Source organism: Rana temporaria, chromosome 9, assembly GCF_905171775.1.
Source record: "Rana temporaria chromosome 9, aRanTem1.1, whole genome shotgun sequence".
Classification (NCBI taxonomy): Eukaryota; Metazoa; Chordata; class Amphibia; order Anura; family Ranidae; genus Rana; species Rana temporaria.
The window spans coordinates 147,664,007-147,808,185 of NC_053497.1; the positions used below are offsets into that span (position 1 = coordinate 147,664,007).

A 144,179-nucleotide genomic window follows, 5' to 3' on the forward strand; every position below is an offset into this window, starting at 1 on the left:
TATGCTGCTGGATACATATTATTTTGAGATACTTTAATTGCCAAATGCATCATGAAAAAATATATATATGTCGAGCCAATTTTCCCACTTGTTTTTGGATCGAGGGGTTCAAACCCCTGTTACTGACATCTGAGGCTTCTTTAGAGAGATTTAACATCACTTTCTGCCCTGCTGAAAACTTTTTTACAGACAGGAAGTGAGGGGAAATTATTTGAATGGAGCCTGGATTGAAGTACAAACCTAACTGAAGTCCTTATCCTTCCCGAAGGATAAGAAAACTTAAATTGCAAAACTTGACTTGGGCCCATACAACATTTTGCTATGGGGTCCTGTGATTTCTAGTTACGCCCCTGGGTTTGGTCACATGCCTGAAGCAACCTTTTAAGACAAACAAAACTGATAGTACTTAAAGAGGAACTTCACTTGGGTTGTAAAGAATTAAAAGTCAGCAGATACAAATACTGTAGCTGCTGACTTTTTACCAGTCTATGCTCTCCATTGCAGTATTCCCTGCAGTTTATTCTTCTGATCTCTGATGCTGCCATGATGGATTTCGGAGCTGGCTGTGACCTCTTGATGTCTCACAACTGGCTCTACAACTCTAGTCATAAGCGAGTAAGAAAGTGTGGGACAGGAGGTAGAGGCAAGCTCCAAACACTACTATAAATATATATTGATTATGGATTTTATATACCGTATTTATCGGCGTATAACACTCACTTTTTTACCCTGAAAATAGAGGGTAAACTGTGCCTGCGTGTTATACGCCGATATTTTTTTTTTTTTTTTTTTTAACCAATTGGGGGGGGGGGGGGTGTGGGTTGGGCGGGGATTGCACGGTCCTCCTCGGGTGACACCCATTGGGAAGGTGTCAGGCCAGCCGGCCTCTGCTGACCCTGTGACAGCGCTGCCAGTAAAAAAAAATATATATATTACTGCTAGCCCTTTGTCATATTGCGCCTCCTGTGTCAATCTTTAAATGGATTTACCCTCCAATTACCTCAATAATCGCTGCTCATTGTGGCTGCTCTCCTCCTTCCCCCGCTCCGCCTCGAGTTAGTTTTGATTGGAGGAAGAGGAGAGCAGTCATGTGACCTTTACTGAAAGAGGAGAGCAGTCACTTTGATTTAAAATGAAAGTCACATAGGGGGAGTGGTGGTGTATGAGAGAGGCTGATAGTGTGACGTTTTTTAAACTTTAGAGTATGCGGACAGCGCTGTCCCAGGAGACTGGGGGTCTCCTGGGAGTGCAGGGGAGGGGGTACTTTATAATGTAAGCGGGCTGTGTGTTATACAAGGATCTGTGTACCATGCAGGGGACTGTGTAAAGTTTTTTTTTTTTTTTTAAACTCCCCTAAGGTGCGCGTTATACGCCAAATAAATACGATTTTATATATATATATATATATATATATATATATATATATATATATATACACCAATATATATAATTTATATTAAATGCAAAACATTTTTGCAGGTAAAAAATGGCATTTACTTTTTTATTTAGGAGCCTGAAAGCATTGCACCAGCGATCAGCAGGTCTCCTGCAGGCTGTCTGCTCAAAGTTCGTACAGGGCAGGCAGTCTCACACTGACAGGAAGAATCAATGAACTACCAGAGCGCTCATCAGCACCGTGGTAGTTCATTAAGAACTACAAGCCAACAGCCACAAAGGATGTCGGAACTTGTAGTCCATTAATTCACAGAACTAATCGAATGATGTTGCCAAGTGGGCAGAACCCCGCACGGCCATGTGCTTTTCAAAAAGTGACAGCTGGTATAGGGAACTCTCCTAAAAATGGGTGGAACATGCAACATGTCCCCAAAGGTGAACTTATCCTTTAAATTTAGCAGTCAACAAAAGAGCTGAGAAGTATTGGTTCTGGATTCTGGAGTGATGTAAATGAGATTAGTGGGAAGAGATCTTTGAAGGAAAGTTCTAGGGTTCTGAGAAAAGAAGAACCACATATGTTTTCATAAAAGTTAAACCGATAAAGACTACATGATAGGTGCCGCTTTCCTCAAAGTCTTCCCTTCACTAATATTACTTAACGTCCACTTTTCAAGCTTGGCGCATTTCCGCAATGAGAATTCCCATGTTTCTATTCATACAGGTTTTCTCTAACAAAGATCATATCAACAGAACTGTAAAAGAAAGACAACCAAACGACAAGTGTGTTAACCAAAGAAAAACTTTATTTTGCCCAAATCTCTCCCGAAGACCTCTGATAACAATTGGAATCAGAATGGCCATTATAATGTAGGAATTGAAACAGGCGAGATGGAGGAAACAATGAAATGTCTCAAGCTTATTTTAAACTCCAGAGAATTAAAATATAGAAGCAGAAGAATCCTTTTTATTTAAACATTTTACCTTATGAAAACTATACACTTCACAATGCTGATGGCTTCTGCAGTATGTGCACATTTGGACCAATCCTCTTGCAAAAATAGCTTTTAATATGTTGTGTATATATATATCTCTCTCCATATACTTTATAAAGTAGAAAACTTTTATGGGAACTTAATTCAATTTAGTAATAAGCAGCACAAAAATAGTGGTATTTAAATCTAATTTTATAGAACCGCCCAGCCACAGTTTAGGCCAAGCCAAAATTTGCACAAGTGATTTTTTACACTTTTCATGGAGAAAGGAGAACAATTACAGAAGTGCTCAAATGTCAGTTATATCATTTATAGGAAATATATTTATATATGTAAACGTAGTGTAAAAATTCAGTTGATCACATTAAGAAAATATAAGTTTTTTTTGTACATAAAATCTGTGTGACTCAAAATACATCTTAAGTTTTGAAGTGAATTTCTATTTGGACAGTTTCGGCAGAGGCTCTGTTTGCTACAGCGGTGTACAAGAAGTAAAACGTTCTAAGAATACATAAGACCTCAATTAAGTTCCAATAATTATTATCTGCTATAACCAAATGTTATTTTCAGCAATGAGAGCTGCAATCAAGTCTCATGGTGGTAAATAACAAAGATTATGGCCAATAACGCATTTTAAAGTGGTTGTAAAACTAAAAATCAACATGTTATACGAACCTGCTCTTTGCACTGGTATTGCACAGAGTGGCCCTGGGTCTATTATTCCAGGGTCCCCCGCTGGCGATCCCTTTTCTGCGTCTGCGCTCATAGTAAGTCGCTTTTTGTGGGGCAGACATATAGGCTCGCTCCTGAGCTGTGCTGTGTGTGTCCACAGACACACACACACAGCATGAATCGGCCCCACCCCCTGCTTACAGGATTTGACTGACAGGAGTCAAGGACTCCCCCTGCTTTCAGTGAAGTGTACAGAGAGAAGGGAGAGCAGACCGGTAGCCAGGCACAGTGCTGGACCAATACAGAACTCGGGTAAGTATTTAGAGAGTGGAGGGGGAAATGGAATTACTGGGACATTTGTTCCTTTAGAACCTGCTATACACTAATGAGACCCCCTTACTAGATTATTCCCCAGAATAAAACTACCGGTATGTCATTGTTTTCCCTGCTTGAATATAGTTTGCAGCTTTACCCATAGGGATCTTGCTTTTCTGATTAGCGTCATTACAGTATATAGAACACATTTTTAGAGGGATCCCCTTCAGTTAGCTGATTTCTGGCTAAGGTGCTTCCTGTAGCAGGAGGATTTTATCCCTTGTTGACTAATCTTTATACGCTGCAGCTGACAGAAATTCTCTCCTCATACCATGTTGTCATTGTATTTCTTGGGAGCAACTCTTCAAGTTTACATTTTAGCTACCCACAGACATGAGATGACTGTCAGCCAGATCGATGACATTGCAATGTCTATAGGCAATGCCATCCCATCCTGGCCATTGGATCTAGGGAAATACCATCACCAGCCTATCTCTAGAGATGACTAAAGCCTCACACACACACAAATCATATTTCCATCGGACAAATCCGTGGAATTTTGTCCAAAGGACGTTGGCCGTTCTTGTTCTGCATACTTGTTCTGCATACAGACGGCAGAACTTTTTCATCCAACATACACTAAACTATGTGGCTTTTCAGCTCTTTAGTGTCACCCTTTGGGCAACTTCTGCTAATGTTGTGTTATTGTGAGCGCCGATTCGTAGCATGTATGTTTGTACTTTTGGATTTTTTTTCCGACGGACTTGGGTACACAAGATCGGAAAAATCCGACAAGACACATTTGTTGAGTTAAAGCATGATATAAAACATTTGTTGTCGGAAAATCCGACAACAATTGTCCGATGGAGCATACAAACGGTCAGATTTTCCGTCAAAACCCTGCCATTAGGGCCGAAACAACTAATCGATTACTAATCGATTATGAAATTAATCGATTACAATTTTCATAATCGATTAATTGGCCAGTAACATAATGGGGTTAAAAAAACTAAAATTACCCCTTTTATAGTACAAAAAAGCAAATCGCTACTGTAAATATTACTTTCACTGTCCCACAGTAAAAAAAAATAAACCCCTTACCGTAGTGATTATTTGCTCTTTTTGTACTTATTTTACTAAACATCTCAGGCCTGGGTCACACCTCTGTGTGTTTTGGTGCTTTTTGCAGAAACACATTACAGTTCAGTTACATGGTTTCCTATGGGACACGTTCACATCCATGATTTTTTTTTTCAGCTGCTGCGTATTTAGAAAGGGAAGGACTTTTTAAAGCAAAACTGTGCTATTTTTTTTTTTTTTTGGTTCAATATACTTCAATGGAGAAGCTGTAGAAAAGCATGTAATGTGTTTTTTTTTAAAGGCTATTATCCGATTAATCTAAACAATAATCGGCCAACTAATTGATTATGAAAATAATTGTAAGTTGCAGCCCTACCTGCCATCGCACATTTGTTGTCGGAAAAATCTGATTGTGTGTACAAGGCTTTATACAGCGCCTCCCATGCACACAAGTGATTCAATGTTATACACATTTAGCGGCCTGTGTGGTCAGGTTTGCATGTCCATCTATCCCTCCAATATCATTAGCCTGCCTTGAAGAACAAGTATAGCCAGAGTTTTTTTTGGCCATATTTTTCCTATGGATCACAGGTGTGCAGTTCGTTTTGCACTCCTGTGAACTGTTTTTAGCAGACAGCAGGCTAAAGACTGTTTTCGGCTGACATCACTCAGCCAGTCCAGGCTCGGGAAAGATCCCAACCATATTGTTCCACCAAGAGCCTGAGCCAGCCCCTCCTGCACCCCCCACAGCTCCAGTGTGCCCTGGAAGGGCAGAGCAGAGAGCAGAAACCCACAGTCACGGCTCTCTGCTCAGAGGGGAGAACTGAACGATCAGTGGTGTTTGATTGCTCAGTTCTTACTGTAGAGCTGGCGGGGGGAGGGTGCATCTACCTAGGTGAGTATAAAGGTTTTTTTTTTTTTTTAAATCCCAAACTTCTCTTTTAAGGTTCTCAGAGGTTAAATGGGTTTCCCAAACTGGCTAGTTTTAGAAAACCATGTAATATCTGTAAGTTGACTTCAGACACCACTGGCTGAAGGGTAACACTGTTTGGACCGATTAGAAAATCTTTTTTTGACTGCCTTGGTTCCTCCCCCCCCCCCCCCGATCAGATGACAGCAGTAGTGTCAGCAGTGCACCTCTCCTGTCCTGCTTCCCAGGCCATGACAATGGTCATGATATGGAGACCAGAACAGATGCTGGAGGGTGGTCAGACTGTGCCAGCACTGCTCACCACCCTCAGGCAAACATATTTTAACTTTCTAAACCTTGGACAGGTCACAGAGCTGGATGTACACATATATTTAGGTAACACAAATGATAAATAATGTTTCTGAGGGCTCAAACAAGGGAACAGAGGGGAAAGTGGCAGGTTCTTTTAAAGGGAAAGCAAGGGAAGGATAAAAAATCCTTGTACAGTAAATGTTCCATACCCCTGTATGTATTGTTCTAGAACGTTGTACAGTACACCTCTTTACTGTATAAATGCTGAAGCATCCACTTTGTGCAAATTTTGGTTCTGGCTTAACACTTGTGATCTGGTTGGAAAGTCCTGAGACTATTACAGCCACAATAGCACTAATCTGAGAGGTTGTAACGTGGGCCTGTCACCTTCAAAAAGGTGACAACTTTATATTCTTAATAAATATTCCTCCCCAGCCTACAAAACTGCTGGGAAAAACTGGACACCACTGAGGTCTTAAAACACATTTCCCTTCATACCTCAGTGATGCCTCCATGTTGAAAAGCAGTTTAGTTGCACTGCCTGTGGCTCTTGTAACAAGCGCCCACAACAAATAAACCAATACAGAAAACCTTTGGCACCTCAGCTGCTTCTGACCTACATCTCCAGCCAAAGTGTGCTGACAATCGTAGCACAATAACCATAAGGATGGGCCTGAAGAACTCAAAACCACGCCCCTTCCAAAGAGCATGCTGGGAAATGTAGTCCAATAGCAGTAAAATCTATTCGTAAAGCCATAAACTGGCTATCCCAAAGATTAGCTATTGTGCAACCTCTCCATCGCCAAGAAACCTCCCAGCATCCACACCCAGGTAATTATGCTATTTTTAACGCCAATGAGTTTGACTAATTACGCTTGTACTTCAGTATATAATCCAAAAAGAAATCTGAACATGAATCTCTTGTCAAACACAAAGGACTTTAGTAGTATGGGAAAATGATGGTTAGTCAATTCACCCCTCAAGTGCTTAGGATTCAGATAAACAGAGGTATTGCAAATGGTTAGGAAAACAGAAGATACGTATTACATGCTTCTTAAATTGACATAGAATTATTTTGTAAAGTTACTTTGAAGAATTTCGATGCTCTGAAGAAAAAAAAAAAACAACAACTTTAACAATACAAACATTTAAATTCCCTGCACCAACTCCATCGATCATTAAAGTGCCCCAAAGAAAAGTGGTCATTTATTCGGAACTGGAACAGCAGTACAGCAGCTGTGTAAAGTTCCTTTTCTATTATATTACGAAGAGAGAACTCATTCACAAGTAAGCAGGTAGTGGTATAGGTGGCTGGTTTGGAGGGATATTTCAAAGACAAATGTGATTACTCCTGAGGTGATGAGTGACACCTCGTATGTTGAGTCGATAAAGCTTTGTGTACAACAGTTTGTGCAGTTTGTGGTACATCCATGCTGGCCATACACAGGAAAGATGGATCAATTTAAGCTTTGACATTAAACCCTGTATTTAAATATCAGGGCCATCAGAGCTGTCAAGTGACCGATTCTCACTTTTCCTTCTATTAGAGGTTTCACAGAAAGGACTACCACAGACAAGACAGAGAGCCTGGCAAAATACACAGCGGGAGAGTCACCCATCCGCACTGTGGAGTATGGATGGAAGAATCCGTTCAAAAAAAATAATGTGTATGGCCAGTTTAAGTTCCATGGAATCACTTGCTGTCTAGTTTGTGGCAGTCATTTCTGTGAAACCTCCAATAGAAGGAAAGGTGAGAATCAAGGTCACTAGACCGCTCTGATGGCCTTAATGTTTAAATACATAACATATAAAGATTTCTAAAGATGATCAAATCTACAAACGTGATTCTGTGTATGGCCAGCTAAAGCATTGAGTATGTACAGCATTTAGTGAACGCAGCTCATACAATATTATACAAAGGGAAGATTTACTTCTTCTTGTATGCTCTCAAATTAGATTAAAGACCTAATCCTGCCACAATCTTTTTAGTTTTGTTAAATGAGCAAATGGTTCAAAGTACTCTAGGGCTTTTTTTCATTGCTGCCTGACACCATTATGACGATTTCCATCATTTCCTATCCCTGTGACACTGGTACACATAATACGGGAACAGGTGTAACTAGGCAACAAAGAAAAAAAAAATTGAAGAGCTCCTTTTACTTCTCAACTGTGAGAGAATTGCCATCCCTCCCTGCACTTGTGACACAGGAATGAGGGGAACTTGTACATGGTGACACAGACAGCAATAATAAAAAAAACTTCACAGTGGCTCTTCCTTATCTACCCAAAAACAACAAAAAAAGATTTTGGCTGGAGTTGGGCCTTAAGCATGAATATACAGCAATATACCAATGTGACTGCTGCTGAAAGGTCCACCAAGATGGGTATCCATTATTCCTTAAGGTTACATTATTAGTGGAGTACAGCCAGCTGTTGGACACACAACCACCATGAAAGCAAAAACTGTTGTGTACACAGCTTGCACCAGAAGAGCCCCTGCAGCTCTCCATATACAAAAACATAAAACAAACAGCCCTGAGCACCAGATGACTCCACAAAAAAAAAAAAGGAATTCACATTGACAATCTAGATTAGACACAGGAATGAAATGAAACACCAGCCTGCTGGCTTTCTGAAATTGTTGTGCAGACTTTGCCGTGCGACAGTGAGTGCGTTGGAGCCGGGACTGAACAGGGCTGGATCTAGGCGCAGAGACAGGAGCTGTGGCCAGCACAGCTAACCCCTGGTGGCAACTGTCTCTTGGGCTTCTCGTGTTATGGAATGTCTTAAAGAAAGACTCCAGTACAGACAAAAAAGTGGACCCTCACTATCTGACCAGACATGAGGGCCACACTTCTGGGACGCACCATCCAGCTGTGCCTCCCATGAGGTGCTTCCCTAAAACCTTATGCCACAGTCCTGCTGTGTAACATGTAATTCCTTAAGGATATTCACAGCTCAGCTGTGCTTTGTGACTCCTACCTGCGGAGTCCTTAAGGGTTCAATACAGACCTGCTGTGTCACAGGACCCCTTCCAGCGGGTGTCTACAGTCCAGCTGCATCTTATGGCCCCAACCAGGGGGCACTTTTGGAACAGTCCAGCTGCTTTCATAACCTTTTATAGGGACAAGCCTCTGTTCTGCACTGACTTCTTCCTTTAGGGAAGCTTAGAGAATAACCCAAAAGTCATGTATCTTTTACGTTACAGGAAACAAGAATGGTACCGTGTGAGAAGGAGGAACAAATCGAGTAAAAAAGGCAAACTACATCTTCCATCAGGCTGCAATTCAGCATATCATAATTGGCGTCAACAGCTGCAGATTTATCAGGTGTCATCCAGTGACAAATGTGCTCATAATTGCAATGACAGAATTTGTATTTTTATAGTGTTGTGATTGGTTACATCAGATGCCTGTCGGGCATTTTAAATCACCTAAAGCCCCCGTTCACTTTGGAGCGATTTGACATGTCAAATCACAGCCTATTGCCGGCCACGGCACTGTCCCAATCGATGCGATGCCGACTTTGCCGCGCGGCACCGATTTCCAAAAAGTAGTTCCTACACTACTTTTGGAAACTTAAGGGGTGATTTCAATAGACATCTGTGAACCTGCACAGATGTCTTTCAAATAGCCCCCCTGAACTCGCACTGAAATGCAGGTTTGAAACCGTGCGAGTTCAGCTGAAGCCGACGAGGGAAATAACTAATTATAAAACAGCATAGTTCTGTGGACTGCATTGTGGAAAGGGTTGTCGATAGGTGACCTGTGCGAGTTGCAACAGTTGGCTTTACTAGGAAAACAAAGTATCTGCATGAAGTCATCAATACCCCTCCCTCACATATGTGCGGTATTTCTTTCTAAATGGCTTCAGCAACATCAGTTAGTATACACGTGTTGCAGTCTGTAGCAACCAATCATAACACAGCTTCCATAATTAAGGGATCTGAAAATGACACAAATGTTTGTTGTCACAGTATAATTACATTTTGGCATTTACTGTACTTTGCTGAACTGCAACCTCACGTCAGATGTAGAGCCCCAAACTGCTCAAGGTGAGAGCCTAATGAGCCAAGATGGCCTACTGAGCATGCAAAGGCTGGAAAAGACAGGTAAGGAGGGAACAGAAGAAAAATGGCTGCAGTTGTCACTCAGTAGGACAATGCTTTGTCTCTGCCTTTCTCCTGCTGGAACATTTGGTCTGTTCTACCAAAGAGCTGTGAGCAGAAGCTGGAATTGCCGAGAGTCTGGGCTCTTCTGGCCAGATGCCTTGTTCGATCCTCTCTGATTAGAAGCAGACGAAAACACTGTCACACATTGAGGAGCTCAAATACGCTGGATATGTGCACACGACAAGTGCCAGGATGGAACAGAAATAGAAGAGGGGGGGACCAGGAGAGAGTCTGATGAGGGCTTCCAGCCCTAAGTGTCTCACCCACCCCTCGTAAGGGGAAGGTCCCAGCTTTTCAACTTGGAATGCAGAGCTTGGCTTGGAGCCTGGGAGATCCGACTGGACACGCAGCCTCTCTTGGATTTAATGAATCTCAATCACAACGGGCTCAAACACCCCAGCAGAGACTCTGTAAAAATGAGAAAGAGAATCGTTACTTAGAATTATGTAATGTCATAACATGCACAGGCTTGTAAACGGTAGACTTGTATTTCCAGAATAGAGTTCATTTAAAGCCTTACTTAAAATCCTTCTACCAATTTAGAGTCTCACCAGCTGCTGCGGAGCTTGAGGCCCTGCGGGTCAACACACTGCCTGCTGGGACTTGTAGTTCCAAAACTGCTGGCTCAATCCCAACTGAACCTTCAGTTTAAAAAAGCTAAATACATTCCAGGTGTATCAAAACAAAGGTGTGCAAACACTTTACGGTTCACTTTCATTCTAAAGTACACACCGCAGAATATCCTGCCCTCTGCCAGCATGCCAAGGTCTAGCCCACACCTAAGCGTTTTTTTTGCAGAAACTTACTACAGTCCATTTAACATGGTTTCCTATGGAACACATTCACAACTATGTTTTTTTCAGCCGCTGCATTTTTGGACAGGGTCAGGGACTTTTAACTACAAAATTTGCCTTTTTTTGGTTCAATAGACTGCAATGGAGAGGCTGCAGAAAAGCATGTAGTGTGTTTTTGCCACGATTTGCAGCTTTTAATCTGCCTAACAACAAATTGACCAAAAAAAAAAAAGGGATGCAAAATGCATAAAAAAGTGTCAAAATCACACATGCAAAAACATACCACAAAAAGCACTGCAGAAAACAAACAAAAGCAAACTGCATAGGTGTGTACCAAGCCTAATGCCGCGTACACACGGTTGTTTTTCGGCATGAAAAAAACCCACAACATTTTTTTAAAACGTCATTTAAAATGATCGTGTGTGGGCTTCACATCGTTTTTCAAAATGTCATTTTTCGTGTTGTAAAAAATGATAGTGTGTGGGCAAAAACAACGTTTTAAACCTGCGCATGCCCAGAAGCAAGTTATGAGACGGGAGCGATCGTTCAGGTAAAACTACCGTTCATAATGGAGTAAGCACATTCATCACGCTGTAACAGACAGAAAAGCGCAAATCGTCTTTTACTAACAAGGAATCGGCTAAAAGCAGCCCAAAGGCGAATAGAACTTCCCCTTTAGAGTGCCGTCGTACGTGTTGTACGTCACCGCGCTTTGCTCATCATTTTTCAAAAACGATGGTGTGTGGGCAACATCGTTTTTAATGATGAAGTTGGAAAAACATTGGTTTTTGGACATGCTGAAAAATGTCATTTTTTTTCATGCCGAAAAACGACCGTGTGTACGCGGCATTAGGCTCGGTGGAGAAGTAGTGATATCTTTGCAGAGGTCTAACACACCCCCTACCAAGACAGAGCTCTCCAATTAGTGAGGAGCATTCTTGCAGAGCTATAGGTCTGACCCAGTAGAAGGGGTTTTGAACTTCTTCAGAGAGACCACTGCTTCCACACAAAGAGCAAGGGCTCTAAACTAGAGCTTCTGGCAGGGGAAAGACATTTCTACTCAAGCTGTGACCTTTCGTTTTGATGAACCTGGAATTTATGTAGCTGATTTTAACTGAAAGTTTTTAGAACCAAATACATTTGTAGCATTCCTGGAAGGTTTATATTTTCAGAGAATGTGGAGACTGTGATCTGCAACTGCCTGTGTAATCCCTGAGCTCCACATAGGACAATGTGGAACCATGTTAATAAATACAAATTTTCTGTTGTTGTCAGGTATTTATTGCTCTCTGTGACCCAAGTAGTGGGATTTACCCTCTCTAGTAGTCTTGGTGACTGAAATCACCTAAAATGAGAGAAAGAAAATCACAAGAACAGAAATAGAGGGCAAATGATCCAGTGGGGGCACTGGTGCTGGGGACTACGAGGGATTTTCTCTCACTCCCTGTTATGACTATAGGTTGAGAAGTGAAGGAAAACATCCCCATGACAAAAAAAACTGACAAGGATCATAACTCTCCCATACACACAATCCGAAAATCGGACAACGTTTTTCGCTTACTAGTCGCAAGTAGACATTGAAAAGGTTACTAAAGTCAAGAAAATTCTCGTATGACATTAAAAAGAAATTGGAAGTGATGTCATGTGTTGTGCATTTGTATTGAATTTTCGGACGACAACTATACCGAATAAACGAAAATCGTACGATCTGGTATCGTACAAGGAAGATTTTCGTGCTTGTCCGATCAAATAATAATCGGATGAATTGTCATGATCGGCTCTTGAAAGCTCTGTACCAATGATTCGATTCAGTTTTCATACGATATTCGGATGGTGGGTATGGGCCATTATTCTGTCCATAAAAAAAAACACGACTTTAAGCTTTCTGAATTTAGGTAGTCATACTACTCAGGATAACAGGATAGCATCAGATGGAAAGGCTCTCTGCAATACTTTAAAACTTAGTATATGCGTATTTGTCTCTTCATTTTCTGTATAAACACGTCAACATACTAAAAGTGTTGCTTGTCAGCATTGAGATCTGACAGAAGTAACACAAAGCAGAGTGTTCCCATGTTATGCAGAGCGCTCACAGAAACAGCCCAGAGGAATGTAAGGGGTGATACAATGCAGATCTCTGGAAAGCACACAACTAGGGTGGAAGTGAACGGTATGCTGTGGCCACAATGGGTCAAAATGTTTCAGAGGAAAACTTTCACAATATATCAGAAGCCTCTTCACTTTGCTTCTTGGGTTACATAGGAGATCATATTCCTGCACAGCTAGTTTGGGTTACAAGACACCGGGGAATACTATGTACTCGTACATATCCCATTCATTTCAGAGCCTTGTGTTCAGATCTAACAACCAGCTTACAGCCGTTATTGTTTATGGTGTTCAAAGAGCAAGGACATGCAATAAGGGTGTGTTTTCCTGCAATTAAAAAGCATGTGGTTAACTGCATGAAGAGGCCTTTTAAAAGGGCACTGCCACTAAACACAGAGTGAGAGGGTAATACTTGTTGGGAGAGAAACACAAGTGTAAGAATGTACACCTCCTCCTGTCCCACCAATACAGAGCTCTGCAAGACACAGCGCTCATCAGCCATTCAGAATTGCTCACCGGCCTTGCAAATTTCAAAGGGGATTTATGTGCCAACCGGTCAGCTACAACAAGGAGTGCAATGGAAAGCCAGGACCGGTGCTTTTAGCTGAAGGCCTCTGGATCTGGGGAACATCACTATATTGTACTCAACCCAATTTCCCAAATCTTGCAATCCTGTAGATTTCTAATCTGTTGATGGCAGGAATGGGGGTTGGTATTATTTGCCTCTCTGCTGTATGTCTCATACATATATAAAACATTTTTTACAGATTTGTCCAGCTTTATCGCCTTTGTGTGCATTTTGCTTGACTTTTCACAGGGTCTCTCTCTGTGTCGTCATCATTTTCTCCCATAGAGGAAAAAAATGCTAGCAGGTTATTGGCCTTCTAAATAAAAAGATGTCAGCTTGAGTTTTTGAATGAACATTTGTACACTCTAACACGTGTATGGAAGCCTATCCTATATGTATCCTACCAATTTACACAGTGTTAACATATTCTCTAGAGCTTTACACAGAACCAGCAGATCAGAGCCTACTCTAGAGAAGCGGTTAATGTCCCTACTATGGTCATAAAACACACAATACAACCTAGTTTTGACACCATGCAATAGAAAATATATTTTCCCTTTCCCGACTATAATCAAAAAAATATATACACTGTATAACCACTACATATTTCCTTTGATCTGCTAGAACGCCTTTGATTTTTGTAGAAAACAAATGTATCACAAAAACACAGGAAGTCAGTTCTGCAAGGTCCCAGTGATATCTACAGCATTGAACAGGATATTATAAATGACAAGGTAAGAGATACAATTTATAGAATAGAAGGAACTTTCCACTTACCTGTTAGCCATTTGGATTCCACTGAGTGTGGTTGATCCGTCTCTGCTGACAAAGAGCCTCAGGTGACTGTCTGAATAAGGAGACAGGGGAGAGAGTGAGCCAAGGTGACGTCTATGCACCATCGTCATCGCTAACAGCATATAATGAGAAAAATGCACAATGTGTGCGTCTGTGAACAGCCTGGGGAATGTTCAGGGAATGAAGTGTGGAAAATGGCAATGCGGGACTTCTTTTCACTCCTCAGGCAAATACATTATCTACAATATTTTCTCTGACAATTTCTGTTGTGACAGGTTACATGCATTTAAAGGAGAACGCACGTCAGGATAAAATTCCTTAGTAGATTTACAATATCAGGCTTTGAAATCGGGCAAATTAATCTGAACTCGCACGATTTCAAAGACGCATTTCAGTTTGACTTCTGGGGCGAGTTGAAAGACATCTATGCGGGTTCATGCACAGATGTCTATTGAAATCGCCCCTGAAGTCGCCAAAAGTAGTGCAGGAACTACTTTTGGAAATCGCTGCGGCACCACAAAGTTGGCGTCACACCATTTGGGACACTCCTATTGCCGGCAATAGGCTCCGATTTGATATGCGATTTGATCTGTCAAATGTGAATAGGGGCCGACAGTGTCCTATAGTAGTGCAGTTTTAATTCACTTTACAGCAAATAAAAAAAAATCCTCTAATAAAATAAATTGGTGTTGGATCAAACAGCATATGTGTAAGACCCTTTTCACACTGGGGCTGTTTGCAGGCGCTATTGCGCTAAAAATAGCGCCTGCAAACCAACCTGAAACCGTTTCTGCAGTGTGAAAGCCAGTGCGCTAGCAGGACTGCTCCAAAAGTCCTGATAGCCGCATCTTTAGAGCAGTGTGTTTATCGCTCCTTCCCACTGAAAGCAATGGGAAACCGCGGCTATACCGCCTGCAATGTGCCTCTGCAGAGGCGCATTGCCGGGGGTATTAACCCTTTTCCGGCCGCTAGCGGGGGATAAGCGCTAGCGGCCGAATACCGCCGCAATTCCGACGGTAAAGTGCCGCGCTGCCCCTCCTGCCCCAGTGTGAAAGGGGCCTTAGGGTTTAATAGTCCAATGTGGGCAGCAAGGCACAAAATGAGGCCGATTTTAAACTATAAAGAGGACTCATTTTTTGTTTTGCATGGCTTCTCCTTTGAATAAAAGCACTGTTGTGTAGCCACAGTCCTTTCCAGTAAAGCTTTTGCCTGTAGCAGAAAAAAGATGGGCTGAACTGATCCTATTTTATCTAATGTGTAACCAATGCCCCCACAGTCAGCAGCTCACTATGGGGGCACCCGGGCCGAGTCATAGCAGCCAATCAGGAGGGAGCATCCCGGACGGCTTCGACATTCGTGTACATCGCTGGAGAGCGAGATGGTGCTCAGGTAAGTATTAGGGGGTGCTGGGGAGGCTGCTACCCACAAAAGGTTTTTTATCTTAATGCATAGGATGCACCAAGATAAAAAAAAAACTCTTCCTTTACAACCCCTTTAACAAATCAAACGCACAAAGTATATCCGAACAAGCGCTTTATAATAAAACCTCTAATTTTTCAAAGGATAAGTTCACCTTTCTAAATGTTATTTTTATAAATGCACATTTTTTTGCAGGTACCTGTAAAGCATTGCACCCACAATAAGCAGATGATGGGTGTAATGCCACGGTCCCGCAGACTGTCTGTAACTGTCTGGCCATACCTCCGATATGGGCAGGCAGTTACACAATGACAGGAAAACTTAATGAACTACCATTAATTTATCCTACTGCCTCAGGCCCTCTCCACATACACAGATTTATTTCCTGGTAAAACAGTACTGCTGTGTTGACTCCTAAGGACCCGTCCATACACTGTGTGTGGGAAAAGGGCCCTTAGGAGGTGGGTGTAATTCTAGGGGATGTGCTTACATCAAAAAATCAGCAGTCCCCAAAATATTACCAGTCCTAGACATACACTTGGTCTCCTCTTAAGTATGCAGCATGAATGACAGGCTGTTCGGCATTTGTATACATGCCAGGCAAATTACCTATACTATGTAAAGCTCATATTACTGGTGATTTTGTGTAAAACGAAACATCTACTGATTATATTGCGGTAAGGGGGAACAGGCAGGTGGAAGCAGAGGATGGGTAGAGTCTTATAAGCTGCATTCATGGAGTTCACACTTGTACAACTCCCTAAGATACATTCCTCACACTTACCTTCATTGTTACTGACGTCTGTGAAGTCCTGACTCTGCATGATCTTCTCCACAATCGCATCAGCATCAATTCTGGTATCATCCACCCAAGTGGGGTGACTCTCCACAGAGTCCTTCTTTCTCCTGTGTGGGGGACAGAACACAAGTAAGGCCGGGAATTATACTCGGCAGGCATTAGTACAAGCTTCCATATACAGCAAGGAATGCTGAAATCTGACCATCATTTCAAATGATTGGGTCATGTGTTGGTTCACCTCCATAGGAAGAGCCTTTACATGCTGAAGGACATTTGTTTGTCTTTTAACATAAGGGAAGCAGTTCTAATGCAAGGGCTGATGCAACACTTACAAAGCACTTTGAAGCATATCAAATGTTACATAGTAGGTGAGGTTGAAAAAAGACAGACACATAGTCCATCAAGTCCAACCTATGTGTGTGATTATATGTCAGTATTACCTTGTATATCCCTGTATGTTGCGGTCGTTCAGGTGCTTATCGATTCTCCCAGCTGAAACCACCGCCTGTGGAAGGGAATTCCACATTCTTGCCGCTCTTACAGTAAAGAACCCTCTACGCAGTTTAAAGGTTAAAGTGGTTGTAAACCGTTTACAAATCACTTTTTAACTACAGGTAAGCCTATAATAAGGCTTACCTGTAGCTACCCCGGATATCTCTTAAACCTGCACGGTTAAGGAGATATCCCCTATATCAGCATGTGTCAACGTTTATTGGCACATGCGCACTGAAGCAACGGCACGCTTCTTCAGCCAGTGTGCTGTTACCGGTGGCTCCCGTGTGCATGAGCGGGAGTGACAATATGGAGCCCGCAAAACCCTGAAGTAACTTCAGGAACCATGTCCCCGGCCGGATCAGTGAGGACCACTGCGGGGGCTTCGATCTAAGGCAAGTAATTCATAATGAGCTAGTATGCTATATACTAGCTCACTACATACTAGCTCATTATGCCTGTCTCTTGCAGGTTTTTTTTTTTTTGTTAGTGGGTTTACAACCCTTTTCCTTCTAATTTTAATGAGTGGCCACGCGTCTTATTAAATTCCCTTTCGCTGAAAACTTTTATCCCTATTGTGGGGTCACCAGTACGGTATTTGTACATTGAAATCATATCCCCTCTCAAGCGTCTCTTCTCCAGAGAGAATAAGTTCAGTGCTCGCAAACTTTCCTCCCAACCAATATCCACCAGACCCTTTATTAGCTTTGTTGCCCTTCTTTGTCCCCGCTTCATTAACATCCTTCTTGACTACTGGTGCCCAAAAAGCATACTCTAGGTGCGGCCGGACCAGAGTCTTGTAGAGCGGGAGAATTATCGTTTTATCTCTGTAGTTGATCCCCTTTTTAATACATGCCAATATTCTGTTTGCTTTGTTAGCAGCAGCTTGGCATTGCATGTCATTGCAAAGTGTCATCTACTAGGACCCCCAGGTCCTTTTCCATCCTAGATTCCTCCAGAGATTCTCCCCCCAGTGAGTAGATTGCATTTATATTTTTGCCACCCAAGTGCATTATTTAAAATTTTTCCGCATTAAACCTCTTTTGCCATGTAGTTGTGGGTCAAATGCACCTGCCAAGTATTCTAAATGATCTCAGAAATGTCTCAAACTGGTGTCATATCATATCTGCATTTGTACATCGACAGAGGCCATAAAAACATTTGCATAACATGCTGGAACCGTATTTGGACTGCCAATATGTTCCCTTTTCTACAACAGAGGTGTACAAATCTTCTAACATTCATGAGTTGCACTTTACATCGAAACTGCAGATAAAACTGTGGCTGGTCCTAGAGCCGTCTTAATAGCATCATGGGCCCCTGGGCAAAGTAATGCACCGGGCCCCCTACCAGCCTGCAGCAATTTACACACCAAAGTATAAATTGTTAATAGAATAAAGCATATAGTTATTAGTACTTTCAATAAAATCTATTTTAAACAAAAAAAAATGCCATAAGTCAAAGACTAGACATCGCAAAGAACACAGTATGGGGGAGGCAGGAGGGCACAGTACAGGTTCTGGGACACAGCCATCCCGGGACAGCTTAGTGAAAAGTGTGACTGTCCCAGCAAATCCAGGAAAGTTGGCAAGTATGATGTAATGCAAGATTATCATGGGGTCCCCATGCACCTGGGCAGTACCCAGGAGTGCCCATGCATTAAGACAGCCTGCCTGGTCCTGGAAGAGATTCCGATGAGAATCATATATCTGTCTGTCACCCCAAGAGCTCTACTACACAGAAATGATAGATCATGCTGCAGCTTGACCCTACAGGATCAAATGTCACTCCTGAGATTGGCTTTGGGCATCGTGGAAGCGATTGTGGCTGCACCACAAGCAAGTTGGGGTTCTGGATCATTGCAGAAACCGACAAACTATCTTCCAAGTTACAGTCACCTCCAGTGTGGTGCAGCATGCAGGAGTACACTAAATATTACACCTGTGGTTTATGCATAGGGGAGGGGTCATGGTGTGATCACTTGACATTCCAAGAGAATGTAGGAAGCTGGAAAGTGTTGTCATCCCCATTACACTGTGCAGCAACATAGCACAGCAAAATTGTCTGGAACACTCAACGATTTTTTAGTAGGTAAAGCCGTTTCTATTTGTGCTCCAGCTTTGAATTCTATCTATATGGATGGAGTAGTGAGGGGTTAGAACCTCTGTCAGGTTTTATTTCTGTGCCTCTCCACTAGGAAGCTTCACCCGATCCATTTGTCTTTGTGACAACTGTCACTCACCAGTACAAGTGATGGCCAATCTTTCAATGGGAACACCTGTTCTGATAACTGCCTAATGCTGGCCATACACGGATCAAAATGCAACTGGTGCAGCAGGGATCGGCCGAAGTGTGTGGGCTCCCCTGCTTAGTAGAAGTCAATCATTTAATAGACTTCTGCCGAAGGGACAAATTGGAAAACTTCTGTTGATCAGCTGTTGCAGCTGCTGATCAGTGTATTCTGATAACGGCGGGTCCTGCTGTCAGGATACAATGTCCTGGTGGGTGGAATTTCTCCAAACACCTTGCTTGTGTGGATGGAGGAATCTGCCGGTGGCTGAATGAAAAAATAAAAAAATCTAGCAGTGTATGGTCAGCCTAACAGAGGATTTCTCCTCACTTTCTGTTGTCTTTCCAGAACAGGAAATAGGACACAGACAGGAAAAAAATCTTAACCAATCTCTACTCAAGCTAAAAGCTAAACTTAGGTTTCACTTTAGATACACCAACTTTTCAGCTGGTGTTCTCCTTAAATTTATAACAAAAAATAAGGAAGCTTTTATGACAACTTTGTTCCATTCCCTGGATGAGCCAAATGGAATAAAGAGGCCCCTCAACAGGGAGCAGTACAGTCAAAACAATTAGGAAAAAGGGGAATCTCGGCACAAGAGTAGATTAACAATAAAATCCATGGCAGAAGCCAAGTGGGAAGATCACGAGCTGAGCGTGTCACAGGCGCTGGCTACAGAATGCACAGACACCAGAGCCAACACTCCACACTGACTAAGTCCCAGCTGAGTCACATCACATATTCCATGCTCAGACTGCAGACAAACTCACGGCCCCGTCACTAACTTGACATTTCTAAACAGATGACTTTTTGTTTCTGCTGGTATTGAATAGGACCATCTGTAAATAACTAAGACTATCCCAACATGGAAAATAACAGAAAACTACCAAGACACATCAGATCATAAATTAGCTTCTTGTTATACTGTATGATCATTACCTGGACTGTCTGTCTAGGAGGGGTGGTCTGATTGGCCTTAGAGGCTTCTCTGGTTTGGTTTCCTTGTCTCCTTCAGGTAAGTCTGCCGTAATGATGATTCCCCCGGAGGCGCTGCTGCTGGTGGATGTGTTGCGCCTGTGAGTCAGGTCTGACATACTGGAGCAGCGGGAGTGTTCAGAGCTGTGTCCTGTACAGGTAAAAGATACTGGTCATTTGAGAGCAGACTGGGCGATTCACAGTGCTGTAGTACTGCTAGCAAGGCTGGAGCCTAAAAACAAAAAGCCTTTGGTGTCCCATTCTTTGACTATAAAGCCCTTGTTCAAACGATGTTTGCATCTTGCAGACGCAAGTTCTGTGTGCCAAGATGAGTGGAGGGCAGGCATTGGTGTTCTCATTTACAGGGCTTCTGTTAGAAATCATGGGGTTCAGCCTACCTGAAGGCAAACCCCCCCAACCCTAACCCAGTCCTGCCGACTACCAAGGTTTTCTTGGGACCAAGAGCTGTTTTTAGTAGCTCAATGTTTGTGCTAGGAGCACACAGGTGGCGCTCTTCCAGCACATTACCAAGGCCTGCAAAGTGTCATATATGTGTAGCGTGTGGACATTCAAGCCCAGCTTTTGGCCCCTGCACATATGGGTTACTAGGGTGTAAAGGGGTTAAAAGGGGAGTTGTTGGGGTTAATCACACAGCATAGCTGGTGCTGTGTGGCTGTCACAATGTCACATGGCTGTACTGTGTCACAATCTGTAACACAGTACAGCCATAAGTTATCAAAGTCGGCACCCAACAACCATGTGACATTACATACATACATACACACACACACACACACACACACAGGGGTAGATTCAGGTAAGAGATACGACGGTGTATCTCCAGATACGTCGTCGTATCTCTGAGTGTGCGGCGTCGTATCTATGCGCCTGATTCATAGAATCAGTTACGCATAGATTTGACTAAGATCCGACCGGCGTAAGTCTCTTACGCCGTCGTATCGAAGTTGAAATTTTAGGCTGGCCGCTAGGTGGCGCTTACGTATATTTACGTGTCGAATATGCAAATTAGTTAGATACGCCGATTCGGAAACGTACGTTTGCCCGGTGCATTTTTTTACGTCGGTTACATTAGGCTTTTTCCGGCGTATAGTTACCCCTGCTATATGAGGCGTATCCTATGTTAAGTCGGGACGTCGTTCCCGCGTCGAGTTTTGAAAATTTTAGGTCGTTTGCGTAAGTCGTTTGCGAATAGGGCTGGACATAATTTACGTTCACGTCGAAAGCAATGACGATTTGCGGTGGAATTTCGAGCATGTGCACTGAGATTTTTTCACAGGCGGCGCATGCGCCGTTCGTAAAATACGTCAAATACGTGGGGTCACAGTATATTTCAATAAAACACGCCCACACCATCCACATTTGAATTACACGGGCTTACGCCGGACCACATACGTTACGCCGCCGTAACATAGGGCGCAAGTTCTTTCTGAATACGGAACTTGCGCCCTAAATTACGGTGGCGTAACGTATCTGAGATACACTAAAGTATCTGAATCCGGCCCACAGTATATATAGATATTGGTATGTTCAGGAAAAAGAATATGAAATCTTTAAAGTATTATAAAAGTATTGTTTACCGGAGACTTTGGACTGCTGGCTGGCCTGGCTGGAGTTCCGCGAGTGACCTGAATGGGACGTCTCCTCAGGGCTTGAGAGATTCTGGTCAGCTTCTTCAAAGACCCCTATGATATAAAGGAAGAAGAGAGACTTAGCTGAGGATTGGGTATAGTTTATTCTTGTAGTTAGAACACAACTGTTGGATTTGGCTTCCATCCATCGCTGCCTGTTCTCATGGGAAACAATGCAGATCCCCACATTCTCTGCTGCCAGTAAAACTACTTTCTGATTGATGATAGCGCTCCTTTGGGAACATGCACATGACTACTATAAAGGGGTGTCTGTTAAAACGCACTTATACCTCCAGGATTTTTTTTGTTGGTTACAGTCAGCACCAAACAATAAAACCAAAAAAAGGCAGATCTGAAATACTTATTTAGTCTTCTAGTAGTTCTAGTAGTTCTATTTTTCTTTCTATTCCCTTCCCCTAAAGCCTCTTCAGCACTGGTCACAAAAGGGTCCAGAATTAGAAAAAACTTTGGACAAAGGTTAGAAAACTTTTTCTTATATTACTAAGGACAATGATTGTTTCACTGAAAAAAAACACACTGTGCCTTGGCACTTGGACCCTTTGAAGCCAGCAAAATAAACCAAATTAAAAAGTTTCCTAATATTTCAGAAAAAAAAAAAAAAAAAAAGGAGAAGAAGAGAGGTCTCCGCTCGCAAAATCTTTTTGTGGAAGGTATAGGTAAGCTTTACTCTAAATCAGAATTCAAGCTAGGTAGAACAACTATATTTATTCCATTTATAAATTAAATGTATTTTACAGTAGTAAACTATTTTTAATACACAGGTTTACTTGTAGGAGTACATGAATCTGCTTTCATACGGTTCTCTTTGTAGCAGAAGCTGGAAGTGAAAATGGAAGTAGTCTGAGCCAATGAGGACCTAACTGCTTTCTATGGGGTTTATTCAAACATTGTACAGGAGGGGAGAGCACAGGAAGGACTTATTAATGTGCTGCAGTGCCTCCATTGTCCAAACACAAGCTGAGGTGGATCAGTCTTGTATAGGGGTGGCCCTCAGTTGTCAAAATGTGGCCCCTGAAGATAGATTTCACCCAATGAGGCCTAAAGCTTAATTTGAGCTCGACATGCCTACTTTAATCCAAACGTTTTGACAAAATGGCTACTGTGCTATTGTACCTGAACTGAGCAAAGCTTGCCGGCTCTTGTTCTGACGCATTGTGCTGCTTGCAGAACGCACTGTCCCCTCACACTTACAGGTCATCTGCAGCGAGGAATCCTGTCCGGGAGCAGAGACGGATTTGGCGGTGGATGGAGGTCTACAATAAGAAAGACAAAACCGTTATGTACACTGAATGATATACTGCAGAAACCGTTTATTCCATTTATTTCTCTGAAACGTTCCACCCATCATCACTAAATAATAACTGAGTTTAGTGCAAGTCCTTTTTGAGCAGGGCTAGCAGAGGAGAGATTGACAATTGGATGGCAGTTTTCTAGGCCGTCAGACGGTTTCTACATGTGCACTTCAGCCTTAGCAAACACCTGTTCCTAATATATACAACTGAGTCCGCCATTGTGACGCGACTGTTTTAAAAAAAAAAAAAAAAACAGAAGTGATTCAGTAATCAATTGAAAAATATTAAGGCCCATTTCACATAGCGGTCCGATCAGGTCCTGCCTGCAAAAATTGCTTTTGCAGGCAGACCCTCCATTCTCCCCTATCACACACATCCAATCCGATAAAAACAGACAGCAATCTGTTTACGTCCGACCGCCCATAGAGAAGAACGGGCTGTGTCTGTTCTGCATAGGCGGAGTCAACATGGACCAGTCATCCGTCCGACTCAGCAGTCAGATCCCACACTGAACTAGCGGACTCTGTCCCGTGTAAAATGGGGCTTATATTACAGTAGTTCTAGCAATCACAGCTGTCACTGTGACCCAACTTACGTCTTGAAGCAGGGGTCTCCAGACAAGAGGGACATTCCAATGGTTACCTGTATAGGATAAAGGAATAATAATTACACAATTGATTACACCAACAGCAAATATAATCAGACAGCAATCACAACATTCCAGGGACATTAATAAAGAGACCCTTGTAATACTATTTACTTCAATAAAAATCTTACCATAAGATTATATGTGAATTAAATGTATGTATGCATTATGCTTACTTGTAAAAGCCTTCCTTTTGTAAACATCCAAAGCCCAGAGTCGTTTGCTGGGTGCTGCTATCTTGTTTGTGATGTCAGCAGCCCCAGCAGACTCAGAGCGGTCACTCAAGAATATTCTAGTGTATTCCTCTTAATTCTCCCATGGCAGGTACATTAAAGGTTATGCTGTGTGATGGAGGAGGGGCAGAGGAACAGGGCCAGGACACTCCCAGAATAAGAGAAGGCTATGACATGGAAGGGAAGAGGTCATGCTAGGTAACAGATTCTTCCTGGTGCAGTAACGTTTTATAGCAAGTTTAAAAGCTCATTGCAGGAGAGACCATGTCTCTGGAACGCCGTCTGTCTCTTCTAGCTTAGACATTGCCTTGGCTGACCACAAATTTAAACAATTGGTCCTGGTCCATCAAAATCCCAGAGGTGATAACCTTTCGGATGCAGTATCTAATTAGCTAACGGCCTGGGTGTGGACATCGAATTCTTGATTATAGTTTAAAGATCTAAATATCTAATATTTTTGGTCATCAGAATTCTGTTCATTTGGAGAGTTACAGATTGTGTTTAAAGCGGGGTTCCAACCACAATTAGAATTTTTTAAATGTATGTCCTTTCATCATGCGTTTTTATAATATAAATCTGGTCACTTACTATTTTACAATCCGCCGCAGTTCCGCATAGTTTTATAAACTATCTTTTTTTGAATAACTATGTCCACACCGTTGTCATTTTGCTTGTGGGCATTGTGAAGCCCACAAGCACTTACTTCCTGGAAGTCTTGGATGGGGAGTTATAATGGGGTAGCGCACTGCATCCTGGGAAATGATGACACACATTTCCCAGGAGCATTAGAGGGAGATGTCAGGATCCTAGGTGATTCCAAAGGCATATTTTGTGGGACTGCATAGCAACAGGCATTTCCAGATGAGTAAAACTTTTTTTTTCTTTCTTTTTTAGGTCTAATGAGCACAATAACGAAAACAACATTTTGGGATGGAAACTCCACTTTAAGTGCTGCTGGGAGAGGGGTTATGTCCACCGGGCCAGATTGTCTGGGACATAGGGGAATCGTCATAGGTTTTGTAGTGCCGACATAGCTCATGGTCATTATTGATATTTTCTTGAACTGTGAATGATGACGTTTTTTTCTGTTCCAATTTCTTTTTACGATTTATACTAAAATGTTAAACTAAAGATTATCCAAAAAAAAAATGCTCATTAAAAAAAAAAGTAAATAAAAATGTGTTTCTTGCAAGGAAAAACACAGCATTTAAAATATTTGAATCTTCTGCACTTTTACCTGCAATTTAACCTGGTGACCAGGTCTCTTTACTATAGTAGAAGTCTCCATTAGTAAATGCACCGATTTAAAAAAAAATGTAAAACATGTGTAGCAGTAGCACAGGCAGGTACAGATCAGAAGTAAAAAAATCTATAACCATGGGCTGGTTCCTACCAGATGCTTTCCAGGGCGCTTTTAAATGGCAACCAGTGCTTTCGACCTGCTGCAATTTTTACATCCAGGAGAAAATGTGTGTAAATGCACCGGAAGGAACATTGTCCTAATAAAAAATGAAGATTTCTAAAAAACGTGTGTAAACGTGTAAGCAGAAATGCATCTGGAAGGCTGGAATTGTGGTGTAAAAACAAGCCAGAAAAATTGGATTTTTGTACTCACCGTAAAATCCATTTCTCCGAGTTCATGGTCGCACACAGCAGCATTGACCTTAGGGTTATATACCTTTCCTTCTAGGAGAGACTAGGCAGAAAAAAACAGCACTTTAAGTGTTAAAAACACTTCTCTTAGTACAGCACCTCCCAAGGGATGTGTCCCCCGGGTACATCCCACTCTCTGGAAGCATCCAGCCTCAGTTCGTAGACAAGCGGTACAAACAAAGGAGGAGTGAGTGCTGTGTCCGTCCATGAACTCAGAGAAATGGATTTTACGGTGAGTACAAAAATCCTATTTTCTCTTCCATTCATGAACAGACAGCATTGACCTTAGGGACGTCCCCAAGCAGTGTCAAAAATTTCGAGGGGTGGGAAAAAAACACAGCAAACCAAGCTTCACCCCAAACAAACCAGAGTTCCTCAACAGAGGAACTTCAACCTTAAAATGCCGCCTGTAAAATCTTGCGGCCAAAGGAGGCATCCGAAGATGCACTCACATCCACCTTGTAAAATTTTGAGAAGGCGTGGATTGACGACCAGGTCGCCGCCTTACATACCTGTAAGACAGATGCTTGATGACGGAAAGCCCAAGAGGCACCAATCGCCCTGGTCGAATGCGCCGTGACCTGAAAAAGGTCCTTATGGATGACTAAGTAGGGCACCTTGCAAGACAAGGCCGCCAGTTCAGATACTCGCCTGACCGAAGTAATTGCCACCAGAAAAAACACCTTCTGAGACAGAGTCAACAAGGGAATCTTCCGAATGTCCTCAAACGGAGCTTCTTGAAGCGCCGAAAGAACTAAATTCAAGTCCCATGGAGGTAGTGGAGGACGCACAGGAGGGGCCACATGCCGGACCCCCTGCACAAACGTATGCACCAAGGAGTGCGCCGCCAAGGGTCGCTGAAAGTAGACAGCTAGAGCCGAGATCCGACTCTTAACCGTACTTAAGGCGAGAGCCTGATCCACTCCACGCTGTAAAAACAGCAGAATTCGGGACACCACCTATGTACGGGGTGCCCCTTCATCTCTTCACACATAGAGAAGTAGGCCTTCCACGTACGATGGTAAATCTTTCGTAAAGTGGACTTCTGTGCTCGTAGCATGGTAGAGATCACCAAGCCCGACAGGCCTCGGTCCTTCAACACCTGGCTCTCAACAGCCACGCCATCAAAGCCAGCGACTGTAAAGCAGGGTGAAAGATAGGACCTTGCAACAGAAGGTCTTCTCTCAGGGGTAGACGCCAGGGAACGTCTGCCACCAGACTCACCAGGTCCGCGTACCAGGGACGGCGTGGCCAATCCGGGGCGATCAGGATTGTTGGTATCCCCTCGGCTTCCACCCTGCGTAGCAGGCGAGGAAGAAGCTGCAGGGGAGGAAAGGCGTATATTAGGTGACCCCAAGGTGCCACCAGCGCGTCTGACGCGTCCACCCACGGGTCCCTCGATCTGGTCGGAAATCGTGACACCTTCCGATTGAGACGGGACGCTAGAAGGTCCACGTCCGGAGCGCCCCATTTTTGGCACAGAGTCTGAAACACCTCCGGGTGTAGTGACCATTCTCCTTGGTCTAGCCTTTGGTCTAGCCAATTCAGCACCCCCGGAATGTACACCGCCGACAGAGCTGGAACGTAGCTTTCGGCCCACCGGAGGATGTGCGCGACTTCCGTCGCTGCAGCCGAGCTTCGTGTGCCCCCCTGATGAGTGACGTATGCCACGACCGTGGCGTTGTCGGACTGGATTCTGACCAGTCGGCCTTGCAGACCCAGAGACCACTTGGAGCTCCAGTACATTGATTGAAAGACGAGACTCCTCCTGAGTCCAGCGCCCCTGGGCTGACTGGACACCCCAGACACCCCCCCAGCCGGAGAGGCTGGCATCCGTCGTGATCACTGTCCAGTGACACGGCAGAAACGATTTCCCGGTCCGGAGTACCGGAGATGTCAACCACCACACAAGGGAGGACTTGGTCAGTCGACTCACCCGAATCTGGTAATCCAGAGACGAAGGAAGCTTGTTACAACGTGACAGAATCTCCTTCTGTAACACTCGAGTGTGGAATTGGGCATACGGGACTGCCTCGAAAGAGGCCACCATCAGACCCAGCACCCTCATGCAAAAGCGAAGTGACGACCACTGGGTCGCCAATCGCTGCACCACAGATTGCAGAGTCTGCAATTTTTCCGCTGGGAGGAAAACTCTCGCCTCCGAGGAATCCAGGACCAACCCCAGATACTTCAGCTGCTGAGACGGTACCAGTACTGACTTCTGGATATTCAGCAGCCAACCAAATTCTCGGAGGGTCTGACAGGTGATAGACACGTCCTCTAACTCTGAGCTTGAGGAAGCTCTCATAAGAAGGTCGTCCAGGTATCCCACAATAGCGATACCGCGCTGCCCCAGCAGGGCCAGAATCAGGGCGAGCACCTTGGTAAAAACCTGTGGTGCCGAGGCCAGGCCGAACGGGAGTGCCACAAATTGAAAGTGGTCCTCTCCGATCGCAAAACGCAGAAATCTCTGGCGTTTTGCACATATGGGGATATGCAGGTACGCGTCCTTGATATCCAAGGATGCTAGGGAATCCCCCTGATGGAGCGCTGCTATTACTGAGCGTATCGACTCCATCCTGAACTTTTGTACTTTGACAAAACAATTGAGGGCCTTGAGGTCCAGGACTGGACGGACCCCATCCTTCTTGGGGACTACAAACAGATTGGAGTAAAACCCCTGAAAACTTTCCGGTGAGGGAACCAGCACAGTCACTCCCCTGACCAGAAGATCCTGGACAGCCCGACCGATCCTTCAGGCGACCCGGAGGAAGCCGGAGGTTGGAGGGAAAAAAAAAATATGTTTGGTGGACAGGAGAGAAACTATCTTGTACCCCGAGGAAACTACTTCGCAAACCCAACAGTCGGAAAGAAAAGACCTCCACCGAGCCGCAAATTTGAAGCCGGCAAATTCGAAGCCGGCCCCCCACCCGAGATGTGGGCGGGGGCAAACCTTCATGCGGATGCAGGCTTGTTGGGCTTGCGGTACCAGGTGCGCTTTTGTCCTTCAGTGGACGCCTTAGCACCCTGAAAACGTTTTCCTGCCGCACTTGGTGGGCGAAAAAAACGCTTGGTGGTAGTAAATGAGGGCCCTTGCCTACAGCGAGGCTCCTTACCCTTCCCAGACTGCGGGAGCAGAGTGCTCTTACCGCCTGTGGCATCCTTTATGATGTCATCCAGGGATGCCCCAAAAAGCCGTTCACCCTTAAAGGGCAAGTCCACCAGGGACTTCTTAGAGGACTGGTCCGCAGACCAACACTTCAGCCACACAAGGCGGCGTAGTACCACCGCGTAGGCGGAGGCCCTGGAGAGCAAGGGAAGCGTATCCAGGGCTGACTCACAGACAAACTTTATACCTTGCACTAACGCAGGTCTCGGAAGCATTCTGCGCCTCCAGCTCCTGCACCAGGGACTTAGCCCGTTCGGTAAGTGTCTGCAACACCAGAGCCCTGGCCAAAACCGGTCTCACCGCCGACCCCACCACTGTGAATAAGGAGCGGGCCACAGCCTCAGCTCTCCTATCTGCGGGGTCCTTAAATGCAGGAGCCCCTTCCACAGGCAACGTGGTAGCCTTGTTCAGCCTGGACACAGGGGGGTCCACTGATGGAGGAGATGCCCGTTTGGGGAGGATTTCCAAAAAAAGTGGGTAACGGACCGCAAAGTACTTTGGTACAGCAAAAGCTTTCTATGGCCGATCCCATTCCTTGTATAACAATTTGTCCAGATACGGAACACTTTTGCGGTGCGGGGTGGCTTGCGGAACCCAAAAAGGGACCGGCATGTCTCCGCCAAATCCTCAAGTTTTAGAGTATCCCGCACCGCAGTGATAGAGCTCCAACAAATTCCGTATCCTGCTTTGACCCTGAAGCAGAATCGTCCTCACTGTCCTCGTGGGTTAAGTCTGCATCATCTGACATGACAGAACCATAGTCAAATACAGAAGCAGCACCTGATTCTGCGTCAGAGACATCCCCAGAAGCAGGCTCAGGGAGGGGGCGCTTTTTACCCCCCTTCTGGCCACTTGCCGCTTCAATCCTGGCAACAAACGCCTCCAGGACTGCCGTCACAGCATCCAGCGAGGCCACAGGAGCAGGGGCACTAAGGGTTAACTCTGGCATTGTTGGGGAAGAAGCCTCACATGAGGGCCCTGGTGGTTCAGACTCCATGCCGTCCCACCTAAAAATGCCACCTTAGTACTGCAGACCCAAAAACGGGACCCACCGGTCACCCTCCTGGCTGATACAGAGAGCAGGGGACCCCCGGGGACTCACCAACCAGAACCAGGCTGTACCCCCCCTAAATCACAAACCCAACACCCATATAACTCCTCTGCAACCAGCTAACTTCACCCTAAAACCCATTTCCATCGAGGCCACTAAAAACATCATCAGGACTCTGCGAAATAGCACAGCGCCCAATGATATCATCCCCACTAAACTGCTGAAAGAATGTGCCGATATTTTGGCTCCAGCTATCATGCAGCATATAAACCAGTCATTCAAGGAAGGCTTGGTGCCACCCTTGCTGAAACAAGGTTCAATCAAACCAATTAAAAAAAAAAAAAAAAAAACGCCCTCGACCCCAAAGACCCTAACCATCGTCGTCCCATAACAGGCCTAAATGTCTTCTCCAAGCTAATGGAGAAAGAAGTTGTACAACGTCACCTCGACACCCACAAATTACTTAACCCATTCCAGTCCGGTTTCCGTCCTGTTCACGGGACGGAAACAGCACTGCTCAAAATATGGGATGACGCTCTCGAGGCCGCAGACGAAAGAGAATCTTGTCTTCTAGTACTGCTGGACCTAAGCGCAGCTTTTGATACAGTAGACCACCAATTATTGCTGACACGGCTTGGTGAAGTAGCCGGAGTTACGGAATGTGATTTATCGTGGTTCTCCTTTTTGGAAAACCGATCACAAATAGTGAAACTTGGTCCTTTCACTTCTGAAACACGCACAGTGTCGCCTGTTCTTTTTAATATCTATCTTCGCCCTCTTTTTGCAATCATCAGTAACCAGAAGTTACTTTACCATTCCTATGCAGATGACACACAACTTTATTTTCGCATTTGCAACAAAAAGGATCATTATCTAGGACTAGAGAAATGCCTTTCTTTGATAGAAGATCGGATGACTAAGAGTTACCTCAAACTCAATGGCTCAAAAACAGAACTCCTCCTGTTTCAGGCCAACCGAAAGATTCATCCTGCAAAAACATGGATGCCCCCGCCCATTCTGGGTCAAATTATCGCCCCTTGCACCAAAGTCAAAAGTCTAGGAGTCATCTTCAACACCAACATGACAATGGACGCACAAATAGGGTCAGTAGTGAGCGGATCGCACCATCTGTTGCGCCTACTACGCAGACTCACCCCCTTTATTCCAAAAGAAGACATAGCAGTCGTGGCGGGAAAACAATTATCAACTCCAGACTCGACTATGCTAATGCCCTCTATCTTGGACTCCCAAACTACCAAATCACTCGTCTGCAAGTCGTTCAAAATACAGCCGCTCGACTTGTGACTGGGGAAAAAAACATGAGAATCAATCTCACCTTCACTGAGATCCCTTCATTGGTTACCAGTAAAAGACAGAATCACCTTCAAGGCACTCTAACTCATAAGTGCATTGGGTGACTTGCCCCCCAATATCTATGCAAGAAACTAAAAGCTCACAATACCAATCGCATTCTGCGATCCACAATCAAAAATCTACTCCAGATACCCAAAACCAGATACAAATCCAAAGGAGAACGAAGATTTGCGGTCCAAGGACCCAGACTATGGAACGCTCTACCAACGAACATCCGGTTGGAGGTAAACCACCTGGCCTTCAGGAGAAAGATCAAGACCCATCTCTTCTGAGGGCCCAGGGAATGGATGCCAAGCGCCCAGAGGCGATTCAGTTCGCATGTGTTGCGCTATACAAGTTTCTCACTCACTCACTGCTGTGCAGAGCTAAGAGTGCCGCTTGTGTCGTTTCCTTAAAATAAAAAACTGTGGTGTTTGCGCCGTTATTCCAGGCACTAGAGGCCAAAAGATTTCTAAAATGGCTGCCGACATGCAGAAAAACAGCATGCGGGCTACAAGAAAATGGCCGCCGACATAGAGCCGCGGCTCCGGCAAAATGACGGCCGTACACGTGTATACACACAGTGAAACACAGCAGACACAGACAGCACCTTACAGTAAAAAAATACAGCACCAGTACAGCACAAAATACAGTACCCCACAGCAGCACAGCCCACCCGGCAGTAGCAGAGCCCCCCCCAGGTGGACCCCCCACCTCACAGCCGCCACCCAGCAACAGCAAAGGAGGGAGAGGAAAAGGGAGAGAGGAAAGCAGGGCGGACCCTCAGTCGACCTCCCCAGGAATGCACCAGCCAAAATCACCCTGCCGAGGCAAGGGGATACTACTTACCCGTCCTGCGACCACCGGCTGGAGGCATTCCAGACAGAACCAACGTGGCATGGCTGTCGGCCGGGCACACTGTGACACAGCCATAGAGACCGGTCATATGTGTGCCCTGGAACATGTAGTTCACCGGCCGCCCCTGGAGCAACGGGGCATGTCGTGGACGGCCTAGTTAAAGACCGACACACACGCTTGATGGCCGAACATGGGGGGACTACAAGGATCGAGATCCAGCCTGTCACCCAGTCGGCAGTTGACAGAGATCCCAGGATCCAAAAATGCAGGAGCAAAAAACAAATAAAGGCGAAAAAAAATCGCAAAAAATCTCCAGAGCACATGGACTCCAGAAAAGGCCAAGCTCTCCTGACGCTAGGCAGATTAAAACTGAGGCTGAATGCTTCCAGAGAGTGGGATGTACCCAGGGGAAATGTCCCCCGGGAGGTGCTGTACTGAGAGAAGTGTTTTTAACACTTAAAGTGCTGTTTTTTTCTGCCTAGTGGGAAAGGTATATAACCCTAAGGTCAATGCTGCTGTGTCTGTCCATGAACGGAAGAGAAATAGATACGGTAGCCTAGTTGGGTTACAAGAATGGATATCAATTAACCACTAAGAGCAGCAAATTGCTTGATAAAACAGGTGGACAAATGGCTCCCTATGAATTACACTACACACGTATCATGTAGTAGTGATCAGTTGAAGCACAGAGCCATCATCATCAAGTATTATTGTCACTTCATGCTACCTGACTAGTTGGCAAGATGGGGAGTCATTTCTTCCATCTGTTAAGTGACATTTGCTATTCCTAAAGCGCTTGTTCCCAAAAAAAAAAAGAAAAAGAAGGATTCTGTTCCTTTAAAGCATGTTATACAGCACAGTGCTTGTTCTGTGTAAGTTGGCCCCTCTGAATCACCTGAAATACCTGTCTGATCCTGCCTGGTTCTTCCCTCCCGTTTGTAAATTGACCACAGTTTATCATGGCTCTCCTGTCCTCTCCCCACTCCTTCCCTGTCGGTCATCTTGTGACAGTGCCACTCCTGCTGCTATAAAACCATCGTAAATAGTATACCAGAGAGTCAAGGAGTCACGTGAGTGCCGGGAGATGCTTTGAAACAAGGTAGAAATCAACATATTTTTTATAAAATGAATACTGTGCGGCACGTGTCCTTATTTAACAGAGGGGATATCACGATAGTGGCTTTACAACCACTTTAAGCTGGTCATGCACTGTGTGAATTTGCTCTATGAGTGGCCTTGTCATCAGCACGTGAAATCCTTTAGATTATGGGAAAATTGTAGGACAAACCATCCAATCAGATGCAGCTGCTCTTTGGGTATTGTGACAGGCGCTGGTGCCAACTATCAAAATACAATAGCTGCAGTGGAAGATTCGTCCCTCTGTACTGCATAGTGTGGATATAGGAATTTGTTAATTTTTTTTTATTCAGCCTGTGGATTTCACCAACTTTATTGGCTAACCAGTAGCAATTTATGGTGGCACGACTGGGCTAATAATTAAACTTCAGCCTAACTAGCTCTGTGTCCACCAATACCTAGTACACACTCAGAAAATAATAAGGTCCAGGAACTGGCTCTGCCAACTAAGAGTCAAAAACTGAGAAATAAAAAAAGCCTAATGACGCGTACACACGGCCGTTTTTCAGGTTGTAAAAAAATGAAGTTTTTTTTATGTCATTAAAAACGATTGTGTGTGGGCTCCAGAGAATTTTTAACGTTGTAAAAAAATGGTTGTGTGTGTGGGCTTTACCGACGTGAAAAAAACGTGCATGCTCAAGCAAATTATGAGACGGGAGCACTTGTTCTCGTAAAACTAGCGTTCGTAATGGAGATCGCACATTTGTCACGCAGTAACAGACTGAAAAAGCACGAAAACTGAAAAGCGTGAATCGTCTCTCAAACTTTTACGAACACAAAATCAGCAAAAGCAGCCCCAAGGGTGGTGCCATCCGAACGGAACTTCCCCTTTATAGTGCCGTTGTACGTGTTGTACGTCACCGCGCTTTGCTAGAGCATTTTTTTCACGATTGTGTGTAGGCAAGGCCAGTTTAAACAATAAATCGGGTTGAAAAAAATTTTGTTTTTTCTAGACCATTAAAAATGGTTGCGTGTACGTGGCATAACACCAACATTCACACCAGGAACTGCATTGGAAAAGGAATGGCACAGGAACGCAGTGTGGTTCCTGTATGATTTACATGCAGTTATGTGCAGTGCGATTTCTGTCCCATTCATTTTGAGTAGTGCATGTACTTTTTTACCATGCAATTCAGTGCAGGCAAGCGCACTGCATTTGGGGCACTGTTAACTTTGCACCGACACCCGCTTTAGATCGCAAGGTCAGTGTGAATGGAATGTGGTGTGGGAAACTGCACAGGAACGCGGGTTTCCCGCACTGCATTCTAGTGTGAATGGGCCCTAAAAGGTTAAAGCAGAGTTCCACCCAAAAACGGAACTTCCGCTTTTTGGAACCCTCCCCCCTCCGGTGTCATATTTGGCACCTTTTAGGGGGAGGGGGGTGCAGATACCTGTCTAAGACAGGTATTTGCACCCACTTCTGGGCATAGACTCCCGTGGGAGTCACACCACTTTCCGCTCTCCCCCCGGCTGTCTCCTGGAAAACACACTGGTCCTAAGAAAGAGTGGGGACCAGTAAAGGTTCGCTGTGCTACTCGCGCATGCGCAGTAGGGAACCGGGCATTGAAGCTGCAATGCTTCACTTCCTGATTCCTTCAGCGAGGATGGTGGCGAGAGCAGCCGAGAGACGAGCGATTGCTTCTCTTCTGCTGCCAACATCACGGGCGCGCTGGGCAGGTTAGTGTCCATTTTTTTTTAAAAGTCAGCAGCTGCAGTATTTGTAGCTGCTGGCTTTAATTAAAAAAAAAATTGTGTGGACCTTCGCTTTAAGTTCAGCTTTCATAAAAAAATTATAATAAATGAACATGAGCCTCCAAAGCATTGCACCTGCGATCAGTGGATCATGAGTGAAATGTTAGGCTCCCGCAGAAACTTCCTCTGTACTGGACTACAAGGGCGCTGATTACCGCACTTGCAGTCCCTTGATAACTACATGTCTGTCTGCTGCGGTGGGAGATGAGACTTGTAGTTTATTCATTCACGGATATCTGTGAATGAATGATGTGGCTGTGCAGGCAGAGCCCCACACAGCTGCACCCATTTTAAATGTGACAGCAGCTGCAGGGGAGAGGACCCCTTCATGCTGTCAAAAGGAGAGGGCTGGGAAGTAGGTGTAAAATGCAACAGGTGAAAGGTGAAACTAAAAGGTGAACTTAACCTTTAAGAAAATACTGTACCTACAAAATTGTCTCCAATATAATTTGAAAGAAGCTGGATAAAATCGAAGATCAGTAGGCAAGTAAAACAGGAAGTAAAACAGGAAGTGAATGATAATGACTAGCATACGATACCTTTAGGATAGAGTTGTCCTGTCTAGTATTTCGTGTGTCATATCCTTCCAGAAGGCAGCAGCGTACTGTGGATCCAGAACCCGCAAACTCAGCCAGGTTCAGGTCAGCAAAGCCCAGCTGTAAAGGAAACCATAATGATTTAAGAGAGAGTGAGAGATAGCCAAGATGGAGGCACACAAGCGAAGAGTAAGGAATGATAAAAAAATTATTGCAATGTACGCACACTATATATTGTTATATAAATAGGAAAAGGACAGCGCCACAGCGATTTCCCCCTGTTCGCTCCCTGCCAATGCCACAAGTTACGCATCTTAATAGAAAGGAAACAAATAAGTACTTTTATTGCAGTGTTTGCCTGCGTCACATGGTGGTGTTGGCAGGGGGTCTCTACATCCCATCACAGTGTCAGGAAACCCAGGGAGGAAGGGGCCTAAAATGGGAGGATGCTCAGCCCACAGTGTCCTTATGGCGGCTTCCTGCGCAGTGTGCTGACCAGGCTCTTCTCACACTCTCCCAGTGATAGTGCGATAATACTGGACTGATGTCCGGCCTGTCTGTCATGTGATTCATAGTAGATTCTTTACGGCTCTTCTGCCATTTGTAAACGCAAGTCACAATTCCAAAAGCCTCTGACTCACTACCTGAAAATCTGTAACCTAATACACAGGTATGAATCAACAAATACCTTCCTGTGTTGCTAGGCCGCTGTGTTTATATGCAAAGCATCTCCTGAACTGGACCCATAACATACCACAGGATTCAGCCTGGGCATTTGTGAACATTTCCAAATAGCATTATTATGAGTATAAACATAAAAAAACAAACAAAAAAAACCCTGTTTTCCCATAAATATAATGTCCTCAAGTTCTCTCTTGTGATCTAAAGCCTAGGTATCGGAGATCACATGGTCTCTGCCGACCAGGGGCATTGTGGGTGCATTCATGTCACTGGAGTAATACATAGTTTACACGGGGCTTCCTCAATTCTGGTGGATGAATGGAGTTGTGATGGGGAAAAGTAAAAGCGAGTATGGCTTATGACACACAAGCTAGTGACAAATCGCCAGCTGAAAAAGGCTGCCTGTGTGTCCCATAGAATCGCTCCCTTTATAGTCACACACAGTGAGATGTCGCTCTGGCGCGGACTACAATGCTTCTGAATTACATAGGGACAAACAGGCAACCTCTTAGCAATCCTGCCATTGCGGTTTCTGACAAACTATCAGCAGCAGGATTCCTAGCGGCAGAGTCGCCCGTGTCTCATCAGCCTATAGGCTGCTGGGGAGGGAGCATTAAATGGAACCCATTGGCTTGACCTGGATACGTTTTTCTTTAAGCCTAAAAAGTTTTGCGTACTGTCAGGATGGAGGGAAAAACACTAGAGAGTCTAATGAAAGATTTATTTCCCCCGTCTTACCTTTGAAAACGCTTTTCCACCCTTCAGTTCCTGTAACAGGAAAAGATAGATTATTATTTTCATTCTGACGCCATGAAGCAAACAAGCAGCAACAATTAGTGACAGAGATCTGTTCAGTCAGCTCCCCCCCCCCTAATCTCTTCATCCCCAACCATTATCAGAGATCACTGTGACGATTAAAGGGTTAAGACGACGTGTAGCATTATCTGTGCGCACTGCGGCCCACATCTCACATCCTGCATCACACAGGCTCAGCCCACGTCTCACACGCACAGCATCTTCTACAATGCCTCCTACTCATCTCACCCACATAAAGTCCACAGACACAATACTCCTATAATAGTCCTCACTCAATTATCAGAGTATGGCACTACTTCTATGATACAAGGGTGTACATTCTGCTTTTACCCTCACCAGGGAAAACAATATGGCCAGACTCACGATAGTGGAAAAATAACGTGTGTGACTGAACTTCTCCTATTTCCCCCCATTTCAATTTGTTAAAATATACCTTTTAATGTGATATGTTGATAAAAAAAATAAAAAAAGTTGCGGACTTTCTTTAGTGAGCTGCTTGTCATGCTGATCTAACGGCTTCAATATTTTCTGAATCACTTACTTGGAACAAACATGCAACCCAGAAATGTCAGAGTGAAGTCTGAGCTCCTGATCTGCATACTTGTTCTGTCAGTGAGAAGTACGGAAGTGATCAGTGTGACGGCCAGATGTCAGCCTACATATTTTATTAGTACAGGTTTAATGAGGAAAAGAGTAACCTGGAAACCTGCACAAACACTTCAAAGCCATTTTAGCCGTATTATAGGATATGTATATATTAAGTACCGTATTTATCGGCGTATAACACGCACCCTAACTTTAAGAGGGAAGTTTCAGGAAAAAAACTTTCCACAGCCCCCTGCGTATAACACGCAGGCACAGTTTACCCTCTATTTTCAGCGTAAAAAAGTGTGTTATACGCCAATAAATACAGTAATTGTTGAGATGCAAATATAATCTGCAAAGCAGACAAAGATTGTAGATATTTACGTTTTATTTAAAATAATGCTGCACTATGTGATGCTTCTAAGGCCTCGTACAGACGACCGGACAGTCCGCTGAAAACGGTCCGCCGGACCGTTTTCAGCGGACATGTCCGGTCGGAGATTTCTGTATGATGGTTGTACACACCATCATACAGAAATCCGCGCGTAAACAATACGCAGGGCCGCGACGATGATGCGGCGACGGGGCGGCCCTGGAAGTTCAAAGCTTCCACGCATGCGTCGAATCACTTGACGCATGCGAGGGATGGTGGCCGGTCGGACATGTACGGTGAGTCTGTACAGACGACCGAACATGTCCGACGGACAGGCTTTCAGCGGACATGTTTCTGAGCATGCTAAGAAACATTTGTCCGCTGCAAAACGGTCGGCTGGACAAATGTCCGCTGGAAACCTGTCCGGTCGGCCGTACACACGACCGAACATGTCTGCTGAAACTGGTCAGTGGACCAGTTTCAGCAGACATGTTCGGTCGTCTGTACGAGGCCTAACTCATTCTGAAGAAGTGTGAATTTGTATAAGTTGATCCTGTTAAAAGAAAATCTGTTTAATAAAAACTACCGGATTTTTAAAAAAAAGTAATCAGGAGCCGATTGCTGTTGATTTAAAGTGTTTGTAAAGACAAATAGATTTTTTTACGTTAAAATAAACATGTTATATTCAAGTGCTCTGTGCAAAGCTATTGCATAGAGCAGCCCTGAACCTCCTCTTCTGGGGTCCCCCACCAGCAATCTTGGCTTTTCCTCTTCTGTGTCTTCCCCAAAACCAAGCTGTGTGCTATGGGGGCAGATGTGTGGGTTGGATCTCAAACAGGACACTGCAGCGGTGCCATTGGCTCCCATGCTGTCAATCAAAATCAGTCAGCCAATCAGGGGAGAGAGGGAGGGGGACAGGTCGGGGCTCTGTGTCTGAATGAATACATGGAGCTCTGACTCGGCTCGGGTGTCCCCTGTAGCAGGCTGCTGGCTGAGGGGCACTCGATAGGAGGAGCAGCCAGGAACAGAAAAGAGGGACCCGAGAAGAGGAGGATCTGGGCTGCTCTGTGCAAAACCAACTGCATAGAGGAGGCAAGTATAACATGTTTGTTATTTAAAAAAAAAAAAAAAAAACAACGAGCCTTTACAATCACTTTAAGGTAAAAAACATTTCATCTTTGGAACCACTTTTTAAGTTTATGTCAAAACACCCCCCCCCCCCCCCCTTTTGTTGTTTTTTTTTTTTTGGGGGTTGTGGCAAGAACAAGAAGGGGACGAATCCCATTAGGTTATTTTCTCCTATCTGTGGAGATTTCCCCATTTTCCTGCTCTGGAGAATCAACTGGAAAGGAGGAAATTTCCCCAAAGTCAGAGGAACTCCCTTGTCACTAACAATTGTCCCCTATGAAAATCTCTCTCTCACCTCTTGCTCTGGTAACAACTCTAAAAGTTAGGTTTTCCCATCTGCTTCTGTCTTGGTGACAATAATCAGGATAAACAGAGAAGGGGGGATATTTTTGGAGAGGGGACACCCACACACACACACACACACACTAAAAACCTGCTAGTAGTTCTAACTCTACTCTTCTCTATCCAAAACAAAAATAAATACATTAGGGTTTTCTTTCACAAAAACGTTAAAGTAGAAGTGAGGGCAAAACGTTATTTTTATTTTTGGATAGAGTAAGGGAGGGTTATAACTAGGGTTGTCCCGATACCGAGCATTTGCGCAAGTACTTGTACTCGCGCAAATGCTCCCGATGCCTGATCCGATACCTGGGAGAGAGAGATGCAGCGTGTAATGCCTGTGTCTCTGTAGACGGCAGCCATCCAGTGTATAAAAGCCGCGCCTCCTCTTCGTCTGTGATAGGGGAACACTCCCAGCAAGTGAGTCAGTGTTCTGCCTATCACGGACACCCTCTCATCCTCATCCCATGGACGAGGATGAGAGGATGTCCGTGATAGGTAACTAAATCATTGCTGGGAAACCGAGTTCCTCCATTCCCGCGTTTCTCGGACATACAGAATGCCGGTAGCAGCGAAGGAGACGGCGTGTGTACACCCGGAGCAGGTATATACAGACGGAGGGGGCTGTATGAGGCGATGTGTGCTGTGTACATGTTCCTGATCTCTCCGTTCATCTCTCTCAGGCCCCCCCTCACCATGAACAGCCCCCCCCATGACGAGGAGCAATATCTGGATCAGATCCGACATATCCTCCACAGGGGGTACTGCAAGGAGGACCGGTACCAGGACCTTATCTGTGTTCGGCATGCAAGCTAGATACAGCCTGAGAGGTGAGAGAGGGGGACTACATGTCCAAGCAATTCATTAGCATTCCCTCAGATAATCGGAACAGCTGCATGTCAGTGAACTGTATTTTATTACATCCATTGAAGACCAGAGGGGTGTGTAGGGGATGGGGAGTGCCATTTGTGGAGGATAGGATGTGTGCACACAGCTGTGTGACATTACTGCAAATGGCATACAATATCTTGTGCAAAAAGTCCTCTGTATGCATGTTATGTGCCCAATATTTAAAAGCATAGTGTATTAAAAAAAGTATCGGTATTGGCGAGTACTTGAAAAAAAAGTATCGTACTTGTACTCGGTCTCAAAAAAGTGGTATCGGGACAACCCTAGTTATAACCTCAGTTTTTTTTTGTCATCTGCATTCCATTGGGGAGATTTCCCTTCACTTCCTGTCCAACAGCCACCAAATGAAGCGAGAGGTGTACCCCCAAAATGTCTGCCTAGCCTCAGTACAGGAGACAAGCGCACATTAACTGCACTTTCTATTAATCCACTAGGAGCCAGTGAGGGGCTGAACCAGCACTTTGCAGTCCGTGTTACCAAGGAACAAGTGACAACACGGCCACACTCTGAACCAGGGATATAATACCAAGCAAAACACATGGTTCAGAGCAAAAGGAATACAAAAGAACAGTCAGACCAGGGATATAATACAATTGAAGTGCGATCCCACAGACTTGCTGGCACAGCTCCTTCCCTGTCCATGATGTCATCTTGCCATTTTAGTTGTATAACCCCTCAGTGAACAATTACTTGGTCACAGCATCATACTAAATCCTTGGACCATACGCTGAGATTATACGGCTTAGCAGACATAATGGCCTCTTCAAGCATGCACCACATGAGGCGCGCCCCCCCCCCAGCAGTGTGTCACAGTTGTCATCTGCTTACCTTCCGGACGGAGACTCTACAGGTGCAGGGGTCCAGCACACCAGTGGCAGGGTTGGCACTCATTTTACAGACAAAGTTCAGTTTCTTCGTCCAGCGAACACAGTTTTCCTGTACTTCCTCCCTGATTGTGGGAAACAAGGGGACAGGTTTAGCCTCATCAACCCTGAAAATTGGTTATACTCATCAAATAACAATGTTAATACAGCAGGGAATAAACATTTTTACATAGACATTCATTTCAGAAGAAGTTCTGCTTCTACACATGAAGGGGCAGAGTCGGCAATTTTAAAGCTTTTCTAAAGGCAGAAGTTTTTTTCTTTACCTTAATGCATTCCTGGCATTAAAGATAAAAACAAACTTCTGCATGCAGCTCCCCCCCAATGCCCTCACTTAGACCTCTTTCACACTGCCAGCGGTCTGCGTTAGCAGTAAAGTGCAGCTAGTTTTAGCAGCCGAATAGATGGTTAAAGGCGTCAGAAAAAGCGGCACTTCGGCAATGGCGCTGTATACACCGCTCCTAAACATGCTGCTTGCAGGACTTTTTCTAACGTCCTACAAACGCACCGCTCCAGTGTGAAAGCACTCGGGCTCTCACACTGGGGCTGCAGGAAAGGTGTTTTTCGGGTGCTATTTTTTTTTTAGCCCTTTAGCGCCTCAAAAACGCCTCCAGTGTGAAAGGGGTCTTATACTTACATGAACCCAATCTCAATTTAGTGATGTGCATGAGAGCATTAGCCCTCTCCATCTTCATTGGCTCATGCTACTGTCAATCACTGGTAGTGAGGAGGGAGAGCCTGAGAGGAGGGTGGGACCAAGCCCCACTCTGTGCGTCAATGTAAAGCGGGTCATGGGATCGAGGCAGCATACATGCCCTCATAGCAGCAGCTTGCTATGGGGGCACTTGGCAGGGTGGAGGAACTAGGAACGTCAGCGTGGGACCCAAGAAGAGGAGGATCAGGGCCGCTCTGCAAATCTATTGCGCAGAGCAGGCAAGTAGAACATGTTTGCAATTTATTTTTATTTTATTAAAAATTACATTTACAATCACTTCGACAATCAGAAAGTTATTTTTTATTGAAACAAAGGCACGGTACAAATCCAGTAGCATGTATATAAATCAAAAAATACATCACACACAGACATTATCAAGGACTCAAAGTGGACCTTACCGAAATTTTTTCCCTGTGGGGATACAAGCGTGTTAGACCTCATATTACGAAGGTTGAGCCGTTTGGAGAGACACCGATGATTAGGCGGCACTTCACAGTGTGCAATTTAAAGCGGTAGTAAAAACTGCATGGTTACTTGTACCTACAGGTAAACCTATAAGAAAAGCCTACCTGTAGGTACAAGGAATATCTCCTAAAATGTGCGCCGTTTAGGAGATATTCTCTACTATTTCCACAGCGCACATTCCCTCCGAAAGAAATGGCATGCACATGCTTGTCCCTTCAGAGCTCTGTGCTGCTGCCGTGACTCCCATTTGCATGCGTTGGAGTGACGCCGTTGTGGCACAGTCATTTAAAATGGCTGGAGCCCACAAACTTGGAAGGAAGATCCGGTGACGATGGAAGCGGTGACAGCGCACCGCTGGAGGGTTTCATTTTAAGGCAAGTCTCTCATAACATGCTTTGTATAAAATGCCCTTTTCACCATTATTTTTCTATCACCTGATTATTGAAAGCTTTTCATGTGAGTTGGAGTTTAGTCAGGGTAGCACTGCACTACATATTTTGCAAAACAAAATCTATGCGGAAAGGAACATGATATTGACAGTCAATATTATGATGCAATTGGAGGCACTGTAATGTCACAAATACTGTTAATTCTCAGTCACTATTATAATATCATAATAAGTATACTTATGTCACAAATTACAATGCTTTTTGAAACTCAGAAATCCTGTGCTTTACTAAATGAGCCAGATTTTTTTTAATAGCTAATCATCGATCCATCTTATTATCAAAAGGTCGAAAGTATGCTCAAAATATGATCTAGCCCTGCTGACAGTGCATGCCGCAGTCCTGCAGTAGCTGAGGCTTGGTGTAGCGTGCAGCTCATTTGGAAAGGAAACTACTGAAGCCACAGATCTGTGACAATATCCTGGGTAGGTACAGCTTCCTCTAGCTACCAGGGGCCCTACTCAACACCTTATGTGGTTTTCCTTTTAGAAACTATTCTGTAGAAAATGAACAGTCATGCACTGTGATATGTTCCAGAAAATCAAAGCAAATATTTTTTAGATTTCTTTTTTTTTTACACGTATTATATTAAAGAATATGTAAACCCAAGAACAAGAGTGATGTATTGCAGCTTACCAGGCCTTGCCTGCGTGGTGGCTGCATTTGGTTTGTTCCTGGGTTTAGATTATTATCATTATGCAGGATGGCAACAGTTTGTGCAGCACTTTACAAAATACCTCCAGTACTGTTACAATTCAAGACAAGAGGTTATGAAAGCTGCTGGTGAGAGCTTACGTTTAGGCTCCATGCACACACAAGCTAAACAAAACAAAAAAACGCCAGTAGCTTTGCAGGGAGCCTTTCAACATTTTTTTAGCGTTTTTGCAATAGCGTTTTTGCGTGTAGCTTTTTTCATTTTTTTTCAATGGATTTTTCCCCGCCGAAAAACGGCACTTTGAACGCAAATATCGGGCATTCAGAAAAAAGACAAACGCCAAAGCTCATTAACACTAAAAAACACCCAGGTGTGCATGGGCACATAGGCTAACAGAGTTCAGTTTATGGGCTTTTTAAAAAAAGCCCAAAATGCCAATAAACTGAATTTTTTCAGCTTCAGTGTGCATGGAGCCTAAAAGAAGAAATATTGCCAAAGCTTTTTTGGCTTGACTTCTATAAAGAGTTTGTTCTGCACTGCTGTGATCCATTTTCAGCCGACAGCGGGGCACTAAACCCATCCAAACTGGGATCCACCCAGATGCCTGGACAGGCAGCTGGCTCAGTCTCTCAGAGCCACCTTCTTCCTACTCTCCCCAACATTCCCAGTGAGTGCCGGAGGGGCAGAACTGAGGGCCGGCACACTCGCAGCTCTCTGCTCAGAGCGGAGGGGAGAAGGGAGTGATCAGCAGTCATTGCTCGCTCAGTTCTCAGTAGTAGTGCAGCTGCTATAGGTGAATTTTGCTACTGTCAAGAATGCAAATCAGCACACCTGTTTTTTATCCAAAACAAAAAATAAAAGCAGATTCAGCATACCTTTTTCTACTAGCTGTCAGTTAATATACAGTTAGTTGATATAAGTAGCTGCATATATGAATCTGATGAATTAGCAGTGTTTCTGGACTGCGATCTTAGCAGGAAATCTTACATATGCATAGAGACCGGGTAAAACATTTGGAGCAATTAGTCTGATGGACAGAGTGGCAGTGCAGCAACTCAGTGAAGTGTGATTGCAGCTGACAGGAACCCGAACTGTCACATGTAGGCAGGACTTCCTATGGTTCACAGCTGAATGCACAGAGCCGAGATACAACTAATGTGTCCCATCTGAATGAGCCCAGAAGCCCAGACAGAAGGGGAGGGGGGCCCTCTGTATATCACAATTCTTTGGTTCCTCAGTAATTGCTTCTACTCCTATCATGAAACTGTAACCATCACTGAAATCCTCAAGTGATTTGCAATTTCAGGTAAAATATAGGCCTGCTGTGTAATTGACAGCACTGAAAACAGAGAGGTCATTATGATTAGTTCTTAAAGCCAGTGCTGCGACTATGCGGAGTATAGAAGAGTATAGACTAGAGAGGGAACTCAGGTCACAAAGTCCTGGATCTTCTGGATAGAGCAGGACAGCTGGAGACCTCCTCACCCATTTAAGTATCAGCAAGTCAATGGCTGCATAAGCCAACTACCATCATTTTAATCATTAATTGAAGTTTACCTGCCTTTAGGTTATTTCAAGGTTTTCTTTTATGAAACTTGTTGGCCGCATCAGAGAGGCTGCAATGACCTGCTCTGGTGTCATGTCTCCACCCACGCCGCGTGCATTGCCATTTATATGGCACATCCTGCAAAGATGCTGTGGTCTGCTGTATAGAAGCCCGGCCATCGAATGGAGCAGGCAGTGATCTCTTAATTAATCAGGATTATGCCATCTCCATTAACTCAGAACACCAGAGGATTTCCTCCTCTCCCCAGCCTGTGATTGGACAGTGAAGGAGCACCAACAGACCGATGAGGTCACCCCTCTTCTCTCTCCTCAGCACATGTGAATGCATCTCTCAGCTTGGGAATAGCATTACATAAGATTACACTGAAATCAAGCCAAATTTGGATACAGTATTCGTGCAAAATGATTTTTAAATATATTTAATACATAACAATTTTTTTCTAATTCTTTACCATTTCTGTCATTACAATTGGTCAGATTTACAGAAAATGCAGGGCTTGATTTACCAAAGGCAAATAGACAGTTCACTTTGTAAAGGAAGTTGAAAAGTGCAACTTGCTTTGCAAAGTGAAGAGTCTAAGGGAATTTTTCCAGAGCGTAGAGAATGAGGGAAGCTCTGCTGACTTCGATCATCCAAACCTGCACAAGCAAAATGCAGATTTTTTTTTCCTTGCATGTGATTGGGCATTTTTGCAAAGTAAATTTGTCCACAGTCACTAAGCTGTGAAGAAAATTTCCTTGGAAAGTGAACAGCCTATTTGTCTTTAGTAGACCAACCCCATAAAGTCAAGTCATGTTGCACCCGGTACGGTTCAGAATGAATATCCCTCAGTCTATTGCATGCTCTGAGCTGTACTTATGTGTATAGTCAGGTTTGGTGGAATTTGGTTTTCAGGCATCTTTTTCCATAAAACCAGGAAGGGGAAACCAAAAGGGAGGTGAAGATTAACCTGGGATCTAAATAGTGTGTCCTGGGGGTCACTACTCTAAATGGCTGAAAATAGCTCCATGGGTGGCCCTGCTGCCATCCTTCTATCCGACATGCTTCAATTGAAAGATTGAAGGAGCAGGATGGAAAATTGTCTGATAACAAACAGTGGCTGCAACAAATCAGATGCAACCATTGTTCGGGGATTGTGATAGCTGTGGGCGCCGGCTGACAGAATACGAAATCCACAGTAGGGGGATCTACCCATCTGCACAGTATAGATGGATGGAGGAATCGGTTAGATGTGAAAAAAATATAATTGTCTATGGCCATCTTAAGAGATGGGTGGAAAAGGGTGAGGGAGGGGGATACACAGGGGGAGATAAAAGACAGAAGAAAGAGAAGAAGAAGAGAGTGGAGAAGAGCAAGGAGAATGAAATGTGTTTGCCACCTCCGGGGTCATATGCAATAAAGTGAACCCAATAGAACCATGCCCATGTATGTTCCTCAGTCTTGTAGGCAGAAGTCTCCTTACCTCACCTTACCCTAATACCCTATAAACACACAACTGTAACCCCGGACTATACCCCAATCACCAAACACTACGTCTCTCATTCAACAGATTGCCTGTAATAGCTGATGTTTCCTCACAGCCAGAGAGTGAGAAGGTGGAAAGGCCGATTCTTCCACACTATGACATGGTATATATAGTGTACCATACACAACACCAGCTCATTAATAGTAATGGAAATACAGGAACTGTCCATGGCTCTTTCCTTATCTGGCAAATTACTAACAGCCAAAACATAACTAGCAAAGATCGGGTTCCTCTTGTCGATCTGACTGCCTTATCAGACACTGGGGAGGACGCATCTGGCCCAGATCATGAGAGAAGATAATAAACTGATGTAAGCGGCAGCTGGGGATACGCTGAACTGTAAACACGCGTTTACATTAGGCACACAGACTCCTTCTGTAGCCTGGGGACTCGCAAGCACAATTATCAGCTTCAATTACTGCAGTGTGCCCCACATTCAAAGAAACTGTGCAATGCTGACCACTGACCAGCAAGAGGCAACAGGGAAGGGCGTAGAGAGGTGCAATACTGCCCACTATGGGGCAACAGAGAGGAGTGAGGATGTGCAATACTACTGATTGCACAACAGGGGAACTGGGGTATAAGATGTGCAATACTGAGGTTCAAAAGGCAGGCAACAGAGATGGACGGAGGATGTGCAGCACTGATCAGGTTATGATAATAGGAAAAGGCAGGGGGAGCGAGGGTTGAACATATATCAAGTGTGGATTTTGCAATGTGGAGCACAGTTCAATAGACAGAGAAGTAAAGGTTTTGCAGAATACTGTCTGAAACTCAATTGGCAGTGGGAGAAGAGTTACTGACAGCATCTGCACAGCAAAAAACAGGAGAAAACAAAAAACGCCTCTAGACTGCCCAATATGCATGGGCACATTAGCTGCTTCTAGAGGCATTAAAAAAATGCTAAACTCCTCTAGGAACAGCGTTTTTTCAAGCCATAAATTCAGCTTTACAGAAAAAGAGGATCTTACACTGGACCTCCTTCCCCATCCCCCGCTGTCATGTACCGGGCTGCTACTTCACCTTTCTGGGGATTTGTTAGCCTCCAGGCTTTCGCCTCTCTCCTGGCAGTGTTGACAGGACGGACTAGACGGCTTCCGATTGGTCACCACCATTCAAGTGATGTGCTGACCATTTAGAAGGTTTCTTGTTCATACACAAAGTGCTGCGTAAACTGTTGGCGCTATATAAATCCTGTATAATAATAATAATACACACCGAGAGGTAGGGATATGAGATTAAGCCACGGGGATCAAATCCCTGGACTGGAAATGTGTAATCTCAGAGCCTGACAGCGGGAGATCACAGGACACTGGTACAGTGAGACGGGTCCAGTGTAAGGTCACCTTACAGATTTCACTTTGTCGCCACCACACCTAACCCACACTTGGTCTGTCCACCTGACCAGTACCCCCCAATATTTCATGCCTATACCAGAACTGCTTCCCTACATCCAACAATCGGCTTCTGTCAAACGGTCCTGCTGGAAAACCAGCATTCAATCTGTGGTGGGGGAGAGGGGGACACATCGGACACATTTTTGGGACTATTCACATTTATACAGCGATCCCTGCTATAAAAATGCATTGATTACTGTATAAATGTGACTGGCAGGGAAGGGGTTAACACTAGGGGGCGATCAAGGGGATAATGCGTTCCCTAGGGAGTGATTCTTACTGTGGGGGGAGGGGAGTGACTGGGGGAGGTGATCGATGGTTGTCCCTATGTACAAGGGACACACCATCGGCCCCCTCTCCCGGACAGGACATGGATCTGTGCGTTTACACACACAGATCCACGGTCCTGCTCAGTTACTGGGCAATCGCGGGTGCCTGGCGGCCACAGTGACGCGGCGTGCGCGCGCCCCCTAGTGGCTTTTAAAGGCGCAACGTCATAAGACGTCCACCCAGAACAATAGGGTCTGCCGCCCGCCGTCATTTGACGGTGGGCAGTGGAGAAGTGGTTAAAGGAGTTGTAAAGGCAGAGGGCTTTTTATCCGAACGCATGCTATGCATTCAGATAAAAAGCCTTCTGAGTGCAGCAGCCGCCCTCAGCACCTCCTAATACTTAGCTGAGCCCATCTCTGTCCAGCATGTCCACGAGTGTCTCGGCCGTCCGAGACTCCCCCTCCTGATTGGCTGAGACACAGCAGCAGCGCCATTGGCTCCCGCTGCTGTCAAAGTCAGTCAGTCAGCCAGCCAATCAGGAGAGAGAGGGGGCGGGGCCAGGCCACAGCTCCATGTCTGAATGGACACAGGGAGCTGTGACTCGGTTCGGGTGCCCCCAAAGCAAGCTGCTTGCTGTGGAAGGCTCTCAACAGGAGGGAGGGGCCAGGATCACAGAAGAGGGATGTGAAAAGAGGAGGATCTGGGCTGTTCTGTGCAAATCTACTGCACAGGGCAGGCAAGTATAACACGTTTTATATATATATAAATAAATACAGACTTGACAATCACTTTAGATGTAATGACATACCTATAAAAAATGAATAATGGCACAACACACACATACAGTACTTAATTAGCAGAAAAAGGACAAGTCGTAATATGTTTCTATTTCTGTCAGCAAAACCAGATTCCATGTCACTGAGCTACTACTCACTATACCGGCATCTACATTCTCATCATATTACTCTTAGGATTCAGTGATGAATACAATATTATTTGCTTACAGTTTCCTAGACTTTCTCAGTCCATCACCTGTATTACTTTACTGACTTAGGCAATCTGTATCGCTACATATGGAACCAGGGCTGCCCAGTATCCTGCACCCCTTCTAACTCAAAGCAATGTCAATGTGGCATGCTTGGTGGATAGATGCCTAGGGCACAGCATAAGGGCATGGCAGAGCAAGGCATAAAAGCCTGAGGGGGGCCTATTAAACCCATTTGCTTCTACGGGAGGCAGGGGACTACAAGATAATCACCACGGACACGATCCTAAAATAGTCTATAAAATATTAATATGGATTTTCTACTTGAATACAAATTTGGCCAGGCAACATACACACCTGAGAAAGTCTGATCTAAAAACATCAAGTACAGTTCTTATTAAAGCAGAACTACACTGCATCTGAGCACCACAAAACATGCTATTCAATTCAGTTTTTAATGTTCAAAGCAAACTTCCCCCATCCAGGTCTCCACGCCTTATTTTGCTTAGAAATTACTTTGAAAAACACCTCCCTAGCATCTCTGGCTGTGGCCATCTTGAGTAAGGGCAGATGATGCATGAAGCATCATCTGAACATCCTGAAATCTATTTGCCCTTAGCTCAGGCATGTGTGTTTTGTCAGATTTGGCGACCCGTCAGAATGTGTAACAGAAGTGATGTTTTGTCGCCACCATCTTGCTACACTCGTCCATAGGAAGGATACACTGAGAACGGGGTAAGCGGACATCTTGTTACACCCACCGGAGTATTGCATTTTACATGTTTTTTTTTCACAGTAAACTGAGTTTATATAGTGAAATACAGTACTTCGAACTCCATCTGACTGTTTAGATGTTGAATTTTAAAAGCAGCGGACTTCTGTCAGATTGACAAACCTGTAAGATCAGCACACTTGCCACAGCTTTTAAAATTCTAAATCGAAACAGTAAGAAGGAGTTCCAAGTACTGTATTTTACTATATAAAAACTCAGTTTACTGTTAAAAAAACATGTATTATGCAAAACTCCGGTGGGTGTAACAAGATGTCCGCTTTTCCCCCTTCTCAGTGTATCTTTAGTATGGAGGAGTGCGGGGTGTAGCAAGATGGCGGTGACGGAACGTCACTTTCGTTGCACATTCTGTCGGGTCGCCTGGAGTGATGAAACATAGGCAAGGGGGTGTGCTTAGCAGAGAATGCCCCTCCTCCTCTCCTGTATGACATCATTTGCCTAGGCCTAGAAACCAGGAAGTAACTGGTCAGAAGACTGCTCTTAGAACTTTATGAAGCTTGGTGGATTGCTTTGGACAAAACTAATTGTTTGTAGAGATTATTGCTATGCTACCGTATCAGCCAGGATAAAATATCTGGAGTTTTATTGCACCTTGGCAACTAAATGATACCAATAATGATTCCAATACATGTACAGACAAATACCGTACATCTTCTGGCAGCCTCACCACTCATGTAGCAATGAGATATAAAGAGATTACACAAACAGCAAAATGTAAAAACAAGTTAGCAGTTTCTGGCATCTGTTTTTATTTTACATTTGGAGTTCTCTAAGCAGCTGAATTCAGCATTTTATTAATAAAAGCCCCCGTACAGATGGATGACTTCCATTGATTTTGCCTCATGAAGCTTGAAGGTCGATGTGAAATAATTGTGTGGACCAGAATAGTGTGATAATGTTTTCCTCTACTGAGCTTGCATACTTTCATTTTCAGTGCCAATTTGTTGACAAATGACTTAAGTCAAGGTCCATGTACTTATCAAGGTGGGTAACCCCAGATATAAGGAAGAGCTTTACAAGGGTACACATGGATGACAGATAACCAGACTGGTTGTTTATCAGGAGTGAGAATAGACAGAGGCAGCTCCTGGGATATAACCTCTAGGTGGACTAGCCAGATTCCTGGGCCTGCTGGTAGCAACAAGTTCCTCATGAGCACATTCCTAAAATTCTTCAGGGATCAGAAAAGGTCAAAGTCCAAAGTCCAACCTGGAAAAGACAAGTCACTACTCTCACTTACACTGGAGTCTTCTCACAGCAAAAGTGGGCATATTCCAGCAGATATCCTCCACGACCGCCGGGTCATGTGCTACTGGCACCCACTGCCATCTTCTTCCCAAAGCAGCCAACAAATAATCATAATAAAGATAATGCAATGAAAGCTTCATTCCATTTTCTCCACTGAAAATGAAACTTACGCCAATTGCAAATACATGTATTAACCACTTCTACATGTCTTTCCCTGGTATTAACCACTTCTACGTGTCTTTACCTGGTATTAACCACTTCTACGTGTCTTTCCCTGGTATTAACCACTTCTACGTGTCTTTTCCTGGTATTAACCACTTCTACGTGTCTTTCCCTGGTATTAACCACTTCTACGTGTCTTTTCCTGGTATTAACCACTTCTACGTGTCTTTCCCTGGTATTAACCACTTCTACGTGTCTTTATCTGGTATTAACCACTTCTACGTGTCTTTCCCTGGTATTAACCACTTCTACGTGTCTTTCCCTGGTATTAACCACTTCTACGTGTCTTTCCCTGGTATTAACCACTTCTACGTGTCTTTCCCTGGTATTAACCACTTCTACGTGTCTTTATCTGGTATTAACCACTTCTACGTGTCTTTCCCTGGTATTAACCACTTCTACGTGTCTTTCCCTGGTATTAACCACTTCTACGTGTCTTTCCCTGGTATTAACCACTTTTACGTGTCTTTCCCTAGTACTAAACGCTTCTACGTGTCTTTACCTGGTATTAACCACTTCTACGTGTCTTTCCCTGGTACTAAACGCTTCTACGTGTCTTTACCTGGTATTAACCACTTCTACGTGTCTTTCCCTGGTATTAACCACTTCTACGTGTCTTTCCCTGGTATTAACCACTTCTACGTGTCTTTCCCTGGTATTAACCACTTCTACGTGTCTTTCCCTGGTACTAAACGCTTCTACGTGTCTTTACCTGGTATTAACCACTTCTACGTGTCTTTCCCTGGTACTAAATGCTTCTACGTGTCTTTCCCTGGTATTAACCACTTCTACGTGTCTTTCCCTGGTATTAACCACTTCTACGTGTCTTTCCCTGGTATTAACCACTTCTACGTGTCTTTCCCTGGTATTAACCACTTCTACGTGTCTTTCCCTGGTATTAACCACTTCTACGTGTCTTTCCCTGGTATTAACCACTTCTACGTGTCTTTCCCTGGTATTAACCACTTCTACGTGTCTTTCCCTGGTACTAAACGCTTCTACGTGTCTTTACCTGGTATTAACCACTTCTACGTGTCTTTCCCTGGTATTAACCACTTCTACGTGTCTTTCCCTGGTATTAACCACTTCTACGTGTCTTTCCCTGGTATTAACCACTTCTACGTGTCTTTCCCTGGTACTAAACGCTTCTACGTGTCTTTACCTGGTATTAACCACTTCTACGTGTCTTTCCCTGGTACTAAATGCTTCTACGTGTCTTTCCCTGGTATTAACCACTTCTACGTGTCTTTCCCTGGTATTAACCACTTCTACGTGTCTTTCCCTGGTATTAACCACTTCTACGTGTCTTTCCCTGGTATTAACCACTTCTACGTGTCTTTACCTGGTATTAACCACTTCTACGTGTCTTTCCCTGGTATTAACCACTTCTACGTGTCTTTTCCTGGTATTAACCACTTCTACGTGTCTTTCCCTGGTATTAACCACTTCTACGTGTCTTTTCCTGGTATTAACCACTTCTACGTGTCTTTCCCTGGTATTAACCACTTCTACGTGTCTTTATCTGGTATTAACCACTTCTACGTGTCTTTCCCTGGTATTAACCACTTCTACGTGTCTTTCCCTGGTATTAACCACTTCTACGTGTCTTTCCCTGGTATTAACCACTTCTACGTGTCTTTCCCTGGTATTAACCACTTCTACGTGTCTTTATCTGGTATTAACCACTTCTACGTGTCTTTCCCTGGTATTAACCACTTCTACGTGTCTTTCCCTGGTATTAACCACTTCTACGTGTCTTTCCCTGGTATTAACCACTTTTACGTGTCTTTCCCTAGTACTAAACACTTCTACGTGTCTTTCCCTGGTATTAACCACTTCTACGTGTCTTTCCCTGGTATTAACCACTTCTACGTGTCTTTCCCTGGTATTAACCACTTCTACGTGTCTTTCCCTGGTATTAACCACTTCTACGTGTCTTTTCCTGGTATTAACCACTTCTACGTGTCTTTCCCTGGTATTAACCACTTCTACGTGTCTTTACCTGGTATTAACCACTTCTACGTGTCTTTACCTGGTATTAACCACTTCTACGTGTCTTTCCCTGGTACTAAATGCTTCTACGTGTCTTTCCCTGGTATTAACCACTTCTACGTGTCTTTCCCTGGTATTAACCACTTCTACGTGTCTTTCCCTGGTATTAACCACTTCTACGTGTCTTTCCCTGGTATTAACCACTTCTACGTGTCTTTCCCTGGTATTAACCACTTCTACGTGTCTTTCCCTGGTATTAACCACTTCTACGTGTCTTTCCCTGGTATTAAACACTTCTACGTGTCTTTCCCTGGTATTAAACACTTCTACGTGTCTTTACCTGATATTAAACACTTCTACGTGTCTTTACCTGGTATTAACCACTTCTACGTGTCTTTACCTGGTATTAAACACTTCTACGTGTCTTTCCCTGGTATTAAACACTTCTACGTGTCTTTCCCTGGTATTAACCACTTCTACGTGTCTTTCCCTGGTATTAACCACTTCTACGTGTCTTTCCCTGGTATTAACCACTTCTACGTGTCTTTCCCTGGTATTAACCACTTCTACGTGTCTTTTCCTGGTATTAACCACTTCTACGTGTCTTTCCCTGGTATTAACCACTTCTACGTGTCTTTCCCTGGTATTATACTGTAGCTACCAATTCTTAGATGTGATGGTTGCAATATTTTGTAGGATTAGTATTTTCACCGGGTGATCCAGCCAGCAAGTCTATTATTTTAGCACAGACCAAGGTGTCCTGCAGATGCAGCAATTAGGCTTCATGTACACGGGACATTTTACAACCTCTCCTTAACAATTTAATTACAGATAGTAACACATGTTTAAAAACATCCGTTTTGCCGCGGTTAGAATCGTTCTTATTTTTTTTTTTTTTAAATAGTAAAAAATTTAAAACGCCTGTAAACGAAACGCGGCTAAACGCGAGATACAGCTTTTACACGCGATTACAAGCTGTTACAGGCATTTGCTGTTTCAAATGCCTCTGAACATCCGTCCTAAACGCATTTTTTTGCTTTCCAAAAAATGCTTCTAAAAACTCAACTGCCTATAAACGACTATAAAGGACCCTGTGTACATGTACTGATAAGATAACAGAGGAGAGATCAGGGGCAGCTGAAAAAAGGAGACCAACTGCTCCTAAATGTCCGTTTACCAGCAGAAGTGTACATGAAGCCTTAGGAAGGTTGAGACAAACCATTTACCACCGACAGGGGTGCTTACAATAATCAGATTTTATTTATGCAAAACCTTTATACCAAAAAAGGAAAAAAAATTACTTTAACTGCTTTAAACATGTTAGCTGGAGCCACAGCATCCAAGGACTGGTAAGCTGCAATATATTCAGCTTTTGGTATTTGGTATTTTAGAACCACTGATTGCCACAAATGATGCTTGAAATAGCCGTATCTTTTACTTTTATCAGACCAAGCTTCAACCTCTGTATAAGGAAAGGCTTTTTTATAATAAATTCTGTGACTATTAGCTAGTTATAGCCAACTCTGTAAAAAAAATAAAAAAAAACTTGATGCGTTGTGTTTCTTAAAGTGGCTCTTTTTTTACCTTCATGCATTCTAGTCTGTGTGCAGCGGCCCCCCTAATACCTACCCGAGCTCCATCTGGATCCAGCAATGTGCACGAGAGCCTCGGCTCTACAGGGACTTTTGCTCCTTGACTGAGGCAACAGCAGAAACCCTTGAGTTTTGCTGCTGTCAATCACAGCCAGTGAGCCAATGAGAAGAGTGAGGGGGCGAGGCTGAGCCACGGCTCTGTATCAATTGACATGCCGAGTAGTGGCTTGGGAGCAAGCCTGCTTGGGTGACCCCACAGAAAGCTAAGGGCATTTGGCAGGAGGGAGGGGCCAGGAGTGCCGGTGGGGGACCCAAGAAGAGCTGGCTGCACCTATTATCGGATGTATCTCCGCTGAGTTATTGTGTTCTGACAGGGGGACAGCCCCCACACCAGAACAGACCAGTTAGCACTCGCAGCCACTGGCTGCCAGTGCTGATCGGATGCTGATCAGTTGCTGGTTTTCCAGCAAGCCTGTGTGACAGAAGCTGGCTGTTCGGCTGCCTTCTGTTGGACAGGCATGTGTACACATGGGTTAAATGTGGGCCGGTTTCTGTTGAACCAGCCAATATTTGGCCCATGTGTACCAGGCTTTAGGCTAGCCATACACGGCTTGAATTTCAGTTGATTCCTTTTGAAACATCCAAGATTCAAACCATGGGATTATCTGCCATCACCATGCAGCTCCACAAATTTTGATTGAAAAATCAAAGGAGCCAGGTGAATAATCGTCAAGACAAACAGTGACTGCGGCTGTCTGAATACAATAGTCAGCAGTGCGGATTTCTCCATCCACGCGGATTAGTGTGGATGGGGGAACTGTGCGCTCTCGCTTGTTCAGTTCGCAGGACTGAACAAGAAAAATCTATAGATTTATAGCTAGTCTCAAACTGATAGAAGTTAGCCCAATTCAGCAGGAACCAGACAGATCTTGATCAGTGTGTGGCCTTCCCTGCTTGACAGAAGTTGAACGTTTGATTGGCTTCTGTTGAATGGACACTGAAAAACTTGTATTGATCACGGTCAGAATACAAAGAATACAATTTTCCAATGTAGGGGAGGAATCAGTTAGGTTTTTTTTTCCCAGTCTGCTGGCTGAATGAAAAACAATTACCCATCTATGACCAGCTTTAGTGTACCAAGAGACATGAGAAAGAAAAAAAAAAACTAACCTATGTTCTGTGGAGCACAATGCTCATTTTTTTGCTTACAGCAACAATATGGCCTCTGCTTTATAAATGAGCCTGTAAGCGCAACATTTAGCAAATAAACCCTCTATTCAGTTAAAGCTGAACTCCAGCCAAACCACTAAATATATGGTTGAAATTCAAATAATGCGAATTGTTGTAACGGCAAGAATAGACAAGTTGCCAATCTCACTTTTCTCCATCTCGGTAAAGCTTGGTAACTCATTTGCCTCCAGACTGCCGACCAGACAATGAAAGACTATCACCACATGGATAAGATCATTGCTCTGTCCACTTTGCACGCTTCGGTCAGCAAGCTCCCAGTGTTAGACTGACAGCAATGCACAATGCAGAAGAACCTCAATAGCTCACACGACTGTCCATTAGTCTCTGTATGGTAAACACTTCTACCTTCCTGCGATTTTGCTTCAAAGCCCAACACCATGCTTGATAGGCTTGCACCGGTCTTCTCACTTCCCCCTTCCTGAAGCCTTCCTCACACTGATTATTAGAAATATATAGTGTAAACATACCTAAATTTCCATGCGTTTTCCTGCTGGTCACATGACCAGTGTCCGCAGTGGGAGGTCTTGTCCGCTGCAGAGAACAGTGCTCAAGTTGTGACCTCCCCAGGTTGTGTGATGAGGCATCCCTCCTGGGGTTGTGTCCATGACAACCTGGGCTCACAGAAAGAGGTTGAATGGCGCAGGGTATCTTCAACCAGGAAGAAGAACATTGGTGGAGGATGGAGCAGATTGTCAGCGAGAAACTATACTGAAGACAAGCATTGCAGAGAAAAGTGCACATTTTTACTTATACAGATATTAAGCCAATTTTATATTTACACTTTACTATTCTGGATTTGGACTTCAATGCAAAGGTTCTTACACTGGATAAGGGTTTCCTACTGCCTAAAATCATGATAGGGCATGTAAATGACTTGCACGCTGCCTATAGGATATTTTCATCAGGCAACGCTAACTGATAAAAGGCCATAATTCATGGAACGTTCTTACCTACAAACACTGGCCCGGATTCAGAGAGCAATTGCGCCTGCGTAACCATAGTTACGCAGCGCAATTGCTTACTTGCGCCGGCGTAACGAATGCTCCCGATTCAGGAACCTCGTTACGCCGACTGCAGCCTAAGATATGCGTGGCATAAGGCTCTTATGCCTGCATATCTTAGGCTGCATTCTTGCGCTGATTCACAATGTTATGCGAGCCCTGCGTACGCAGTTTACGTAGTTTGCGTATGGCGGTTTTCGCGTAAGGCTGCCCCTGCTATTAGCAGGGGCAGCCAATGTTACGTATTCCCGTCGTTCCCGCGTCGCGAAATTTGAACTTTACGTAGTTTGCGTAAGTGATTCGTGAATGGCGCTGGACGCCATTCACGTTCACTTTGAAGCAAATGACGTCCTTGCGACGTCATTTGCCGCAATGCACGTCGGGAAAGTTTCCCGACGGAGCATGCGCTCTACGATCGGCGCGGGAACGCGCCTAATTTAAATGATTCCCGCCCCCTACGGGATCATTTAAATTGCGCGCGCTTACGCCGGGCAATTTTAAAGAACGCACACGCAATTTACGGAGCTACTGCTCCGTGAATCGCGGGTAGCGCAGTAAATTTGCGGGGGCGCAGGGCAAAAACGGTGCCCTGCGCCTACGTAAAAAATGCATAATTGTTACTGAATCTACCCCACTGCATCCAGAAACAAACGGAGCATAAAGAGCTTACGGTTGTATTATGGCTGACATTTGTGTTTTACCAAAAATTCTGGTTTAATTTCTACTTTCAGTGATAATCACTAGTTGCTTGTGTACTAGTTGCTTGTGTACTAGTTGCTTGTGTACTCCTTAGATGTCTCTTCACAAATGAGCTGCAGGTACTTGTTATTCCATGAAATGGAAAATGTGCGCCCACTGCCTACAAGGGATTAGAAATGACACTTTCCACAACAATAGCAGTTTTCAGTAGAAATCTCGGCAACTCTCCTCCCTGCCCACACAGGGGTTACCACTCGGCCTGTTTGTGAAAACAAAGACACATTATGGAGAGGCAGGGATGGAATTTCTCCAAACACTGCCATAACAATGGCCGCAGTCCCCTCCCCCTGCCTAGGGCCTGAGGACACAAAAGGACAACAACAAGGATGCCACAGTTCCTTCTGTGTAATGCAATGGACCTGGGGGCCAGCTGCCTGGGATTGGATCAGAACACCTGCATGCAGAACAAGGCAGATGGCCATGAGAAAGCACGCAGCAGCAGGTGCTGGTTCTGTCACAGATAATAGGCTTATAGGATGGATCCTATGTATACTTTACAGTTACCGCACATCTAATCTTCTGACATTCTGTCTCGGAGGTTTGAAGCTGTGAAGTCCCAAGCTCAGTTCTCAGCCAGTGCATTGCCGTATCTACACTGCGCTTATGCGAGTTTCCTCAGCAAGTTCAGGTTACTTCCCATGATCCAAAAGCATACTGATAAGCCAAATGGATTTTGCCTTAGTGGTTGTAAAATGGCTGCAGAGGAAGCCAGCTGGGAAAAGTGACAGTATCTTCAAAGGATCACTCCCGACCCCTCATAATGACCATGACTGGGCTTCCTCACCAACCTTTCTCCTGCTGGATCCATCACTAAGGTCAATGGTGACAGTGTATGTGAAGTAGGGGAAACAACAGCGCTAAACCAAAGAAGAGTATAGCTGCTAACACTCAAAGTCCAGATAAATGTGCAAAAAATTAGTGAAGTGCTGAATGGTGAAATTATTCAAGTGAATGCATCTGAGTACTATAAAGTGCACAGCCAATAGCTTTATGAATAGTGCACTGATGCATTCACTTGAATAATTTCACCATTCAGCGCTACACTAATCTTTTGCACAATGGTGACAGAGAATCGAGGGAGCAATAACACCGCTCCCTCAGGGATGTCACTGTATGGGCAATGCAATTGGTGGCCCCAGCACTGTCACAGTGAAGGAGATACCATGTTGCTCCATTCCTAGAACTGCTGGGCAATGATCAATGGGGGAGTACTGGAAAATACAAGAAGGCAGGGCTGGACTGGGACAAAAATTTGGCCCTGGACTTCATCCAGACTGGCCCAATTTGACAGGTCTCTCCCATGGCGGCCGGACAACTCTGGCACCCCCCCGGTCACCCAAGCCCCCTCTCCCCCTTCACTAGCCGTTCTACTTTATTAGAGTAGAACGGCTGGTACTGGTACTCTTATAGGCAGTACCAGTGGGGAAGCTAGACATTATTTCACCCGGGGCAAAGAATCAGTTTGGTGCCCCCCTTTATGGGACAAGATTAGGCAGAAGTGAGAAACTCCCAGGCCATAGCTGTTGAGTCAGCTGTCTGTCCCCTCCCCCATGCTCCTCTGTCGTCCCCCCTGCTCCTCTGTTTCCCCCAGGTGAGCGCTGTGGGCAGGGAGAGGAGGTGAGCGCTGCGGGAAGGGAGAGACAGAGGAGCGGAGGGGGCGGCGGTCCGCTGTCACTGAAGCCGGCCCACTGAGCCATCGGCCCACCGGGAAACTCCCTGTAGTACCAATGGCCAGTCCATCCCTGCAAGAAGGTTGGCTAGTCCAGGCAAGGCAAGTATGAGGAGGTTGGGGGCAAGCAAGAGAGTCCATTAGGAGTGCACTTGTTGCAGAAATATGGACATTGACTTATTTTTAAAATAAAGCCGTCATTCATAAAAAATGGGGCCTACCACTGCTGACTTAAACTGCCAATTGCCTAGCCCTCTTTGGCTTCAATTAATTCCATATAACAGAGCAAGAATAAGCATGCACATATCAAACACCCTGATATTATGGCATCTATTATGTCATTGCTTGTTCCAAGCTGGTTATTCACCAAGCAGGAGAAGGATGACAGCGCTGCCACCATCAATGGCATGTTTATCCTGACAGGTGAAAGCCTCTGGGATGCCATTCCTATCCTTGATTGTCTACTTAGATAGTCACTGAATTGGAATGAGTATGCAGGGCAGGTGCCCCGACACCTGACTGCCTGTATGCCAGTGGAGCACCAATGACTTACTAAGTGGAGAATAAAAGGAAAACAGGAAGGATGGGTATGACAGCCCTAGAGCTTGCTCAAGTCAGCAATGGCCTACCACAGATTTTTGTTCAGGTTCCTTTACAAACTGAGAATGGTTCAATATCTACATCTTGGTAACTATTCTCCATACACGTCACGGTATAAATAGGAATGACCCAAACAGGTTTATAAAACATTACGCCGGCGTAATTTTTTCGTGGATCTGGCCCTCTATTTACAATAGACCGCAGGAGTTTTGGAGTGACAAAAAAAAAGAAAAGAAAAAGCCAGCATCATCTGCAAATATCTCCAAAGATCATAAACAATGTCATTTGCAATCAGCTAGGCATTCTAGGATTACAAATACCTCCTTGGAAGCCGAGTGCAATTCAGCATGCGCAGTATCTGGATGTCGAATGAATATTAGATCTTCTGTAGAATTAAAAAAAAGCTCTGGCTGCAACAACACAACACAATTTTCCCTTTCTAATTCTCATACGAGGGTCAGCCTAAGGCAGCAATATAATCAAAGGACTTAAAGAAGCATTATGTCAAGTAGTAACACCATCATTTTCCATTGTCACACAGCCCCAAGGAGACAATGTGACAGGAATACAGCAGCAGGTGACTAATGGCAAAGGCATGGACAGAATGACAGGTTATTATACCACGCCAAAAAGACCAGGTCAGGGCTGGGATTACTAAGCCATAAGGCCAAGGTAATGTTGACACAGCGGGAGGAATTGTCACTTAACCTGTTGCCTGAAAACTGGTGTTTGCCTGCGTTCACCCGAGACCCTGGGGCCTTACCAACTCCATCTGAGTAAGTTCAATGCCTGGTGTGTCTATTGCACTGTTACACAATAAGATTGGAACATTTGACACGTCTATTGCATTGTCGCAACGTGGTCAGAAAATTGTACACGTGCTGCATGTCACCATAGCAAGAGCTGCGGTACACGTTCTATACCTTGCACCAGGACTCAAGCCCGAGGGGGCACGGCTGTAATCACTAAGAGGTGACAGATGGGCACAGAGGAATGCTGAATGTTCTTACATTTCAAGAACCAGGGATTAGCGAGCTGTAATACAATAGCAAAAGCACAGGATTGGACCAGCTTAACCTATTCCTGCATGCTGCTTCTCGAATATCGGCTACTGCGATATTCTACTATGCCCTGTGACGGCTTCGGAATGGGTTAAAGTCGCAATGATTTCTGGTTTCCATGGCGTTACGATGCTGGGGTTGCACTGCGATTTAACCTTTTTTGAGCGAGTGAACCAAAATAGACATAAATAACAATGTACAAAACCCACGCTATATAAAAGGGAGGGTTTGAGGGATTTTCACATGCGGCCTTGTTTAATTAAAGATCTCTGGTCTAATTAAAACACGTGCAGATATAAAATATGGAGCAGATTACATCACTACACTGCTTTACCTAACAGAGGGGAGGAAGCCATTTTACAGACCAGTACATGACCCAGTCACTAGCTGAAAATCAGGATATCAGAGTTCCTATCATGTCAGGGGAAGCAGATTTTTCTTTCCTGGTCGTGGTCCAATACACAATGTCATGCTGAGGAGTAACCATACACAGGGACAATTGTGCATTTCTCCTCAGAAGGTACAACCTAGAACACCCTTTTCATACAATTGTTCCGATCAGGTCTGCCTGTCAGTATGGATTGGGGATCTGTCCCATGGATTGGGGATCTGTGTAGGTGGATCGGAGGTAGTTGAGTGTAAATGGACAGTGGAGTCAGTATACACCAGACAGCCCACAAAGCAAAAGCAGGCCATGTCCGTGTAAGCTAGGCAGACACGGGCCCGTCATCAGATGCCCTGCTGATCAAAACAAAATGTACCCGTGTGAAAGGGGCCTTATACAATTTGTTTTCCTTTCACAGAATAGAAAAGCTATACATTAATGTGTCCGTTTATGATCCTGATGATCACAGTTTATCTCAGATCATTATTGGTTAATTAAACAGAGATGATTGGGGGAGAGCATGTTCTCTTCTGATCATCTCCACACACAGAGAATCGGTCATTGACTGACACAGAAACGGGCAGTTTACAAAGGTGCGATCTCGGCACCTCACTGGCGATCTCCGTCAGAATTCTCCCTCCAGAGGTGGAGAATCTGGGAGAGAAGACAGAATCCCCAGAGAACTGAAGGAGAAGAAGGAAGATTTTTGACTTCCTTCTTCCTCGATTAGACCCCCCCCCCCCCACAAGACAGTAAACATGTCCCCCAGACAATGCGCCACATTCAGGCAAATCGGAAGTGCAGACAGCTCCCTGCAATCAGTGTATTTGTCAGCAAAAATGGGGTTAACACAGGCGGTACATCGCTTCCTTGCTGGCTGTCAGTACCCTCTGAAGCGTGATCCAAACACAGATCAGGCTTCAGAGAAAAGGGAGATTTCAACGCACGTCTAAATCTACCCTAAATTACATCAATAGCTTGGTTCTACTTTACATCCACGCATGCTCAACCCTTAGCCTGCAGAGCTGTCTGATGTGGCCCACGACCTCGAACTTATGGCAACCCCACACAAGCTCCTTCGTGTGCTCACCACACTCTACTGAATGGTTACAGGTTCTCACCACTCTTCTCTTTCTTTCCCAACACACAGAAACGGGTAGAGGAGCCTTTGGGCTCTTTCACACGGGTGGACCGTATGTCCGCTTTTTCATCCATCCGTGTACGGATGAAAAAGAGACATACATTGGTCCCAATGAGATTACAGGTGTCAGCGAATGAACATGCCGTGCCATTGATCCTCCGATTCTGCAGACGGCGGAAAACCACTATTTTTCCATCTGTCTGCCGATCGGATCGGGTGAACACGGACAGAGGGTCCGTGTTCATCCGAACCCCCCATAGAGGAGAGCACAGTGTGCGGGGACCGCCCTGTCATCCGCCGGCTCAGAGGAGATCAACGCAGCAATCCCCACTGAGCAAGTGGAGGTTCATTACCGATCCGCCCCGTGTGAAAGAGCCCTTTAGTGGCGTCCATACAGTGGTTCTGAAGGTGGGATTCTCATGGTTACTTAATAAAGAAGTTTCTTGCACTACTAGGGCACGTGCTTCCTGGTCTGCGTTTTGTCTGGATTGCCCACAGTCCTTGTTTTGGCAATTAGAAGGATGGCTGAAAAATCCCCGATATAGTGAAGGCTGCAGCACTGGTTTTGAGCTTTTATTGCTGGTCACACGTGAGCATGAGATAGGGATTTAATAAAGTTAATAAAAAATTAAAAAATTGTTGTGCTTGTGATTAAACAGTTGGCAAACATCCAGCAGGTATTGGTCCTATGGAAAATGATGATCCTGACCGCTATTTAAAATCTTTATTATGCTGTTAAATAAAAAACTGAAAAAAAAAAGACGTAATTTTAAACAAACAATTGTTTTAATTGTGGCCCGGTTACCAAATCACTTAGAGTTGTAAAGTCTCAAAGTTTTTCACCTTAATATATTAAGGTGAAAACCCTTCTGTGGTGCAGCTGCCCCCCAGAGCCCCCCTTTTTCTTCACTGAATGCGATCGTTCTGCCGATGAGAACGAGCCCAGGTGCTGTCTCAGGACCTCATTGGACCATTTTAGCCATTGGTTCCCGCTGCTGTCAATAAAATCCAGTGACACGGGAGCCGGCGGCTGGGCCGAGTCCTGCCATCTGTGTCAATAGACGCGGCAGCAGGACTCGGGAGCATGCAAGCACAAGTGCCCCCATGGAAAGCTGCTCTTTGTGGGGGCACTCAATGAGGAGGAGGAGCCAGGAGCACTGCTGGGGGACCCAGAGGAGGAAACTGGGGCCGCTCTTTGCAGAACCCTTGTTTGTTATTTTTTTTTTAAATGGATTAAGGTGAAAAAACATCTTACAATTACTGGCCACTCCAGCCCCCCCCCCCCCGTTTTACTTACCTGAGCCCTGGAATTTCCCACGCCGAGCACACGCTGCATCTTTGCCCGGGGTTCTCGGCTCTTGATTGGATAGACTGATAGCAGCGCAGCCATTGGCTCTCGCTGCTGTCAATCAAATCCAATGAAGCGGGTGCCGGGGCACAGTCCTGCATTCGGTGGCTATGGATGCCGAATGCTGGACACTGGAGCGTGCCCGCAAGGTAACCCCCTTGGGAGAACGCTTCCCAGAGGGAGTTATCTGATGTGGGGAGAAGCTGAGAGAGCCGCCGGGGGACCCCAGAAAACACAGTTCGGGGCCCCTCTGTGCAAAACGAGCTGCACAGTGGAGGCAAGTATGACATGTTTTTTATTTTTTTTTTATTTAAACCTTTAGCATCACTTTAATAATCACTTTAAACGGCCAGCACTCTTTGAGTAGTTGAGCAACCCTGCTTTACATATTAGTGGCAACAGAACAGCTTAAAGAAAATCATGAGAAATTAGTTATTTAGTAGTGACATCACCAAATCTCACTCTAAATCTTGTGTTACCATCAGTCCGAGGAAGCAGTGCCTTAGAGCTCACATTGCAGAGGCCCAAAAGGCACAAAGTGCAATGCTAAATTTCAGGAGGAATTTCATATATATATATATAAAAAGTATATTTTTTAGAGTACTGCTTAGGCATAACTAACATTACTAAATGTTCCCTATACCATAGCAAATCTTCACTTTCTGAGTTTAGGGCCACTGTAAAAAGGATCTCAGCTATTATGCTAATGAAGCGGCTTCAGCACTTCCTAAGTCAGTGACCCAGGACAAGCATGCAGCTGCTGAACCCTGAACTCCTGACCTGTATACTTGTTTTAGCTCAGTGGCTCTAGCAATACAGAAGGGGTTCCATCTGTATGACGGCCAGGCAACTAACATTTTCAGAACCAGAGGTCAGCAATGGCAACCTACATACTTTTCTCAGTTTGGCTTCCTTTAAAACAATATCCCGCTTTAAAATGAGAGCGGAGAGTTTCCAGATAATGTTCATAGGGAGAGATTTGGGCAGGGATCGCTCTCTTACAAGGTGCAGGGCTGGCTTGTTTTAATTGCATTCAGATGTTCTGCTTTGCCTGCTGCCCAAATTTCCCCTACAAGCCCCCCAACACTGGCGTCAAATTTCACTCGATATTTTGGACACAATAGAGGAATGTAGCAAACATTTAGTGCCATTACTCTCCTTTGCCCAGACCAAGAGAGGGGGTGAGCGCCCACCATGCTCCCGGGCCAGGCCTATGCCTGTTTGTTTAGTCACTTCTCTTGCCGTTATGCTTGCAGACATGACATGAATGGTTATCACGTTTGTCTATTCATAAGCCGTACCTTTCCCATGTATGAGAACTGAAAGGCCGCCTGGATTCTTGGGTTCCTCGCACACTGTGCATGGTCCGGACAAAGGGCTCTTTCTATAAACAGGCTCAAGTTCCGCTTTTGTAACAAAGGTCTCCCTGAGTACCTGTCTATGGAAGGAGCTCCGATTGTTCCTGTTTTCACAGCAATGTAGAAATAGGTTTTCAATTCATGGCGGTCTAAATTGTGTAAAGTGAAAAAAAAAGGTGGAACTGTCAACTATAGAATGCAGGTTCTTTGTTAAAGGGTGAGTCTACCTAATACTGGTGTCTCAGTTTTCTGTAAATACTGGAGTGGTTTGTGATCTCTCAAAGGGACATGGATAGAGAGATCTATTGATCTTGATGGAGAGATGTCCTTCATATCCGAGGTCTGGACACCCAAACTCAATAGAAGAATTAAATACGTTATAGGAAATGTCTAGAAATATTAATAGTGACCAACTGTACACTATAAAACATATTTCTTACAAAATTTCTACAAAAAAATAGCGGCACACTTCCCGATAGATGAGGGTACCCAGACACTCCTGGGGCTGCAGCCTCATAGCTGTATGTCTTCAGCGTGAGATCATCTAAGCCACTGCTAGTCTCACAAGATTTGGTAATATCACTCATCTGCTTCTTCCCAGAGAGTAGAGAGGTAGCTCATTTAAAGAGGGGGTTCACCCTATAATTTTTTTTTTTTCTAGCATTAAATTAAGCATAGTAGCGCGAGCTACAGTATGCCTGTATTTATTTTTTTTGCCCCGTACTCACTGTGCAATCCTATAGTGAAAATTCCTATCCAAAGGGAAGATGATTGACGGCCGGCTCTGGCGCGTCACGCTTCTCCGGAAATAGCCGAAATAGGACTTGGCTATTTACGGCGCCTGCGCATAGTCTGTGCGCAGGTGCCGTATAGCGCCGTGAAGAGCCGAGACCTACTCTGGCCATCTTCGGGGAGCGTGACGTGCCATAGCCGGCCGTCAATCATCTTCCCTCTGGATAGGAACGCCCATTCCCCGCAGGGAGTCGGAATCTTCACTATAGGATTGCACAGTGAGTACGGGGCACAAAAAAAAAAATACAGGCATACTGTAGCTCGCGCTACTATGCTTAATTTAATGCTAAAATGTTGTTATTGTGGGTGAACCACCGCTTTAAGGACTAGGAAACTGCACTCCCTCATATTTTTACTTTGGGGTACTCCCCTTAAAGCATGGGTGGCCCGCAGAGTCCTCTGATGTGGCCATCAGCCTCCTGCTCTGGGATCGCAGGTTGCCGACCACCATCCCAGAGCAACATTTTAGTGAATGAAGCAGCTGGTAGAGGAATCAAGCACTGAGCCATAGACTCCTGTTATTACCTGCGGGTTAGTTGCGCTTTCAGAAAGTGTGCCACACCTGCAGGATATAATAGAAGTTTACAGAAAAGTGCAGCTAACCCGCAATAAATACACAGGTGCACTGCGCTGCACCTGTGGTTTGGGAAAAACGCAGTGCATCAGTGTGAAAGCAGCCTTAGGCCCCTTTCTCATGATCAGTCTGACCCAATCAGACTTAATATTCAGCAGATGTAAACAGGCCTGTGTCCTACCAAAAAAAAAATAGAAAAGGGATCTGCCCCCTTCCATCAGGGCAAATCGGATTTGATCAGAGGACCTCATCCTCCCGCTCCGCTCAATGTGGCCCGCGACCAGTTATCAATTCGCTTAAGTGGCCCTCTCTCTTCAAAAGGTTGGACATCCCTGCCTTAAGCTTTCTTTCAATCGGTGTTACACAGAACCCGCAGGTAGCTTGCATCCCCTCTGTCATCATATGCATGAGCTGTACAAGTGAAAATTTCAGGGGTTCCCCAAGATCTCAAATGTTTTGCCAAGGGATCCTTCAATGTAAAAAGGTTGAGAAACCCTGCCTGAAGTGTAGCTTTACTGACAATTTTATGTTCGTTGTGGATGCAGTAAGAAAAAGAAATGCTGCCAGAATTTTCTTTTTCTAGGTGTGTCCCCATTAAAAAGAGGTTTCCACATCCTGTCCCAATGACAACCTCAAACCTTTCTATTTCTCTGTACCCCCTACCAGCTCCCCATCAGCTACCATGTTTCCCCCGAAAATAAGACTGGGTCTAATATTAATTTTGGCTGCAAAAAAGTCCCTAGGGCTTATTTTCGGGGGATGTCCTATAAGTATCAGTATTTTGACATCATTTTAATCCCCAAAAAACATCTTGGTTAAAGTACTTTTAAGATTATGTAATCCGTTTTGTGGGAGGATTGTGCTGGTGTAGGGTGCAGTGTGTCTCCCTTTGTGGCTGTTTTATGAGAACACCCTTTTACAGCAGCCTTCGGCGAGCATGTGGCCTGCCTGTGCTGCTCTTCTCCGCTTCGAGATTTAGCTGGGAGGAGAGAAGACCTCTGGCGGGTCAGCGGCAGCTGTGGATGGGGTATTTTGCATGATCATTGCAGGGGGACGATGACGACACACTGCACCTTATGCCAGTGTGGATGTTTTACAAAGCGGATATGTTTTTTTTTCATTAACTTTACTAGGGCTTATTTTCGGGGTAGGGCTTATATTGGCCCTCTCTAGATTTAATGACACAGACAGGTCTTATTACCTGAAAAGGTTGTAAAGGTACAAGTTTTTTCACCTTAATGCATTCTATGCATGAAGGTGAAAAAACTTAGACAATACCGGCCTCCCCAGCCCCCAAGTTTACTTACCTGACCCCCTGAAAGTCCCTCGCCGTGAACGCGCTGGCATCTTGGCCGGCTTCTTGGCTCATTCATTGGTTGATTGAAGCAGCGCAGCCGTTGGCTCTCGCTGCTGTCAATCACAACCAATGACGCGGTACGCCGAACCGAGTGATGCAGTCGGCAGCTATGGCCGTCGGCGGTATCACGGGAGCACACCTGCAAGGACTCCACACCATGCGAGCTCGCTCGCATGAATGTGTGGAGTTCTTGCGGGGAGGTCCAGAGACAACTGCCGAGGGACTCCAGAAGACGTGGATCAGGGCCACTCTGTGCAAAGCGAGCTGCACAGTGGAGGAAAGTATAACATGTTTGTTATTTTTTTTAAATAAAAAAAATTTACAACCCCTTGAAGATGTCAGGCAATGAAAAACAATGTAGTTGCTGATTACTGAATTTCTTTGAGCTGGAAGCACACTAACAATCTGCTTTATCTTATCCCTGAAAATTGTGAAATGTGCCCTCATGAAGGAAGCTGTATTCTGAACTGACATCCATGTACTTTCACACAATTCCATGCTGCTTAGAAATAATGTACAATGTGGGTGTAATATGGAGGCAACAATGGAGATTCTGAGTTCATTTTCCATTTACCCGCAGCTGATGACCAACCTTTATACAGTAATGAACTTGCTGTGCTCCCAGCCAACTCGCCTTTCCAATGTTTCCATGGCTTTGTCTATTTTATTGTAAATTCCAGGTGGATTTTATATTAGCTGTAAGCATACTTACTATGGGATGGGTAACCTTTGACAAATACAGATGTTACTGAACAACTGAAGGCTGCCCATCCCAACCTTAAAGCTGAAGGTTAGGTATGAATTTTTATAGCACAGTTTTATTGGTCCAGCTTGGACCAAAGTATGCATATCTCATACCTGACCAATCCCTGTTAAAGCTGCAATCTCTGTGGTATTCCAGATCCAATGCTAAGCTTCTTCATTCCTGCATAGTAACCACAGGGGGAAGCTGCAGTGGACCCTGAAGACTGCCATTACTACTACAGTCAATTTGCAATATGACATATTCTAGTGATCTAAAGTAGACCTAACTCAGATATATGTTTTCATGGGTAATGTATGCATGCCAATTACTGTCAATGTAACACTTTCAAGTATGTATGACCTCCAGAGGTCACAACATTCCCCCCATTAACAAAGCCTTTAACTGCTTTGCTATCCAGAAGGACCGAACCATCTTTGTTTGGCCATCATCCACTGACACTGTCTACTTCCTGGCCTGAGATACTGACTCAGAAATTACACATTCGTGTAAATCGTGGTGTCAGCACATTTTTAGGCTGTGTTCACAAAAATGTTAAGCACATTTCAGCCCCCTGGTGCAGAACCTCACCTTGTGATTTGTTACAATGTTGGAGAAATGCTTCCTCCTGCCTGCAGCAGACTGATGACATCACAGCCTGGGCAAAGTCATTTGAAGCTTCTTGACCTACTACTTTCTAATGATATTGATACAAATATTGCTGTAGGTTGTGAAACATGAGAAACGTATTCATGCAAAGTAAGCAGAGCCGCAACCAAAAATAAGGTACTTTCACCATGATAAAGGTAACATTTCTGTATGTGTGTTTGTGGATGTCTCTCCTGTGTAACAAGCAAGTCACCAAACACAATACTGACAAAAGGATATGGGGAGGATTGGCGTTCACAGAAATGATTGGATAAAAACCGTCCCTGGGTCCTTGGCTTCTAAAACTAGCTCAGAAATGTTTTACCACATGTCAGCTGTGAGAATGTACACCTAAAGTGATGGGGATGCCTTCTTTCTGCAGCACCTTCCCCTCATGTTACCCTTCCAGCATTTTCCTTCATTCATGCCTTCCAATCCTTGACAATAGAGACAAGATTTCAATACTGAATTTAGCATGAATGGGGTCCAGTAGTCTGATATAGTTTTCCCCGAAGCTCTGATAATCAGTTATTACTTTGTGTGCTCAGAATGTGTTGTAAGAAATGTGCTTTAGCTACCAGTAACATCAGTAGGACACTACTCACATCAGTTACCCGCACCGGATCGCATGGTACAAAATGACCATGCGATGTGGTTGTGTTGCAGCTCCAAAAAAGGTGCCTGCACTTTCTTGGTGTGATCGGAGCCCATTTAAAAATGAATTGGCTCAGGTCGCACTGCACTGAATAGCATGTGAATTGCACATGAATCATTTTAAAGTACTAGGCAGGCTCCAGTTTGTAAATGTTGAACACAGATTCAAATGGGAGTGTTAATTGTCACTTTAAACAAACTGGCAGCAGGCTTCAGCACATGTTGAAAGCCTGCTAGCAGCTTGCTTAAAGTGGCAATCAGCACTCCCATTAGGTTCTGCATTCAACAACATTTACAAACTGGAGCTGCATGGTACAGCATTTTAAAAGCTTCAACAAATCTGCAAATGCTTTGTCAAAGCTGCTCTTATACAAGCTGAGCCTGTGTGAAAGAGGTCTAAGGAAGTATGAAAAAGGCTTGCTACTTATGAAACATTCATTGTAGACTTCCATACAAGGACCAGACATTGTAACCACCCCAGACACTGGCATGAAAGGTGACTGAACTGCAGAACATGCACGTGCTGTTGCTTGAAACGAGCTCTGCCAACACAAAAGTGGGCACATTTTTTTTTTCTGCTATGCCAGATATTTAATGAACAGTAAAATCACCACCACATCCTCCTATTAAACCCAGCGGGCTTGTGGCCACCAGGAATTTATCTTTGCTCACACACTTAGGTCGTTCATTATTGGCGATAGGAATTTTCACATCAACCACAAGCTAGCTCCCACGCCCACAAGTGTATGGGTTAATGCTGACATTGGAAGGATTCCTCATGCTAGGAGCTATCTGAGGCCATGTGTTGAGAGAACTCTGCCAAATGACACCTTGTGGTGCCAGAGGGCCTGTTGTGACAACCTAAAACCACAACCAGATGAGACAAGTCTTCACAGTGACCAAGTTACCTGCAGGTGACTGTGATTTGCAAGACTAATGGAGGCATTTGATGAGAAACTTTAGGAAAAGGATATGGGGCTGTTTTAAGACACTGACCAGAAACAATCAAAAAAGTCAGAGTAATGGAAGGACTCAAACTGCACACTCATTGTATATCAGCGAGTTAAAATGGACCGCAATCAAAAAGTGAAGATGTTATTTGCGTCTAAGCAGTATTCTGTTTGTCCGGAACTCCTCCTGAAAAATAACAGTGCACTTTCTGGCATGCAAGTGTGCTTAGGAAGTCCTTTGCCTCCAGCCTCATAGCGTTGTATCTGCAGTGTGAGATATAAGGTACTACTGACTCTGACTGTCACTCTCCAGAGATATAAAATAAAATGTGGTGATGTCACTACCACGCTGCTCACTTTTCTCCCTGCTGGCTCCGACATGAGGAAGCAAAGCCCTGCCTCTACCAAGATGGCCGCCTCCACACAGAGTGCAGAAAAAGGTATAGTAAGTCAGTAGAGGGGAAATGATCAATTGTAGGGAGACCACAGGCAATACTGGTGATCAGACATTTGCCCCCCGTCTGTCCTTTTTGGGTGCAGCTTTCAGTGGTCAGTTCCTTCTTTAAAATCTACCCAAGTCAACATGACAGCCAGAGAACCAATAGAAGGATTGGCTGCCTCAGTACAGTATTCCTTTACAGCGACACCATCAGTCGCACACCCCAAAAAAAAATAAAAAAAAAATGGGGCATTCCTACCGATGGCTTTATTAGCCCCTTAGCTAAGCAATCTTTAGTGGGTCAATTAATTCTATGCTAAAAAACAAAAACGTGCTAAAAAAAAGGTACATGCAGCAGAGCTAAACACCACATTTCTATCGTACAGGTTGCCTCCACTTTCCATACGTTAGCTCCTTTTCAATCAGCAATGGTAGGCAGGAGCTTCAATTTTCCAACTGCACTGGCAATGTTTGTTATTTCAGACACAGCTATCACACAAGCAACTGCTGATAGGAAAAAGCTGTCAGATTGAAGGAATGTTAGGGGTTAATAGGGGAACTGAGCCGATAGGATCACTACATTCCTGAAATGAGCTGCAGCAGGCAAGGCCCAGGACCTAGGGCAGAGCAAAAGGAAGGATTTTTCATGATAAACTAGCAACTTCCTAAACAACAGGAATCCAGAGAGGAAGGCCACAGGGACAGATAAATGTTATGGACAATTTCCTAGTGGGTTACGACACCTTGTTCACCGTGTGCAGGATGAACGGTAGACAATATAGACTGGACAGGAACGAGCAGGACCCTCCGATTCCTCTTGTATCGAATTGTATTGTAACTGCAATGTCTGCCTTCATTTTGTTAAAGCGGGAGTTCACCCGAAAAACTATTTTTAACATTAGATTGAGGCTCATTTTGTCAAGGGGAATCGGGTGTTTTTTTTTTTAAATCGAAGCAGTACTGACCCAACACTGAAATAAGTTTTTGGTGAATTTTATTATCTGCAAGTACATGCTGTACGTATAGACGACTAGACTTCTGGACTACAGCAGGGATCTGTGATGGGAGATAAGAGCATTAGAAGAGCACAGCCAATTCATTCTCCATCCAGAATCCGTATTGTACAGGAGAGAATTACAGGTAGAACATCATTAATACACTTTAAAGAACTGCAGTCTGAGCTATACGGATGGCGTATCGATTTATCAGATGTCATTAAAAGATTACAGAAATGTTCCAGACAAAAGGAAATGAGGAGTCCCAGGACACGGGCATCTTTATAAATGTGTGTCTGCTTTCCTCCTAGTGCTACCATGAGCTAATCACACGTCCATACACAACAAACATACACTGAAAACTCTCCAGCCTTTCAGAAACCCTTTTCCATCGGTCATGATCACCCACTATTTCGGCAGTGTCACCAGCAGGTATCTCAACACCTCAAGACAGTCATGGGGGTCTGGAGATTAGCCAATCAGACACTGCATCACCAGGAGGTAAGGGGGTTAGTCACAGGCTCCCCCACATCCAGAAGTACCAGGATTTTATTAAGTGGTGCCAGGGATCAAAGTGACAGAAATGCAGGTCTGGGGTGCTCCAGAGGGTGCCTAGCACACAGCAGGTTTTACTTCTATTATTTTACAAGAGTTTGCCTTATGAATTAAGTCTTAAAGCGGGGGTTCACCCCATCGACGAAAAAAAAATAATTTTTTTTTCTTTTACCATAAAATCAGGCATTGTAGCGCGAGCTACAGTATGCCTGTCCCGAATTTTTTACCCCCGTACTCACCTTGTACGCGTAGATCGAAGATACCGGGGAATGGGCGTGCCTATGGAGACGGAGGATGATTGACGGCCGGCTCTGGCGCGTCACGCTTCTCCGGAAATAGCCGAAATAGGCTTGGTCTTCACGACGCGTGCGCATAGCCTGTGCGCAGGCGCCGTGAAGAGCCGAGACCTACTCCGGCTGTCTTCGGGGAGAGTGACGTGCCAGGGCCGGCCGTCAATCATCCTCCCTCTCCATAGGCACGCCCATTCCCCGCGGGAGCCGAAAAATACGATCTCTGATTACAAGGTGAGTCCGGGGTTAAAAAAATCGGGACAGGCATACTGTAGCTCGCGCTACAATGCCTGTCTCGATGGTAAAATCGTGTCGGGGGGGGTGAACTACCGCTTTAAGCAGGCTATAGATGGTTCAATTTTCTTTCCTGCAACCACGGATTGCAGGAAAAGAAAATCACTCAATTCCCCCATCAACACAATTCCCTCCCACAGAGCTATTGTGTGGCTATTGTGATGGCACCCTGCCGGGAGAACACATTGATTATTGCTAGTGGTTATAGCCGCTGACAATAATCGCATGCTAAAAATCCAGCATGCTGGTGGACCAAAGTAGATCGATGGATCAATTTGGGTACATTCAGCCTGCCCATAGATGGTTTGAATCACAGATGGTTCCTGCTGAAATCGGCAGAGATTAGAAACCATCTATGGCTGGCTTTAGCCGTTTCTGTAGCAGTTGCCCGTTTTTATGTTGCTGGATTACTAGCTTTATGCCCAAGCTTCCTCAGCACAATAAGGAACCGGACACATCAGGGTAAGGCACTCTAAACAAGGTCAGCTTGGTCAGATGGCACTAAACCTACAAGAACTTTTTGGATTGTGGGAGCAAAGAAATTGAACATCTGCTGGAAACCCATGAAAACAAACAGAAAATAAATACACAGCGTCTCCAGAACTGAACATAAGACCCCTGTGCTACAAGCCAAGAGTGCTGACCACTCTAACTATTGTGGTGCTTATTCCAGTACTAAACATTTATGACCAGCATAAAGAACTTTTAATGAATTCAGACAGTGACATAAAGCCCAGAAGAACACAATGGTTGCGGTGAATACAGTGGAATTACGTAAGGAGCTGAACACAATCACCGTTCTACGCCCTTCAGTGCAATGCTAGGAGCACCAAGGTCTAAAAAACAAAGCGATCTGATTTCATTCTTTCCAAGGACCTGATGTACCTTACAACAAACTATTTCAAGGTGAGTGACAAAACAAATTCAGGAGGAACGTCAGGTATTCAATCTGAGCCCTGGAGAGCAGAGCACATAGCCTATTGTGCCGCCTTGTCCGGTTGCCAATACACCTTGTGAACTGTGCATGGTGAAGACCTAGCAACTAAAAATATTTACCTAAATGTATAGGGGGGAGTTAACCTCCGAGTGCCTGGGAAGGAGAAAATCAACACATCATGGTATGAAAACTATGCACTTTATCTGAAATATGCAGTTCATTTGAACTCTAGACTAGCAAGATAAAATCAAGAACACGATTATATGCTACATTCACCTCTGCTAAAATGAGTGAAAATAAAATCTAGTAATCTAGTTTTGTCCACTGACAAAATATGTGAAATATGAGGAGCTAAATCATCACTCTGGCTTGTAAAACATCCCTCTGTGTTGTACACTAGGCATGCTCAGGTACCCAAACATGTGGCCCCCATGGGTCTTACTAAAAAGGTTTATTATTTTACTCTTGCTAGGTGTCCAACCCTCTCTTGTTAGGATGTGTCGGACAACGTGGTCACACTTTGGAAGTTTATTGCTATAAAAGACAGTTCATCTCAAACCTATACTGATCACACAACAACCCTTGTATCTTTCACAAAAACAACTTTACTTAAAGTGGTTGTAAAAGGCAGGAGTTTTTTTTTTTATCTTAATACATTCTATGTGCATCATTGCCCCTAATACTTACGTGAGCCCAATCTCGATCCAGCAATGTTGCACAAGTGACTCGGCTGTCTCTCCCTCTTCATTGGCTGAGACAGCAGCGAAGCACCATTGGCTCCCGCTGATGTCAAAGTCAGTGAACCAATGAGGAATAAGAGGAGGGAGTGGGGCTGGGCAACGACTCCGTGTCTGAATGGATACATGGAGCTGCGGCTCGGCTCAGGTTGCCCCTTTAGAAAGCTGCTTGCTGTGGGGACCCTCAACAGGAGGGAGGGGCCAGGAGCGGCGAAGAGGGACCCGAGAAAAGGAGGATCTGGGCTGCTCTGTGCAAAACCACTACACAAGGCAGGTAGGTATATAACATGTTTGTTATTTTTAAACGGAAAAAAAAAAAAAATAGACTTTAGTACCACTTTAATAGATGCTTTGACTAATAAACCATCAATTTAAGTGGCAAAAAAAAAGTGAAATAATAGTTACATAGTTAGGCTGCAAAAATAAAATAAAAACGACACTAATCCATCTAGTTCAACTAATAAAAAAAACAAATAGAAAACCTCCATATACACTATCCTATACCCATAGTTGATCAAGAGGAAGGCTATGAAATCTATGTAGACTGCATAATATATCCTTACATTAAACTGATATTTTTTTTTAGATGATTTGTTTTAATTGAAAGATTGGTAGAACAGTCAATTGTATGATCCGTCAATCGTTTATGTTGAGCATCAAGATGAGCATAGGAGGAAGAGGTCTCTGTAACAACAGTCATTCTTAAATACAATGATGCACACACTTTTGCCACGTATACACGCTCGGAATTTCCAACAACAAATGTTCAATGGGAGCTTGCGTAGGCTCCATTGGACATTAGCTGTCGTAATTTCCGTCAACAAAAATTTGACAGCTGGATCTCGAATTTTCCGTCAAAAAAATCAGTTCTCGTAAATTCCGAGCTTGTGTAGACAATTCCGATGCACAAAATTCCACGCATGCTCTGAATCAAGTACGAGACGGAAGCGCTCAGTCTGGTAAAACTAGCGCTCATAATGGAGATAGAACACTGATTTTTCCGAGACTCCGAGAGATTGGGAACAGCAGCAGATGACATATAAGCACGAATCGTCTCTCACCAAACTTCTACTAACACAAGATTAGCAGAAGGAGCCCAAAGGGTGGCGCACTTGGTATTGAACTTCTCTTTTAAAGTGCCGTCGTACGTGACCGCGCTCTTGGCAATCGGAATTTCGGACAACATTTGTGCGACTGTGTGTATGCAAGACAAGTTTGAGCCAACATCCGTCGGGAAAAAAATCCACGGTTTTGTTGTCGGAATGTCCGATCGCGTGTACGCAGCATTACAGTAAAGAACCCTCTAGGTGGTTTAAGGTTAAACCTTTTTTCTTCTAATTTTAATGAGTGGCCACGTGTCTTGCTATAAGTCACTGATTGTCGCAAATACAAGGAAAAAATAAATAAAAATATCCCATAGTCTTTAGACACTTCATGTGTACGTGGCATTTGTCTTGCAACCAATTGACAAAGGCAGAAAATGCGTTATTTGCTTTCCTTGTGTCAATGAAAGTCCAAAAAAAAAAAAAAAAACAACAAGCAATTGATTTAGTCGGAAAGTGTTCATTGGCAACACCTAGGGTGATATTTTCTGCAATTTTAAAACCAGGTCAATTGGATGAAGATCTGCTATATGCTCTTAAATTGTGTTGAAAATACTAGATTTTAAAATCAGGCAACTGCAGAGTTTTGTGTGAGCATAGACCTTTACAGGGGCCTGAGGAGGAATTGCTCAATGCAACCAGATTGTATGAAGCTCTCTTCTCATGGATTGCTGACAAAGTACTGGATATGAACAGCTTATTTCCCATGCTCTAACAGATGTCTTGCATCATGAATATTCTGACCTACCCCACGTCCTGCTCCGATAACTGTGTAAATGGAACTTTATCTCATAAAGCCGTATCACTGTTTGCAAATCACTACCCAACATCCTTGTGACGCAGATATTTGGCAAAATGTAAATAGAGTGGAAGACTAAATTCTAACTGAAAGAAGCGGTGACCCGGGTTCATTTATACTACCCATACATGTATGTATATATGTATGTATGTATGTATGTATGTATGTATGTATAAGGATGGTAGTAAAGAGAATATGGCACTGCCTGTTTGTATTAGATGGAGGGCAAATGTAGTCCCAGTGAGTGAGTTTGGACTGACACTAGTGCAAGCTACCTTTTGAACATTAACATGTTTTTTCCAGGGGTCACAATATTGTTGTTGACATTTACTGTCTGTTGCACTCTGGCATTTTCACAATTAGTGCAACATAGCACCTACACCAATTATCACAGAGGCTCTAATATCTGTTATTTGCCTTGGCATTGGTCATCAGACATTTATTCAATTATTAGGATTTTCTGGTTCTTTTCAATTTTTTCTTGGTAATTTTTTCTTGGTGCTTTTTGATATCTTGGGGATTCATACAGATTTTATGAGTGTCACGATTTATATTTATATTTGTTTTTTTTAATGTATGCAACACCTATGAGATAAGTCTTATCACTCACATAGGCTTCTTTTTTGGAAAGCGGCAGCTTTAACACCGGAGTGTCACTTATCAGGAATCCTAGCCTGCACAGGATCCTGACTTTTGGTTAACAGGTTCACCACACAGTATCATAGGAATTTCTGTACTTACTCATTCAATATATATATATATATATATATTTTCTCTCATACCTCACCTCTAGTGGTGGTTATGACTTAGATAATCTATACCACATTACATAAGTCCTATTAAAAGGGTATCCTTCATCCAGAGAACGTATATATATTTACCAGACACTATCATAGACAGTCCATCCAACTGTGGGACTGTACCTATTTAAGGATACCCGACAAGATCCATTGGCCCATTTCCTGGGACTACATTTGCCCTCCACCTAATACAAGCAGGCAGCGCCATATTCTATTTACTACCATCCTTATTTTTAAGCCTCTTCATTGAGGCACTACAGAGAGGCAGCAGCCTCTATTACTTACCATAGCGCGGATTATAATTTATTACACTACATATGTATGTACGTACATACATACATACATAAGAAGAGAGATGATACAATGATATAATGATACAAAACATAACTATGCTATACAGTCTTGGAATCTACATTATTAGACTTCACAGAGTAAGCGGGAAACCTTCACACTTCCCCTATGCCACTGATCAGTATACTCTCAAAAAATACTTCTATCCTGCACAATTAAAGTTCTAAACAACCAGTAAAATGTTCTATATTCCAGTAGTCCAAAAGTATTACCCCTTTAATGAGTCATGTAAAACACTTCCCACAACAACACAACCACCATACCAGTGATGAAATCAAGGTATAAAGACACATTTTTCTACGTCTTCCCCACTATGAAAAAAATAAAACACAAACACACACACACACACACACACACACACACACACACACACACACACACACCATAAACGAGGAGGCTGTGCCATCTTTTTCATCTATTGAAGTGCCACAGGGGTGCTCATTATACAAACTTATGACTTTGGTCTCTTCAGTCAGATTTCTAACTGGCACCCTACAACATGGGCACCCCCACAGATCATGTATGGTGCAGATATTGCACCGCAGCTCACGGCGAGTCTATTTATGAGAGGTTCGCTAAACGTAAAGTTCCTGTAAATTTAAGTACAGTAGTAGCAATCTTAAAGCGGATGTGCCATGGGAAAAAAATATTAAAAGCCAGCAGCTACAAATACTGCAGCTGCTGACTTTTAATATTAGGACACTTACCTGTCCTGGAGTCCAGCGCCGATCGCCGCAGAGGACGAGCGATCGGAATGAGCGACGGAATGCCCGTCTTTTGCCCGTGAATGCTGGGCCGGAAGTGGGTGCAAATACCTGTCTTTAGACAGGTATCTGCACCCCCCTCCCCCTGAAAGGTGTCAAATGTGACACCGGAGGGGGGGAGGGTTCCGATCAGCAGGACTCCACTTTAGGGTACATAGATACATTTGTTAAGGTGTCAGGAACATATACAAAACATTTACCGTATTTAAAATGAAGCTGGTAAAGTAGGCAGCAACATTTTCCAATACACAGCTGACTTCTCGTCCAGCAGTCCAAATAAAGAAAACTACTGTCACATTACATGTCGTCTGTCAAGAACATCAATGTGTCCACACTGAAATGAATGCCAAAGTGCAGCCACCCTGTCCTGCCTACAAATCCTTAGTTATGTAACCTTAGTGTACTTTACTAACTAAATGGTGCATGCGGTTACAATGCCCTGCCTAGTAGGAACACACAAAGTGATGAATTATAGAGAGCAAAATTTAGACTGAAGTGGCTTTATGCAGTAAATGGATTTTGAAGTGTTTGGGGAGATAAAGAATTTTCTTGAATGTAGAGTGACAGGTCTATCAATCATTTAAGAAACACAAGAGTTACATTCCAGGTCGTGTGCTGCAACATCGCATAGTGTGCTGATAACTGGCAGGTCAGGCTCCACAGAGCAGCACACCGCTGGAGCAATGTGCTTATAGCAGACACCGTGCCAGATATACACTGATGTACTGCTGTGTTCTGAGGAAATGCAACAGAGGAGAACAAGGAGGGAGAGAGTAACAAAACAAGATGAGGACAGAGTCACATAAACACAAAGGGGGACACAACCCCAAACGGGAGAAGAAGGGTAAAGAGAACCATACAACCACAAAAGTAGAGAAAGCCACACAAAACGCAAAAAGAGAGGGAGAGAGAGAGCTATACCAACAATGGGATAGGGGGAGAGAGAGCTATACCAACAATGGGAGAGGGAGGGAGAGAGAGAGCTATACCAACAATGGGAGAGAGGTGGGAGAGAGAGCTCTACCAACAATGAGAGAGGGGGGGGGGAGAGAGCGCTATACCAACAATGGGAGAGGGGGAGAGAGAGAGCTATACCAACAATGGGAGAGGGGGAGAGAGAGAGCTATACCAACAATGGGAGAGGGGGAGAGAGAGAGCTATACCAACAATGGGAGAGGGGGAGAGAGAGAGCTATACCAACAATGGGATAGGGGGAGAGAGAGAGCTATACCAACAATGGGATAGGGGGAGAGAGAGAGAGAGCTATACCAACAATGGGAGAGGGGGGGGGAGAAAGAGAGAGAGATATACCAACAATGGGATAGGGGGAGAGAGAGAGCTATACCAACAATGGGATAGGGGGAGAGAGAGAGCTATACCAACAATGGGATAGGGGGAGAGAGAGAGAGCTATACCAACAATAGGATAGGGGGAGAGAGAGAGAGCTATACCAACAATGGGATAGGGGGAGAGAGAGAGAGCTATACCAACAATAGGATAGGGGGAGAGAGAGAGCTATACCAACAATGGGATAGGGGGGAGAGAGAGCTATACCAACAATGGGATAGGGGGAGAGAGAGAGCTATACCAACAATGGGATAGGGGGAGAGAGAGAGCTATACCAACAATGGGATAGGGGGGAGAGAGAGCTATACCAACAATGAGATAGGGGAGAGAGAGAGCTATACCAACAATGGGATAGGGGGAGAGAGAGAGCTATACCAACAATGGGATAGGGGGAGAGAGAGAGAGCTATACCAACAATGGGATAGGGGGAGAGAGAGAGAGCTATACCAACAATAGGATAGGGGGAGAGAGAGAGCTATACCAACAATGAGATAGGGGAGAGAGAGAGCTATACCAACAATGGGATAGGGGGGGAGAGAGAGAGAGCTATACCAACAATGGGATAGGGGGAGAGAGAGAGAGATATACCAACAATGGGATAGGGGGAGAGAGAGAGCTATACCAACAATGGGATAGGGGGAGAGAGAGAGCTATACCAACAATGGGATAGGGGGAGAGTGAGAGCTATACCAACAATGGGATAGGGGGAGAGAGAGAGCTATACCAACAATGGGATAGGGGGAGAGAGAGAGCTATACCAACAATGGGAGAGAGAGCTATACCAACAATGGGAGAGAGGTAGGAGAGAGAGCTATACCAACAATCGGATAGGGGGGGAGAGAGAGCTATACCAACAATGAGAGAGAGAGAGCTATACCAACAATGGGATAGGGGGAGAGAGAGAGCTATACCAACAATGGGATAGGGGGGGAGAGAGAGAGAGAGAGAGAGAGAGAGAGAGAGACACCCAAAAACCGAGAGGAGCGAGCTACACAAAAAGAAAGGTGGAGAGAGAGATGGACCAACATGAAGATATAATTAGAGTTATACAGTATACAGTAAGTATTTATACACCATATTTATCAGTGTATGACATGCACAGGCGTACAACACGCCTTAATCTTAAGGAGGGAAGTTTCCGGAAAAAAAAAAGAAAAAAAATTAAATAAAGAACTTTGAAGCAAAATAAGAGTCAGTGCCCATCAATGCAGCCTAACCATTGCCCATCAATGCAGCCTGAGAAGAGAAATCTCCTGTTTACTCGGCAGCCACTGTATTACGAAGTCCCACTCCTATGAAAGACAGAACGCTGGTCCAATGCCGGGACAGGTGTCGTCTACCATAGGAACCGGTCCAGGAGGTGGGATTTTGAATTACAGTGACTGCCGAGTAGACAGGAGAACACTGTTCTGTGTAATCTGGTGGCGCTTGATAAAGCTCAGATAAAAAATTGGCGTAGAACAACATGCACACATGATTTGCCCTCTATTTTCAGGGGGAAAGAGTGTGTGTTACACGCCAATAAATACAAATATATACACACACACACACACATTTATATATATATATATATATATATATATATATATATATATATATATATATATATATATATATATATATATATACACACACACTAGCTGAATACCCGGCGTTGCCCGGTCTTCCTATCTTAACCTTTTGGGGAGGAAAATCATAGTAATATACCCATCTTTTATATAAGGGTGTAGGTAAGGGTTAATGTAACTGTCATATATTTTTATTTGGCATATAAGTAATATGTGTACCAGGTATTATTGAAATATCTGCAGGCGTACAGAAGTTATGTGGGAACATACATTTCCCATTGATTTGCATGGGACTTTAAACAAAAACCCCGACCCTCACAAATGGGGGTAGTTAAGGGATAAATTAACTATCCTATAGTTTAAAGCGGTGGTTCCCCCTTAAAAACAACTTTTTTTTTTTCCACTGACCCCCCACATTCCATCACGATTAAGGCACATATTTTTTTTTTCTTGCTGTACATACCTTACTACAGCATATTCACCCGTGCATCCGGGTTGCGAGTCCCGCGGGAGTGGGCGTTCCTCACATGGTGTTGATTGACGTTTTGCCCAAAAACGAGCTCTCCCCCCGTTGCGTAAGCCGCGTCACGATTGGCGAAAGGAGCCGAACGGCGATGCGCATGCGCAGTATAGCGCCGATTTGCCGTTCGGCTCCTTTCTAGCTCATTTTTGGGGAAAACGTCAATCAACACCATGTGAGGAACGCCCACTCCCGCGGGACTCGCAACCCGGATGCACGGGTGAATATGCTGTAGTAAGGTATGTACAGCAGGAAAAAAAAAATATGTGCCTTAATCGTGATGGAATGTGGGGGGGCAGTGGAAAAAAAAAAAGTTGTTTTTAAGGGGGAACCACCGCTTTAAGTGGACATATAAGTAACATGTGACCAAGTGTTATCAAAATATCTACAGCCGTTTGGAAGTTATGAAGTAACATGTATTTCCCATAGAGTTGAATGGGACTTTAAAGGAAAACCCCGACCATGGCAAATGGGGGTGGGTAAGGGTTAAACCACCTATCCTAGGTTTGTTGCTGACATATAAGTAACATGTGTGCCAAGTTTCATGTTAATATCTTTAGCCGTTTGGACGTGATGCTGGAACATACATACATACATACATACATACATACATACACTTGAGTTTTATATATATAGATATATATATATATATATTATATTTTAATACACACACACACACACACAAAATGGGACCACGAAAGGCATAAAGTTTGCCCACGGATATAACATAGTATATAGGAAGACATCTTGTAGTTGGCAGTTCCACTGACATAAGCACTTGGCCAAGCTTTCATGTCTATAGAGAAAGGTGGGGAGAAAGCCGCCATCTATCATGCTTGTAGGACAGTTCCCCTCAATAGCTGCTGTATGCAGTCACCACATCTAAGGATTTTGTTATGCTACAAAATAATACATTTTAGTTGTAAACGCTTTAATAATAAAAAAATGAAATACTGTGCAAAATGTTAAAGTGTATGAAAACTTTAACATGAAAACTTTAATTGCATCCAATTCGCATGGCAGGTGAATGTGACTGACTTTCAATGGAGCCGGTACACATTCAGAAGTGTCCTGTGCGTCTTTGGTTCCGATTCAGGCAAAAATTTTGGACCACATTTGCACCAGAACTGGTGAACAGGGACCTACCAGACCCCAGTCATGAACCCGAGGTCGCATATGTGTGAACTCGGTCTGAATGTCTCCCATTTGTTCCCTTTTGGTCTGTTAAATTGAAAGAAAAAAAAAAAACCCTGTTAATCCTTCTAGAATGCAATGCAGTCTTGTGTTCTCTTCAGTCTTATCAGGACTACAGTACACATCCCCCGTGTGTTAAGGGAAAGAAAGAAGAGAGATGATTTGTAGTCACAAAACTTCCTGTCCTAAGGGGACAATGATGCTCCTCCATTGATACAGTATGGCAAATGATCGTTGTCACCCTAGGACAGGAAGAGTGTTATTGACCAAATAAAATAAAAAAAAAAAAAAAACGCAGCCACCACATCCAAGGACTGGTATGCTGCCATGTATTATTTCAACTGTGCTTGAGTTTAGATATACGGGTAACCCAATTAAACAAAGGGAGAGGGATAAACCAATGTTCAGACACCAAGGGAAGGTTGTAGAACATATCGGTGTTTCCACCAACTTCGCAGAGCCTTATGCAGGCGGGCAATGAAGAAATTGCAGTGCAAAGGGCAGGTTGGGACCAGCAGGTACCATCCTCGGCTGTGCAAACACACACACACAGCCGCCCACAGTGTAACTTTTACCTGTAAAGTGCTTCGTCACGGAAATCTACACACGCCTGCATGGAAATGTACAGTATTACAGCACAGTTACCAGAAAGAAGCAGAGATTTCAGATTTAGGACACAGGGGAGAAGTAATTATTTGTCCTTCCCTGCTGAGGAGGCAGAGAATATAAACCTGGGAGTCTGGCTCCTCTCCTCTTCTGTGTGCTCATCTCAAACTGCCAACCAGCTATAAATCCCATTACCTTTTACCTTATGACAGGTGGTAATTTAACAACGCTGGCAACATACAATTAAATTCAGTTTCTTCTGCCTTTCCCAATCACACAGCACTGCAAAGAGAAGCACTCTTACTTTGTGAATAATTCATAGCACTGTTGTACACCATCAATATTCCTAACGAATTGTCCGAAATTCAAGCTGTGATTGGTCCTGCCTGCATCCTCCGGATCTGAAGATCCAAGGAGATGGGTGGAAAATAATTTTCAGCCACAGAAAAGTCACATCCAATCAGCTGCAGTCTCTGTTTAGGTATTCCGACAGCTGCGGGGGATGGCTTTTAAAATAAAATACAATGGCTGTCAGGAGATTTGTCCATCTGCACCGTTTAGTACTGTTGGGGAATTGAGTGACTTCTCTTGTTTAGGTCAGCTCTAAAACTGGGTACACACGTATCAAGATTCTGCTGGTTAAGCAGGAACAGGAACAAATTTTGATGTGTGCAGCCCTGCTGGAAAACCAGCATTCAAATCAGCTGCTGCAATGCTGATCTGTGTATTCCGATGGGGGAGGAGTCTCCACTGTCAAAATACAATAGCACCGCGGGGGAGGTCCCAGCACCTACTTTGCTTGCATGGATGAAAAAAATCTGGAAAAAAATCTGGAAAAAAATTGAAATAACTTGTGTATACCCAGCTTTAGAGAGAAAGTCGCTGTAGGAGTGTCCCAGGTTAACTAATGAATCTAGCCAGTAATCTGGGGTGGAGGTTTTGGCTAGTTGTTATACAGTTGGGTCTCGGACAACAAGCACAACTTTTATAATTGACCAATCAAAGCAAGCAATGGAAAAGATTGCCTAATCTTAAAAAAGGTATGGGGCACTGAGATGGAGACAACGGTAGGAGTTTTTTTGAAACCTTTAAAAACTAAAGGGAATGGATCCCTCCTCAGGTTCCCATTGCAGAGATTTGCATTAATTTTTCTGCCTCTGAGACACAACAGAAAGTAAGGAAAGGTCCCCTCTTTGCTGCCATCAGAATTGGTGCCCTCAATGGAGAATTCCCCCACTTGATTGCTGTAAAATTTTAGATTTTTCACCATATTCTGAGAAATAAAGAAGTTGAATCTCCTCCCCAGTGAAAACACCGCCGGCATACGAACCTGGCAGAGGTTTTAACCATTCCCCGTCTTTCCATATGCAAATGGCATTCATGCAAGTCTGAGGAGTATCCATTGTGTAGGGCCAGTGCTGTGCGTTGTTACAATGCAACTCCGTTTACTTTTTCTTTTTACTTTACCAAAATATCACAAAATTTTATTTTATTCATCGTTATGTTATGGCCCACATCGGAGAAGCAATGCGGTTAGATGCATAAATATGAGGTGCAAAAAAAAAGTAGCCCGTCTGCATTTTTATGCAAAGCAGCGTAACCGACCTCAATGATGTGTTTTGGTGTGAATGAGGCATATACATCTTAATGTGTGGGGTGGCTCTGCTGTGTGCAGTGTATGGCCCTCTATAATTGCAGTGATACAATATAGGATAGATTTCTACTGTCCACAGGGGAAAGCATCCAAAGGCAAGCAAAGCAGTTTCTCCTGGAGACTAGTGCATGTCTATATGTTATTTCTAAGGTCAGCTACAACTCTACCTTCTTTGCCTCGCCAAGTACTAAATACAATTCACAGCAAGGGTTTCTTGGCACACCAAAAACACGTGTGGGTACAAGCCCAATGCTAGGACCTCAGTAGATACCCCGCCAGATTACATGATAAATGATTTGCCCATTTACACTACTCAGAGCGTTCACACATGGTTCAGTGACCTGAAACTGGCCTATTTAAGAAGTCGATGGTTACCATAGCAACCAGATGTCCGGACACTCTCAGCTCCCTTAAAGATGAACTCCGGGATTATTTTTTGCAAACACAAGTTAAATAAATGAATCCAATGTTAAGACTATCGTAGGTCCAAATAGTTGCTGCTTACTGCAAAAATGACAGTGAAGGGTTCCGTTGTTCATCCTCCCTTTCCTCTCCCCTTGCCCATTCACAATCTTTTGCAAGGTACTCTGTGAATAGACAAGACGAGATCTTGTCTTTCATATGCCCTTCCTCTCCCTTTGACTATTTACATAACACCTTGCATCTTGTGAAAATACAAGGCTTTTTGTGAACAAACAAGGGGAGAAGAAATAAAGGCAATGTTGTGATCCCCTCATTATGTTTGCAGCCGCTGCTTTTCATCTGCACAATGCTGGAAGTCTAGCGCTGTGTCAAGGATCCAGCATTAGAGCAACTGTGATTTTTGCAGTAACCAGCAACCAGTTGGACTTAGGATAGTCTTAAAAAGACTAAGTGGCAGCTCTAGGGAAGGTTTGGTTTATATATGAGAGCAATGGTGGGACATTAAAGGGGTTGTAAAGGTAAAAAAAAAAAAAAAAAAATCCTAAATAGCTTCCTTTACCTTAGTGCAGTCCTCCTTCACCTACCTCATCCTTCCATTTTTCTTTTAAATGTCCTTATTTCTTCTGAGAAATCCTCACTCCTGTTCTTCTGTCTGTAACTACACATAGTAATGCAAGGCTTTCTCCCCGGTGTGGAGTGTCTTGCTTGCCCCCTCCCTTGGACTACAGGAGAGTCAGGACACTCGCTACGTTGCAGATAGAGAAAGGAGCTGTGTTTGTGGGCATCCTGACTCTCCTGTAGTCCAAGGGAGGGGGCGAGTATGACACTCCACACCAGGGAGAAAGCCTCACATTACTGTGTGTAGTTACAGACAGAAGAACAGGAAGTGAGGATTTCTCAGAAGAAATAAGGACATTTAAAAGCAAAATGGAAGGATGAGGTAAGTGAAGGAGGACTGCACTAAGGTAAAGGAAGCTATTTAGGAAAACATTTTTTTACCCCTTTAAGTTAAGGTGCGCGTGACTTACTGACCAACAATTAAAAATATCTTACATAACATCTGACGTTTACAAAAAAAAAAAAAAATTGTTTCTGCTTGGTTAATACATATTTTTCCACATCCTTATTGGTCTTTGCACTGCCACACCGAAAGTGCAAAACTTTTCTGAGAATAACTTGGGTGATGCTAATCCACTTCTATTAGTCGTCTGGCTAGTACACTGACCAATGGGGTTCAAAAAGGTTTAAGTCAACAGTCATGCTCATTAGACGTCCATATTTGTATACCTGCTCTAGGTAAGGGACGCAATGTACTGAAGCAAGAGGGTAAACATGACAGCCAGGAAACTAGCATTTGCAGAATAAGAAGCAGCATAGCAGCCTCTAGGTTTCTCTATGAAAAGGTTTCCATTAGGAACTGCAGCAGCAGAATGTTGTTCACGCTGTGATGAATATCATAAATGTAGGCTTAATTAAGATGTCCTCCAGTGAGTGGATTTCTCTGATCATTATAAAAGGATCTAAATGTGAGACTATTATTAAGAACCATGTACAGCATAAATGGAAAGAGTTATTTATTATGTCCTGAAAAAAAAAAACAAAAAAAAACCATCAATGCTTTTTAAGGCCGCATTCACTCGTTTCCATTTTAGGTCCAGATGTTTTCCATTCAAATGAATGAAAACCCAAGAACGTCCGTACTGACATGCACTTTTAACATTTGTTGCAAAGTATTTTACATTGCATGTCAACATGCATAAAAACGTGCCTTACAACATGTGTGTGTGAATGGGCCCTTACAGATATTTTGCAGCAACCTGGAGAATTCCATTGCCTGCAATTGCTGCTTCTCAAACCTGTACTTCCTGCCAGTAAAGATGCTTGAGCTGGCAGCATCACTAATGCGTTTTGGGCAATAGACATACTTTGGATGCTTACTGGCTTATCAAAGCAGCAAGATAATTAGGAAGCAATGATGTATGTGTATTCAGGCGCGTGTGCCTGGGTAAAGTGAGGTCAATTAGTATTCGGGAGGTATGGGTTAAGACATCAAGTTGTCCGTAGTGCGACAGATGGAGTTAAGAAAACCACAGAGCTCTACAATGATTTTCTTCACTACCCACAGAACTAGGCGATCGTTGCCGGATCGGGCCACAACGTCATGCCTGTGGGAAGTGCCAGTCACTCCTGGCCTTCGCTTCTCAGGAAGGGGGGTGGGGGGAATAGCGATAGTTCATGCTGAAATAAAGAATTATTTTACCCCAAGGTAACCTGGAGCAGGTCTGTCTTCACAACATAAACATTCAGACAATGCGCAATCCGAGCAAGTAGATTTATGGATAATGAGATTGTTATCGTGGTCAGAATGTTACTGTACACCCAACTGACTTCTAATGTCATTTACACATTTTATAGTGCCAAATCATTTGTAGGCTGGCCATAGGCATGAAATGGCATTGCGAATATTGATTGAACGCTGAAAGATTTTTCTGCAGCGCAATCTAGCACTCTTACTCTACTTAGCCAAACATGGCATGTTTATGAACTTATGAGTTTTGGAAAAACATTAATCATCCAGGAAGATAACATTTTGGACCCCCCCCCCAAAGAAAAAAAAAAAAATTGGTCAGTTAAGGGGTGTCTGTCTGCTGAGGTTGTATTGTGGACAGACATATCGCTTATTTCCAGTCCAATTGTTAAGGTCTATTTCAGATAACCATTATCTTCTGTCCACAGTTACACTTCTCAAAAGGTAAAAATCTTTTGAACTTCAAACTGAAATGACGGCATTGGCTCCCACAGAGCACATACATTAGCAAGTCAACGAGACCCTGAGCTGTCAGGTACAGTATTAGAGGCTGCACAGCGTGTGCACTCCTATACTGCTAGACTGCACTTCAATTAGTTTGCCAAGCCTATATTTATTTTTAGCTTACAATGGAAAATAGAGCAATAAAAATGCTAAATATGTACACAACAAAAGGCCCAATTGATGCGATTCACATTGTGCTGTGAGCAAACAGGCCAGCTATTCAGACGAAGCTGCCAAGGCAGTGACTAGAAACAGCAACAGAGAAAACGACAGCAAATGCAGAGCGGTTGGCCATGGCAACCAGATTTGCCTTCTAAATGCAATATGGAGTGGTTGCTATGGGAAACAGCCTTGCATTTGTGACAATATTTATACAGTGCTCCAGGAACAGGGATTACAATACATTCGAAATTCTCTCACTTACCTGCTAGACTGGCTGACAAAATCTCCTCCGTCCAGCAGCCTGACCTTACAAAACAGAACCCCGTTGACAAAGGGGACGGCTGTCAGCTCCTCCAGGGTAAAGATGGTCTGGAACTTAAACTTCTTTTTCTTGGTCAAGAAAGCCATGAGTGATCCCACAAGGCAGGAATTTCTCCAAGTGTTTTGGGATAAGAGAAAGCAGATGGGATTTTAAGGATTACAGGAGGAGGAGGGTACGAAGGAATTTTCTCTAGTTTCAAAGAAAACTCAACCTTCAAAATTCAAGTGTTTTATCGGCCATCAACTATGTACCTGCGATTGGGGTGTCCGGCCCTCCTTTGGGAATGGATGCCCCAAGAATTTACCAAAGAGAGGAATAGTCTTTGGAGCATCTCCAGGGGTAGGAGGAGAAGACCCGCAAGCTCCAAACCAGCAGAGGACGGGTCCCTCTCTTTCTCTTCTCGGCTGTCGCTCTCTTGGAGGGATAGTGATTGCTTCCTAGTGATTCCTGAAGGCAGAGGGTACAAAGTCTTTATGTAGATTTCTTACCTCCAAGCAGAAGCAATTGGACGTGTGATCTTGTTCAGGCTGGGAAAGCTCTCTGCTTCTTCCTCCTCCTCAGGCTGTGGAGGTTTAGCCAGCGAGTTGCAGGAATCTGAACTCAGCACTGGGCTGCTAAAGACTCCTCCTCTACCGGCTCTGTGGGTGGTGGAGGGGGAGGAGAGGAGCCAGTCTTCTCTCTGTATCCAGCACTCTTCTCATAGGCACATCATCGCCCTGATCATCACCAGAACTGCAACAAAACAAACACATCACTGTCTGAGAAAGAGCCAGGGAAAGAAAAACAATTTGCTGGAAGAGAAAGCATTAGCCCTATCCTGACATTGATCTGATGTTGTGTACTGTACAGAGCTGAGTCCAGCTCCAGCCACAATCAACACCAAGCTTTGTGTCTGCAAATCCTGAATGAGGTTTAGAATGGACCTTATAATGGTGGATGTTTGACTTTCCTTTAGGACTGATACAAGCAAATTAAAGTCTATGGGTGGCTGTGCTTCAATTCACAAGATTAAAATAAAAATCGTAGCCAGGATCAGGTGGTCTTCATATTCCCTGAGGGGGCAATAGCAAGAGATTCTCATTAAGTGTTCATTATTATTTTACAAAATAGAAGCAGGTTTTTTACTGCTCATGCATGACATCTAATTGGCCAAGTGGGGAGGAAATCAAGGTGGGTCCAGATAGGTCAGTGATGGGGTTCAAGGTCTGACAAATGCCTCTTTTCACTGTTGGCAGCAAGACAACTGACCGCTGGCCATACACACAGCAATTTCAGGCACATTTGGTGGTAGGTTACCTTGATCTGTCAAAATTGTTTTTCCAGTCGTAAGTTTGTTCACATATATTAAATTGCCTGAAAATTGGAATGTATGACTGGAGAACAACAAATGAAAAGTGAATATCAATATTGTCCGGTTCTGACAAACCAGCCTAAATTCACTTTGTGGCCCACCCATCATCCTTCAATTGTAAGATCAAAGAGACAATTCTATCCAATCAGATGCTATGGCTGTTCAGGTCTTCTGACAACTGCCACCGGTGTGTATCTACCTTGCATAGTGTGGATGGAGGAATATATAAAAGTTTACTCCCCGTGTAACCCAATCTTTAAATCACATGGGGGCAGATCCATGTACCTCTGCGCCGGGCGCAGCGTATCTTAGATACACTACGCCGCCGTAACTTTCTGCTTTTTTTCCCGAATCCTGAAAAAATTTGCGCCGTAAGTTACGGCGGCGTAGTGTATCTTTGGCGGCGTAATGGCGCGCAATTCAAATCTCTGTGATGGGGGCGGGTTTTATGCCAATACGTCGTGATCCGACGTAAACAACGTTTTTCTTTAACTGCGCATGCGCCGTCCGTGGGGGTATCCCAGTGCGCATGCTCGAAATTAACCCGGAACAAGCCAATGCTCACGACGGTGACGTCATTCTACGCAAATCCCTATTCGCAAACGACTTACGCAAACGACGTAAAAAATTCAAAATTGTATGCGGGAACGAAGACCATACTTAACATTGAGTACGCCTCATAACAGCAGCTTTAACTATACGCCGGAAAAACCCGAACGCAAACGACGTAAACAAAATGCGCCGGCCAGTCGTACGTTCGTGGATCACCGTAAATAGCTAATTTGCATACTCGACGCGGAAATTCGACGGAAACGCCACCTATCGGCCGCCGAAAACGAGCGTACGCCTGTCGGATCTAGCCGAGATGCCGTCGTATCTTGTTTTGAGGATACAAAACAAAGATACGACGCGCAAAATTTGAAATTACGCAGCGTATCAAGAGATACGCCAGAGCAATACCTTTGTGGATCTGTCCCATAGTCTTTAAATATGTTATTTCAAGCTTTTTAAATCTACATCTAAATCTTTCATTAAAATAACACCTGGGATGATTCTGCCACAAGGGTCCTTATCTAGGCACCTTTTTTTTTGGGCTGAAAATCTCTGCCTTTTTCCACATTTTCTTCCTTGGTTGTCATCCTTTCACATGAGCTGCTTGGTGGAGACAATCAGTGGCTATGCTGACACACAAAGCGCAGACATGTTCTGTGGCCCCCAGTCAGCGACATTCAGCTGCTGCAGAGACTGCAGGAGATCAGCAGCATTGAGCTGCTACACGGGTATAACCAAGTAATAAGGCCTGATTCACATCTATGCATTTTTAGTGCTTTTTGCAGATTTGCACTACAGTCCATTTATCATGGTTTCCTATGCAACACGTTCTGTAGTGCAAATCTGAAAAATACAAGAAGCACTAAAAATGCATAGGTGTGAATCAGGCCTTAAGGTACTTTATAAAACATGAAAATATGGCAATTGGGTATAATTCCAAGCACTTATAAAAACTAAATAGCATCCAGTTAGGATTTGGATCTACTTAATGGACTGCTAAACAAAATTATTTAGCATTTTATTTGGGATATTTTTTGTGTTTCTATGTGTGTGAGAGCTGCTGTTGGTTTGTATTTAAAATTACATACAGTACAGACCAAAAGTTTGGACACACCTTCTCATTCAAAGAGTTTTCTTTATTTTCATGACTATGAAATTTGTAGATTCACACTGAAGGCATCAAAACTATGAATTAACACATGTGGAATTAATTATACATAACAAAAAAGTGTGAAACAACTGAAAATATATTTCATATTCTAGGTTCTTCCACCTTTTGCAGCAGACACATCTCTAGAACTGGTAAGAGGAGACTGTGTGAATCAGGCCTTCATGATAGAATATCTGCTAGGAAACCACTGCTAAAGAAAGGCAACAAGCAGAAGAGACTTGTTTGGGCTAAAGAACACAAGGAATGGACATTAGACCAGTGGAAATCTGTGCTTTGGTCCGATGAGTCCTAACTTGAGATCTTTGGTTCCAACCCCCGTGTCTTTGTGCGACGCAGAAAAGGTGAACGGATGGACTCTACATGCCTGGTTCCCACTGTGAAGCATGGAGGAGGAGGTGTGATGGTTTGGGGGTGCTTTGCTGGTGACACTGTTGGGGATTTAATCAAAATTGAAGGCATACTGAACCAGCATGGCTACCACAGCATCTTGCAGCGGCTTGCTATTCCATCCATCAGGACAATGACCCCAAACACACCTCCAGGCTGTGTAAGGGCTTTTTGACCAAGAAGGAGAGTGATGGGGTGCTGCGCCAGGTGACTACCTCTTGAAGCTCATCAAGAGAATGCCAAGAGTGTGCCAAGCAGTAATCAAAGCAAAAGGTGGCTACTTTGAAGAACCTAGAATATTAAATATATTTTCAGTTGTTTCACACTTTTTTGTTATGTATAATTCCACATGTGTTAATTCATAGTTTTGATGCCTTCAGTGTGAATCTACAATTTTCATAGTCATGAAAATAAAGAAAACTCTTTGAATAAGAAGGTGTGTCCAAACTTTTGGTCTGTACTGTAAGGTTTTAAGTTCTGAGCACTTTGTGTGAATTACCATTTTTTTTACTTTATGGTCCGACTCACTGTCTACCACATAAAAGGGAATGGTCAACAACCGTCACTTTAAAGGCACAATGGACGTTTTTACAGCTGCTGTTTTTGGCTTCAGGCATTTTTTTCCTGCAGCCAGTAAACTCATAGGGGGTTTATTTACTGAGGGAAAAACAACTTTTCACTACAAGTGAATTTGTTTGTACATGATAAAAAAAATAAAAATCAGCAGAGCTTCCCCTCAGATCTACAGCGACTGCACTACCAGTGCAAAGTGGATTTGCCTTTAGTAAATCAACCCATAGGCTTTTATCAGCATTTTTGTCAGGGGTGTTATCAATTGTAATATTAGGATTCTGTTACATGTGAGACTCTTCCATCAGTCTCCTGCATGACCAGAAATCCCCCCTATAAATCAGGTGACAATCATTACACACAGGGCATGCGATAGTGGAGGGCAGCTGCTGAAATTAGCTGGTTTCAAAATCGACATTCACTGAAGTTCAAGGATTGATATGTATCAATGTTTCAACCACAGCACCACTCATATCATAACTTCTAAAAGGGTCATACACTAAATAATCATTAGTCATTTTGTCTTCATAAGATCAGCGAGAACCTCTAGTATCTATATATTTATAGGTGTATTATTATTATTATAATACATGATTCATATAGTAACAGTTTATGTAGCGCTTTATAAAATAAAGGCAGTACAATTACAATACAATTTGAATCCATGTTTATAGGTTACAGGAAGGGTTGCCACCTCATCCCTTTAAACCTGAACACATATGAATTACACCGGTTCTGAGGCCAATTTATTGCAGATAAGGCACCAAGTGGGTTTAATTACCCCATAAATCAGCCACAGAACCTGTGTAATTAATATGTGTTCAGGTTTAAAGGGATGAGGTGACAACCCTAGTTGCATGTAATGTGTCAAATTAGGCAATCTATAGAATGGCTAATTTGACACATTGCCTGTAATTTTATATATATATTTATAGTGAGAGAGCCATCTTATTTGAGAGCACCAAGCCCCCTCTGCTGGCCATAAGTGGCACTGCACCAACAAGAAGAAAAAACAGCCCTTCTTGTAAGTGCTCCTGTATTAACCACTTCCTTACTGGGCACGTATACCCCTTCCTGACCAGGTGAAATTTCAGCTTCTGGCACTGCGTCGCTTTAACTGACAATTGCGCGGTCGTGCGATGTGGCTCCCAAACAAAATTGGCGTCCTTTTTTTCCCACAAATAGAGCTTTCTTTTGGTGGCATTTGATCACCTCTGCGGTTTTTATTTTTTGCGCCATAAACAAAAAAAGAGCGACAATTTTGAAAAAAATATTTTTTACTTGTTACTAGAATAAATATCCCATTTTTTTTTTTTTTTAAATATATTTTTTTCTCAGTTTAGGCCGATACGAATTATTCTACATATTTTTGGTAAAAAAAAAAAAAAAAAATCGCAATAAGCGACTGGTTTGCGCAAAAGTTATAGCGCTTACAAAATAGGGGACAGAATTATTATTCATTTTTATTATACATTTTTTTTACTAGTAATGGCGGCGATCTGCAATTCTTATTGGGACTGCGACGTTATGGCGGACACATCGGACACTTTTGACGCCATTCACATTTATACTGCGATCAGTGCTATAAAAATGCACCGATTACTGTATAAATGTGACTGGCAGTGAAGGGGTTAACAATAGGGGGCATGGAAGGGGTTAAATGTATTCCCTGGGTGTGTTCTAACTGTGGGGGGAGGGGGGTGACTGGGGGAGGTGACCGATGCTGTGTCCCTATGTACAAGAGACACAGATCGGTCTCCTCTCTCCCTGACAGGATGTGGAGCTCTGTGTTTACACACAGAGCTCCACGTCTTGTCCCTGTAGCCGCCGATCGCGAGTGCCTGGCGGACATCACGGCCGACAGGCACGCGCATCGGTATCTCAGGAATGCGGCGGGCCGGCGGCGCTCGCGCGCCCTCTAGTGGCCTGGAAGAGCGGAGGACGCATATATGCATCCTGTTAAGAGATTTAGAACCACCCTGCGGCCGCACATATTCGTACGGCCGTCGGGAAGTGGTTAAGAGAAATGTGTAGGGATAACATTGCTGACCTCCTTCTGAAAATAGTAGTTACACGGCTGTCATGCTAATCCGGCACTTTCCGAATCAGTGACCAGAAGCCACACACAGATCAGCAGTGAGATCTAATGTTGCTCTGACTACCTGCCGCAGGCTTGTTCTGGGTCAGTAACTTAGAAACCGATACCCGCAGCAGCCAGGAAACGTATTTATATTGATCTAAAGAAATGCTGCAAAATGTTATGTTATATTTGTGGGGAAAGCGGTCACAGTTTCCAGCTGTTGAAACATAAATCAGTCATTTTGTACAGAAGCTGTGTGAAATGAAATGATGCTGTTCCTCCAGGGGTAGAGCAGTATGCATTCCATAGAGCTTCTTTTGTGATCAGGGTGCTGCAGTGATGAGATAGATGACACAAATGTGAAACAAATAGAAATCCTTAGCACACCATCCTTTCTTCAGGGAGATATATTAACATTGTCATGCTGTTGATTTACATTTGCACTCTTCACAGTTCTACACCTCTCTGCATATAATGAATCTAGGACATTGTAGGAGCAATACAAATACTGATGAGTGCAGAATTTAAAAAGAGTATGTAAATCCAACATTTCATATTCCTATTATGTGCCTGCTGTACCTTGTACATGTATGAACAAATAATCATATTTCACTGTGTGTGAAATCCCTGGTGTTTTCTTTTGTATTAATAAAAATGTATTGAAACTACAAAATGACCACACTAGGCATGAGAACACACTGTGCCCAGAACTTAGCCTATTCTCCTCTGATCCAACTTGTGCCCATCAATGCAGCCTTACCAATGCAGCCTCACCAGTGCCCATCTATGCAGCCTCACCAGTGCCCATCTATGCAGCCTCACCAGTGCCCATCTATGCAGCCTCACCAGTGCCCATCTATGCAGCCTCACCAGTGCAGCCTCACCAATGCCCATCTATGTAGCCTGGCCAGTGCAGCCTCACCAATGCCCATCTATGCAGCCTGACTTGTGCCCATTAGTGAGGGGAAAAAAATACAGCACCTTAAATCTTACAGCCGTTTCCCCCTCTGCATATCACTTCACACTGGCCATGAGTTTAGTGGGCAGCGCCACGCCAGATCGAAAGAGGAATCCAGCGGCTTCAATGCGACAGCCCACGGCCAGTCTCCCGCTGCCCCAGGCAGATCACTCTGCAGCCGAAGGAACCAGTTCAGTGGGCGGTGCCACTTCTTTTCAGATAACAGCAGCAAGCTCCTAGACCAAAGCGGCCCCAGGGCACCGATGGCAGCCTACCTACCGGTAAATTTTCGGCTATCCCCATAGGCCAGTCTGGCCCTGCCTCTTGTTCTCATTCATCCAGAGTGGTGTCTCACCAATACTGGAGGTGTGTTCGCTAGATCACCAGATGAAAACAGAGGAAAAAAAGCCTAAAAAACAAGCAAAAAAAACCCCCACTAAAGTAGCCCCCAATATATATTGACTGATTAGCTGCAATATACAGTAAAAAAAAAAAGAAAAAGAAAAACTCTGCGCTAGACCCATTGATTGGACGAAACAAACTGGGTGGGTATTAAGCCACACCAGTACGCTAGACCCACAAAAGGAAAAAAAAAAAGGAAAAAAAGTATCATAAAAAGGTGAAAAAAATGTGATACAAGAAGAGGGATGCTTTAAATACCTAAAACTCAAAAACACATGCATACAAAAAATAAGCGCGCAATAATATACAGTCCCTGACAAAAGTCTTGTCGCTTCTCTATTTTGTAGAAACTCCTGTTATTAACCTGACTTTTAGTTAATCAATTGGTGTTAGAAATAGCTCATATGAAAAGCTAAAGCCCTCCCAAATGATGTAAAATGCACTGAAAAAAATTAGTTTCACTGAAAAAAGATTTATCATTTAATCAAGACAGAAAGGTCAAATTTTGGCAAGACAAAAGTTTTGTCGCCTATACAGAAATTGAACAACTTTACTGAAAATCCAAAAATGTCAGCAAATTAAGTAGTGGTGCTGTGAGATCCAAATGTAATATCTTGTATGACTTCCATGAGCTTGAAGGACAGCATCCATGTGGTTTGGCAAGGATTCATACAATTTATTGATGAAGTCATCAGGAATAGCAAAGAAAACAGTCTTGCATGCCTCCCAGAGTTCATCAATATTCTTTGGATTCGTCTTCCATGCTTCCTCTTTCATCCTACACCACATATGCTCAATGATGTTCATGCCTAGTGACTGGGCTGGCCAATCCTGGAGCATCTTGATCTTCTTCGCCTTAAGGAACTTTGATGTGGAGATGGAAGTATGTAATGGAGCACCATCCTGCTGCAAAATTTGGCCTTTTTTATGGTTGGGAATGTAAGAGGTAGCTAAGATTTCTTGGTATTTTAGGCTATTGATGTTGCCTTCCACCCTGCAGATCCCTTGCACACCCCCATACTGGATGTAACCCCTGACCATGATTTTGCCTCCACCAAACTTCAGTTTTCTGGGTAAATCTCGGCTCCATGCGGGTTCCAGTAGGTCTCCTGCAATATTTGCGGTGACTGTTGTAATTCAACAGAAGATTCATCTGAAAAATCCACCTTCTGCCACTTTTCCAGAGTCCATCCTTTTAGCAGGCTGTGGCCCTTGGCAAATGCCACACGGTTTTTCAATTGGCTTTTGTTTAGTGCTGGCTTATGGGCACTGATTCAACCATGGAGGCCATTTCGAGGCAGAATCCGACAAACTGTTCTGGTTGACACACGGACTTCAGGTGACCAGGTCTTGTGGAGCTCTGCTGCAGTGGAAAATGGGCTGGCCTTGGATTTTCGAGCCAACAAACGGTCCTCTCGAGCAGTTGTCTTGCAGGGTCGGCCTGACCTGGCCTTGACCAAAACGTCTCCAGTCTCGTCAAATCTTTTTTTTATCCTCTGGACTTGACGCTGAGACACATTGAAGGTGTCTGTCCCATCAGCAGTGGATCTGGTCTTCAGCCTCTTGATAATCAACACTTTAGTCTCGGGGTGAATCTTAGGCATGTTTGCAGAGGTCTAGTTGCAGTTGAGAAGGTCTAGTGTACTGGTGTTCTGTTTATACACACCTGAGACCTAATTGATCCATTATTAGTCACAGGTGAAGCTCATATAACAAGGTGACAACACTTATGTCTTGGCAAAAACTGACTCAATGGGCTTTACCAAGCTGTGAATATTACAATACTTTTTGTCAGTTTCGTTTTGCACTGAAACATTATTACAAAAGCTGTTGGGATTAAAATGACCCATTTCTTGTAACAAAATCTTGATTTGAAATAGGTCAATTTGTACACAAGTGACAAGACTTTTGTCAGGGACTGTATACAATTTTAGGTTTGGGTGTTAATACTACTTTAACCCCTTCCCGACCGCCGCATGTATATATACACGTCGGCAGAATGGCACGTACAGGCACATTGGCGTACCTGTATGTCCCTGCCTTCTAGCAGGTGGGGGGTCCGATCGTTACCCCCCCCCCCCCGCTACATGCGGCGGTCGGATTCCCTCGGGGAGCGATCCAGGACGACGGCGCGGCTATTCGTTTATAGTCGCGATCGCTCCCCGGAGCTGAAGAAGAACAGGGAGCGCTGTATGTAAACACGGCTTCCACGTGCTTCACTATGGCGCTGCATCGATCGAGTGATCCCTTATATAGGGAGACTCGATCGATGTCATTCCTACAGCCACACCCCCTACAGTTGTAAACACACACTAGGTGAACACTAAATCCTACAGCGCCCCCTGTGGTTAACTCCCAAACTGCAACTGTCCTTTTCACAATAAACAATGCAATTTAAATGCATTTTTTGCTGTGAAAATGACAATGGTCCCAAAAATCTGTCAAAATTGTCCGAAGTGTCCGCCATAATGTCGCAGTCACGAAAAAAAAAAAAAAAAAAAAAATCGCTGATCGCCGCCATTAGTAGTAAAAAATTATTTTTTTATAAAAATGCAATAAAACTATCCCCTATTTTGTAAACGCTATAAATTTTGCGCAAACCAACCGATAAACGCTTATTGCGTTTTTTTTTTACCAAAAATAGGTAGAAGAATACGTATCGGCCTAAACTGAGGGAAAAAAATATGTTATATATGTTTTTGGGGGATATTTATTACAGCAAAAAAATATTGCATTTTTTTCAAAATTGTCGCTCTATTTTTGTTTATAGCGCAAAAAATAAAAACCGCAGAGGTGATCAAATACCACCAAAATAAAGCTCTATTTGTGGGGAAAAAAGGACGCCAATTTTGTTTGGGAGCCATGTCGCACGACCGCGCAATTCTCTGTTAAAGCGACGCAGTGCCGAATTGTAAAAACCCCTTGGGTCATGTAGCAGCATATTGGTCCGGTCCTTAAGTGGTTAACGTCCAGTTTAAGCAGAAGTTTAATTTCCTGTTAATTTTAATGATACAAGAGAGACAATTACATGGCTTGTTGTTTTGTTATTGGAGTAAGTCACAGTAAGTCAGGATTCACACCACATGCACTGCATTCATCACATATTGACATTAAACGCAGCTAACCTGAAGTGCGTTGATATTTTTTCCAATAAATGTTATATTGCGCAGTAGTCAAAATACTTTTTTTTATTCTCCTAAATTCAGCATGTTCCATTATTACCCAGAGCACATCAGCAAAGAATTTTAGTGTGAACTATGCCCGTTGGAAACAATGGATTGTAGCTTGTCATTGCACTGGGTATGCATTGAGCAACGCAGCCCAATATATGTGGTGTGGATGAGCCCTAAGGGTGGCCATATGCCATTATCCATTTCTCAACTGAGATAAATGTGCCGTGTAAGGCAAAAAAGTTCAGCAGACCGTCCCTGCTCACTTGCTTCAACCTCTCCTTGCCTTCTATGGTATAAGACACGCGACAACATAGCGGTAAAATTTACGTATAGGATTTTGGCGGGTTTGAGGGCAGGCAGATGTCTCGCCGCCTGTCATTCTCATCAGAATGTCTGCCTGTCTTACTTCGCATGAATGCCCGCTCCTAGACAACATGACTAAATGCACAGACGTTCACCAATCTGTTCTTCGATGCAGTTATTTATATAAACACTTGTTCTATGTATAGATGCATGCATCACTCTATACCTGCCTACATAAAAAACAAACAGAGCTGTATTTATCCCAACATGAAATCTCTACTCGTATATGTGCTGACATCACATCACATCACTACAACCCAGAATAGCCTTTTACCAATTCATAATGAAGTCTTTAAAAATGCTGTTAGTACAGAAAATACCCGTTGATCCTGCCAGAAATCTCCTAAATTCCTGCAGTATGCCGACAGCCCTGCACTGAAATCCCAAGCAGTGTTGTCAGCCCTGCTTGGTTCTCTCCAGCTGTACTACCGAACCGCTCCCCATTTTTTTATGGAGATGAGGAGATGGAGAGGTGTTCTATGGTCCACCAGGAGATAACTCATCATTTTTTTTTTTAACCAGACTATATAGCTCAGGCCGGTCTGAGGCACTTCTTGGCATTTCAATGCAGCAGATCCGTCAGACCAATCAGGATTTTCCCTGAATTCCCCTAAGTCAATGGTTTGCAACAGCAGTCCTCAAGTACCCCCAACAGGCCATGTGTGCAGGTTTTCCTTTAACTTGCACAGGTGCTTTAAATCAGAGTCAATGGCCTTTTGTCCGTTCTTCCCCCTTGCTGTGAATGAGAGGTTATTTACATATCTCATGCACTAGCCTGAGACAGGATTTTTTTTTTATTCCCACCCCCACTCCTTTTCTGAAGTCATGTGGTTGCTTTTCTGGATTTTGACTGGATGGTAGTGATCATAGCAGAATTTAGTGTAAGGGGAGTGTAGAGGTGGGCGGGGAGTCTACCGACATCACGACTCCACCCACCGAGCTCCAGACAACAGAACCACCCACAGAATCTGCAGTTTTTCAGTTCTTATAACAGACAGAGGGGAGACATTTGACAGGTAAGGATACATGCAGGAGGCACATGTATATCCTTATAGATCAGCATCATGGCAGTAGTTTAGAAAGGATGAGTGTGGGTTTACATCCACTTTAAAGACTCCCTTGCTATGGCTGGCACAGTAGTGCAGCTGTCAGTAGCAGCAACTGAAGTTTGTCAAGTTGTGCATGACAAAATTAAGCGGATCACTAAGGATCTGTTGAAGGACATCCGAGATTTGTCTGAGCTACCACGGGCATTATGCCTTTAGGCCTATCGGGATGCTTGGTCCCATTAAAGTGCTTAAGTCGCACGAAGAGGCTTGTTTGCATAGAAATGCCTAAAATCGCATAAAAATGCTTGATTGCATAAAGATGCTGGATCGCACAAGGGTGCCTGATCACACAAGAGCCCTTGGTCGCACAAGGGTACTTGTCTGCACAGAAGGGCTTAAAATGCATTAAAGGTTTAATCGCATAAAAGATGCTGACTCACATAAAGATGCATGATCACCTAAAGTTGCATGATCGCCTAGATTTTGCATGGTTGCATAATGAGGCATGATAATTTAAGTTTCCTCAATTATACAGGATTCCTTATGTTCACATAGGAATATGTGTCTGCATGGGTACATGTTGCGTAATGTTGCATAACACGTTCATAAACGCATGGTTGCTTGCAAGATGCCCGTTCCATAGCACATGTGCTATATGTATGTGTGTATACAGCGCACACTTTTTATGTTTTTCCTAAGGACCAGTTCACACCAGATGCAGTTCCGTGTGCTTTTTTTCTGCACCAAAAATGCATGCACAGTGTTTTCCATGTATTCCAATAGTTCTAGTTCACACCATGCAGTCAGTTTCCGGTGCGGAAACTGACTGCATGGTGTGAACTAGAGCCATTGGAATACATGAAAAACAATGTGCATGCATTTCGTGCAGAAAAAAAGCACACGGAACTGAACGGAACTGCGTCTGGTGTGAACTAGCACAAAAACATTTGTACGAATTCATGCTTCCATAAGGCATATGGCTTTAACACTTGCCACATACACATATGGGGAGCCATTTGCATATGTGTTTATTTACATGGGACTGCAGAGGTTGTCTGCATTTCGCAGGGGAACAGCATCTCTTCCAGTTGGTGATCTTGCCCTTCAGGTTAGCCACCGGGTTTACAAAGTTCTAGGGCCCGCCTCTAGCAGGACTATAGGCCATGGTATAGCAGTGATGGCATACCGAGGCAATCTGCTGCTGATAGATCAGTCAGTAGCATGGCTGGACCTAAGTGTGTCCAGCATGGTCAAGTATCTGGAACTCCTGGGTTAGGAAGGATCCAAGTTTAAAAAAGGTACATTTGTACATTCGGTAAGAAGCTTGGAGTGTTTGGGACACAGCCCAAAAAAAATATAGGATTTTTGTACTCACCGTAAAATCCTTTTCTCTGAAGTTCATGGACGGAACGCAGCTCCTTTATTCTTGACAGTAGGGTGTATATGCCGTCTATCAGGAGAGGACTAGGCAGACATGTTAAACAGTTAAAAACATGTAACAGCAAAGCTGAAGGGGGCGGTCCCTCTGGCTATAACCCCTCACTCTGCATCTAGCAGCTCAGTTTGTCAAAAAGCAGTACAAAAAACATAAAAAGGAGGGGTGGGTGCTGTGTCCGTCCATGAACTTCAGAGAGAAAGATTTTACAGTGATTACAAAAATCCTATTTTCTCTTTCGTTCATGGACGGACACAGCTCCTTTATTCTTGACAGTAAGGACGTCCCCAAGCAGTGTAAAAAAAACTAGGGGTGGGCACAGCAAGCAAACCCACTTCCCCCCCAAAACAAACCAAGCTCCTCAACGGAGGAGTTACAACCTTAAATGGCCGCCTGCAAACTTTGCGGCCGAAGCAAGCATCTGCAGATGCATGCACATCAACCTTGTAAAACTTAGTGAAAGTGTGAACGGACGACCAGGTCGCCGCCTTACACACCTGGGAGACAGAAGCTTGATGTTGGAAGGCCCAGGAGGCACCCATTGCCCTGGTCGAATGCGCCGTGACAGGAAAGGTAGGCGTCCGCCCTATTAGGGCATAAGCCTGAATCACAATCTGTCTGATCCACCGAAAAATGGTGGCCGACGAGACCGCCAGGCCCTTCTTTGGACCACCCACCGACACAAACACTGAGTCTGACCTCCGAAACGGAGCCGTAGCAGACAGATACACCTGCAGAGCTCGGACCATGTCCAAGGAATGCAAAGCAACCTGGGGTGCGACGGCCGACGACATAAGGACGGAAGTGCAATGTCCTCATTTAAGTGAAACGCCGAAACAACTTTCGGAAGAGATGAAGACTGCGGGCGTAGCACCGCCTTATCCTTGTGGAGGATCAGGTATGGGGACTTACAAGACAAGGCCGACAACTCAGAAACCCTCCTGACGGATGTAATAGCCACTAGAAAGGCAACTTTCTGAGAGAGTGTCAAAAGGGGAATCTCTCTGATGAACCGAGAGCGACAGATTCAAATCCCATGGAGGTAATGGTGGTCGAACCAGAGGGGCCACGTGTCGAACCCCTTGCACAAAACGTACTCACCAGTGAATGAGTCACCAAGGGTCGTTGAAAGAAGACAGCCAGGGCTGATATCTGCCCCTTAATGGTGCTTAAGGCAAGTTTTTGATCCTCTCCGCGCTGTAAAAACAGCAGGATCCTGAAAACCAAATATGGCCGAGAACGCCACTCCTTCTCCTCACACATAGAGATGTAGGCCTTTCACGTGCGATGATAGCTCTTCCGAGAAGATAACTTCCGTGCCCTCAGCATGGTGGAAATTACTGAGTCTGACAGGCCTCGTTCTCCTAGTACCTGACTTTCAACAGTCTTGCCATTAAAGCCAGCGACTGTAAAGCAGGATAAAAGTATAGGACCTTGCGACAGAAGGTCCTCTCGCATTGGCAGTCACCAAGGAACATCCGCCACCAGGCGTACGAGTTCGGCGTACCAGGGATGCCGAGGCCAATCTAGGGCAATTGGAATCACCGGAATTCCCCACTCTCCACTCTGCTGAGCAGAGGAGGAAGAAGTTTCAGCGGTGGAAAGGCATAGATTTAGCCAATACTGTCTCCACGGAGCCACAAAACGTGTCTGTCGTGTCCGCCCAGGGATCTTTGGACCTGGCCACAAACCTCAATACCTTCCGATTGAGTCGAGAAACCAGGTGATGGGGCACGCCGTCTGGCGTGCCCCATCACCGACAAAATAGCCGAAACACATCCGGGTGTAGCGACCAGTCTCCTTGGTCCAGCATCTGGCGACGTAGGTAGTCCGCTTGCCAGTTTTCTACGCCCGGCATGCTCCACTCTGCCCACCGTAGGATGCGAGCGACCTCCAATGCTGCAGCCAAGCTTCTTGTTCCTCCTTGATGGTTGATATACGGCACCACCGTGGCATTGTCCGACTGGATCCTGACCGGACATCCCTGAAGACTCTGCGACCATGTGGAGAGGCACAGCCTGATCACCCGAAGTTCCAACACATTGATCGGCAGGCGGAATTCTTCCTGCGTCCAGCAACCCTGTGTTGACTGTACGCCCCAAACACCCTCCCAGCCGGTCAGGCTGGCGTCCGTCGTGATCACCGTCCAGCGAAAGGGAAGGAACAACTTCCCGGACTGAAGGGTCGGAGATCTCAGCCACCAGACCAGGGAAATCCTGACTAGCTGACTCACCCGGATTTGACAATCCAGGGACAACGGGACTTGTCCCATTTGGACAGGATCTCCCTTTGCAAGACTCGAGTGTGGAATTGAGCATACGGTACCGCTTCGAAGGTGGCCACCATTAGACCCAGGACTCGCATGCAGAAAATGCAGCGACGACCACCTGAGGGATGCCAACAGCTTCACCACAGTCGGAAGAGTCTGCAACCTTTCCAAGGGGAGAAAACTCTCGCCTCCGAGTTAAGTCCAGAGTTAAGCCCAGATATTCCAGGCGCCGAGTCAGCACCAACACCGACTTCTGGAGGTTCAGTACCCAAACAAATTCTTGAAGGGTCTGACTGGCAATCGCCACATCCTCCTCAAATTCTGAGTCTGAAGCGGCTCTGAGAAGGAGGTCATCCAGGTAGCCCACGATAGCGATTCCTCGCTGTCTCAGCAGAGCCAGAATCGGAGCGAGCACCTTGGTGAAAACTTTTGGTGCCGAAGCCAGGCCAAAGGGGAGAGACACAAATTAGTAGTGGTCGTCCCCGACTGCAAAGCGCAGAAATCTCTGACGCCCGACATATATGGGGACATGCAAATATGCGTCCTTGATAGGACGCCAGAAAATTCCCCCGGATGGAGAGCAGCGACCACAGAGCGGACTGACTCCATCCTGAACCTTTGTACTTTTACAAAAGTGTTGAGGGCTTTGAGATCCAGGATCGGACGGACCCAGTCCTTCTTTGGGACTACAAACAGATTGGAGTAGAATCCCTGGAACCTTTCCGGCAGCGGCACAGGTACTATTACCCCACACTGCCACAAATAGGGCGTTTCGACGAGCCGGAAGTACATGAAGGTTTGAGGGAAAAAATCAGTTTGGTGGACAAGAAAGAAATTCTATCTTGTACCCTGATGAAACCACTTTGCAAACCCACCGGTTGGAAAGCAGGGAGGTCCATCGAGCTGCAAACTCGCAAAGGCGACCCCCCCACCCGAGAGTCGGGCGGGGGCAAACCTTCATGCTGTTGCAGATTTGTTCGCAGGCTTGCGAACCGAGGGACGCTTTTGTCCCTCAGCTGGCCCTATATCGGCCTGGGAACGCTTACCTGCGGGCCTAGACTGACGAAAAAAACGCTTCTGAGCAGAAGAGGATGGCCCTGGCCTACAGCGCGGCTCCTTACCCTTTCTTGATTGTGGCAGCAGTGTACTCTTACCCCCAGTGACATTCTTAATGATGTCGTCCAGCGAAGCTCCAAATAGCCTCCCTCCCTGGAAGGGCAAATCCGCCAGAGCCTTCTTGGAAGTCTGGTCCGCAGATACTGAGGCTCTGGAAAGCAAGGGAGCTGTATCCAAGGCTGCATCACAGACATACTTAAGGCCATGCACCAACTGGTCGGTCAGTTCCATGCAGACCAGAGAAGCCTGTTGCTTCTCCAACTCACGGTGCAACAACTTTGCCCATTCTGTAAGTGTCTGCGACACCAGGGCCGCAGCCAATACTGGCCGCAATGCTGACCCCAGCACCGTGAACAGGACCGGGCCACCGCCTCGGTCTTCCTATCTGCAGGATCTCTAAAGGCAGGGGTCCCCTCTACCGGAATCGTGGTTACCTTGTTTAACCTGGATACCGGGGGGTCCACAACTGGGGGAGATGTCCATTTTTTGAGGAGACTCTCCTGAAAGGGGTAACGGCCGCCATGCATTTTGGGACCGAAAAGGCCCTCTGCGGTTGTTCCCATTCTTTGTCTATGAACGTATCAAAATAAATTACGTAAGGAAACGCCTTAGCAGTGCGGGCCGGCTTGTGGGACCCAAAAGGGACTGACACCTCAGTAGATGCCCCCGCCGTATCCTCTAGTTTGAGGGTTTCCCGCACTGCGGTGATAAGTGCTTCAACAAGCGACTTTTCCTGCGCTGACCCGAACACGGAGTCTTCCTCACTGTCCGAATGGTCCTGGTCTGCATCCTCTGACATGTCAGAACAGGGGCCCTGTGTCACAGTCAGGCTTGAGTCTGAATCAGAGCTTTCCCCAGAACATGGTGGGGGAAGGGGGCATTTTTTTACCCCCTTGAGCCCACACACCGCTTCCACCCTGGCAACAAAGAATTCCAGGACCGCCGAGAAAGCGTCCACAGGTACCGCAGGTGAAGTGGCACCAGTTGTTATCACAGGAATGTCTAGGGAAAAAGCGCCAGCTTCTGACGCCATGCTGACCCACGCTTACCTGACAGCCACTTAGGGACTAAAGGCAAGGTACACAAAAGGCTCACCTTCCTAGCTGCTACAGAGTGAGGGGCTCCCCAGAGGACTCACCGCCCTGACTCAGGTACTGCTTAGCACTGTGGTCCGCTCTCTCTCCTGTTCAGACTGTGTCTGAGGTGTTCTATGCCGTTTGCGCTGTTCAGAAAGACATTTCCAGCGCTTGAGGCCAAAACCAAGCTAGGGCTACAAGAAGATGGCCGCCTCAGAAAAAAAAAAGGAGCGCGAGCTACAAGAAAATGACCGCCAGCTGCATTAGCATTAGAACCAGCGGGGCTACAAGAAAATGGTGCCGGCCCATCCAAAATGGCTGCCGAAACGTTTCTGAGGTAAAAGAAAAGGCCACGAGCATGCTGGGCCTCCGAGTGGAGGCAACCCACATGGCAGACCACCCACACTAAGAGCGGACCCGGGAACACACCACGCAGCCCCCCCAAGCTAGGACCCGGAGCCATCCCAGGAGGACCCCTGGTCAGGTACACAGCAAGCCCAGCCCAGATGCATGGGGAGGAGGGAAGGGACAGGGTTCGAAGAAAGGGAGAGTGAGAGACCCCCTAATTGACCACCCCAGGAATTCCCAGCTGTTCCATCCTGCCAAAACAGGAGGAACCCTACTTACCCGTCCTGCGGGGACTACTGGACGCATTCCTGACAGACCCATCACCGAGCAGTACGGAGTGGCTGTAGGCCACGGCCCACTGTGACTCGGACAGCAGTAGCCCAGTCATATGTGTGCCCCGGAGCATAGCTCACTGGCCACCCCTGGAGCAATGGGGTATGTCGTGGCCGACCCAGCGCGTAGCCAAAGGTCTGCTCGCGCTCGATGACCGGACTGGGGAGACTACAAGGATCTATATTATCCAGCCTGTCACCCAGCCGGCAGTTGATAGTAGATCTCAGGATCAAAAAAGTAGAAATAAAAAAATAAAAAATATCCAGGACCAATGGTCCCATAGGGAGCCAGGTCCTTCTCTAATGCTAGGCAGAAAAAAACTGGAGTTGCTAGATGCAGAGTGAGGGGTTATAGCCAGAGGGCCCGCCCCCTGGGCGGTACTGTTCAGCTTTGCTGTTACATGTTTTTAACTGTTTATCGTGTCTGCCTAGTCCTCTCCTGATAAACCCCACTGTCAAGAATAAAGAAGCTGTGTCTGCCCATGAATGAAAGAGAAAGGAGAGTTTTTTGCCTCAAAGTCAGCACTATAGGAGAGCTGGTGTATGTGGTCAAGGCAAAGAAGGGTTCCTTACATTCACCTTTTGCTTAAGGTGCTAGGGAAGATGGTGACTTCTTTCAAGGCTGTTCTCTATGCTCAGTTTCGTTCAAGGCTGCTATAAACATTATTCTGTCTGCCTGGAACAAGTAGATCCTAACCTGGCACTATCCAAAGGAAAGGGTCTGGTCCCAGGTATGGAGTCAACATTCCAGAGCTTCGGATGGCACATCTGGCTTAAGGGCCTGGGCGTTTAAGTTGAAGGATTGTTCTGTCAGAGTACAATCAGACAATGCCACACCAGTAGTTTACTTAGTTTACCAAGGAGGCACTAGAAATCACGCAGCCAGAGGGAAGTAAGCCATGTTCTGGCTTGGGCAGAGGAACTCGTGCACTGCCTATTGACAATCTTCATTCCATGAAATGGATAATTGGCAGGCGGTTCTCTGGAGCCATCAACAATTGTTCCCGGGTGAATGGCCTCTACACCCTGACTTTTTTCTGACTAGATGCCAGAAAAAGGGTACCCCGGACATAAAATTGGCATCCAGGTTCAAAGAGAAGTTGGACAGCTTCATGTCAAGGACAAAGGATCCACTCTCATACAGGACAGATGCTTTAGTGACCACGTGGGACCAGTTGTCACTGGTTTATGCGTTCTCTTCCCCCAGTGCCACGACTACCGCGGCTTCTATGTAACATCAGAGGGGAACGGAAACAGGCCTAATGGCTCAAGCATGACCCAGACGACCTTACCGTGAAGGGATCAGAAGGGTGGTAGTAGAGGACCCAGGGTCCCTTACATCTTGTCCAGACCTACTTTGCAAGGGCCGGTATTCCATCCTGTCCTGCAATCATGGGAATTAATGGTTTAGCTGCCTTAGCCCACATTCTTTAGGATCGTGGCTTTCAGGATCAGTGGCAATTACCCCGATTCATACAGGAGAGCTGGCTTCCAGGACCATGTGTTATAGGATCTGGAAGGCCCATGTTCCTGGTGTGTCATAGGTAAAATTCTTACCTTCCTAAGGGAGATGGAGGTAGCCTTAAAAGGGGTTGTAAAGGTTAAAAAAAAAGGGTTCCCTAAATAGCTTCCTTTACCTTAGTGCAGTCCTCCTTCACTTACCTCATCCTTCGATTTTGCTTTTAAATGTCCTTATTTCTTCTGATAAATCCTCTCTTCCGTCTAACTCCACACAGTAATGCAAGGCTTTCTCCCTGGTGTGGAGAAAGCCTCTTGAGGGGGGAGGGGGCGAGCAGGCAAGTCAGGACACTTTCTACTTTGCAGATAGAGAAAGAAGCTGTGTGTTAGTGGGCATCCTGACCCTCCTGCTCGCCCCCTCCCCCTCAAGAGGCTTTCTCCACACCAGGGAGAAAGCCTTGCATTACTGTGTGTAGTTACAGACAGAAGAACAGGAAGTGAGGATTTCTCAGAAGAAACAGGGACATTTAAAAGCAAAATCGAAGGATGAGGTAAGTGAAGGAGGACTGTACTAAGGTAAAAGGAAGCTATTTATGGAAATATTTTTTATTTACCTTTACAACCCCCTTAAGTTCCATCAAGGGTCGGATCTCGGCCTTGTCAGTATTTTCAAAGCCGTTATAAAAATCCTATTATTAGATAAGCACCTGAACGACCACAACATACAGGGCTATACAAGGTAATACTGACACACACATAGGTTGGACTTGATGGACTCGTTTCTTTTCTCATCCTCACCTACTATATACCTGCAATATGGGGATTAGTGCTAAAAACATGCACCGTCACGGTACCATTGACACTGGCAGGGAAGGATTTAACATCAGGGGCGATCAAAGGCTTAACTGTGTGCCGAGCCAGTGTTTTACTGTACTGTATGAGGTACTTTTACTAGGGGAAGAGTTAGAATTTACACAAATGCCATCCCTTCCCTCCTGTCAGAATGGAGATCTGTCTTGTGTAGGCAGATCGCAGTTCTGTCTCTTTTCTTTATGATCGGTGGGTGCCATCAGACCGCGGAACCCGCCAAGTGGCTCCTGCTGGGTTTAAACCCAGCAGGAGCGCACCCCCCTCACCAAAAGTACAGCACAGGTGCTGTCCTGTAGCAGTAAAGCAATATTTATTTCCACCAGAGAGCCCTTGTCTTTAGGGCTTGCCGTGAGTGATATAACATGCTTATCAAGGCACAACACTATTACTAGTTGGCCATACACTAGTAAATTTTTTTAACAAACATTCTTTCGGAAACTTGTACGCATTTTCGTATGAGAATTTTTAGTACATTTTGATGCCCTGACAAATGTCATTCTAAAGTACTTCAAAGTTTTGTTTGTTCTTCTGATTCAATTTTGGAATTGAGGTACCCAACAAAAACCACACTTACTTTTAGAAATTAATACCTTCAAAATGTCCTCATCACTGCAGTTGAAAATAAACGTCAATTTGACCTTACCATGATTTCGAAAAACAAAAAGAAAATATTAAAATTGAAGTGGTTGTAAAGCTTCAGATTTTTTTAAATAAAAATAACAAACATGTTATACTTGCCTGTTCTGTGCAGTTGGTTTTGCACAGAGCAGCCCTGATCCTCCTCTTCTGGGGTTCCCCTCTTTTCCTGGGGGAAACCATGCGGGCACACTCCCGAGTTCTGCTGCGTCGTCCATTGACACAGACAGCTGGACTTATCCCTGCCTCCCAGCTTCCGTGTCACTGGATTTGATTGACAGCAGCGGGAGCCAAAGTCTCCCTGCTGCTCTACATCTGTCCTATGAGAAAAGAGCCAGTAGCTAGAGCCGCTGTGCTTGTGCATGGCACTGGAACGAATGAGCTCAGGTAAGAAAGGGGGGGGGGGGGCGCTGCATATGACTCCCCCCCAAGTACATGTATCATTATTAACTATACAAAAGAAACAAAGCTTTTAATACAGTATACAATACAAATAAACTTATAGAAATGTTCACATTAAGATCCATTACTTTCTGTTTTGTATTGTACAGTATAAGAAAAAAATGATTGTATCCCTTCTTTAGACCTCTATTTCTGCTACGCTTTGATAAGAAAAAACAGAAGAAGCCTCTCACTGCTTGCAATACCTTCCCTCAGGCTGGGCATTAAGGCGGACCCCTTATATCTCCTGCTATCTTACCAGTTCCCTGAAAGGTAAAGCCCAACTTCAGATTTTTTTTAAATGTGAAAAACAAAACAAAAATAAATATATAAAAAAAAAAAAACACACACACACACACACACACACACACCACACACACACACACACACACAATTACCCTTCAGTAAAATAAATAGAAAAAAAGCAATACTCACCCTACTTCCGACAATTTCCCCCCAGCTCACTGCTCTGCAATTCAGTGCGAGTCCTCTTATGGGTTAAGCGATGTCCACTGAGATTATTTAACCCATTCCCTGTAAGCCCATAGCAGTAAGAGCACACTTCCAGGGGGTGCATCAATAAGTCAACCCTGGACTTATAGAAGAATGCAGCAGGGAATGGCAGTCTATGCAGCATTCAGTACCAACCCAACACAGAGGACAGAACAGGAAGAAGACCTTTAAAGTGTTATTAAAACCAGAACCCTGCATTCACTATATCTGGCCTCCCACAGTAAGAAAAAGAAATTGCATTTGAAAGACCGCTGGACAAATACAGTGCGACATAAAATATTGCAGCAATTGCCATTTTAATCCCTAGTAGTTTTCCAGAAAAAAAATATTGATTTTAACTTAAGAAACAAGTGTCAGAAAAAGATTTAGACTTTTAAGTGGTTAAACTTCCTGTATTTGCACACAGAAGTTTGATCCAAGAAGGAAGTTAGTTACACTGTTTCATGTTGTTAAAAACTTGGCAGACTGCTCGGATTTTTTCTTTACACACAGAGAAGTTTATCTCTTTGATCTAAACTTGGCAGACTGCCGGGATGTTTTCTTTTGACAGCTGAGTGAGCAGACAAAGTCTCTCCACCTATGACCACCTCTGTAATGGAGATCGTCAGGGGGGTTGAACCGAGATCACGATTTTTTAACGATTAATTGAGCTGCTCTAGTCCACAGACACCAAAAGTAATACAAAAAGGGGTTTTAACCCTCATCTATATTTTTTCTCGTTATTAAGGCAAATTTAACACCTATGTGAATTAAATGTGCGTTTCCCCACATTCAATTTGCATAGCATGAGAATGTGACTGGCTCTCTATGGAGCCGGTTCACATATCTCCGCAGTGGGTCCAGAGCGGTGTGCCGGAAAAACGCGTGCCGTTTTTGGTGCATTTCAGGTTCTATTTCAGCCCAAAATTCAGGCTGAAATCGGACCTAAACCGGTGAACCAGCATGCACTGGCCCCTGCTGTGAGCCGCATGCGGGGACGGTGTGAACCCGGCCTAAAGTATAACTAAGAGCCCTTTCACACTGACAGTGCTGCCACATTAACAGTAAAGCAACGCTAGTTTTAGGGGCACTTTTTAGCCGCTAAAGGGGCGCTTTTAACCCCCGCTAGTAGCCCAATAAAGGGTTAAAAAGAGCCCGCAAAACGCAGCTGCCAATTGATTTTAGCTCCTAAAACTCCCCAAAAATGCTACTTGCTGGACTTTTTTTTTTTAAAGTCCTGTCAGTGCAGGGCCCCAGTGTGAAAGCACTCAGGCTTTCACACTGAGATTACAGATAAGGCATTTTTCAGGCGTTCAGTGTTAATAGGGTTTAAAAGGCAAAACTTTTTTGCTTTAGTTTCGGACAGAGTGGGGAGGGATTAGAACATCTGTCAGTCAATTCTATTGTGGTCTGTACCCGAGTTAGGGTCAATCGCCCTCTCTATTTGTCCTGTTTACCGTTACTATTGAAAGTGAAAGAAAATCCCAAATTTTGTGTTGTCACTAGAACAGTAACAGAGGAAAAATATTTCAATGGGGACACTAGTTCTGGTGACAACCAATGATTTCATCGCTTTGGTTTAAACACTTAGGCCATCATCCGAAATGAAAAAAGAAAAAGAAAAAAAAAAAAACTTTAATAGTTTTTCTCTACATACACTTGAAGACGAATTGGATTTCAGTCATATGTTTAGATTTCACAACTATCAGCTGTCTGATAATATAAAACATGTCAACAAAATACACTCACACCTAGTGTGTGGGAAGCTACATGTCAGTGTATTTCAGGGACTTAGAATTTAATTTGGCCAGCAACTAAACAAGAAAGCAAAGCATGGGCTTGACGAGGATTAAGCTGAGCTTTAGTGAATTACACAGGGTGGGCTGGGCTGATTTATTTGAGTTTATGTGTCCGTCCTTGGTTAGAAAGTCAAAATGCTCAGGCGAGGACCCAAGCCTTCACATTATCAGCAGACCTTGTGCTAGAGTGCTCATTAATCAAACAAAGCCAAAACATAGCTAGTGGAGCAAAGACTCTTCTGAAGCCACCTACATGGACACGCAATAGGACAAAGGTCCTCTCTGAGCCATCTACAATCTCTGGAACCTTCCTAAGTTTTCAGTAGAAAGTATGATTTGTGCTGATCTCAGCTATGATTAGGCCACACTGTATGTCCCTGACAAGGGGAACAATTAAGTTAATTATCCTTCCCTTTTTAGGCTGGGTTCACACTTGTCCGACAAACAGTCCTACATTGGGAGCCTCATGTAGCATGACGTGTGAAAATCAATGTTTCCCTATGAGAGCCGTCTTAACTGGTCCTACACAAGTCGGTCCGACTTTGAAAATGCTCCCTGTACTACTTTTGGTCCTACATTGATCCTACTTCAACCCATTGAATATCATTGAAGTCGGACCAAAGTAGTATCCTGTTCATGAAAGTAGGATGGATGTAGGACCAATGTAGGATAAATGTAGGACCGATGTAGCAGAGCCAAGTAGGATGAAAGTAGTGTAGTAGTGTGAACCCAGCCTCAAGGATTTTCTGAGAGATCACTGGTTGTCTTAGGTGTGAATTGCAAACACACGCGTACAGAACAAAATTGTCTGCAGGAATCACCCTAAGGTTCGTAAAAAAAACAAAAAACAAAAAATAACAAAAACAGGTTTTACTTACCTTTTCTGGGGTCCTTGAGCAGCGCTCCTGTCTCCTCCCCGTTAGAGAGCCACTCTCCCTCGGGGGAACTTGTGCGGGTGCGCTCCAGTGTCCTGCTGCTGCATCTATTGACACAAACAGCTCCGCCCCCCGCATCATTGGATTTGAGAGAAAGCAGTGGCGGCCAACGGCTGCGCTGCTATTAATCTATCCAATCAGGACACGAGACACCGGCTAGAGCTTGTGTGCTAATCCGTCGCTAGAAAGACCGGGTTCAGGTAAGTAAAAAAGGGGGGCTTCTGCATCACAGGTTTTTTCACCTTAATGCATAGAATTAGAATATTAAAGAGGAAGTAAACCCTCTTTTTTCTTCAAAAACACCCTGCAAGGCAAAGGCATAATGAGCTAGTATGCATAGCATAGTAGCTCATTATGAAGTACTTACCTGAGAATGAAGCCCCCGAATCGGTGCTCGGTCACCTCCTCCGTCGGCGGCATCTCTCCACGAATGACTTCCGCATATCGCTGCGTGGCACTGTGACTGGCCAGAGCAACAATGTCACTCCCACGCATGCGTGCTGGTGCCGCCACTAACCGCATGATCGCCGTTAGTAACGGCACACTCAGTGCGTTTGTCCAGCCCCCCCAGCCCCCCGTTTTAATTACCTGAGCCCCGAACTTCCGTGGGCGCGATCCCTTGTCATTCTCCCCACGGCTTTTTGGCTCTTCATTAGATAGATTGATAGCAGCGCAGCCATTAGCTCCCGCTGCTGTCAATCAAACCCAATGACGTGGCCGCCAGGGGGGCTATGTACACCGAGTGTACGACACAGGAGCGTACCCGCAAGGCAACCCCCTCAGGATAGAGTTTCCCAAAGGGGGTTATCTATTGCGGGGAGGAGCCGCGAGAGTTGCTGTGGGAGAACAGGTGGTTCGGGGCCACTCTGTGCAAAACCAACTGCACAGTAGAGTAAGTATGACATGAACCTATAGTATCACTTTAAGGCCAGAGCGGAGCTGTGGGCGCTAAAGTGAAGCTGTCCACATTAAAGAATCCTGTGGTCTGTGTGACCAACAAAAAGAGCAGAGGTCCTGCTAAAGAGAGCCAGGTGGGCTAGTATTTATTGTTGTGTGTATTTGCTAGAGAAGAATCCCTGTGTGGGAAATCTTTACGTTAGACTTTTATTTGCTTTTTTTACCGTACCCTTAAATATAGTTCCTGACTGTCTTGAATCACTGGTAAATGAATCTACCACGAGAGCTAATGGTCCCCCCATGTTACACCATACACGTGTAGATTTTACATTTAAAGCAGTTGTATACCCGCGATGATTTTTTTATTTATTTTCCCCACCTGAAAGGCAAAAGCCATAATGAGCTAGTATGCACTGCATATTGGCTCATTATGAAATACTTACCTCGGAACAAGGTGAAGAGAACTTACCTGGTCCACGCCGAGCGAGATGTCTTGCTTCGGTGTGTCTTCTGGGTATCGCCGCTCCAGCGCTGTGATTGGCTGGAGTGGCGATGTCGTCACTCCCGCGCATATGCGCGGGAGACTTCAATCCGGCAATGTCCGGCGGCTGCCGGCCCTTTAGCCGAGGATCCCCGCTGCGCATTCGCCGCTGCAATCAGCGGCGCATTGCGAGCAGGATATCTCCGAAACCGTACAGGTTTAAGAGATATTTTTTTTTACCTACAGGTAAGCCTTATTACAGGCTTACCTGTAGGTAAAAGTTAAAAAAAACGTCTATACAACCACTTTAAGTATGTATAACTATCCAAGGCGGGCTATACACAATTGATTGTTTTTCATTCAACCAGCCAAGGAATAATCCTCGGAAAAATGTCCAATCTCTACTTACCAACCAGATTAACCTGTCTAACACTATGTGTTTAAAAACAGGGGTTTAGTTGCAAAAATTTGCAAATAAATGCGGAAGCTACAGGTCACGGCAAGGTACCCTGTGATCTGTAGACCCTACCTCTAACTTATAAGAGGCTCCACAGTGGAAGCACATGCATTTGGATGAGATAGATGAAGGCAGATGGACTGGAGAGAGTCCACCCCTCCTTAAAAAAGGTACAGGGGCACATTGAACACCCAGCAGGTAGCACATGAATTTCCAGACACTTTACTGAAGAATCTGTCCTTGTACTTTGTTTTTTATTTAGGGGATATAACTTGAATGGGAACAAGGTACATATGGGATGCCCACTTCATTGAAGATAGGAAATTAGGGACTGAAAACGATATATACCACTGGATATACACAACCTCTTCGCTTCACCTTCAGCACATACACTTGATTGCAGACCATAACTCCCAGGACCAGCTAGCACTGTTGAGGCAAAGCAAATGCCCTTTGCAGGCAGGGACCGCAGGCCCCTATGATGTAGCAAAATATGGTAGTCATGGTGCTAGCTCTCCCACATGTGGCTACTGATCCCAGTACCACCTTCTGGCTGCAGCTGCCTCTTTCCACCGCCTGTGCCACCAATGTCCTCCTGACTGGCTCTGCACCCATCCCAGACTGCTCTATCCTAGTCCTCACAGGCGTGCCTCCCAGTCCTCTTGGCTGTTACTTGTTCCTTCTGGAAACTTGCCTGGCAGAGTTCTTCCACTGTCCTCTTTGCTCCCAGTTGTCATGGTCTTACCTCTCTCCTGTCTCCTTCGTTTGACATGTGCTGGCGGCCATCTTGGTTTCTGGGACTCTTGTAGCCTCCCACCCTGCGGCTCCTCCTTCCCACTGGGAGGAGCTGGATGCCTGGCTCATATATTAGGAGGTCTGTGGCTTCAGTTCCTTGCTTGGTCCTCCTGTGTTCACATGCTTCTAAGACTGCTGCTGCTTCTGGTTCCGATCCTGGCTTCGTCTGACTTCCCTGCTGGTTCCTGATCCTGGCTTCGTCTGACTTCCCTGCTGGTTCCTGATCCTGGCTTCGTCCGACTACCCTTCTGGTTCCTGACCTCTGGCTTCGCAAGACTCTGTTTAACCATCCGTTTGGACTTTTGCTTTACAGCTTGATTTTCAATAAAGCCTTCTTATTTTCACTTATCTCTTGTTGTACGTCTGGTTCATGGTTCCGTGACATTAGGACCAAGCCATGAATTTTGACGGTACAGGGCCATCCTCGCTACCCACGCTGGTTGCCAGACTTGATCAGCAGGATTACTTGTTGGGTCAGTTCGCCGTGGCGTTGCAAACCCTGCTTGAACGCACGGCTCATTTCGCTCCCGTTGCCGATGGGTCGGTTGTCGCTCCTGGGCCCGCTCCTACTGCCGCTCCGGTTGTTGCGCCAGAGTCTACCCCGACACCTGTTGTTGCGCCTGCGGTGTTTCGGGGTATGACCGGTTCTGCCCCCCTTCCACAGCGATTTGGGGGAGAGCCAACTCTGTGCCGAGGTTTCCTTAACCAAGTGGGCATTTATTTCGAGTTGCTGCCACATGCCTTTCCCACTGAGAGATCAAAGGTGGGCTTCTTGATCTCGCTGCTCTCGGACAAGGCCTTGGCCTGGGCCAGCCCTTTATGGGAGAACAACAATCCGGTGGTTGCCGAGTTTTCCGGTTTTGTTGCTTCTCTTTGGAAGGTATTCGATGTGCCGGCTCGCGCCGCCTCTGCTGCGAAGCTCCTTATGTCCGTCAGACAGGGTTCACGATCCGTAGCCGAATACGCCATTGAGTTTCGTACCCTGGCAGCAGAGGTGGGCTGGAATAATGAGGCTCTGGTCGCTGCTTTCTCTCATGGTCTCTCGGATGCCTTGAAGGATGAGGTTGCAGCTAAGGACCTACCAGTGGAGCTCGAGGCTCTTATTTCTTTCCTGATTTTGATTGACACCAGACTCAGGGAGAGACCTTCCTTTAAGGAGAGCCTGCGGAGGCCTCCTAACAGTTTGGCGCCTACGTTTGCTGTCCCACCCGTGCCTCCCTCTCCTCCCACGCCTCCTGGGGTTGACTTGTCTGGGGGTGAACCCATGCAGCTGGGGTTTGCTCGCCTGTCCGAGGGGGAGAGGGTACTCCGGAGACGCGAGGGCCGATGCACGTACTGTGGTCTCGGTGGGCATTTTCGGTTGGCATGTCCGAACCGTCCGGGAAACGCTCGCACCTGAGATCCTGTCGGGGGCAGATCTTGGGTGGAGTCTCCTCGTCCCCGGTTTCCCGTGTTGATAAACCACTGATCACTGTTGTCCTCTCCTGGGTCGGGGGCTCGGTGACGACCCAGGCGTTGGTGGACTCTGGTGCTGGTGGTTTTTTCATTGATAGTGAGTTCGCTGCCGCCAATTCCATTCCTCTGCAGGCTCGAGGTTCCCCGCTGGCTCTAGAGGCGATAGACGGCAGACCCCTCCAGCCGCCACACGTGACCCATGAGACCCTTCCTGTGGGGATAGCCATTGGTGCCGTTCACAGAGAGTCGGTCTGCTTCCAGGTTATTTCGTCTCCACACTACTCGGTGGTCTTGGGGTACCCCTGGCTCCAGAAGCATAATCCGACTTTTGACTGGAGATCGGCCGAGATCCTCTCATGGTCACCACAGTGTGGGGCTAGTTGCATCCATGGGCCTGTCAGGTTGCTGTGTACTTCCTCGGACTCTCTGTTGCCTCCTGAATACGAGGAGTACCGGGATGTATTCGATAAGGTGCGCGCAGTTGCCCTACCTCCGCACCGCCCATACGATTGTGCCATAGATTTACAACCTGGTGCCGTTCCTCCTCGCGGCAGGGTCTATCCACTGTCGGTTGCGGAGAATGAGGCTATGGAGGAGTACGTGATGGAGGCGCTGTCCCGTGGTCACATTCGCAAATCCTCGTCCCCGGCAGGGGCTGGATTTTTCTTTGTGAAAAAGAAGGGCGGTGAGTTGAGGCCTTGCATCGATTACAGGGGCCTTAATCGCATCACGATCAAGAACGCTTACCCGATACCCTTGATTTCCGAGCTGTTCGATCGCCTTAAGGGGGCCACGGTCTTTACCAAACTCGACTTGAGGGCGGCATATAACCTGGTAAGGATCAAGGCGGGCGATGAGTGGAAGACCGCGTTTAACACCAGGACCGGTCATTATGAATCCTTGGTTATGCCTTTTGGGTTGTGCAATGCGCCCGCAGTCTTTCAGGAATTCATAAACGATGTTTTCCGTGACCTGTTGCAGCAGTGTGTGGTGGTCTATTTGGATGACATCTTGGTATACTCTGAATCCATGGAGGCCCACATTCTGGATGTCAAGCGAGTGTTGCAACGGTTACGAGAGAACAAGCTGTTCGGTAAGCTTGAGAAATGCGAATTTCACCGATCCCAGGTAACCTTCTTAGGTTACATCATTTCCGCTGAGGGGTTCTCCATGGACCCTGAGAAGGTTTCGGCTGTCTTACAGTGGCCTCAGCCCAGTGGTCTTCGTTCCTTGCAGCGCTTTTTGGGCTTCGCCAATTATTATCGGAAGTTCATCAGGGACTTCTCCATGCTGGCCAAGCCTCTCACGGATCTGACCAGGAAGGGCAGTAATTCCCAGGTCTGGCCGCTCGAGGCCATCCGGGCTTTTGAGGCCCTAAAATCCGCCTTTGTGTCGGCCCCGATTCTGTCTCATCCCAACCCTGGGTTGCCCTTTGTCCTCGAGGTGGACGCATCTGAGACGGGAGTAGGCGCTCTTCTGTCTCAGCGTAGAACACCAGAGGGTCCGCTGCTTCCTTGTGGGTTTTACTCCCGGAAACTGTCACCCGCGGAGTGCAACTATCAGATTGGTGACAGGGAGTTATTGGCCATAGTGCAGGCTCTCAAAGAGTGGAGGCACTTGCTCGAGGGCTCCGTGGTTCCGGTTCTCATCCTGACGGACCACAAGAATCTGACCTACCTTTCTGAGGCCAAGAGATTGACACCACGTCAGGCCAGATGGGCTCTGTTCTTGTCACGTTTTAATTACGTGGTCTCCTACCTACCCGGTTCCAAGAACATCAGGGCGGATGCCTTATCACGGCAGTACTCCGAGCTGTCCAGGGAGGAATCTATACCGACTTCGGTCATACCTCCGAATCAGATCCTGGCCGCCATTCGCACCAGTCTGACCTCTCCCCTTGGTGAGCAGATTTTGGCGGCTCAATCTGGTGCTCCCTCTGGGAGACCCAACGGCAGATGTTTTGTGCCTGAGGAGTTGCGCACTCGGTTGTTGCGAACCTACCATAACTCCAAGACCGCGGGGCATCCTGGTAAGAATCAGCTGTCCTGGGCTGTTTCACGTCTGTTCTGGTGGCCTTCCCTACGCTCCGACATCGCCGCATATGTAGCGGCATGCTCCGTTTGTGCCCAGAGTAAGTCCCCTCGGCACCTTCCGTTGGGCCTGCTGCAACCCATAGCCACCGGGGAGCGCCCATGGTCACACCTGGGGATGGATTTCATTGTGGACCTCCCTGCATCCCGAGGCCATACGGTCATTCTCATGATTGTGGATCGGTTTTCCAAAATGTGCCACTGTGTTCCTCTCAAGAAGTTACCCTCTGCACAAGAATTGGCCTCGATTTTTGCCTGGGAGGTCTTCCGGTTGCACGGTTTGCCCAAGGAGATAGTGTCGGATCGGGGGAGTCAGTTTGTGTCCAGGTTCTGGCGCGCCTTTTGCTCCCAGTTGGGGATTCATCTCTCCTTCTCCTCGGCCTACCACCCTCAGTCCAATGGGGCCGCAGAACGATCCAATCAGGCCTTGGAGCAATTCCTTCGTTGCTATGTCTCCGATCACCAGGACAATTGGGTTGACCTCCTGCCTTGGGCTGAGTTTGCCAGGAACACGGCGGTGAACTCTTCCTCTGGGACGTCTCCCTTCATGGCCAATTATGGGTTCCAACCTGCCGTGTTACCGGAGGCATTCTCTCCCCAGGATATTCCGGCTGTGGAGGATCACCTTTCCGTCCTACGCGCCTCTTGGGTACAGATCCAGAAGTCCCTTGAGGTCTCTGCGCAGCGCCAGAAACTCCAGGCTGATCGCAGACGAGCGCCTGCTCCTTCCTACCAGGTCGGAGACCGTGTATGGTTGTCCACTCGCAACCTCAACCTTCGAGTGCCCACTCCCAAGCTGGCTCCTCACTTTGTTGGTCCCTTCCGAGTGCTTCGCAGGGTAAACCCGGTAGCCTATGCCCTTGCGCTTCCTCCTGGCATGCGGATCTCCAACGTGTTTCATGTCTCCCTGTTGAAGCCACTGGTGTGCAATCGCTTCACTTCCTCGGTTCCTCGGCCGGTCCAAGTGGGCAATCATGAGGAGTATGAGGTGAGCAATATCCTGGACTCACGCCTGGTCCGCGGTCGGGTGCAGTTTTTGGTCCACTGGCGTGGTTACGGTCCAGAGGAGCGTTCCTGGGTTCCCTCCGCAGATGTCCATGCTCCTGCCTTGCTCCGAGCCTTCCACGCACGTTTCCCTCAGAAACCGTTTTTTGCACCGCGGAGGAGGGGCCCTTGAGGGGGAGGTACTGTCATGGTCTTACCTCTCTCCTGTCTCCTTCGTTTGACATGTGCTGGCGGCCATCTTGGTTTCTGGGACTCTTGTAGCCTCCCACCCTGCGGCTCCTCCTTCCCACTGGGAGGAGCTGGATGCCTGGCTCATATATTAGGAGGTCTGTGGCTTCAGTTCCTTGCTTGGTCCTCCTGTGTTCACATGCTTCTAAGACTGCTGCTGCTTCTGGTTCCGATCCTGGCTTCGTCTGACTTCCCTGCTGGTTCCTGATCCTGGCTTCGTCTGACTTCCCTGCTGGTTCCTGATCCTGGCTTCGTCCGACTACCCTTCTGGTTCCTGACCTCTGGCTTCGCAAGACTCTGTTTAACCATCCGTTTGGACTTTTGCTTTACAGCTTGATTTTCAATAAAGCCTTCTTATTTTCACTTATCTCTTGTTGTACGTCTGGTTCATGGTTCCGTGACACCAGTGCCTCCTGACCAGGACAACTCTGTGGTTTTAGGAAGGCCATTCACACATGATTCTAGGCCCAAGTTCGCCACCCCTCCCCCCCAGACTGGGGATCTCCATCAAGGGCCACGACCGCCTAACACTCCATATCCAGCTTCCACCCAAACAACTCCTCCCTAGCTGGGCTGACCCTGAGTATTTGAAGAGGCCTGCCTCCTGCCAATCCAAGTTGGGGATTGGTCAGGGCCCTCAGTATACTCCAGGTAGCTTCACCCCCCCCCCTCTAGATTTCTGCCAACCCAGGACAAAACAGACAGGCTTGGCTGCTAGCCAAGCCTGCACAAATTAATCTACACTTACAAAAAAACTATCTACATTTCTAGCACTAGAAACAGATACATTTTAAACCTTTGGATCTTTTTTATTATTATTTATTTTATTTATCAAAAGCTATCTAACTGTCTGGTTGAATCTGGCCTTAGAACTTCAGGATTACAGTCTCGTAAGAACCAAACAGCAAAGGAAAGTGGATAAACATTTGACATAGAAAGTACTGAATGAAGCCAAAGTATCAGCATGACAGCCTGGGAAGTAGCATTTTTAAAAGAGGAGGTCAGCAATGGTATCCTCCATATTTCTCTGCGTTTCCTTCACATGGTTCATCACTCCCTTCTAGATTGTAAGCTCTAACGAGCAGGGCCCTCTGATCCCTTCTGGATTGATTTGTATTGTGACTGTACTGTCTTCCCTGATGTAAAGCGCTGCGCAAACTGTTGGCGCTATATAAATCCTGTATAATAATAATAATAATACATAGAATATATGCAGCTATTCTATAGACTGGCCCAAAGCTACACTTAAGCACAGCTGTTGTCTGTGGAAAGGTCTCAGTACAGATTATTCTCTGAGAGCCCTCAGAGCCGTTCACTCGATAACTAGATGCTATTCATGGATCCAGACAGCAGAAAATAAGAAGTGTTTCAGTTGGCCTCATAAAACATCAAAGTTTGTGAAGGATTACAGGGAGCGAGTGCGGCCCTGCCCTGAGCTGCCTTGTGACCAACCATAAATTTACATTGTACACCATGACAAGGACAAGCGATATCCTGCGTCTGAAAACAAAATCCGCACTGTAGTCAAGGCTGCTGAATTTTCACTTCTATGCTTATTGTGGTCCAAGCATGACAGCTGGAAACACTTAAAGCAGTCCTTCACCTTCCCCACCAACTCTGTCATTCCACTCCTCCTCTCTAAAAATCGAATAGTTTTTATTTGTAAATCATTTTTTAAATTCCCTTTTGGGAGGAAACCACCCTGCACTAGTCATACATCCCAGGAGGACTCTTGGGACCCCACAGTGCATCATCAGGGAGTTGGGTGTCTCTTCCTGCACAGCCAGTCCCTGATGATGTGCTGCATCACATCTTTAGGGGGCTGGTTATAACCTGCTCTCTGAAACACTTGTGAAAGGAAGTCAGGTAAATCTGTGGGTGTTGTCACAGATGGGACATACATTTCTGCCTTGTTTAGACAATACACCAATTATCGGGTGTCGGCTGCAGAAGTAGCCAGAAACGTTTAAGGGCGTTGGAAAACTTCAGCTGTTCAGAATGAGGCAATTAAGGCCTCTATAAGTAATCCAGAGGATTACTACTGATTGCTGCATCCTGCGGCTTTCTGCGTGAAGGAGAGCAGTAGCAGAAATACTTCTAAAGAGGTGAGGTGCTGTTGATTTTTCTGTGATAAAAATCAAAAAGAGACTATTGTTTTCTGCTGTATGACCAGCAGTGTCTGCCCAGCAGTAGGCTGTGCCAGACTCCCTAGATAGGTTCCTGTGTGGTGAAGGTAGACGCCCCAAGTGGCCAGGGTTTATTTTATGTTTGATTTTGTTTATGCTGTTTGGATGCTTGCACTTGTTTCCAGCAAGATGGAAGAATAAACCAAAACCGTTTTCAACCGTCTTCGACTGCCTTTCTGTATAAATTCAGTGTGTAGTGAACCCATCCAGGGGCTCACACACCCCGCTACCGAGCTAACCCCTTACACACTTTAGAGAAAATGATTGTGGTGCAGGACCCTACAGAACACCACTGGAACGCTAGGCAAGAGGTGAAGTATGTACACCTAAATCCAAAACCTTTCATTTTGGATAAAGTGGGGGTTAGAGCAGTCTTATTTGACCACCTGTGTCCCTATTAGGAAGATTTCACTTCACTTCCTGCCCTGCAGACTCACCAGGAAGTGAGAGGATATCTTTCCAAAGTGAGGGAAATCACCATATAGACCGCTGTCATAGGACTAAGTGCCCCCATTGGGAGATTTCCCCTCTATTTCTGTTCTGGAGACAACAAATGTTTTATTAACCCTCACTTTCATTTGTGGCAACATTGATGATCAGGACAACTGGAAAGAGTAAATCTCCCTAGCAGAGACAGACTACAAAAAATAAATTCCAAACCTTGAGCACTCTCTCCGAATACAAAATATAAAAAGTTTTGCCTTCTGTTGTTACGACATTGGCTATTAGTTGAAAATATTGTGGCCATGCCATACTGTGCATACTTGACTTGTCCTTGTTCGGCCCGAAAGGAACTCAGGCCTTGCAAGGTCTGCTGCTGCTCCTTCACTGACCAATCACAGGCTGGGGTGGAGAGGTGACTAAGATGTATAGTTTAAAGCGGTGGACCGCCCATGAGGCCTGGATCCCATCCAAATTCATCGTAATTCCTAGCGTCTTGGATGGATCCCTAAAGCATAGCTCCTTCACCCCCAGAGGGTCTCTTAGCAGAGCTATCCTTAGCACCTCTTAGACACTGGCAAAAAAAACTGAGGAACTCCCCTGATGGGAGGGGTTATATGGAGGGGAACTGTCTTCAATTGGTTGTGCCAGTGTCCAATCACCGCTGGTGACCCTTAACCCATTATGTAAAGATAAAGGCTCGGTGTCTCGTGATGTACGATAAAGAAATAAAGAACCAGCAGCTACACATACTGCAGCGGCTGGCTTTTAATAATAGGACACTTACTTGTCCTGGAGTTCAGCGATGCTGGCACCACAGCTGATGTTGAGTGATGCCGCCACCATTAAAGCGGAGCTCCACCCTAAAGTGGAACTCACGCTGATCGGAACCCTCCCCCCCTCCGGTGTCACATTTGACACCTTTCAGGGGGAGGGGGGTGCAGATACCTGTCTAAAGACAGGTATTTGCACCCACTTCCGGCCACAGTTTCGGGTAAACTGCGGGCAGAACGTCACCTCCCACCCTCCCCCCGTTGTGCTCTGGGAACACACGGCTCCCAGAGCACAGCGGGAGCCAATCAGCGGCACAACGCAACTCGGGCATGCGCCGTAGGGAACCGGGGAGTGAAGCCGGAGCGCTTCACTTCCTGGTTCCCTCACTGAGGATGGCGGGGGGAGCAGCAGAGTGATGAGCGATCGCTCGTCCTCTGCTGTGGACGGCGCTGGACTCCAGGACAGGTAAGTGTCCTAATATTAAAAGTCAGCAGCTGCAGTATTTGTAGCTGCTGGCTTTTAATATTTTTTTTTTTTTCGTGGCACATCCGCTTTAAGGGTAAGGGAACCCTATTGCGCATGCGCTCAGCTCCTCTTTTCTACTGGCCCGGCGACAGGGGGAAGAGGATGGAGCCGAGCCGTGATGTCAATATCGGCAGCTGTGGCTGCTGGAAGTGGAAACAGGATACCTTTCAAAGACAGGTGCCACAATTGGCACCTTCCAGGGGGAGGAAGCAAATGAGCGGAAATTCCACTTTTGGGTGGAATTCTGCTTTAACCGCAGCAGAAAACAAATCAGGTCACCAAACTGGCTGCACTTCCTGTCATGGTTGTATAAGGAGAAAGATAGCAAATTTTTATAGTGGTTGCTTGTATCCGTGCTATTAATTAGCCACATGCTGTATGCACCCAAACCATAATATGCAGACTCCAAACAGTCCAATATTTAATAAAGTACCAATAAGTACAAACAGCCATATTCATTATACACATACATACACACACACACACACACAAGAAAACTACAACCCCACGACTATTGGACGGTGGCATCCCCCCGTCTGAATGCCTAGTAGTGGGCCGCTCACCATTTACTGCAGGACGGGGAAGAGCGGAGACTAGAGAGAAGAGGAGAGAAGTAGTAGCGGCTGGTGGGTGGGTCGATCGGTCCTCCCATCTTCTCCCAGGCCAAAAGGATAGTTTCTCCTTTCGGTCAAATCAGGGAACGGGTCTCAGGATCTGCTTCCTAAATGGCTGAGAGGAGAATCAGTGTGACAAAGGAGAAAATTAATTTGCTATTCTCACACAACTGGGTGGGCTTAGTACTCTGCGCCACGAGCCCAACGCCCTTTTTTAAGCCTATTAGTGCCTCTGGCTCTAATTGCGTGCTTCAAACCCCCCCCCTCCCATTAAAATCCATGTGTACGGCGCCCTGCATGTAGATTAGGGGACCTCCTCTAACTCAAAACATGCAACCTGTAGATTTTTTTAAACGTCACCTATGGAGATTTTAAAGGGTAAAAGTTTGTCGGCATTCCACGAGCAGACGCAATTTTGAAGCGTGACATGTTGGGTATGAATTTACTCGGCGTAACATTATCTTTCACAATATAAAAAAAAATTGGGCTAACTTTACTGTTGTCTTATTTTTTTATTAAAAAAAAAAGTGCGCTTGTAAGACCGCTGCGCAAATACGGCGTGACAGAAAGTATTGCAACGATCGCCATTTTATTCTCTAGGGTGTTAGAATAAAAAATATATATAATGTTTGGGGGTTCTAATTAGGATCACAGGATCCTGTGCCTCCGTGCTCCCCCGCTGCGCAAAGCCACGGCCTCAATTACCGGCGGGCGCGGGCACCAGGTCACAATTTCTTGTCGCCAATGTGACCTGGTGCCCGGATGTTGTCGACCCCTGGTGTAAACAGTTTATAAAGTAATCACACCCTCTTTAGTAGTATGTGCAGTGAATTCAAAGAATGTGTTTCATCAGATGAAACACGTTTTACTTTATTTCTTTCCTGCAGCCTGTTTATCACGTGGCCCAGTTCAGCACTCTCTGCATTCACAGTGCAGCAACTACTGTATTTTTTGGTGTATAACACTCACTTTTTACCCTGAAAATAGAGGGTAAACTGTGCCTGCGTGTTATACGCAGGGGGCTGCGGAAAGTTTTTTTCCTGAAACTTCCCTCTCAAGTTAGGGTGCGTGTTTTTACGCCGATAAATACGGTAGTTTAGGCTTGCTGGATCTATGCTGATGTCTTCCTGGAACTTACTTAGGATTTTGTGAGCTTAAAAAGTATTTAAACCCAACATTTCATATTCCTGATAAGCGCCTGCTGTACCATGTACGTGTATGAAAAAGTATCCTGTTCTTTTTGTATTACTTCCTTTGAGGTATGAGAGTACACAGTGGTCAGTTCTCTAGCTGTGCTGGGAACTCAGCCTGACTTTCTCCAAAGATAAGACTTGTCCTGACAACCCCAACACAGGCATTCACTTGGAAGATCAGTGTGCTGTTGCTTCTCCTCCCCTCAGCTCTTATGCAGCTGAGAACCAAGGGAATGTGATCACTTATAAATATGATCAGCTATATTCTCTACACAAAGGTTTTGCCTTTGGTTTCTATAATAAACTGAATTGGTTGTTTTACAAGGTGGTGGTTTACAATCACTTTAAACACAGGGTTTTCTAAATTAGTTCCCAGTGCACAAAGCAAGGTCCATAAAGACATAATTGAGCGAGTTGGGATGGAGGAACTTGACTGGCCTGCACAGAGTCCTGATAGAACACCCTTGGGATGAATTAGAGACTGTGAGCCAGGCCTTCTCCCAACATCAGTGCCTGACCTCACAAATGCGCTTCTGGAAGAATGGTCAAACATTCCCACAGACACTCCTAAACCTTTTTATTACGCTTTATTTAGCCATCCATTCTAATCAAAAAAATGTAAAACACAGCTAGCCCAACTCTAGATAAAACCATTTTTTTTACTTCTTTTTTTTTTTTTTTTTTTTTTTTTTTTTTTTTTTTTTTTTTTTTTTTTTTTTTTTTTTTCTTGCCACTTCAGACTTCACCACAGCGAGAGACTTGCTCATGATTTTATTCATAACTCCGTCTCTACATCAGGTTTAGCATCATTTGTGGTGCATTTCTTTTGCAAATTTTTATACTTGTTATTTTTATTTTATTTATTTGTTTATTTTTATATTTTCATCTTTTTTTTTTTTTTTCACCGTTTAGAACTCACTCTTTTATAGTAAGTACGGAATTTTTAAAAGGTTTTATCTGCGTGACAAAGAAATACCCAGCACCCCATCTCCCCCCTCCCCAACTAACTCCCCCCCCCCCCCCCCCCCCCCCCCCCCCTCCCTTGACCATCCCACGACTCCACTGTAAGATTTCCTTCCCTTAATTGAGAAATGCGTTCCTATTCCTCTCTCAGGTTTTCTGCGAACCTCCAGGACTTTTTAAATTCCATCCAGGGTACCCATATATCCTTTTCCCCTACCTCGTGTTTATAGCTCCCGTATTTTAATTTCTCTCTCCTATAAGTGTCCTCTACGGAGTCGATCCACTCCCACATTTGCGGACTTTTCGCGTCTCTCCATTTAAGGGGAATCAATCGTTTCGCTGCGTTCAATAAATGAGGGATCAGTGAACCCTTGTACTCCTTCTCTGGAATCTCCCCCCCATGAAAGAGAACTACCCATGGGTTATCTTCCACTTCTTTTTTTGTTATTACCTTTATCAGGGCCAAGATTTTTTTCCAATAAGCTTTAATTTTCAGGCAGTCCCACCATAGGTGTGCCATTGTTCCCCTTGACTCACAACCTCTCCAGCATTTCTCTGACTCTCCCCCTCTGAATTTTGCCATTTTATCTGGGGTGGCGTACCACCTCGTCAAACATTTGAAGTTCATCTCGGCAGTTCTTACATCTACTGCCGAGGTGTGAGTCATTTTCAGGATTCTTCCTATGGTCGTTTTCCCCCTTGGGACCCCTAAGTCCGTTTCCCAATTTTGGATGTATTTTAGCGTGTCCAACTCTTCCGTTTTCTGCAAGTAATTATAGATTTTAGATATATTTCCTTTTGAGCTTTCGATGCTACACAATTGTTCCAATAAGGTGTAATCCTCTTGTGACCTCAAAGGGTGTGGTAGGCGCTTGACGAATGACACTAACTGCAAGTATCTCCACTCGTCGAGCGCCCTAATTCCAATCCTATATTTAATATCGTGAAGTGTCCTAATTTTGCCATCTAGTGTTATATCTTTTAACTGTGTTCTATTTGTGATCCAATTTCCCCCTACTTCTTTTGTCCCTGGAATAAAATATTCGTTTTCTTTTAAATCAATAAAGGGTGAGTTGAATTCTGTTTTTAATTGTTTGTGAAGTCTATCCCAGATCCTCCATGCATTATGAGTAATTGTGTGTGTTGAAGTGTGTAAGGATCTGTGTTGTGGTGGATTCCAAATTAATCTCCCTAACTGTGCCCTTGCTAATGTGCATTCAATATTTATCCATCTTTTGTCCTGGGATTCTTTAGCCCATTCTATAACCCGTGAGAGAACCGAAGCATTATAATACAATCTGATGTCGGGTACAGCTAAGCCTCCCTTTTTCTTGGCCCGTTTTAGAATTTGAGCAGACACCCTGTGTTTTTTATTATTCCAAATATAGTTCATTATGAGGGAGTTAATTATTTTAATGAATGACGGTGGTAGGTATATTGGGACCATTTGAAACTTGTATAGGATTTTTGGGATGAGAACCATTTTTACTACATTTATCCTCCCGAACCACGAAATTGGTCTATTATATATGTTTTTAATTTCACTTTTTATTTCGTTGAGCAGGGGGATAAAATTTATTCTATATATTTTCTTGATGGTATTTGCCAGTTTTATTCCCAAGTATTTTATTTCTTTTTGCCATTTAAAATTATATTTCTTCCGAAGATATTGTTCTTCTTCTTTAAGAATATTGATATTTAAGATCTCCGTCTTTTCTGTATTCATTTTGAAGTTTGACACCTCACCATATTGTTTTAAAGTAGCTATTAACTTCGGGAGAGTGACTCTTGGGCTACTTATATAAAATAAAATGTCGTCTGCGAAGGCGGATAATTTGTGCTCATCTTCTCCAACCTCTATTCCATATATTTCTGGATTTTGTCGGACCATTGCCAGCAGGGGTTCCAATGATAAAACAAAAAGAAGAGGGGACAGGGGACAGCCCTGCCTGGTTCCATTTCTCATCTCGAAGGGTGCGGATAAAGATCCATTGATCTTGATCCTAGCGCAAGGGTGGAAATAGAGCGTTTTGATCCATTTGATCATCCTTGGGCCAATTCCTATACATTCTAGTGTTTGTATCAGGAACTCCCAGTCTACCCTGTCAAACGCTTTCTCAGCGTCTACTGACAGGAATAGACCGGGGGTCCCTCTTTCTTTGATCTGCTCCATGAGAAGAAGTGCCCTGACCCCATTGTCCTTTCCCTCCCTCCCAGGTATGAAACCAACCTGGTCTGGGTGGACAATGGCAGTCATCACCCCCTTCATTCGTTCGGCCAAAATTTTTGCATACAGTTTGGTATCTGCATTCAGGAGTGAGATGGGTCGGAACCCTGAACAATTCGTATTGTCCTTTCCCTCTTTTTTAATGACAGTGATCGTAGCTGTTAATGCCTCTCTGCTCATCTCATAGTCTCGCCCCAACCCATTGAAATATTGACATAGTCTAGGGACTAAGATAGTACTAAACCTTTGTATGTAGGCCGACGTGAAGCCGTCTGGTCCCGGGCTCTTCCCTTTGGGAGTATTTTTTAAGACCTCACTTATCTCTTGTTCAGTAATACGTTCCTCCATTCTTTCTATCTCAGACTCTTCTATCTTCGGTAGATTAGTTTGCCCTAATACTTCCCTGATCTTATCCTGTTTTTCGGCAGGGTCCCTGGTCTTCTGTTGGACATTGTATAGTTTTTCGTAATAGCTTCTGAAAGATTCTGCTATTTTATTTGTCGCGTATACTAAGTCCCCATCCCCATTCCTGATTTTTTCGATAAAATTCCTGGTTTTCTTTTTTCTTATCATTCTGGCCAAGTTTTTACTAGGTTTATTTCCCCAGACATATCTTTCACTCTCTATCCTGTCTATGAAATTCTTGGTTTCTTGCCCGGCAAGTGCCTTATATTCATCCCTTGTTAAGGTTAACTTACGGAGTGTTTCCCTCTTTTGGCCCTGTAATTTATGTTCCTGTTCCAGCCTATATATCTCCTCTTTTAGTGTTTTTAATTTACTCCTTCTTATTTTATTTTTCTTTGCCCCTTCTGCAATAAATATCCCTCTTATATACGCTTTGTGGGCGTCCCACAGGGTTGCTCCTGTGATTCCCTCCTTGTCATTCTCCCAAAAATACCATTCCAATTCTTTCTGTACTCTCTCGACCACAGCCTCGTCTCTCAACAGACTTTCATCCAATCTCCATTCAGGTGGAATGCATTTTTGTATGGATGTGCTTATTTTCATGGTTATAGGGGCGTGGTCTGATAGCGTTATGATCTCACAACTTGCTTCGACCACCCTCTCCAAAAGTCTATGGTCTACGAGGACGTAGTCGATCCTCGAGTACGTCCCATGCACAGGGGAAAAAAACGTATAATCTCGTGTCGTGGGGTTAAGGATTCGCCAGACATCCACCATTTGGTTTTGTATCATTTGTTTTTTCAGTAGCTTAAGGTGCTCACCGTTATTCCCCTGAGCCTGGGACGTACTATCGAGGCTCGGGCACATACAGAAGTTAAAGTCCCCCATCAACACCACATGTCCCTCTTCAAAATTTTTTAATTTTCTGAGGATTTTACTAATATATTTAACCGCATTCACATTGGGTGCATACACATTTGCCAAAGTGTAGTCCTCCTCTCCTAGTTTTATTTTCAAGAACAAGAATCTCCCCTCCGGATCATTCAATCTGTCCACCAGTGTGTATCTAACTCCTCTTGCAAATCCTATGGCAACCCCCCGAGATCTCGATGAGACTGTATCTCCATAATACCAGACGGGATATTCAGATGAAAACAGCTTTATATTGGACTCTAAGGTAATGTGGGTCTCTTGTAGGTAGGCAATGTCTACTTTATACTGCGTAAGTTCAGCAAGAATTTTATGTCTCTTAATATGGGAGTTTAATCCTTTTACATTATATGATAAGAACTTAATATCTGTCATTTATCTCTCTTTTTTTTTTTTTTTTTTTTTTTTTTTGAATTTGAAAAGAATTCTTGTGGAGTCGTTCAGATGGTCCCCCTCCCATTACCCTCCCTTCCCCCACCTCCCTTTTCCCCCCTCCCAATTCCCCATCCCCCCCTCCCTGGCCCACTATTGGCCTGGGAGCCACTGGTAGAAGACTCCCCTGCCTCCCCCCTCCCTCTCCCCAATCCTCCCCTTCCCTCCCCCTCCCATCCCCCTGGCCCGTCCCTGGCCTGGGAGCCGCTCTTGGTTGCCTCCTCGCCTTCACCATCGGCTCCTCCCTTGTGGTGGTGCACCCAAGTGCTCCCCTAGCTGCTCCCCCTCCCCCCTCATCCCCACCCCCCTGTCACCCCCCCACCCTGATCAAGTATGGAAACAATCTACACTAGACTAATCCACCCAATCCGGTAGCTCAGGTACTGTTAAGTCCATTTTATGGCAGAATTCCGTCAATTCTTCCGGGTGTCTTAGTCGAGCGGTTTTACCCCCCTTTATTCCAATGAGGCATGCAGGAAAACCCCATTGGTACTTAATGTTTTGTGCCCGCATCAACTCTAGCAGGGGTTTCAAGTATCTTCTCCTTGCCAACGTTTCTTTCGACAGGTCTGGGAATATTTGGAGCTCAGTCTCTCTATATCTCAGGGCCGGTTTCCCCCTAAGCTTTCCCCAGATTTCCGCTTTGTCCACATAGTTCCTAAATCGCACAATAACATCTCTTGGTCCGTATCTTTCTATCTGTTGGAGATTTCCTATACGGTGTACTCTTTCAATCTTGAGGGGCTTCGCATCTGCTGCTTTCTCTAGCAGGGGGTTAAATATTAAATTCATAATTGCTCTAAGATCTTCCCCCTTTTCTTCTTTAATCGCACGGATTCTGAGGTTCTGCCGCCTGTTGCGATTCTCCTGGTCCTCTATCCGATATGCTGTCATTCTTTGATTGTCACTCATTACCTTAACTTGCTTTTTCAGTAATTTTATTTCCTGGTCCTGTTCTTCCATTCTCCTTTCTGTCGTTTCTACTCTTTCCAGCAGCCCACCTAGATCTAATCTTATTCTGTTAATTTCGGTTTTTATAAGGTTTTCCATCCTTAATAGCATGGTATTCATCTCTGCCTTCGTGGGGGGTTGTGTGTCTTGAGCTTGCTCTACAGGTTTACTTTGTTCGCTTTCTATTGTCGTTTCTCCTCTGGAGCTCTCGGCACTGCTCTCCCCCTTTCTTGTCTCACTCTTCTTTTTTTCATTTTTTTTTACTAAACCTGGGCTTTTAAGACTCCCTTCTTGGGTCATATATTGCTGTATTGAAGTATTTCCTGGATTGTTTTTAGGTGTTTTGGTGGTTACACCCCTCGTTGATCTATTCATTATGCTTTTGTTGGTGGGTCTGATTCTCTTCCCCAGTTTGAAGGAGTTTTAACGAATTACTGTTTATTTATTATCCTTTTCTCTTTTTTTTTTCTGCTCTGCCTTGTTCAGACCCCTACTTCAAGGCCTGAGTATTTTTCTCTTTCTTCCCCTTTTTTCTCTTTTTTTTTTTCTTGTCCCCCTTCCTTTCCTTTTTCTTTCCCCTCTTTTCTTTTCTTTTTTCTTCCCTTCGTCACAGTAATCTAGCCTTATTGTCTATCTCAGGCTCTATGGCAGTGAGGGCGTACGGCGTACCAGGTGTTGGCTGAACTGACTTAACAGTGGAGAAATTTATACAGAAAAAGAGGGTACATCTCGTAACCATTTGATCCTGTTTTCCTGGGAAATGGTATTGGTTTCCCCTCTGTTTCACCGTTCATCGTCAACTTTTAAACCGGGCTGTTACACCTGCGGGATCTATCCTTCCAGTAGAGGGTGCTCACTATGCGTGTGGTTTTTTTAGCGGTTTATCAAATGTATAAAGTGAACAAAGTATCTGGAGAATACAGTGATGCTTCTGTTCGGTTTTTCCTTATTGCTCAAAAAAAAAAAAAAAAAAAGAAAAAATGGGCCTGAGCCTTCCTGTGTGTCTTCAGACTATTTTTAATCTCGTGAGGTAAAGGGCCCCCCTCCGCTAGTGTTCATAGGGCAAAAGATAAGTTTATATGTAGAGAAAAAGAGTCTCATCAGACCTCTTTACTGGTCCCTGTAGCAAGGACACCAGAGTTTTACTCAAATCTCTCAATCACTTGCCGTTCGTCGGGTATGTCAAAAAGGTGTTAAATATAGAAAAGGCTACCTCCCAAATGGGAATAATCCTGCAACTTGTAATCTGCAGAACACTGCACAGAGTTCATTCCTAGAGCTGAGCATTTAAAAGGTACATCCGCTTGAAAACATAGAAGCGGAAGGGGGTGGGGTGGTGGGCTCCCAGGGGGGGGAGGGGGGGGGGGCGAGGGATAGCACTAAGCGTCTCGTCCAGCCTCCGGATCCCTCTACTGTTATATCACTGCCCCCAGTTGTTTTACAGCAAACAAAAACACAAACCACAGAGAAAAAAAAACAAAAACAAAAGAGAACAACTAAATAAAGCAACCAGAGAAAGATATTGTATCCTTCCTGCTCTTTCAGCATATCATGCCTGGGTTAGATCAACGGCTAGACCCCAGAGTGTCCCACACCTGAAATCATCCCAAGATTAGACATGACAGTAGGCAGAAAAATTCATTCATAAGCTCATTACAAGGGGGTAGTGAGAATAGGGAGGGGGGGGGGGGGCAAGGAGCCCGACCCCACTCGGCTCAACTGAGCGCCTCACCAATCCCCCAGTTCATCTCGCCGAACACCGCTGGACTATGCCGCTCCGTGGGGGGGAAGCCTTGATGTAGCCCCGGCTGATAATGTCACTGTGCTCCGCTTGGCCGTCCCATGTGATACATACAGTTCACTTGGGGATCGTGGGGCGCTCTGGTCAATCTCCGCGTTGTCGGGTCTTTGCGAGGGGATAAGTCTCCCGCACGGTCCTCCGATTAATCAGCCTCTCACGCTGATGACCGTCGGTCCGTTGATGGGATCGTCAGAGACTCGGCGCGGCAGACGCCGCTAGCAGCCATGGAGCAATCGGCACCTCCCACCCTCAAGGCGTCACGTCACGTCCTCATCACCTCCATTTTTTTTTTTACTTCTGAAGAAGTTTGGAGACAGAAAATATGCATGCAAGGTTTAGACGGCTTTCTGTGGCCCTATTGGGGAGATTTGATATCAGTTCCTATGATAGAAGTCTAAAACAGAGGAAAACATCTGTCACCAGACAACAATAACCACCTTACCAAGGTTCTGACCTTCCACCAACTAGAGAGAATTCCCATCACTTCCTCTCTGGATTGAACTCTTACATTTATTACATACTCTATTTTAGACACAGTGGGCCGGATTCAGAAAGAGATACGCCTTCGTATCTCTGAGTTTGGCCGGTCGTATCTATGCGCCTGATTCAGAGAATCAGTTACGCATAGATATCCCTAAGATCCGACAGGTGTAAGTGTCTTACACCGTCGGATCTTAGGCTGCAATTTCAGGCTGGCCGCTAGATGGCGCTTCCGTATTTTTACGCAAGGAATATGCAAATTAGGATTTACGCCGATTCAGAAACGAACGACCGCCCGGTGCTTTTTTTTTTAGGTCGTTTGCGTTCGGCTTTTTCCGGCGTATAGTTACCCCTGCTATATGAGGGGTAGCTAATGTTAAGTATGGCCGTCGTTCTCGCGCCGTTTGCGCAAGTCGTTCGCGAATACGGCTGGACGTAATTTACGTTCACGTCGAAAAGCAATGACATCCTTGCGACGTCATTTAGAGCAATGCACACTGGGATATTTTACGGACGGCGCATACGCCGTTCAAGTAAAACGTAAAAAACGCGGGGTCAACACAAATTTGGATAAAACACGCCCCCTACATCCCCATTTGAATTATGCAGCCTTAAGCCGCAACACATACGTTACGCCGTCATAACTAAGGGCGCAAGTTCTTTCTGAATAAAGAACTTGCGCCCAAAGTTAGAGTGGCGTAACGTATCGGAGATACGTTACGCCGGCCGGACAGATATGCTGAGGTATCTGAATCCGGCCCAGTGATGTCATCACTGGGTCTCTGTTCCTCCAAGCAATGCAGGCAGATTGAGGCTCGTGGGAGGGGTTAACAGAGTGCTATACATAGCTACCTGAAAACATCACAGCACTTTGAACTCCAATCAAAAGTCCCCTCAGCCTTGATTCAAGTAATGGGCGGGTGCTTGGGAGGATTTATATAAATATCAAAATGCTTTGATAGGTGGATTTAAATCTGGAGGAGTGAGCATCCATAGACAGGCTGTATTTGAGCACAGGGTGTAGAGCCCATGTGTGATGCAGAGCTTCCATGATTGAAAGAACTGAAATAGAATACATGAGAAGGTTGGGGAGGAAAGGAGTAGATGATGCTGGGGGAATATTTCCTCCATCCAGGAAATAAAGGTTGGCTCTTATCTGATTTGATGCAGCTTCTAATGCACGTTACCATAAGCTAAAAGTATTCATGAAATAAAAGCAGGGTGTATCTGACTTGCTGCAACATTTAACACACACTGTCAGAAGTTCACAGTGTGCAGTGACATCAGATAAGTGATTTCAGTACAGAATGGAGTCTGTTGAATCAGCTTGCTGAGTAGACACAATTAAAAATATGGCCCAATATATGACAATATGAAAGCTGCATAAATAATTGTTTTATTTATTAAAAAGGTTTAAAAGAGAATTGGACCGATTAATAGATGAAAAGATTTCCTGTTTAGGTGGGTGAATTAGCCCATATGAATATAATGAGACACACTAAGGGCTCTTTCACACGGGTGCGTCTGTGTACTGTAATGTTGGGGTTATTTAGCATCTGAGTAGAGCATACCAGTGAGCAGAGTCCACGCCAGTTGTGCTTTTTAAGGGTTTGTTGACCCACTTTTATTAAAAGAAAGAAAAACGTCCATCCAGAATTTCCCACGCAGGGGGTTTCAAGTTGCTACAGCAATAAAGAAATAGTCAACCGAAAATGCAGAGCCACCTGGCTCTCTTCAGAAATAGAGCCCCTTAGGTTTACACTTCAGCCCTCTTGGCCACGTACCTGTACAAATCACTGTACCTTCTCTCAGCTTCTGTGCTGCTCAGCCCACAGCTTTGGGTCCTCTGTCTATACCATGCAGACATGCATGCTTCTCCCTTGCTTGCCTGGACTCCTCGGGAGGGTGGAGTCCAGAACACTCTACTATAAGCCCAGGAACCACCTGCTCAATCAACCAGCCAGACTCCTGGCTGTTTCCAAAACCTGGTCCCAGGATTGGAGAGTCCTGGGCGACCCTTACCAGGACAGGGAACTGTACTATCACAGTACGGACTCCGCTTTGCTCATAGACCTGCATGAAGCGTCCGTTCAAGTCCGCCTAAAAAACTGACAGGCGGACCTGAACAGTCTGCCTGTGTGAAAGGGGCCTTAGACTCCCATTAATACCCACACTCTGAAAATGCTGGCTGTGTATGGCTACACGGCCCCTTTCACACGGATGCCTCCGCTAAACGGAATCCACTTGCACAGCGGAGGATCTCTCCACTTGATCCCTGCTGAGCAGGCGGATGACAAATCTGTGTTCCGCTCTCCTCTATGGGGCAATCGGATGGAAACGGACCACCTTTCCGTTTCCATCTGATCCGCCAGACAGGTGGGGAATAGGACCACCATCTATATGTTTTTGGTGGACAGGATCGCATCGGATGGCGGAGGGTGTCCGCTGACATTCGCCACTCCATAGAGGCTGGGGGGTCCGATCAGAAAAATAAAAGTGCCTCTTCTTTTGGGGTTCCCTGCCAGCACCCTCTGCTCATCCTCTTGTATCTGCCTCTAAGGGCCCTTTCACACGGGGCAGATCAGTAATGATCCACTCCGTGTGTCCGCTTTGCTCAGCGTGGATCCTCTGTAAAATTCCCGTTGAGCCGTCGGCTAACAGGGCGGTCCCCGCACACTGTGCAGGGACCGCCCAGTCTTTCCTCTGCTCTCCCCTATGGGGGGATCGGATGAACACGGACCGTATGTTCGTGTTCATCTGATCCGATCCAGCAGACGGAAGAAAAATAGGATTTTCTTCCGTCCGCAAAATTGGATCTTTGCGGAGGCGGGTGATTACGGGTGTCAGCGGATCCGCAATCACATATACACCCATGTATGTCCCGTTTTCATCCACAACGGATGGATGAAAATGCGGACATACGGTCCGTACATGTGAAAGGGGCCTAAAAGCAGAAGGTTTGTGTTTTTTTTTTTTTTTACTTTAATACAAGTAATGCATTAAGAAAAAAAAAAAGTAAAATTCCTTGTGACTTTAGAACCACTTTGAGGAAGCAACTAGTGCCTCTAGTTTAGGAGGTCCTGGGATACTTGAGAAGACATGCCCCACTTTTCAATACTATTTAAACTTAAAACTTTTTGGTACCACTCGTTGGGTGGATAGTGGTGCTCACCAACCCTCAATATGTCATGATAAAAGATATGGCTACTCAGGCTTATATAACACACTAACTTGATTAAAGGATCACTAAAGGAATTTTTTTTTTTAGCTAAATAGCTTTCTTTACCTTACTGCAGTACTGGTTTCATGTCCTTATTGTTCGTTTTTGCTTTGAAGTGGCTGTAATTCTGCTGTGATCTCCACACTTCCTGGTTGTCTTTTTCCTTATAACCATCATACTGGGAGCTTTTCACGGTGGTCTAAGCTGTCATTACTGTGTGTCTAAAACTTAACAGAACCAGATTCAGATTCATTTTAAAAACAAAACACTGCCCTGGATTTGTTTGTTTTTGTTCTGTGTGTCTCTCTAGTTCACAGGAACATGAAAACAGTTTAAAAGTGAAACTAACCTACAGGCACATTATATGATTGATTTTTTATCTATTTGTAATCATTTTTAAAAGGAATCAGTTAACTTATATGTCTCTATACCCTGTAAACAGTCATTTCAGCAAAAAAAATAAAAAAATTTCCTTTAGTGACCCTTTAAGTTTTACAAAGTATCTAAACCATGAGATGTTCCGATACCTGTATTGATATGTTGTTTCAATCTATGTTTTGCTCTATGACATATCTGTGTACTGTACGCTTTTCCTTTCTCAATAAAATACAATTTAAATTAAACTTAAAACTTTATCAATTTTATTTCCTCCAAAAGCAGTGAAGCAGCATCTCTCGCACATTAAATTATCCGTCATCATGGCTACTCTCACCCCGAGTAAATGGCACTACCCACATTAATCATATAACAGGGACATATTCCAGTAAAGCCAACGCAACCTCACGTCAAATGATCTGGCAGGGAGAAGATTTGGTTTCATGACAGTGAGCCTTGTGGAGGGATCTGATGACAGATGATTCAGGAGATATGTCACTATGTGACACAGTAGGACTTTCTGACAGTGACACAGCACTGCGAGGGAACAGTCCTATATGTCTGTGCCGCAGTGTCACCTCCATCAATAGTGCTGCAAGTGTTAAGTGCTGGTTGGTCCATTAAAGACTACCTGTCCTTTTATTACAGTAATCCTTTAAATAACCCCAGCAACCCCCAAACATCCTACAGTTAACCGCTCCCCCTTCTCATAGATCTTCACTGTGTCGCCTGCTGGGAGCCACATGGCCTCCTTACCTTGAGTCCTAAGAGCTAAAAGTGAATAGTCGTCCCTTATGCTGGCCATACACTATACGAAAAAAAAAATTTTGGCCAAACCCATTTTCGAAAAACGAATGTTCGGCCGTAAGTGCAAACGATATTGCCATTATGTAATGACCGATAAATCGTTCAGTGGACATAAAAAAAATTGGTTTGTTTTGTTTACATATACCTAGTTCAGGCGGGAAACACATTAACCTTTCAATTTATCATTTGTTCGGCAGAACATTTCCAATTTTCTTCCTTTTTTCGGCTCAAAAACATCCCAATGATTATTTTGTGCCCATTAACTGTTCGAAAAACAAACGAACTGTCTAAAACGACCAAATTTTGGCCGATTTTTTGTATAGTGTATGGCCAGCATTAGAATAAGGATAAGAATAAGGATTCTACAGCACATGCATGGTCTGGCTAGGCAACGCTTTTAGTCAGCAGGTAGGATGATCTCTCCATTTCCCATACAGCAGGGTTTGACAAATTTGCTTGGAATCTAGGAGCCAGCTAAAAAAGTTAGGAGAAAACGCACCCCGTCCCGACGAGCTTACGCGCAGAAGCGAACACATACGTGAGCAGCGCCCGCATATGTAAACAGCGTGACATGTTGGGTATGAATTTACTCGGCGTAACATTATCTTTCACAATATTTAAAAAAAAATTGGGATAACTTTACTGTTGTCTTATTTTTTAATTAAAAAAAGTGTAATTTTTTTTCCCAAAAAAGTGCGCTTGTAAGACCGCTACGCAAATTCGGCGTGAAAGAAAGTATTGCAACGATCGCCATTTTATTCTCTAGGTTGTTAGGATAAAAAATATATATAATGTTTGGGGGTTCTAATTAGAGGGAAGAAGATGGCAGTGAAAATAGTGAAAAATGACATATAAAATTGCTGTTTAAGTTGTAATGCTTAACTTGTAATGCCAACGGCCACCACCAGAAGGATAAGCTGGTGACTTTGCAAAGCCGCGGCCTCAATTACCGGCCGTCACAGGCCCCCCCGCGATCGCGCGGTGGGGGCCTAGTCCGCCGCGATCCTGGGGAAAAGGCGCTCTGCAGACGAGGCCGCGGCTTCGGCCTAGTCCTCGGAGTGCCGGTCCCATGGAACAAAAAAAAAAAAAGGTTTTGTTTTTTTTGCCCACCTTCCAAGCCAAGACCCCACTCGCCAGGACGCTATTTCTAGTCGCCATGGCGACCGGGATTTGTCGAGCCCTGCCATACAGACTTCCCTTAGCATTGTGTACACCTGACCAGCCCTCTAAATATATACTATAAAAGAACCATCTTCATTTTCTGGTCTCAGGGATCTTTTTGGAAAGCCAATTTATTGGGGAACCCCCCCCCCCCCCTCACAGTGGTGGTCTGAATGCTACCCTTACAGACTGCCAAATAAAAAAAGTGCCATGTTGCTGGCTGTGTTGAGTGGTGTTGGAACCCAAAGCTATGAAGGCACCATCAGATGGGAGGTCAATCAGCCGCAGCTCCAGGAACCCCCAGCGACCTCTGAAGAAACCCCAAGCCACAGGCATAACCAATCTTTAGCCCAGGTTCACACTGGGTACGATTTGGTACGATTTGAGATGCGATTTCACATGTCAAATCGCATCTCAAATCAAGGCATTTGCCGGCAATTGTCGGCAATGGCACTGTCCTAATCGGTGCGACGCCGCATCTGCGGCGCTGCACCGATTTCAAAAAGTAGTTCCTGTACTACTTTTTGCGATTTCGGGCCGCGATTTACATTGAACCCTGCACAGAGGTCTCTTAAATCGCGGCAAAATCGCAGCCGCGAAATCGGGGTAAAATTGCGCTTTTTACCGCGATTTTGAATTCGCAGCAGTGTGAACCTAGCCTTAAACTAGTTTAGCATGGCCAAAAAAAGGAGAGTATAGCCTCAGTTAGAATTTCTATATAGTAGGTCCATGTGCCAACATCCCATTTGATTGATAACGAGGATGAGACCAGGTGAATATAGACAAAAGGCTGCTTGGGGCCAATTAGCATAAATAATCACAGGTCAAGGGTATTGGTTGGGACTTTCGAGGCACTGATAGGAAACCATAGGGATAGGAAACCATAGGGATAGTATAAAACAATATTTATTCACATAAAACAGTATACATATAAAAACATTAGGGACAAGCCCCACAGATCAGATAATGTAAAGAAAACAAAACCATATAGGTCTAATAGGTGGAGCCAGCCAGCAACCTCAAGAGGTTGCTGGCTGGCTCCACCTATTAGACCTATATGGTTTTGTTTTCTTTATATTACCTGATCTGATCTGTGGGGCTTGTCCCTAATGTTTTTATATGTATACTGTTTTATGTGAATAAATATTGTTTTATACTATCCTTATGGTTTCCTATCAGTGCCTCGAAAGTCCCAACCAATACCCTTGACCTGTGATTATATATGCTATATGCCAATTGGCCCCAAGCAGCCTTTTGTCTATATTCACCTGGTCTTATCCTCCTAGTTTAGCATGGCTTTAACCAATCATGCCTCCCTTAAACGCTAACGCCACTTTCATAGGAAAAATAAAATAAAAAAATAAATATAGCAAGCATGCACACATGCCATATTATAATTGGACGTTATTAAAAATGTACCTTCTCGTTTTAATCTGCAGCTCTGTAATTTTCTGTAAAATACAATGCAATGTGGCAACCTACAGGCATTCTGTATACAGAACTTCCCCAGATATGTAATTTCCTGCTTGTGTGATTGGCTCACTGATTTTTTGCACTAAAATAGTCAGATTTTAGGAATTCTCTGCAACAGCAAATTCATTTTTGGCAAGATATTCCCAAAGGGTTAATTGCTTCCAAGGGTTGCAGACCCTGCAAGCTTCCTCATTAGTTTGTGCATCAGCTGATTAATAATGAAAAAGTCACTCCCATTCAGATTCACTCTGCACATTGAGCAAACAGCTTTTACTTCAGAGCAGAAACAGGTAGGAATCTGCAGGAATGTTTGTTAAAATCCTTGCAATGTACATCGATCACCCAGAGGGAATTTTTATATTTTTTTCTTTGTTTTTTTACACACAACAAAAGAGGAGTTTGGCACCTTTCACACAGACACCTCCACCTAACGGAATACGCTTGCTCAGCAGAGGATCACTCTGCCAATTCTCGCTCAGCAGGCGGATGACAGATCCCACTCCCCTCTATAGGGAAACTGGATTGAAAACGGCCCGCCTGGATCGAATAAGATAGCAGGGGATGTCAGC

General features: G+C 44.8%; 1 protein-coding gene across 1 annotated transcript; it reads right to left on the minus strand.

The window, feature by feature from the left end:
- Nucleotides 1-7,240: 7,240 nt before the first annotated feature.
- LOC120914219 (protein FAM102A-like) lies at nucleotides 7,241-90,713 on the minus strand. The gene is made up of 11 exons (XM_040324811.1): nucleotides 89,922-90,713; nucleotides 41,095-41,215; nucleotides 36,855-36,884; nucleotides 35,439-35,555; nucleotides 23,643-23,689; nucleotides 22,869-23,008; nucleotides 21,684-21,788; nucleotides 20,050-20,236; nucleotides 16,314-16,435; nucleotides 14,093-14,162; nucleotides 7,241-10,255 (listed from the first exon to the last, which is right to left on the minus strand). The coding sequence occupies exons 1-11, from the start codon at nucleotides 90,065-90,067 to the stop codon at nucleotides 10,210-10,212; spliced, it is 1,131 nt and encodes a 376-aa protein (XP_040180745.1). The 5' UTR covers nucleotides 90,068-90,713; the 3' UTR covers nucleotides 7,241-10,209.
- Nucleotides 90,714-144,179: the final 53,466 nt, after the last annotated feature.

Bases quoted from the DNA above. Each gene is read 5' to 3' on its own strand.
- LOC120914219 (XM_040324811.1), bottom strand. From the start codon at position 90,067: ATGGCTTTCTTGACCAAGAAAAAGAAGTTTAAGTTCCAGACCATCTTT. The intron at 23,690-35,438 runs GTATCGTATGCT...TATCCTATACAG, and splicing joins AGGACAACTCTATCCTAAAG to GTAACCATTGGAATGTCCCT. The intron at 23,009-23,642 runs GTAAGTTGGGTC...TTCTTATTGTAG, and splicing joins GGAGACCCCTGCTTCAAGAC to ACCTCCATCCACCGCCAAAT.